Source organism: Sciurus carolinensis, chromosome 2 (genome assembly GCF_902686445.1).
Source record: "Sciurus carolinensis chromosome 2, mSciCar1.2, whole genome shotgun sequence".
In the NCBI taxonomy this organism is placed as follows: domain Eukaryota; kingdom Metazoa; phylum Chordata; class Mammalia; order Rodentia; family Sciuridae; genus Sciurus; species Sciurus carolinensis.
In genome coordinates this window covers 157,282,210-157,426,388 of record NC_062214.1, presented here as the reverse complement: position 1 = coordinate 157,426,388, position 144,179 = coordinate 157,282,210, and the positions used below count along the sequence as shown (strand labels likewise).

Below are 144,179 nucleotides of genomic sequence, written 5' to 3'. Positions count from 1 at the left end.
AGTAATAAGTGCAACTCTGTCCTTAAGGCTTTCATGCACAAAGAACAACTCTGTTTCCTTACTTTGATCAAGTTTCATCAGGACTGATTCCTTCTCATTTTCCCTCTAATGGCTAACTTTCTGAGATTTCTTGAAGGAGGACATCTTTATTACAAATAGATGGGGATGCAGAGAAACTATTGTTTGGAATTGATATTTCAATACAAACACAATATACTTTTGTATTGAAGTGGAACAAAGTTAATCCCCCTTTGTGCATTCACATCAATTTTTTTCTTTTCTTCCTTTGTCTCAGTGATGCCATTTTTTCTTCTACAAACCTCAAAAGTTATCGCCCATGCTGTGCCCAGCATGCACCTACTAAGATTTGCAGGCTTCCTTTTCTACATGGATCCCTTCCCTGCCAAATGTAATTTTGATTTTACTGTACATTGATGCTTTCTTCTCCCTTGCTCTCACATTACAATACAACTCATCAATCGTTCAACAGTATCATCAGCAAGGTAAATTGCCTTCATGATGGTTTATCCTTCAGCACCAAGGAGCTATTCCTACTGTTTGTTTAGGGCTGGCATGAGACCCTCTCCTGAGAAAACGTTTGAAGAGCAGAGCATGTTCTGCCCACCTACAAATTACCCAGGAAGTGAAGCAAGGCCACACCCTATGGGTGGGATTCCAGCATCCGAGGTTGGGTCAGAGTCCTGCTCAACCCAGCTGAGTGGATCCACCACCATGTGTAGAATTCTCTTTATTCTCAAGTAAATCCATAATGGTCACGTTATTTGTGTGCAAATGTTTAATCTTCACAATACCCAAGGCAGGAAGAGTAAAGGTATAATCAATCAATATCCCTTTCCCAGGGAGAAATGAGTCACAGAGGAAGATGAGCTTGAAGGGACTTTTCAGCATCATCAATCACTTGTCTGAAGCGTCTATATTGGTAACCATGCTTAAAGTGTTTCACCAGGAAAAAACTCTATGTTGGATGAAATTAAGATAATAATAGTACCGTTCTCACAAAAAATAACCAAGATTACATGAGATAATGCTTATAAAGCATGTAACACAGTGCCTGTGTTAGTATTTACAAATGATATTAGTTATTAGTACTAGTTATTAATTAATATCTTGTCCACTAAGCTGCACTGGCTCACAGTTTAGTACATATAAGTCACATAAAGCTAGGCTGTGTTGTGTTTAAACAAGAAGCGATTTTTTAAAAAATTTTTTTTGTTATTTTTATGTTTGCTTTTTGACTTTTTGCAGAGATGGGGACTAAACCCAGGGCCTCACACATGCCAGGCAGGCCCTTAAGCGCTGACCTATGTTCCCAACTCAATAAGTGACTTTTAAAAGGCATGTGAGTTTCCATCCAAATTTATTTAATCTGTTTTCCCAGATACTAATATTTGATGAAAAAAATAGACTGTCACTTGTAAGACTACCATTTTCTACATTACATTATTCTGTGCTGTCTTGATCTTGAGACAAAAATGTTGGAACAGAAGATGAAGCAAGTTATAATAATAGCATTAACAATACATTTTAACTTTTTCCTTTTATGGCTCCTCTAATGTGGAGCCAAAGAGTGTTCTAGTTTTCCATTCTAATAATACTGAGGAATCTTAGAAATCAATAAAACATACAAGAAGATATACGTGTAATATTTGTTGTCAGTTGTGATGTCCTTACAGCTAGTGGCTGTAATTTTGCTCCCCTTGGATACATAGTTTTTTTCTGCCTATTATGTACTGGGATATAAGCCTAATCTTAAAACTTTCCTCATTGTTTTTGTGTTCCTTTGAAAAAACACACCAGGAATATGCAGTCTAATATATTACTGGTAAGAATAAAAGTTGAGGGCTGGGGAAATAGCTCAGTCGGTAGAGTGCTTGCCTTGCAAGCACAAAGCCCTGGGTTCGATCCCCAGCACCGCAAAAAAAAGAAAAAAAGAATGAAAGTTGATAATATATTTGGAGATCAATTTAATTATTATTAAAACTTCTTAATTTTGTAGGGCTGGGGATCAAGTCCAGGGCCTTGTACATGCTAGGCAAGTGCTCTACCACTGAGCTACACCTCTAGCTTCCAATTTTTATTAAAATTTTAAATAAACATGCCTCTAATCCTAGTATTTCACTTTTTGGGATGTCAAAAACATATATGTAAGGATGATACTGCATCACTATTTATAACAGAATAGTACTGCCCCCAACTTAAAATTCCATCAGTAGGTGACTGGTTAAATAAAATGTGAAGCATTTGGGCCAAAAAATACTTTACAATTGTTTCAAACACTAAACTAAGCGTGCATGAAAAAACATGAAGGAAGAGACACCAATCACTGGGTAGTTATTTTTGTAGCACAGGTGTGATAGAGGATAATTACTTATTATCTTCATTGTGTATTTTACCACTAGGTGGACTTCCAAAATAAGAACAAATTGCTTTTGTTAGCAGGAACACACACGTACCCAGACATATATTTTAAAATACATAATGAATACATTTTTGAAAACTCAAAAGAAAGTGCCAAAGATGGTTGATTGAGGAAAAGAATGAATAGCATCCAGTCCCCTGAGTTCAACTCTATTGTATTTTTAAATCATAACAATACTTATACGCTTTTGTGTGTATGTTTGTGCTGGGGATTGAGCCCAGGGCCTTGTGTACTCCCAGCCCCCACTATTACCACTGGGCTCTACCACTGAGCTACACTCTCAATCCCCAACACTTACATTCTTGAGCAAGCAATATACGATGTTGGGTGTGTACCCATGAGAGGAGGGAGGCCCCTGGATTTGATAAACTCTTTGTTCTTCTTACATTTAGCATCCTTTGTGACTGCAGGACTCCTCCTGCCTCAGCCTAGGCCTCTCCTTCAAATGCCATTCTGTCCCACTCCCCCACTGTCCTCTGTTTTGAACAGACCACAAATCTAGGACACAGTGCCATCATCAGTTAGACCACACGTATCATGATGACTGTCAACCCAGAGGTACCAATAGTCCCTCAGCTTTCCCCCTGGGTGAAGGTCTCAGACCCTTAAGAAGTTTTTGATGCCTGACAACAACACAGAAAGAAAAACTCCAACGTGCTAAGCCACTGTGTCCTAGGAATAGCAATTTGCATCCCCACTCTGTTTAGTCTCTGAGTGACTTTGAACAGGATGGGAGGGAAGGAACCAGGGATTATACCATTGATCATTGAGTCTGGGTTCTTTTTGTCTTGAGGATTTTTCTGAATATATAGCCACCAAGCTTCATAGAGGACTGTAGGTTTACAAAGAGGAGAGTAGAATTCAACAGTAATTCAAGCATTCCTTCCTTTCTTTTTGTTTTGAATATATGAGAGGGAGAAAGATGGAGTGTCTCACTTTGAGTTCAGAACTACAAAGAATTATCTTGACAGTTTATTTCAAGGCACACATATTTCCTGGGAGAACTATACTTGGCTTCATTTTTTTGGTATATTTTATATATTATTTCTTTGTTCTTGAGACTGGATGTCATTATGTTACCTGCCCAGGCTAGTCTTGAACTTCTGGGTTTAAGTGATCCTCTCACCTCAGCATCTTGAGTAATTGGAACTTAGGCATCTGCTATCACTCCTGGCTTCAAACTTCTTAATAGGATACAAGTCCAAGGACTATTTTCAGTTGAGCCAGATCAATGAAAGACATGACTTGCACCTAAGATTTCTGAACTTTCTCTTGAATTGGTCTAAGACATAAACAGACAACTGGGAATGATAAAGAATTTGAGGGCACAGAGGCAGGGATGTTTGTGGGTGACATGAGGTGCTGCAAGTTCCAAGAACTGGCTCATCTCTCGGATCTCTGCACTAATTCCTAACCCAATTCCTTACTCCTGGAGACTTGAAAGCCTTTTACAAGGCAAAGATTATTTGATAACTGCTAATGAAGAAATGTCAAAAAATTATCCCCTTTGAAATTCACCTCGCACAGGACTAGATTCTGTAAAATGCCAAATACACTAGAAATTGACTTGGGAATATTCACTTAAAATTTTACTTAAATTTCACTGTAAGCCCAGTGAAGCCTTAAGAAATTCTAATTCTCTCTATTTTGCATGTGTGCACACTCACATACAGTTTTTGAATAAAATTGAAATTGCAAGACATTTCTCATTTGACTTGAGTAAAACCATCTTGAGCAATATTTTTACTCATCTGCAAAAGGGTAGCCATTTTCAAACAGCTAATTTAATTTGTATCTGTAAGAACTGGCATACAAAATATAAGCTGTCATAAATCATACTTGCTGCTGTTTCCAAGGAATTCATAAATTCAAACCACGGGTGATGGCACCAACCAATTCCTGCATTTCCCTGCCTTTGTTCAAAATTCCAAACTCAGAACTTCGCCCTGAAATGGTTTCTCAAACAAGCTGAGTCATTGTGAAGCTATACATACTGTCACCCTCCCTTATTCCCCTGAGGCCAATGGTGTGTGACAAGTTTGGGATCAAGAGGAACAGGAATCAAGCTGTGTGCGGTGACGCACGCCTGTAATCCTAGCAGCTCCGGAGGCTAAGACAGGAGGATCTGGAGTTCAAAGCAAGCCTCAGCAACTTGACAAGGTGCTAAGCAACTCAGGGAGAACTATCTCTAAATAAAATACAAAATAGGGTTGGGTACGTGGCTCAGTGGTCGAGTGCCCTGAGTTCAATCCCTGGTAACCCTCCCTGCAAAAAAAAAAAAAAAAAAAAGAGAGAGAGAGAGAGAGAGAGGGAAAGAGAGAAAGAGAAACAGGAACCATATTATCTCTCCTTAAGTTTTTATCAGACAACTATTCTGTTCTCTATTTTTCTCTTTTAAAATTTGACATGTGATTCATATATAATTCACATTTACTGTATACAATTCAATGGATTTTAGAATAGTTTGTGTTGTGCCACCATCACCACTAATTTTAAAAGATTTTTATCTCAGCAGTCACTTTCCCTCTCTCCCCTGCTCCCCGAAACAACTAATCAGCTTTCTCTATATATAGAATCGCCTATTCTGGACATTTCATGTAAGTAGAATCATACAACATAGGCTTTTGGTGTCTGACTTCTTTTACTAAGGATAATATTTTCAAGGCTGATCCATACTATAGCAGGGATCAGTAATTTTTTCTTCTATGGCTAAGTCATACTTCATTGCATGGGTCTACCACATGTTTTTTATCCATTCATCCATTGATGGATAACTGTTTCTACCTCTTGGTTGTTGTGAAAGTGCTGCTATTAGTATTTCCTGTGTAAGTATTTATTTGAATACCTATTTTCTATACCTACAAGTGAAATTGTTGGGTTATATGGCAATTCTGTGTTTAACTTTTTGAAGAACTGCTAAACTGCCTTCCACAAAGGCTGCACCTCTTATATTCACACCAGCAATGTATGAAATTTTCATGTTCTCTGTATTCTCACAGACACTTGGTGTTATCTACCTCCTTTATTACAGAGATCCTGGTGGGTGTCAACAAGTATCTCATTGTGGTTTGGACTTTGATTTCCCTGATGGCTAGTTATATTGAGGATTTTTCATGTCATTTGTATATGTTCTTTGGAGAAACGTCAATTCAAATTCTTCACCAATTTTTTTTTACTAATATTATTGTCTTTTGATTAATTTCTTTATGAAAGTTTGTCAAAAACTAGATGAATATACTACCAATAAAGGATAGCTACTAATAGATTTTTAAAAGGAAAAAGTCCAAATTTCCTTTTTTCTATCATAGAAAAAGATACACTTGCTAGACTTCTGTTTTCTGAACATACAGTAAGAACACTGAATTTTTGAAGTTTTAATACAAATTTAAAAGACTCTGATAGCACACATTTGTCATGTATGAATTAATATTATCTATATTTTAGGGTTGTTATAAGAATTAAATGAATATTTAGTTCACTACTCTATTCCTAGAGCTAGCCCGGCACAAGAGAATCTACATAGAACTTAACACAATGCCTGGTATATAGTAGGTACTAAAAACATATGTATTGATTGACTTCATAAAGCATCTAGTGATGTCCCTCAAGCATATAAGTAAGTCTGAGTTTTCTTTCCCTCATCAGGAAACTTAAAAGAAGGAAGAATAGCAACACTTAGTAGAGACTCATGAAATATCTGATTGTGGTACATTATTAACTAAGTCACTTGCTTCCAGGTAAATTGTGTCTCACTACCCCTCCTTACAAAACTAGTTTTATACTCCAGAAGTATTATGAGAATATTACATAAATCAGGAAATATTATTGCTCACCCTCTAATATTATTTATGCCAATACACAATCCAACATGACTGAAAAAGTCCTGCTTACACATCTTTATAAGCAGGATTTGACTCTGGGCTTGAGAAAAGAAGCTACTTATGGCAAATGAAATGGAAATTTCATTTTCTGTGACATAAAAATAGCCTGTTAGGGGCATGACAGTTTATAATGCCTGGAAAGTAGAAGTGACTACTAATGCAGTTAAATTAGTGCAACAGGAAGAGCTAAAGGCATATATTAAAAATCATTAGTATTTTTATACTTAAAATACAGAAAAAGAAGAAACATTTTAATTTTAAAAGGACACAGATAATTAACAAACTTGGTGTTACCCTTTTAAAAAGAATTGATTTTTCAAAAAGACATATTTAACCTTGCTGAACACAGAATAAAAATATTTAGAACTAAAGGAAACTTGTCTTTGAAAGCTAGTAGACACGGGAAAAGCATTGTGAATAAACAAATTTCTTTTGGTTCCAAACCTAAATTTGAAAGAACAGAATGGAAAGACCAAGATATTCTGGCAAACTTGATGAGCTTAAGCTTAACTTGTGCTAGTTGATTCTGTGCTGTCTTAAGATACTTCCTATCTTGTTGGTTCTGAAAAGCAGAATTGCCTTTTAACCTCTGGTATTTCTTAGCAATTGTTGCCTGTGGTCTGATCACACGATGGTATACTTTTAGCCAGCTGTGTGCCTTTGCAGGGGGTTCTTCTGTCTTCAAGAACATTTGACAAAAAAGAATGACTAGTTATATATTGGAAATCTTGTTAACTGAGATTTAAGGAAGACTTAGATAAAAGCTAATGGGAAAAGGATGTGCATTGTGGAGGAAGAGGTGGCAGCTGTAATAATATGAAAAGCCATTAGAAATGATAAAATGGAAAATATGAAAACAGTTATGTAAATGGCTGTTTTAACTAGTGGTCAAATCCTCGGAAATCGGAGCTACAAAAGATAATTATGTGACTCTGTAAGCACTCTATTAGTCAGAACCAGCAGAGGGTTTTTGTCTAACATGCTGCAGGAAAAGAGAAGTAGCAGATGATAGCCATGGAAACACCGTCCCCAGGACAACTGGGTGCCAGGAGGGGCAGTTGGATGGGCCCAGTGCGCAGGTGGAAGCTGGCTGGAGTTTTAACATGACCGGTCACGTCCATGGCTCTCTCTGAAGTCAGTTCTAAATTGAATTTTGCTTCTTTGGTATATTTTTCACATGGGAAAAAAATTTTTTTTTTTTAACATCAACGAAGCAATCTATGGCATTGACATGTTTTGGATGCTATGTGGAATGAATGAAAAGAGTTCTCAAGATGCAGGCATTCAAACCCATTCACCTGCTTTGTTCCTTCGGCTCTTGATTATTTTTAAAAGCCGGTTCTGGATTTTATTTCATGAAATACTGTGTTACTCTGCAGTTGAATACACATGCTACCCAGATAGGAATAAATAAGGACATGGTTTCAAATATACATAATGAAAAATCGTATTTACCTCTTAAAAATCGTATCTTTCCTCTCATATTAGATACCTAAAAATCTTGAAAGTTTTTCCAAAAACATGTTCTTCAAAATCATAGCATCCAGCAAGGATGATTATGCTTATTACACTTACAAGAGGCAGAAATGGAAATTGTTGAAACAATTTGTCCAAATGATCTAACAAATTCATGATTGAACTGTAATTTAACCTGAATTGCGAGGGTCCTATCTTAATGATTTTTGCTGCTGCTTGTTCAAATAAAAGGATATTGATTTTAAGGCAATCACAACTGAGATGTGGTTCATATTTCTAATAATTTTCTCAGCAATGCTGTTTCATTTCTCACCTGGAAATAAAAGCATGTGTAAATGTGTTGCAATAGTATATTTTGGTAGTGTGGTCTCTGTATTTTCATAAATTTTTTTTTTATAAGATGGGGGCTTAGTGTGGAGTCAAAATAAAAAAACTTAAGATATATTCATATACAGAATCCTTCCTATATTTTTATTGTTTAGAGAAATAGCCCAGTGAAGAAATCATGGACTCTCAAAGAGGTGAAACATGTAATGATATTGACTGACTCCAAAAATTAAAAACAACAAACAAACAAAAACAAAAAAAAAACCTGTGTCTTTCTCAGGTAAACCTGGTTAACTGAATTTTTAAATATTGAATTTAAATACTGAATTATATCATTTATAGTCATTTGAATACCAGTGGCAAATATATATTTAGATATGCCTACCTTATAACCCACATCGTCATATGATTATGGACAATATAATTAACAACAAGACAAACATCTTAATCAATGCAAGGGGTAATACATCTTACAGTTACAGTTCTTTTTGTTTTCCAGAGTATTCTCATATTTATTATATTATTCTTTTTTGGGGTGGGGGTACTGGGAACTGAACCCAGAGGTGCTTTGCTACTGAGTTACAACCTTAACCCTTTTCTATTTTTATTTTTATTTTGAGACATTGTCTCCCAGGCTGGCCTTGAACTTGGGATCCTCCTACCTCCCCATTTGCTGGGATTAGTCTTGTGCCACCACATCCTGCTGTCAGTTTTTGAATAATGAATTATTTTGTACCTTATATATATTTACAAAATTATTCGCAAAATTAGAACTCTCTTTCCACTAAAGAAAAAACAACCAAATGTCCTTCTATCAGGGCGCTTTTTTTTTTTTTTAAATCACTTTCAGCTTCTATCAGGTTTTGTTTTTGTTTTTTTAACCTTTGTTTTTCAAATGTTGCTTGTTTTCTAATCTTGCATTTCACTGTCTCCATTTTCACGTTTTTTGTTCTCAGGAACACTGCTGCTTTAGGAAATCTTACACCTCATAACCAAGATCCTTTTGTTTTTTCTTTCCCATTAAATAGGGTCAGTTAACATCTTCCTAGGTGACAATGGCACATCCTTCCTTAGGGGTCAAATTCTTGACTACCAGACTCCAAATATTTTTCTAAAAATTTTTTACACTCTTCTTTCTTGAAACGGGGCTTTCTTTCTAAACCTGGAAATTTATGTTGGTTTTAGTCAAGTTTTTTTTTTTTTTTTTTTAGGTTTGGTATTATACATATTCTCTAACTTTCATCTTTAAAAGTTTGTGAATACCAATACTAGCTCTTTTGTTTGGTCTCAGTTTTTCTTAAATTTGTAAGGACCTTTTATTTAATTTAATTTTTTTTTTTTAAGTTGTAGGAAGACACTATCTTTATTTTATTTACTTCTTTTTATGTGGTTCTGAGGATCAAACCCAGTGCCTCACCCGTGCTAGGCAAGTGCTCTACCACTGATCTACAACCCCAGCCCTATAAGGATGTTTTAAATTTGAAATCCTTCATATTCTATTTTGTAAGATTAAACTTCTTCTGGACATTTCTTTCAAATGTCCTTATTTCTTTGAGCTTTATTTTCCATTCTTTGAATATGTATGTCCTTTTTTCACTTCGACATGGACAAGTGCAATGTACAGCATCTCTCTCATGTTCTGGGATCTAACTACTATTTGTGTGTGTGTGTGTGTGTGTGTGTGTGTGTGTGTGTGTGTACATGTACTCAGTCACACACACTGGGGATTGAACCCAGGGTCTTTTGCATACTAAGCACTTGATCTGCCATTGAGCCACATCCTCAGCCCTAACTACTAATTATTAAAACACAGCCACACTTAGCAACATTAAAATGCAAAATAGTTGTTGATTAATTAAACTTGTACTTTCTTCTTTCAGAAGTAGACATGGGGACCATCTTCTAAATTTTACATTTAGTCCAGAGAATGATAGAGAGATCGATCATGGTCTAGTGGCAATGCCTCCTGCAGAAAGGAGGCATTCATGATAAATGCTAAGACGGAAGATACACACCCATTGACCCCTGCGAGTCTCACCTTTACATAATCCTCTCTTGAGTGTATGCAGGAATATGGAACTTGCTCCTAAGGAAGAGCATGTGGCTGTCATTCCTTTGGCTAGGTGATGAGATGCAACTGCTTCCTTTATGTTTCATTATGTAAGTCTCAGCAGGTCAGTGACAGAGATTCTCCCACTGGCCTTGAAAAACTAAGCTGCCATATTGTGATTGGGCATATGAGAGGCCGCAGTGAATCCCTGTGTGTGGCCTCTAGGATTCAGAGTGGCCTCCACTTGAGAGCAGGTAAGAAGCTGGGGTTTTCAGTCACTCAGATGTAACAAAATTAATTCTGCCAACAACCTGAACAAGTTTGGAAGTGGATTCTTTCCCAGTTGAACTCCAGAAGAGAATACAGTGCAGCTGATAAATAAATTTCAGCCTTGTGAAACCCTGATCTGAGAACACAAAAACTGTGCCCATATTCCTGAGCATGGAAACTGTGAGAAACTACAAAGGTCTTCTTTTAAGTCAACAAATGTATGGTAATTTGTTACCACAATGGACTACTAATGTAGGAATTGTTACCTTTTTCCGAATGACAAGTTTTTTTTTTTTTTTTTTGCGGTGCTGGGGAATGACAATTTACAAAATATTCATGTGCTTTCTTTCCTGTTCTCTTTATTTCTATATTTTTCTATATTTGAATTTCTTTTTCAGGTTATGTTCAACTATTCTTTGGTTGAAATTGCTATAAATGCATAAGCACATGAACTTACCTATAACTATTTGCAGCTAGCATAGAAACATGCTGGAAAACTATCTTTTACAGTCAATAAAATGGATCATTTTCATAAGTTTACATGAAACCAGAGACGTTCCAAGATGACAACGTGTCTTATTTTAGTGCTTCTTCATTTAAATTTTCCCTTTGCCCCTCTGCCAAAGCTAATTTATTTTTGTGATGTGTTTACAGAAATAGCAACATCAGTTACTTCAAAATTATTGGTTTTATAAAGCCTTAGAACATCTGTGTGAAGTCTTTTGACCTGCCTGGCTATACAAATGATTAAAATTTATAATCCCATCAGTACTGATTTCTGTTGTTCAAGACTTGTGCATTCTCTATTTATATGATTAGTTGATTAGTCATACTCAAAGATCAGATTACCTACTACTGTATTCTTAAAGTCATCTTCTGTGGTAATCATCCAGTTGTGAATTTCCATAGAAATTACTTGCAGCAAGTGATTGACTTGTGTCTTCGAGAGATTTTTATTTTCTCTCATGGATGGTCCATACTGGGGGAATATGTGATGGACTATGAGTTAAATGATCACAGTGTTATTTTTGCCTGCTTAATTTTTAAAAATTGGACTCTGTAATGAATTACTAAAACATGTGGATTACTAAATCTACTGTGAAATAGCTATGTTGTTGACCCTGTCACACTGTATTTTCTTAAGTTGTGGGGAAAGGCTACAGGGATGGATTTTAAGAGATAGTAATAGTTGTAAGAGTAGTCGTCACAGTATTATAAACTTCTTTAATGTCTTTATATGCTACAGTCACAGACGATATTTGAACTTAATCCAGTGCCATTTCCATCTTGTTCAACCGAGAAAATGGTTCTTGTGGGAATTCTTTTTACTGTTTCCACCTGCCACAGGGTATTAGCAGATTAGAGCCAACACATGGGAGGTGCCCTGTGTCATCCAGGGGAACAAAGGCACATTTGTTTGCCCTTCTACCTTCAAGGATATTTGAAGGTCAACTTTTGAAGAGACTGTTTTGTGAACATAAAAATAGGCATGTCCTTGTGTGAAAATAGATATTTGGTCAAAATAAGGATCTTTCAACCACATAACTCTAAATAGGAAAGAAAGCCCAGAACAAGACACCAGTTTTTTCTCTCTTTTTCTTCAGTGTGCCAGGCCTTTAGCCATCCCTAGACATCTCCTGCTCAGGGAAGCCCTGTCTTAGAGATGCCTAGAATCCCACTGAAACTGCAGGCACTGGTCAGCAATCCTATCCTACCATGGGGTTGAGAAAGTATTTTTTCTTCCCCAACTTTGCATCCCACAAAGGACTGAAGTATGCAGATTTCTTGATGCTGTTCCTGAACTGATAAATGACAACATAAAATAAAAATTTTTATTATTTGATGGTATTCCTAAAATTTCTCATGTCTGCACTGCATGGTAGGGCTCTACAGGAATCATATTGCTAATCTTAATTTCCTCTTCTATAAAGTAGAATGAGGATGGGGAGATAGCTCAGCTGGTAGAGTGCTTGTCTCGTAAGCACAAGGCCGTGAGTTCAATCCCCAGTACCACACACACACACACACACACACAAAGTGGAATAAATAATGGGTTAAATAAATAGGATGTTTCAGACATGTTTAAGAAATATTCATTGAAGAAATGAACCCATGGGCAGACTGTTCATAATAGCCATAAAGATAATATTTTTGACACCCATAATTTCAAATGAAAGAAAATGCTTTTTCTTTTAATTTTTCTTGAAGAAGAAAGTAATTATTTTGAAAATGGTGATATACCATGACAACTAGCAGAAGATGCTCAAGAAAGTCATCTGTGAGAATTCATATTAAGCAGAAAATGAATCATCGAAAAGTGATTAGTGTGAGGTTTCCAAGGATTGGGTTGGTGACATAGGCACTAATATTAGAAGGATGCGGTTAATTCCATAATCTCTCAGAAAAAAGAAATTGCACTTGACTGAGTCATTGAAGGAGAAGTTATTTTTGACAGTTGCTTCATGCCTCATTTCAGAGTTCATTTTAAAAAATTTTAAAGGTTAAAATCATTGGAGAACAAGAGATACAAAACTTCATATGAATAAATAACAAACATATACAGAAACAGGGGCCTTCCAGGGGCAGAGCCCTGTCTTCCTGCAGTGGAGAGTGTTCCAGAAGTCTGGAGGAGGAGACGTGGCCAAGCTTCAACTGGCCGCAGGTGCAGCCGCTCTTGCACAGGGCGAGAACAATGTCCGGAGTGAGTCGGCATTGGCTTGGCGTCCCCCACGGTGACTGCCAGTTGTGTGCGGGCTTTTGTCTATTCTTTGTGTACTGTTCGACTCAGCTGGAGCCAAAAGAATCAGCAGCTGAAGCCGGAGCCTACCTTTCTGCAGAGAGCATAGCGTTTGATGTTTCTGGACATTTTTGCAACAGGCAACCCCTGCCCTGAGCTCCTGCTGCCTTACAAGCACTTGTCGCATGAAAGTACAAGTCTCTAAAACGGCACCTTCCGCACACTAGACTGCCATCGCCGAGGCGAGCAGACAGTTTTCTGACAGCTGGCTGTCCATCTGGTGTTTGATGTGTGGCAGAAAAGCACCGTGGGGTAATAAGAGAGATGGATGTTTCTCCGAGGTGACAACTCAGTGTTCCTGAGTGCATCCTCCCTTGGGCTTCCTGCCCTTCTGCCCTGCAGGCAGCCTCTTTGCACAGGATCCAACGCTTCCTCTTCCTATTGTAGTGCAGCTAAGCCATCTCCATTTACCTTCCTGGCTTTTCATGTACACGCAATTTCTTGATCACAACAAACATTTCAACTACTTTGTTGGAGTTTGTCAGCGTGAACACATCAGCAAAGGTTTTAAACAACGTCTATTCTTTTTCAGTTTTGATTCTTGCCTAGAATTCTTTATTTTTATTTGTTTGTGAACATTTTCTGTCATTCTAGTAAATTAGGAGAGGCGTTTATGCGAGACACAAGGCTGTAACTTTTCAAACTATATCAGGTTGAAGATAATCTTTTCAAAAACTGATAATCTTCAGTGTGCTGTATTTGAAATTTATAAATAGTTCAAATATCTGCACATACATTCCTGTGTCATGGGTATGCAGTTTAATAACTGTTTGGACAGGTATCATTTGAGATGACTACACTTCTAAAAATTACACTTGGTGTTTACAGAAAATGTTTTGCACTTTTTTTTTTTTTTCTTTTTTTGCGGTGCTGGGGATCGAACTCAGGGCCTTGTGCTTGCAAGGCAAGCACTCTACCAGCTGAGCTATCTCCCCAACCCTGTTTTGCACTTTTAATAGAATAATGCCTTACAAATAATGAATTTTTTTATGTTCTGTATATTTTATTTTGAAAAACAAGTACCTAATACATTTCAGAAAGATTGAGAAATGATTAACGTTTCAATGATTTTGGAACGGGAGAACTTCCGATTTCAGTTATATAAAAATTAGTTAATTTTGATATCTCCTTTTTTATATTTAATTAAATTATTGTTATTATTTTGATTCATTATACACAAATGGGGTACAACTTTCATTTCTCTGGTTGTACATAAAGTAGAGTCACACTGTTTGTGTAATCATACATGTACATAGTGTAATGTCATTTGTCTCATTCTGTTATCTTTCCTTCCCTCTGTCCCCTCCCCACCTATTTTCCTCTACACAATCCATTCTTTCTCCATTCTTGCCTTACTCCCCCACCCTTTATATATCATCATCCACTTATCAGAGAAATCATTTGGTCTTTGGTTTTTTGGGGAGATTGACTTTTCACTTATCATGATATTCTCCAACTCCATCCATTTACCCGCAAATGTCATAATTTTATTCTTCTTTATGGTTGAATAATATTCCAGCAATAATCAACAAAGTGATGAGAGAGCCTACAGAGTGGGAGAAAATCTTTGCCACATGCACTTCAGATAGAATACTAATCTCCAGAATTTATAAAGAACTCAAAAAGCCTTACACCAAGAATACAAATAACCCAATCAACAAATGGGCTAAGACACTTCACAGAAGAAGATCTACAAGTAATCAACAGATATATGAACAAATGAAAAAATGCAAATCAAAACTACACTAAGATTTCACTTCACCCCAATTAGAATGTCTATTATCAAGAATATAAGCAACAATAGGTGTTGGCGAGGATGTGGGGAAAAGGCACACTTATATGTTGCTGGTGGGATTGCAAATCGGTGCAGCCACTCTGGAAAGCAGTGTGGAGATTCCTTAGAACACTTGGAATGGACCCACCTTTTGACCCAGCTATCCCACTCTTTGGTCTATACTCCAAGAACTTAAAATCAGCAAACTACAGTGATGTAGCCACATCAATGTTTGTAGCAGCTCAATTCACAATAACTAGACTGTGGAACCAACCTAGATGCCCTTCAATAGATGAATGGACAAATAATGCATTTTAAAGGAGCATGAATTATTTAAATGACAGAATTTTTTAATTGCCAGATCATAGATAAAATGATTATTTTTAAAGCAATACAAACAGCAGAGGTACAAACTCCAATAACATTTACATGTTAAAACATGGAAAAGATTTTGATTGTGTTAGTTTTTCGTTGTTGTTGTTGCAGTTCTGGTGATTGAACCCAGGGCTTTTTACATGCTAGGTAAGTGCTTTACTACTGAGATACATCCTTAACCCTTTCTTTAAATTTTATTTTGAGACAAGGACTCACTAAGTTGCTGAGGCTAGCCTCAAACTTATGACCCTTCTGCCTCAGCCTTCCTGTGTACCACTAGGCCTGAATCTGATTTTGTTTAGCCCCATTGTGTGATCTTAATATAGGCAGCATATAGGACTGATTCCTGGGAAGCACCCAAAGGCTGTATCTTGAAAAGGAATGAGCCTTCTGAGCAGCAATTATCAAGATATCCGAAAGGAAGAAGCTCAGCTTCCCATGGAGCAGCCTGGGCTTCTCGCTTACTTGGGGCACCTCCTCTCTGAGGTACATGGGCATTTTGCTGCAAAGAGGACCCTGGCCTATTCTGCCTTGTCCAGTGTCGTTCTACTGTTATTTCTCTTCACATCATCATTGGCATCAAGTGTGAGGCCATAGTGCTTAGCTTGGAGACATGGCCTCGCGTGTGTTCTCAGAAACTGTTAGATTTGCTGATGGGAGAAAACAGCCCAGGGGTGATAAAACCCAAGCAGGCCTGCCTCTTGCATTGAACAGTCAAGGGTTTCTGTGCTCTCCTGGTAGACGGAAGAAAAAAAGGGATGGAATTTTATTTTATTTTATTCATTTATTTATATTGCTGGTTGTGAGCCAGATTGGCTGGATGTGGGGTATAACTAAAATGGAAGTCCTTGCTATAGCTGTTATCAACACAGAAAAATAACTGATGATATTAATGATTTCAAAAAAGTAAATCGAGGAGTACTTTGGGCTGTTACAGACATTGCTATTTGTCTTGTTTAAAATGGAAAAAACTCGTTTAAAGGGACACAATTTAAGCTGTCTGGTGAGAAATCTGATATTTGCAACCAAGTAGATTAGAAGGTGAATCAAAGGAAAGTGAAAAACAAAAGGAAACCGAAGCGATTGAACATCAAAATTTGTTCAAAAAAGAAATGTTATGATCAGGGATTTCAGTGTGCTCTTGTTATTTATTTATTTTTTCCCAAACAAAAAGGGAGTGAGGAAAGAAGGAAGGAGAGTTAGTTAGAGGGAAGGAAGAGAGGGAGAAGGAGAGAAAGAGGAAAAAAGGAAGAAGGCTGATTCTTTAGTGAAAGGGGAAAAGTTTAAATATCTAAGTTTGGTGTTAAGATATATTTTTGATCTAAAACATAGTGTTTTCCAATGAGTTTCACATTTTCACTTTTCCTAAAATAGTTATCCTGCAGAAAAATGGCTCACCACAGAGCTAGAGAAAGGCCAGAATGTGAGCAGAGCAGCAGGTCAAGGCCAGGAAGGAGATCCCAGAAATGACCCCACAGGACAACCTCCTCCCCAGGCTGACGCAGGGCCCTGGATTCCGCCCTTTTTCAGAAGTGGAGCCCATGCTACAAAGCAGTGAGCTTTACAGTTTGCATGAATTCCCTGCACTGTGGAAAGTGGACTTACCTAGCACAGATTTTAGATTTTCTGCCAAACCCGCCAGTGAGTACCATCCCTCTCCATGTGGCCTCTCCAACCATCTTTACCTTTGGTTTTCAACAATCTGATTATGTGTGGACAGGATTTCTTTGAATTCATTCTGTTTAGTATTCAGTGAGCTTCTTGAGTCTGTAAATGTATGTCTTTCTCCAGATTTGGGAACTTTTCATATAATATTTCCTCATGGATCATTTCTTCCTCTCCTTTAGCGACTCCAATAGCGTGAGTGTAGGTGATTTGATAATTGCCCCTCAGATCCCTGAAGCTCTGTTCTGCTTTGTTTCTTCTATTTCTTCCCATAGGACAATCTTTTTAAAAGAATTTTTTTATTTGTTGTTTTTAGATATACATGACAGGAGAGTATATTTTGACATATTATACATATATGGAGTACAACCCATTTCAGTTAGGATTCCATTCTTCTTGAACACAATGCTGAGTTACACCGGTCGTGTGTTCATATGTGAACATAGGAAAGTTATGTCCAATTCATTTTACTGTTTTTCCTATTCCCTTTCCCCTCCCTTCCCTTCATTCCCCTTTGTCTAATCCAGTGAACTTCTATTCTTTCCTTCCCTACCCTTCCTTGTTGTAGGTTAGCATCCACATATCAGAGAGAACATTTGACCTTTAATTTGGGGGAAACTGGCTTATTTCACTTAGCACGATAGTCTCCAGTTCCATCCATTCACTTGCAAATGCCATAATTTCATGCTTCTTTATGGCTGAGTAATACTCCATTGTATGTGTTTTGTGTATCACATTGTCTTTATCCATTCATCCCCACAGGACAATTTATATTGATTTATCTTCAAGTTTGTTGACTCTTTCCTCTGTCCTGTCTATTCTGCTACTGAGTTCATCCAGGGAATTTTTTATTTCAGATACTGTATTTTTCAGTTTTAAAACTTCCATTGTTAGAAATACATTCTATTTCTCTGTGGAGAACATTGATTCCCCCATCTGTTTCAAGAGTCTTTACATTTACCTTATGGAAACCTGTTATACAAAGTAGTTTTAAAGTCTTTGTATTGTGGGGCTGGGGTTGTGGCTCAGTGGTAGAGTGCTTGCCTGGCATGTGTGAGACACTGGGTTCGATTCTCAGCACCACATATAAATAAATAAATAAAAAATAAAGACTCATCAACAACTTAAAACATTTTAAAAAAAAAAGTCTTTGTATTGTAATTCCAACATCTGGTTCATCTCAGAGTTGGCATTAGTTGCTCCTTTCTGGGAGACATTAATTATTTTGTTTTGTTTCAGAGGCAGAAGCCTGCGAAGGTTTAGGCCATATATTCTGTCTTCCCTCTTTGGGCAGAGTGTCCAGCGTAGGTTCAGCTTTCTAAGTCTCCATGACACTTTTTGTTTGTTTGTTTCTTCTTTCTTGTACAACTTGGAGGTGATCCTGGAACTTGGATCAGTTCACTCTTAGAATTATGTTCATTCTCAAAGTCTCTCCTGAGATTCCAATCTTCACACACTCCCCCACTCCCAAGCGCCTCTATTCCTGGTTCTTCTGGTCGGAAAGATGGGGTTCTTTTAAAGTTTTAGCCTTGTGTGCTAAATAACTCCCCCATCCCAAATATCTGGACCCACACTCAGGGTGAAGCAATGGTAGGAAAATGAGAAAGAAGACTGGGGGCGATGCTTGCTGGTAGGGTGTGTGCTTAGCAAGCGGGAGGCCCTGGGTTCCCCCTGACAGTGCAAAGCAAGTGAGGGAGAAATATACCAGGATCCAGCCACACTCGTCCCATTGGAGCCTCTTTTCCTGCCATGACAGTGCCAACCTATGACCCAGCTGGGAGAGAAAGAGAAGGAAAAGGGAAGCAAGGGCTGCTCCCACACCCTTCAGTGGGAGGGGCTTCTCATTCTGCTCCTCTGGCCAGAAAGCTCTCCTTGTTCACCTTTGCTAAGCAGTGCCCTGATTTGGCTCACCCTGCAGTAACACCACAAAGATAGAGATGCAAGAGCCCCAAATCAGACACTGACCAAAAAGCACCAGAAAAATGACCACCACCACTGTGGTCTTACTTCAAGTTTTGAATTTTGGTTTCAAACTTATTTGAATTCCCAGGTAGTTGTTTCTTATGTTTTTGCCCAGAGTTTTTATTTGTATTCAGTGGGAGAGAGAAAGTTAAACTCACAGTGTGATTGATTACCTATATATAAAAATATATGTAGTTATATTTGATATTTAAAAAAAAAAAGACTGTAAGGCCAAACTGACCATCATGACTATTGTGGACTTGTAGGATTACGTTTCCCCCGTCTTCTAATTTCTAAGTGTTTTGTAACACGCCCTTCATAGTTAATGCTGCATCTTCTAAATCTTTGATTTGCTGAGTCTGTTTTGAAGGCCCATCAAGTTTACAACTATTAGAAACCCTTAAATCCTGTAAGAGCTGCTTTTAGCTACAAGACACAAAAATCACCAATTCAGAGGCTTTGGCAATGGTATAATATATCTTTTCACGTAATAATAAATCCACAGGAAAGTAGTTGCGGGGATGGTTAACTTCACACCATCACCTGCCGTCCTTAGGCGTGGCTTTGGTCTCAGGCTGATTCTCCTCATGGTTGCACAAAGGCTGCGATGGTTTCTGAATTAACTTATAGATGCAGCAACATCTAGAGACTGAAATGGGCCCTCTCCCTCTTTGTATTACTTAGTATTGGGTGTAATTATAAGTGACAGAAAACCTGAAATAGCAGGGACTTAAGTGTGGCTTCTTTTCTGTTCTGCCATATGTGGTCTCCATTCCCAAGTTTATCCATGGTCCAAGGAGCTGGTCGTCCTACCTCCAGCTATCATACCCATATTCCACATAGCAGAATAAAGAAAGGGAAAATAAGTAGACAAAGAGAACTTGTCAGAAGTCCATAGAGGAACCTTCCCAGGAGATACCACTTTTATTCCATTGGCCAGAACTTATTGGACCAGAATGGGCCACAAAGGATGCTGAGAAATGCATTATTTATTCTGGGAGTCCCAGTGTAGCCCAGCTAAACTTTCTCCTGCTATGGAATAAGTGGAGCATGCCTAGTGCAGAGGCCCCGTTCTTCTACCCCTCAACAATCTTCCCCAGAAGAAGACTTCCTTTTATGTCTTATTGGCTGGAAAAGTATTGCCAGCCATGCCCAGACCAACCCTAGTAAAGGAAGGGTGTTACCATAGTAACTTCCCTCTATCCAGACTCACCTGGAGTTGGACTATCCTCTCCTGAAGGATTTGGCTTCCCAGTAAGGCAGATACCTGAGTGAAATCAGAATTCTTAGGAAGAAGGAAAGGGCGTAGCAAAAGGAGGGGTGTAGAGCAGATTTGTTGGGAAAGCTTCCTTTGTATGGAGTACAGCCATGCCCAAGTCCCTGATTTCATCAAGTGAAATTGAACTGTTTATCTGTGCTGCCCTTATTATGATCCCACATCTGCACAACTGCTGAAATCAATAATGGATATATTCTGTACAGATTGAGAAGATGAGGAAAGGAGAATGGGGACAAAGTCTCCTCCTCCCACAAAACCCAGTTGCTGCTAGTGGCTCCCCCTGGGGTGAATTCTCTCTCCTATGTCATTTGGATTAAGTTCTGGGATGTCGAATTTTTTTTTTTTGTCTTCAGAAGTATTGATTTGATAAGTTTCCCAGGAAAAGTATAACTGTTCCTTACCTATGATTGACTAGGAAGAATCCTGAAGAATAGAAAATAGAAAAAAACACAAATTGGTATTTAGAATTTAGGGTGTTTTGATTAATCATATATATGTTTTGTTTTGCTACATGTGAAATTTTGGGGGCAAAAGGAAAGCAGCCTATAAGAAAGGATGAAAAAAAAAATGAATGCAGGAAGATGGCGGTGAATGACAAGTGAAACAGTAGCAGGCATGTGTGGGAGAAGGAGGGAAGGAGCTGTGTGCTTTTGTCACTGTTATGTTGCTATGGTAATGAAGCAAAATTGGGCTGATAGTGCTTTATGAGTCTGTTTTGAATGAAGAACCAAATACGTGCACATAGAATGGCAAATTAAGTCTTTGGTAAACCAAAAGGACAGTCTAATTGTACCTCATCTAAATTCAGTATCAGCTTTATAAAAATTCTCACATTTTATTGAAATAAAATCTTAAAGAAGATTCCAAAGATTTAGCAATGATTTTGAACTTGTTTTTGTGGATTAGCAATGAATAAGAGCTTCACAATGACAAAGCACATATTCACTGTGGAAAACATTTTAAATACATAAAACAAAGCAGATGCCAAAAAAAGACTCATGATCCTGCGAACATGTTTTCTGTTGCACCCCCATAAAATACCTATCTATCCATGGTACATTGTGGTTACCCAACAAATAGGAATTATCTTGATCATCAACAACCACACGTGCATAAGGCGTAGTTGATCATTATTTGCTGGCTTATCCATTGAGGTTGCTGTTCAAATGTTACAGTAGGTGCCCTGCAGGGGTCACATTCAGGTGTATCGCTGAGAGGAATAGTAAACCTGCCAAAGGGGTTCGGCAGGAGGCACTTATTTTTCTGTGACTTTCATAGGAAAAAAAATCGAGTTTAAGGAACATGCATCTAACTACTTAGTCAAGATTTAGAGATGCCAACTCATATAACTAAACCCCACAGAGATGGCTGAATTTACACAAATTTATTAATTGCAGCAATAAGGAATATAACTGCCAGGAAGATGTTGCATTTCCATCTATGGAAGCAGTATATCCTCTTTTTTTGTTAAGCAACAACTACCAAAAAGAAAATCAGGTTACCAATAAACAGAATCAGGATTTAAATGTGTATGTCAATCAGATAGGTTGCTGTCTTTCCTAGACAGTTCATATAGTCTATCTAGTCTTACTTAGTACCATATAATTAACTACATATTTTTCCCTTTCTAAACATAATTGTGGGAGGTCCTGATTGTAGAGGTTTAAGTCACATATTTATAGACAAATTCTTGACTTATTTTCTAAGATGGCTGTTCATGCTCATTATTTGTTGATGTCACTAGTTAACTCTGGGGATAACGAGGCCAGCTTTAACACCATGTTCTTTAATGGTCTCTGTTGGATTGAACAGTTTCATAGATAGAATTAAAGGGTTTCAGTCTGTTTTGTTAAAAGTTTATAGAATAAAATGTTAAAGGTTACCGGCATAACTTGACAATATCATTTGCTTAATAAATATTTCTTGAGTACTTATTGAAAAAATAAATGGAGTAACTCATCAAGCCCCAGGACTCTGAGATTTTTCTAAGCCATTAGAATTGCCATTTTAAAGCTATAGTGATCTTCACTGGCATCATGTGGATTTCCTAAGGGGAGAGGATTTGGCTTAGAAATTGAACTTTGAGCCACTTTAAAACACATTCGGTTTGGGACTATGCAGAAGTAATTATGTGGAAGTCAGCTGAGAATCATGTGAACAAGGGTTTCCTGGGAAGAGTGGGGAGATAGGTCATGGGGCATGTTAATGTTCTGAGGCTAAGACCAGTCAGGAGAGTCGTGGCCCACCCTCAAGCTGGTCAGTTCCTTCTGTGAGTTTCTTGTGATCCTAGGTGGTCCCCAGACTAGACAAGGTAAGGTCACCCATGTGGTCCAGATTGGACAGGGAAGGAAGTAAAGCTGGGAGGAGGGCTGGAGATTATAGACTGGAGTCCTGGATGAAGCAAAAGATGAGGTTAAGTGGGAGTAGGAGAGTAGGGGTGGTGGAGTCAGAAGATGAGAGAAGGCTGGGACTAGAGTGGAATTTCTTCAAGTGCAGTAAAAGAGCTCTAGCATTGGAAAGTTTTAGGATATGGTCAGGTGTATGAGTTCTTATTCATAAGCTAAGCACTCATAATTTTTGGGAAATAATTCTTTGAAGCAAATGGTTCTAGAAGAGGCTGTGAATCCTCTTGGCCACAGGGGTGGATGTATCATCCAAGCCAATCAGAATTCCTCCACGGAGTTTTCAATACTTGATTGGGGAAATGGGTGGAAGAAAGAAGAAGGAGCATCTCTCAGGGGACGGAAGTATGAGAATGTGATCCTGGAACATTGCTCCAGATGACTTTCGAGGGCAAGCTTTCCTTCTGAAGGCTCAGTGATTGAGTCTGCCAAAATAAACTGACAGTCTGACAACAGACAAACCAACAGGAGAAAAGGCATACAAATTTATTAGCATGCCTGCCTTAGTTAGCTTTTTCACTTCTGTGACCAAAAGACCTGACAAGAACAACTTTAGAGGGGGAAAAGTTTATTTAGGGCTCACAACTTCAGAGGTCTCAGTTCATAGACGACTAACTTCATTGCTCTGGGCCCAAGGTGAGGTAGAACATCAAGGTGGAAGGGCATGGCAGAGGAAAGCAGCTCAGACATGACAACAAGGACGAAGAGAGAACTCCCCTCACCACTGTCAACCCCAAAGGCACATCCTCAGTGACCCACCTCCTCCAGCCACACCCTACCTGCCTGCAGTTACCACCCAGGTAATCCCTGTCAGGGGATTAATGTACTGATTAGATTAAGGTTCTTATAACCCAATCATTTCACCTGCGAACTTTCTTGCATTGTCTTACACATGAACTTTTGGGGATACACCTCATATTTAAACCATAAAAATGCCTATGTGCATGGGAGCCTTACAAATATGAAATTCAAGGAAGGGCCAGATGATTGAGGCTTTTAAAATCATCTTATTGGGGGACAGGAAAATGGGGGATGCAGTTAATTTGGGCAGGGAATTTTAATAGGGAATAAGTGAACCCCCAAAACAGACAGAGCCTGGTGCAAAGTTCCTTTGGGCTTTAGATGTAGTGTTTGACTTTTAGCCTCTTTCTCTGTGATATAAGTTTCATCTTCCTTGGTCAGTGACATTTCAGTATGAGAACTGGAAGAAACTGTTCCTCTTTGGTAGATCTGTAAGGCCCCAATGAGTTAACTTAAAAAGTTGCCAGAGCTGCTGATGCTAAAAAGGGGTTAAAAATGAAAAGCTGCAGATGAGCTGAAGTCAGCCTAGCTAGATAACAGGATGACCTTGGCAGCTAATTTAGGCTGTTGTTAGGGGTAACGGAGGATCCCCCCGACTGCAGTCAAACTGACCTCACCACTGACCTCATGTAGACCAATGGTTACTATGATGACTAAAACTTGGCAGCCAAAACGTATCCTGATATGCAAACAAGGACACAAACCCTCTAATTGTAAAAGAGAAACTGAGTCCCTTTGTCTTAAGTGTATAAAACAGCTTGTAAACTTGTGCTCGGTATACTCAGCATGGACTGCTAAGCTGGTCTGTGTTGAGTGCCCGAGAGCTGCTTGAATAAACTGGTCCTTTTGTGCTTGCATCGGACTCTGGCTCCCTGGTGGTCTTTGGGGGACTCGTTGACCGGCATTACAGATCCAGTCTGTAGGTAGATAAAGGAACTTTAGAGGATGCCTCCTGCTTCACTTGCTTCTCCCCAGGTACTCTCAGTTTTAAGGTCAAAGTGGCAAATTTTGGGATATTGCTTTCTGCACCTCAACACTCCTAAATCTGTATTCTTGACTCTAAACTCTCCTTTGTCCTTCAGAAACCCTACAGATACCTCCATCCCAATACCTCATTTATCTCTGACCCAGATGGAGGTCTTCATCTTCCCCCCACCCAACCTGAACTCCATCCTGCATTGCTGTCAGCGTACTGGCCACCTAAACCGGAAATCTGGAATCCTCTGCATCTCTCTCTGCTTCAGCCTAAACACAATCACTGAATCCTGTTAGTTCTACCTTACAAACAGTTGCAGACTTCTTCCCTCCTCTCAATTTCCAATGGCTTGGCCTTGGTACAGATTTTCACCACAAGCTCTTCACTTGTCATCTTGTCTCCTTTCTTAAAAAAACTCCAGTCTATTCTGTCTAATCTCCACCTCTCCATGCCGCCCCTGGATAAAAGGAACTTTTTCCTTTGCACTTCAGGGTTCCACTCCTGTCCCCTCTGCAGCCACTTCCCTGGCTGTACCCCTTCCCTCCAGCTCACTGCTGCCAGAATCTTTCCATTCTCTCCATATTTCAAACTTGAGCTCAAAGGCTGCTCCTTTTGCCTAAAATTCCTCTTTTTTTTTCATACTGTTTATGCTTAAAAGTTGGACTGAGTACTGCCTTCTCCAAGTGTCCTTTGATGACAGCTTTCACACTAACCTCCCTGGATGTGTGTGCGCCTATAGCACCAAGAACTATTGCCAGGGGAGGACTTACAGCCCTGTCTCATGATTACAAATTGTCTCACTTCCTCACTAAGCTGCAAGTTCTTTGAGGGAAGAGATTTGAGTCTTATTCAAATTTGAATTCTGTTGCCTGTTTTGAGTCTAACATACACTAGGTCCTAATCATTACCAACTGAAGGATAAATAAATGAATGAGTGATACAAACTGAAGGATCAATAAATGAATGAGTGAATTCAGGGAAAATACATCACTCACTATATGAAGTTCTTGATTCTCCGAACCCATTCCCTTCCTGGCAATGATGATTCTACAAAGAACTGTTAGATCATATCTTGTCTAAACACTAAATCCTCATTAAAATTTCTTTGCTATCAAAGATTCAGCTGAAAACAAACCCAAAACCAAACAACAGTTGAATGTCTTCATTTCTACAGATGAAGAAACTCAGGCACAAACAAGTTAAATGACACACTGCTGGGTCAGCTGGGATGCATCTTGGCTCCTGTGTCCTGATTTGGTGCTTTATCCACTCTATCAAGCACCTGAAAATGCAAATACTTTTGATCCTGTTTCTTTGAGGAATACATTTTGTGTGCTTCTAGCTTTAGGAAAGGAAAGCTCCCACCTGCAGACAGCTCTAAGTATGTATTTAAGCCCCTTCTGAATTGTCTTTCCTGTGTATTTCAGGACTGGGGAGTTAAACAGAGTGCCTCTAATTAGGCTTCCCTTGACCTCCATGGACTTTAGAAATGCCAAGGAAGGAGAAGGTGAGCTTCTCCCTCACCAGGCTGTGAGGGTAAACTTGGTTTCTTAAATGGGATTCACTTGCTCTGGTAATGTTCCTTCCATAAAAACCATTCACAGGTAACTCATGAAACTAAAGCCTGTGGTACTGGAGGTGGTGAGGGGTGGGTGGGTGTCCCTGAAGTTAGAAGCAAAATTGAGAGTCATTTTCATCTTTTTTTTATAGAAACCTGGACTTATTTTCAAGACTTGCCTGATTTTCATACTTCCTTCCATTCCCACCACCCCCTCCATTTTCTCTATGTGTCTGCCACATCTGTTAAAATGATCCCTCCCGATTTTTCCTTTAGTTTTGTTTTTGTGATTACTGTACTTATTGGTTATGGCATTTACATACGTTTAGCAAGTTAGTTTGAGTGTGGTTTTCTATAAGATAGGACATAGGCAAGTTTATTAGACATTTGATTTTTTTGAATTGCTGGATGCAAAATACTTTGGGGCATTTTCCAATAATGTGTATAAGAGAATATTTTATAGATGGCTGTTAGTCAAATTATTGCCTTTCATCACCTCTTAGAGGTTTTCATGTTTCTTCCTGTCTGTGATTTAAGGATGTTTACTTACCCAAAGAATAACAGAAAAAACCACAAACATGAACAACTGGGGACAAACTACAGATGCAGACTTTGCATCTTTCTGAGGCTTCTAGGCTACTGGGTTTTGCTGAGCCAAAGATTGCCTGACATCATTGTGTGTACATGTGGTGTGTGTGTTTATGTGTGTGTCTGTGTTTTAGTGTAATACTTGTTTATACATGTATAAGTGCAGACATCATATATACTTGTTGAGATATCAGATCAAAACACCCTCAGAAACATATTTTTTGTTATGGTTGGAAACAATTTTGGGCACTGGGCAATTCCAAGGAAGTATAATCAAGGTAATTGCATAACCAGCTATCTCTTTTTTCACATCAGATAGTCTCACAAAATTTTAACTGTCTTTAATAAAAAGACACTCTGAGTATTTTTTAATGAAATCTTCTGAATCAATTTCTTGTTAGCTTATAGTTGAAGAATAATAAATATTCTAGAACCTTAAGTTGTGATTACACAATAGAAAAAAAAATGCTTCTGGAACTGATGATACCCTCAACTCCCATGGTGGGCCCAACAGGGGTCTGAGCATCCTCACAGATTCCCTTCCCCCTAGATCCTTCCCTGCAGCCTCCAAGAATGCCTGTCCAGGCAGCCTCAAGCTTCCAGTAGGGGGTGCTATTGTCTAATACAACAGCCTATTGTTCTCAGAATTTGGTTATCGCTTCAGATCATTTCTAAACTTTGCCCTTTCCCAAGATTTAATCTGTTTAAATTGATATTGGTTATTTGCTCTTAAGTTTACTGTGAATTTAATCTGTTACTGTTTAATACATGAAAGCGTGATTTTGGTTGCTGCTGCTGCTTCACTGCATGAATTTCCCCCAGAATGTGTCCTGAATATAAGTGAGCTTGTTCAGGAAAATAAATGATGATTTTATTGTTTTAAAAACAATGAAATATTTAATTACTTCGAAAAAATGCGTGATGTGAATTGTTTGATTTCTGTAATCAAACTTGTATATTTAAGAATATACAAGTCTTGCCTTGAAAATTTTATTTTTCAGCCGGTGGAGATGCATTATATTTGCATTTTTGAGCCTGAATAATTTTAATTCCATTTTTATTGTACAAACCCAAGAGGAACATTTGCTTTGTTTTCACTGATTACTTATACAATTATTCTTTTCAGATATTACATGAACCATGAACCATAATATTATATTCCTTGCTAATACATTTTGGCAAAAGTATTTACATGAAAACACAATACATAAATGTAATGACTTTCTCAAATGAGTACATTGTTGCCATGAAGCAATTACCCTTATTTTAATACAAGTAAAATTCATTAAATTTTTCTCAATTAGCAAAGCGACTTTTCCAAATGAACTAGTGAAGAAAAAACATTGCTTGTTTTATCCTAACCCAGCTCATTTGCCTTTTATTACCAGGTGCCTATTTGAGGAGGAGAGAAAAAAGAGAAGTGTTTAATTTTAATAAACTTGAAGCAATGCTGACTCCTAGGGGATTAGGTATGGTTCTGACACACTTAGTTTCTTTTCAGTTAGTTTCAAAGTAAAAGTTAGATTTGAAAGCAAAAGGCTTTGAAGCAAAGATATTATGTTTGAGGTTCTCTCATGTTGAAAAGTAGAACTTTGAGGCCCAAAGGAACAAATCCTTTGGATTGCAAACTTAATTTAAACAAAAGAATATTTTATTGTCCCCCTCTCACAAAAATGTTGAAGTCTCTGTAAGTCTAATAACCATGCATGCCATCTGACACAGAATAGTTGAGTTGAGCCCTCTGCCTTTGAGTGCAAATGTAGCTTTTTGGAAACCAAACATAATTAACTTTGAATTCACATTTATATAGCATAGATTTCGGGTTAACTTATCTCAACCTCTGTTTTCTGAAGTAAATTTAAGGTCTAGTATTTGTTATTCATTTTCTGTGTAGAGCAAAAACATCTTAATTTTTAAGATTAAAAAAATTATGCACATGCTAAATGACTCAGGTTATAGGATCTGTAAAATCTGTAGATATTCCTAATAAAAATTCAAGGGCTAATAATATTAATTATCCTATATGTTGGGGTGGCTCCTATTTTTAAGATTCTTAGTATCATGGAATCTAATTCTCGTAATACCTGTTTAGCATTCTTCAGGTGGATGGTAAGACATCAGTTAGTATTCCTAAGGGTATGATATTAAGACTGAAATTCCAATTGCTAGTAAAGTTTTTCTAGGACAACCAGTAGTGTTTTCTAGGGAGAACTAATATGGTGTCTGTCTTGTAGAAAGCTAAAGTGTTAATAAAATTATGGGGAAAATTATCAATGTATTTCCTTGATATTCCACATAACTCTTACCTTGACAGGGGTTAGAGTCCTTAAAAATTAAAGAGAAGGAGAAGGAGGAGAAGAATATTCATGCCATTAAAGCAAGGGCATGTAGTATTCTCCAATAAAAGGAAAGAGGCTCCTCAGAAAGATGGCTGATGCAGGCCTGAGGCTGGGAATACACAAGCTGCCTCTATAGCCTCTGTTAGTGCCAGAGAGTGAGGAAGGGCTCAAAGCACCAACACCAACAGGGAAATGAGACTTGGAAAGGGACATAAGAACCAACCTAAAGCTGCCAATTGACAAACCTGGAGAATTTGAGCCACAAAACAAATAAGGGAGTATTAAATTATATCTCCAAGTATAAAATCAGCATTCATCAGTCCATGATTGAATAAATAAACTAATAGGGAGAAGAACTAAATCTTCTATGTGGAAGAATTCCAAATAATTTATGTAGATACTCACCACCACCCCTAAAGCTGGTGGAGCTTTGCTCTCCACCCCTTGAGGGTGAGCTGTGCTTAATGACTGACTTTTGACAAGCAGAGTGTGGAAAGAGGTAGTAAAAACTCTATGGTGGAGAAATGTGATGTGCCCAACACTATCTGTGAGCAGGAGTAATTGGTAAAAAGTCATGTTGATGGCTTGTCTTACTCCCAAATACCCTATCCCTAGTTGAACCGTGGTCAGAAGCGTCAGACAAACCCACACCGAAAAATGTTTTATGAAATACCTGACTAGTGCTCCTCAGAACAACCCAAGTCATAGAAAACAAGGAGAATCTGAGAAATTGTTATGGAGTGGAGGAGGTGAAGGAGACTTCATGACTAAATGTAATGTGATATTCTAGAATATAATCCTGGAGCTGGGAAAAACTGGGAAACAGAATCAACTGGAGAATTTAGTAATGTTCTCATATTGGTTCCCTAATTGTGACCAATGAACCAGGAGAAGTAGTGATGGGTATAAGGGAACACTGTACTTAACTTTCGCAATTTTTCATTAAGTCTAAAACTATTCTAAAATTAAGTTAATTAAAAAAAGAAAGGAAAGAGAAAGAAAGAAAGAAAGAAAGAAAGAAAGAAAGAAAGAAAGAAAGAAAGAAAGAAAGGGTATTTAAGATTCATTTCTATTACGCTGCTCTTAATAGTTGGGGGAAGAAATTGTGGGTGGGGAAAGAGGAAAAGCTAGAATGATGTGTGGACTGTGCTCCCCTCCCCCACCCAAAGCATTCCCCCTTTCTGGGTATTAGTGATCATGATGTCAGCTGGGTTGGAAGAAGTTCATGTTTGGTATGTAGCTCATGGTTAATGTGATGGATGTGCCTGATCATATGAAGCATCAGCAGGCACTGTGGTTCTAACACAACCTGGGACTCCCTTTGCCTCTCCACTGTGTAGAATACCCAGTCCCACTGGATCCTGTTTTTCCTAATTGGCTTCCCCTCCCTTTCTGGGGGTTGGAGAACAACGATAAAGGACCTTCTCCATTAGTTTAATGGAAAAGAATACATAAATAAAGTTTGAGAAACTTGAATCTCTAAATGTCTCACTTAAGTGATATTTTGGGTCTAGAATTCTAGAATGTAAATTACCTTCCCTCAGAAGTTTGGAGGCATCACTTCACTTTGTTCCAGCTTCCTGTTCTCTTTCTTAAGAAGTCTGATGAAACCCAGGGTTGTTTTACTGCTGAGCTACATCGCCAGCCCATTTTTTATTTTTTATCGCCAGACCTTATTTTAGATATGGTCTCTGTAAGTTGCTGAGGTTGACCTTGAACTTCCACCCTCCTGCCTCATCCTCCCAAGTTGCTGACAGATGTGGGCCACTATGATCTGTCTGTCTGATTCAGTTCTGAATCTGGTTTATACCTAATCTGTTTTCTTCCTTTGAAAGCTTTATAGATCTTATCATTGTCTTCTGAGTTCTGAAATGTCATTACTATGAACCTTGTATAGGTCTATTTTTCTTTATTGTACTGAACACATTCTAGGCCCTTAATTAAATTAAATTAAATTACTTATTTTTGGATACCAGGGTTTGAACTCAGAGGCACTCAAACACTGAACCACGTCCTCAACTCTCACTTAGTTGATTATGGCCTCACTAAATTGCCAAGGCTGGCTTTGAATTTGCCATCCTCCTGCCTCAGCTTCCTGAATTGCTGGGATTACAGGCTTGTGCCACCGTCTCTCTACCTCCCTCTTATAATGACTTGGATGGAAGATAATCCAGAATAATCTTTCCATATCAAGACCATTAACTTAATAATATCTGCAAGGTCCTTGCCATCTAAGCATAACCACAAGTTTTGGCAATTGAACATATCTTTGGGAGGCCATTATTTTGCCTACCCTAGGAGTATAAAATGGTATAGCTGTGAAGGTTCCTAGTACTGTTCTTGCCACATAATAGATTCTAGATCAATGCCAATTTGCCATTTATAAGTTTAACAGTTCAGATGTTTGACCATGCACTCTAGCATTGAAATGTTCAATGTCCTGTAAGGCAGAATATAAAATGGTACCTTCTTGTGAATGCCATCTTAACTTTTTACATTTATGAACCATTAATTCTTGCCCTAGAAAAGGTTTTCTATCCAAAAGTAAGGCAGTCTTTGGAACTATTTTAAGCAGCAAAATAGCCAACATACAAGTTTTCTTCCATTACTGTTTAATGAAGACCAAAAGCAACACATGAATTGTGGAAAAATTCCAGAGAACACTCAATGTCCTAAATAATGTTACATCTTGTATATGGTGGCAAAAGGATTATTTCATCAAGTATGTTGCAGGAGGCCAAGGATTGGCAACGTGGGCATGAGTACAGCTTCCAGGGCATCTCAGTGTCTTTTTGGAGGGGAGGATCTTGCTGGTCCCAACCATACTCAGGACAGTCCAGTGGTTCTGAACCAATAAGTGAAGGCTTACTTTTGATGTTTTTCTCCTGCCCTATTGCACTCCAACAACTTCAATGGCTAAAGAGAATGCTCCATCACTTCAAAGAAGGTATGTAGTGGTCTTTGAGAGCCTCCCAAATGGTTCATAAAGTACAGACCCCCTGTCTAAACAAAGGTACAGATTAAGACTTTATAAATTCTAATGCAAAACAAAGAAAACACCCATGATATCCAGAGGGGTCAATCTTTGCAGTAATGAAGTTTATATTTGGTGTGATGGGCCATCCCTAGTAGGTGTTCTTTCTGGTTAATAATAGTCTTTGTTTAGTAGTCACTCTCCTAGGAGGCAATGCTAATGTAATACTCACTGAGTTTTCTGCTGCTGGCTGGGAATTATCAATAGGTCATAAATAAACTACCACCACATAGAAAAGACAATAAGATTATATATACTCCTACTACCTCCAATTACAGTAAGAGCAACAATTATAAGGTTGTACTCCTACAGCCTCCCTAGGGAGAAAATGAAAGGAAAATGTTCCATTAGCTTAATGAAGAGAGCATGGCAGAGTCACAGTCAAATTTTCTCACTATTAGCACCTATGGAGTGCCCCAGCACACGAGGGAAGCTTGAGTTGCAGGGTAACAATTAAACTTTGTGACAATTAGCCCCTACAATGTACGGTCCCTGTACTCAAAGGAGACATTTCAAAGAATCACATTTACATTTTTCTCACCTCTTGCCTATGAAATTTGAGTGAGTCATTTGCTTGTGGAAATGGAGGAAGTAAGGGTGAAAAGTTTATTTTACGGATGACTGCAAAGCATCACCTTGGCAGACTTGCGGAGAGCACAGGTCACTGAATGCCCTATAAAAAGAAGGGTGAAGAAAGAGGAAAGATCTGCAGAGAAATGTTCACACAACCTAATTAGGGAAAAGATGGACTTGGATAAATGTCAGTAATTTAGCTTCAATGTTTTCTGTGTTAGGAAGAGACCACTGAAAGAGAAAAGAGAGATGTGAGGCTTCATTTTGCAAAGGGCAAGGAGAATCAGGTTTGCCTCGTGGAAGGTGTTGTATTGGAAAGAGAAGAAAGAAATCTTCTGAGACAGGCTGCCCTGAACTCAGATTCTAGCTCTACCATTTAATCTCTGCAAGTCCCAAATTTTTCTCCTTTGCAAAATGGAGGTGCTAATAAAGCAAACTTTCATGGCTTATTGGGAGAATTAAAAGAGAAAATGCATAGGAATAGTGTTTAACAAATGTTAATTATTATTTTTGTTCATAATCAGTCTAGAACATTGTGCATTTGTATAACATAAGTAAAATTTTATGTGAAATTGATCACTATCAATTTTTCCTTCTGGATACCATGATTCAAACTTTATGTAGGTGGTTGTGAATAAATAGTTTACTTGGTTTCCCCTCAATTGAAAAGGAAGGATATTTATGCAATTTGGAGATGTAATGCATCTGAACTGCTCTACAAATTGTCCATATATAAATGGACAAATATGGGCAACTAACGGATCGCCCTCTCCACTCATGCACACTCCATTATTGAAAGCACAAGGGACTTTTGTGTGGTCCAACTTTTGCACCCAATCAAGTGGAATCCTGAGGTCCAACATGCCTGAGCACTACTGCTGTTGCTTCTGATTGCCGCATGGAGTCGCTGTTGAAAAGTGGATGTTCTCCTGTCCTCCTCTGGCAGGACAAAGCTGTTCTTAGAAGCTCTACTCCTCTTCCTTGGAGATGACTTTGACCAAAGGTGTAACTTTCATGTATATCCTTTTCTGTATTGTACCCCACCCTAGTTCACCAGAATCAGGACTGGTTCAAATTTCAGACACTTCACAAACCCAGAACTCTCTTCCGCCCTTCCCTTACAACACTCTCAAAGGGGTTCCTGGATTACATTTCTAACTTCCAACTTCCAGTTAGAGTTACTGGAACTAAATTAATTAAGGGCCAGTCGCCCCTCTGTGAGGTAGAAAGAGGTAGACAGATCCAACTCTCCCCGTGGGCTGCTTCTTTTCAAATCTGTATTTCGGCTTTTGGTTGTTGTTTTTTGTTTTTTCCTGTGAAATGGATTGTCAATTCTTTGGCAGGGTTGGGTCTGGGTTTTTACTGAGGTGATGTTAGAGTATCTGGCTTTCGTAGATGTACTAACTGGATGCCTTGTTCCGTAGGCCTTCCTGGGTTGTCTATTTTCTCCTTTGTAGCTGAGAAACACTTCTCAGATTTGATTTCGATAAATGAGTTCAGATGAGTGTGGAGTGTTGTGACTAATTTTCTGTATATGTTTTGTTCAGTTAGTATCAGAGTCTTTTTTTTTTTTTTTTTTTTGTTAAAAATGGTCTCTCCTGAACATCTCTGGTCATTTTTCGTGTACTTCAGGGGGTTGAAAAACCTACACGAGGCAAAGAAGTTGCATCAAGAGCCAGACTGAAATACATTAATTTGGGTAATTTAGCTGGAGAAGTTTGATCATCAGATATCATGGAGTCTGTCAAGATGGTTTTCCCAAGAGACATCTGAAAGATGCACAGATGATGGCACAAATCCTGAAGGATATGGGATTACAGAATATGAGCCAAGAATTATAAATCAGATGTTGTAATTTGCCTTCCAATAGATGACCACAATTCTAGATGATGCTAAAATTTATTCTAGCCATTCTAAGAAAGCTATTGTTGATGTGTTGATGCAGAAGATGTGCAATGGGAATTCAGTGTCGAGCTTACCAGTCTTTTACCTTTCCTCTCCAGAGATTTCTTTATTAAATATTGCAAGTCAAAGAAATCAAACTCCTTTGCCATTGATCAAGCCATATGCAGGTTCTAGAATGCCTCCTGATAGATATTGCTTAACAGCTCCAAGCTCTATGGTCAAGTCTTTACCAAAAAACCCATCTACTTCTGCAGGAAGAGTAACAGTTCCATGGTTAAGTGTTGGTTCAGTTACTAGCAGACTAAGTACTCCCACACTAGGCACACCAACCCCCACAAACCATATTGGTTTCAACTAAAGTAGGGACTCCAATGTCTCTAACGGGGCGAAGGTTTACAGTATATGCCTGCTTCACAGTACCCTGCTGTAAAAGCCTCAATTCCCACAACATCAGCAGTTCAGAATGCTCTAATTAATCCATTATTATTAGGTCCAAAAACATTCTTATTACCACTAATAAGAAATCATCACAAAATACGGCCAATGAATCATCAAATGCATTGAAAAGAAAACCTGAAGATGATGATGATGACGACGATAATGACTGTGATAATTTGTAATCTGGTTTTGATACATGTAACCTGCATACTTGGTCTTGAAACCACTGTACTGAAATTAAAAAAGCATGCTGGATATTTTTCAAGTTATGTGTTAGAAAACTTAAATAGTATTTAATGAGTAAATAATAGTTACTATTCTTCTCAATTGAAATGTTGAATTTTCTTTAACAGGACCAGTAATGGTTTTTCATCAGCCTTTATGTATAAAAAATAAAGTTGTCCATTGATTTGAAAAATAATTAATTAATTAATAGAAATCTGAAAATAAATAAAAGCAAGTCAAACCGCATATTTTGTCTTATGGAGAAATAGTATTATCTATAATATAATATTTCAACAAATATTGTCCTTCCTGTCTGTGGATTTTATTGGTACTTCAGAAAGAAGTTTGCAATGGCAATTAGAATTTGGGTGGTTTGTGAAAGTATAGTAGTTAAGATCTTTTAATTTGAATCAAGATTTTGGTTTAAGAAATGGAAGTACTTCTTAATTATACCTTTACCTGTCCTACAATGACTGCTGTCCTATGATGATCAAGCATTGGGTCACCTCTCCCGAAAGATGTGTATGGATACCTTTTACAGCACTCGCTCCTTTCCTGACTACAAATGGTTCATTATGCCTTCTCTCCCCCAATTTCTGTGACCATTATGCATTATGTTGTAAAACTGCACCCCACTTCCATTCCCAGAGCTCTTTGTTCCTCTTCCCTTTGTTAATTCCAAAGAATTTATCACCACCTCACATACTACATATTTTACTTATTCATGTTTTTATTTCCTGCCCTCTCTTAACTAAAGAGCTCCATGAGAACAGGGGATTTTTGTTTTATTCATTGCCTCATCCCCAGGACTCAGAACAATGCCTAGCACTTAATAGTGTCTCAATAGTTATCTGTTGGTAGAATTTATTTCAAACACAAATGGTGACCCAACTTAATATTTATTAAAGGATAAATTATCAAAATTATAGATGGCAAAGATGTTAAAAATTTCCTAACAATAAGCTCTATCATCATCACTACCAATACTTTTTTATTGACTCTCCCAAAATTATGTGGCTACAAGTGATAAAATTTGGTATCTACACCCAATAAGAGACCTGACCTTTTAAAAAAGAGACTGAAAAAGAGACGATCTAGTTATTTTGACCTGCTCCCATGTTTTTTTCAGATGTGGAAAGTGACAGCAGATGATATAGTTGTGATTGTACAGCTCCCTACACTGTCTGAATCTGAAGGGTTTTAAGATAGAAGAAAGCCCTGTGACTTTATAAAAAGATTTAATAACCTGTCCTCATCAGTATAGAAGCGCCCCAAAGCTCACAAGTCCTATTTTCCTGTTTGCAATCACAAGCAATGATTTTGGCTATGTCACTGTATCAGGGTGAACCATAGGATGGTGACGTACTTACTGTGTTTTGAGAGGTAATATGGAGACCCTATAACCCACAATATAGAATACTCCCAATATAAAAAACCACACCATTGGCTTTTGTGCTAAGCTTTACTCACTCTGCAATCCTATTTGAAAAGCAAATCCTTTGAATGTTGGAACACAAAAGGTTCCTAATACTTTAGTGGGGACACAGAGACTTTGAAGGGATCCCAGAAATCCAGGAGCATAGCACAGAGCGTCTGGGACTGAGGAAATGGCAAAGGGGATTCTAGGAGTGTTCTTAAGAGGAGCAAAAGTGCTGAGGGTCAATTGAACACTTAAGGCCAGCTCTGAGTTTCCTCCACAGTTAAATAAGCTAAAAAAGCCTTTATAGTGTTAATAGTGGGATACGATGCAGAACTAATCATGTATGAAGGCACTGGGAGGCATATGGTTGACATGCAGTTATTCAACAATTATTAATTTACTAATAGCACTCTTGGATCTCCTGTATTTATGAACACATAAGGTTTCAGAGTGGTGCAGCACTTCTCTGAATATTTTGTGTAGTAGGCTGTTCCTGGTACATGTTGAAAACAACATGGTACAAAGCATGTTTTATGGGTAAGATGAAATGAGCATATTATAATTGTTGATAGAAGGAGAGTCCCCCTTCCTGATGGAGGTGACACACTATAGAGCAGTTAGACACAACAATACTAACCAAATTTGGATGCTTTTTATTATCACCATGTGCCAACAATTCTAAACAATGCTAGTGATAAAATAATCCTTCCCTAAACCATGTCTGATTGATGTAAATTCTAAACAATTGCTCTGATTATTGTTGAGCTGAAATAAAATACATGGAAGTTTTAGTTAGCACAATTTAACAATTTGTCCTTTAATAGACATTAAATTTGGAGAATTCCCAATTGTACAGTTAATCCTCCACATATAAAGTCATTGGCACCCACTCTTTTCAGGAAAAACTAACAATTGAGAAACACTGAAACTTGCTTTGAAAGCAATTCTTACCTTCAAACTTTGTGGTATTACATAATTCTGTTTTAAACAGTATAGTAAAAATTTAGCACAGTGATTTTAAGTTACTTCAATAAGGTCATTCTATGCAGTTTTTGTTACAAAGATGAGACAGCACGCCAAGTCTAAGGAGCTTTGTTTTGTTTGAGAGGTGCAGATTTTATTTCAAATATCAAGTCTTAACAAATATACTTCTTTTTTATTTTTAACCATTTGCTTTAAACTAAAAGATAACTCAAGAAAACAATGATACATCAGTGGTATAATTTATTTGTATAAATCGTATCTACATTCTGCAAGATTTTGGCTTATTAAAATACACAGCTGGGCATGGTGGCGCACATCTTTAATCCCAGCTACTTGACAGACTGAGACAGGAGGATTCCAAGTTTGAGACCAGCTTGGGCAACTTAGTGAGACCCTGTCTCAAAATTAAAATTAAAAAAGAAAAAACGGGCTAGGGATGCAGTTTAATGGTAGTGCACTTGCCCAGCATGTGCTAGGCCTGGGTTTGATCCCCAGTACTAGGGGAAAAATAACCTCACTTACTGGTTAATGTAATGTTTATTGTGCATTATTACAACAGACCAATATTTAGGTATAAACACCCACTGAAGATACATTTATATAATTTAAAAAATTGTCAGTTTATTCTGTAATACATTACTTTTAATTTTTGTACTAGCACTATTATTATGAATACACACATATATATTCAGTAAAAAGCAATGTTCACTATCTATACAACTTTTTTTGGCCATCACTCTTGTTCTATTCATTACTACTGAAAATAATTTTGTCATGTAGAGCTGACAGGTGTCAAATATTCTAGGTATGGCACCAGTACTCCGATAGTACACTGAGATCTGCTAGGATCTCTGTTAACTACTTGCAGCTTTGCAAATATTTTGCACCTTGACTGGTTGATTTTTCTAGTGATTACTAAGTCAATGAGCTACATAAGACCAATTGAGTGCCATTTTTAACTCCATTAAAATATAATAATTCTTATTATTATAATTACTTTGTCTTCACTGGTTAAATTAACATTCAGTTATTGGGGTTGCTGTGCAATATACAATATTATTTTACCTACTGTGTGTTCAAAGTAGTCTTGTCACAGAAACAGCATGCTAGCATGAGAAGCATTATAACAAATAGGTAAATACATGTCTTTTGTGAATTAAAAGGGGGGTAATTATGTCAGCTGTACTGCATTTGTGGGTGAATAACTAAAAATAATTGAAGTAAAAATGTCAGGAAATATTTAACATTAAGTACAAATAATCACAAGATTGTCATAAGAGTGACAATGACCTATAAAATATAATTTTTAGTTTTCTTTGATAGAGTAGTCAAATTAGAATTATAAAACACATGAACAAACACTCTTTTATTCTCTCTTCACTTTAAGCAATCTGTTCTAGAATATGCACTACAGGTACAATTGCTGTAATTTTCCTGTCAAAATAGATATTTGCTATAAAAGACCCTCAAATTATTATTTTTATTTTTACAATTTATCTTTATGCTTTGTATAAACAGAAACCAAATAAATCCTAATATTGAACATATTTTGGCTTCCTAGAAACATGTAGGATTATGGTGTATGGGGTGTGACTATTGTTAAGATTCATTTAAAAATAAACATACCAGAATTTGCAACTGATCCCCAAAGTAGTCTCTTTGGTTAACTACATGGCTTGCCAATGATTCTGACATTGTGCCAAATCTTTTCTGGGTATTCCTTTCTTTGTTAATGGCTTTCAAGTCTTGTGGCATTATTCTTCCAAATATTTTATTTTATTTTAGTTTTTGCAGTGCTGGGGATTGAACCCAGGACCTCACACTGAGCTACATCCTCAACCTCAAACATTTGATTTCTTTAGCCTCATGAATATAAGTGATTGATTAAGATAGATAAAATAGTTTTATTTAAAGAGAGGAAATTATAAAGTTCATTTTTCTTCTGCAGGTTCACAATTAGCTTTGCTGGCTTTTGCATAAGGAAGTCCCCTATCCTGATAGTTTCCCTGAAATCATCTCTAGAGAAGACACATTTGAAAGACAACATGTATTTGAAAACATGAACTGGTAGGGTTGTTAATTATGTCCCTCACCCATTTAATAGTCAAACATTCTAATGGTTTTTGATGTAAAGCAATGTTTGGTGGCAGAACATAGCCGTTTGGGGACAAGAATGAAATGCTTAAAGTTATAATTCACCAGGGAACTGGTCGACATAATCAGTTTAAGGATCATATTATATTTCCTTCAATCTTTTTCTCTTAAATTTTGTTTAGAACATTACTCAGCAATGTGATGACTTTGTTTTGCAAAAATAATTATCTTCGGTCTTATTCAAAAAATATAAGGAGACTAAAAATAAAGGATATAGTATTACAACATCAATAAACTGCATAATAGGACGCAATAGGATAAAATAGACTGAGGCAAGAGACAAAATAAGAAGAGTAAAATGAAAGCAATGCGAAGTTATTAAACAAACAAGTATATAAAAAGTTCTGCAACACCTTTAATAAAAATTTCAGCTTTCGGTTTCTCATTAAAGCAGAAAGAAAAATGATGTTATAAGGATGTGTATGTGAATTCTCCATGATGACTAGCTTAAATAGATGAAAATCTATACCTGACATTGCTATTGATACAAACTTTTAATTTCTTTGTGCAGCAGTAAACTTAGGTATTTAACCACTGGTTTTCCCCTAGTTTAAGAGAACATTATCAACATGGGGTGTACAAACCTATGACCTCATAAGGCATTAAGAAAACAGAAACAGCTGATACTGATAGTCAAGGGGAGTCAAACAGAATGAACTAGCACTAACTTTGTACCATTCACTTGATATGCTACCTTATTTAATTCAGACACCAATCTCATTCCTGTTTTACAAATGAGGACTCCAGGTACAAGGTCTCCTTAAAGAAAAACGGCATTTGGACTGTGGTATGCTTAACCACAGAGTCATAGTATAGCCTCCACTGATAACACTACTTCCTAACTTCTCCTGGGTTTCCCAAAAACTATCTTAAGTAGCATATTGAAGAGTTACCTCTTTTAAATTCTCTAAACATCAAACTTTGATTTTCATGAAGGCCCAAGATTACTTTTGTGCACTCTGAGTTTCAACCTTTGTATTAGCCATTTACCACATGAATTATTATTTACTCAATATTTTTCTTTATATGAAATCATCTTAACTTAAAATTTAGATTCCATATTATTATTAAAAATACAAAGTCAGTGTGTCTGCCAGAAAGAAAAAAGAAAATATGAAGAGAAATAATTATCTAAAAATGTGAGTACACAGGTCCTAGGAAGCTCTCACACACCAACTGTGCATTCCAGGGTAGTAGGGGAGAGGACAGGGGGAGCTTTCTATGACAGACGTGAAAGTCAGGAAGCTCCTTGGGTTGAAGGGAATGGTTTTCAGTAGTAGTTCCTGAGGGTCACAGTTAGCCACAATCATATCATTCACTTTTCCACATTCAGACAACAGAGAAACTTGGCATTGTGGCAGAGATACAGCTACAAAGAAGATGAAGGAATATGTACACTGCCTTAAGAAATCTGTAGCTGCAGCCAGGAGTGCCTTATTCAATAGTGTTAATTTGGGCAAAAGTGCTTATAGAATAAAGTAAAATGTCCCTTTACTCTTGACAATGATTTTCCACTCTTTTTGGTATTACTAAGCTATAAATGCCCTTGTTCTGAAACTTCAGATTTCTAGAAGCTAAATTTGACAATTCAAATAATGTTCCATTGAATTGATAAATCAAGCAATCTGACATTTTGAAAAACTGTCAAATAATTTAAAAATTATTTTTTATAAAGAAGCAAAAAAAAAAAAAAAAAAAAAACCCAAAATGCAATAGCTGGTACTTTAAAGCATTTCTATATCTTTCAGATTGTAAATTCTGGGAAAGCAAGCACTTAGCCTATCTAATCTTTACATTTTTTCCCCTACATTTTCTGCATTTATTCATCTCATCTCTTTATCAGATATCCAACTCACGTTTAATTGGTGATTCATCTTAAGAACAAATGACTTTCATACTACCAACAAATCACAGACCTTATCTTGAACAATGTAAAGACCTCCAGAGGATATCTGAGCTCTGATAGTTTGTAAGTTTATTACCAAATTGTATCATTATTCCTGTGGACAAATTTTATTTTCACTCAACTCTACTTTTGGTAGAATATGACTATTTTCTTATATGTGAATTTTGAGTCACTGCCTCCCATGAATAATGAAATGTTGAACTTCAGTAAACTTTATAACATCGATACCCACTCTATTCTATATTTTATGAACTCCAAGGATCCATGGAAGCAACTGAGTAGGTAGGTGTTTCTGTAATATTATAGCTAATATTTAAAACCAAGGGCAAATGGGCAATTAATGTAATTTTGAAATCTAAAGGCATAGCCATCTAATTATAGTCAGTTCTATGAAAAGGCCATTATAAACCTTCAATATAGAAAGGAATGGACACTGAATATCTATGCACTTAGAACTTGGTATCTTTCAATACTCATAGTAACCCCAAGGAACTAGGAGGAAACCAAAGACCACAGACAGAGCTTAAGTAACTTCACTAAGACCACCCAGCTTGTAAATAGTGAGCTGGGATTTGAAACCAGGCCTGTGTGAACTTTGAAGACTATACTTTTCTCTTCACCACTCTACTTCTTTGGCTAATAGCAAAGTTCAAAATAAATACTTGGAGGTTGGGAATATAGTTCAATGGTAGAATGCTTGTCTAGCATATCTGAGGCCCTGGGTTCCATCCCCAGTCCCCAGCCCTGTAACAAACAAACAAATGAGCAAATAACCTATCACTTGGACTTCTTAGACTGACAAATGCAATCCATTTCATCAGTACATGGAGATCAAGGAAAGTTGTGCTTTATTAGACGAAGGGAATCATAGCCTATCAGGTCATACAATACCAACCCCAAACAAGTTTTACTCTTAAATAATGGGGAACCTACAAAGCTATTGTACAGTGAGTCCCACAAGGGAACTCTGGAGTGCCAAATGTTTTAAGGTTCGCTGAAGCATGATTGGAAGCAATGTGTCCTGGGATGGGAAGCCCCGGCAGTTACAGTCTAACAGGTTGGGCCAAGGCTGTCTAGTATGTCTGAAAAGCAATCACAATGACAAGAAATTCTCTGAATAGGACCAGAGATAGCAATTGCAAGGCTGATTTCACTGATGTAAAATACAGACTGAACCACTATTTGAGCAATGGAATTTTTATACACACATGCAAAAACCAAAATCATGTAAAAATCATTGGTTTGTTTTAAGTGGGAAGACAATCTGCTTTGTTATGTACCTAACATTTTACTACTTCATTAAATCAACACTGAGTTTCCTTTGTGTTTCTGGTGGCACTGGGAATACAAAAATGTGAAGATAAGTGTGACAGCCAAAGTTCAAAATTTTGGGTGGGAAATAGAGGTAAGATTTGCACACTAATATAAATCAGTGTGAAGCTGGAACTCTACAGCTTGCATTTTTCTTACACACACGGGTATGTCTAAGTGTGTCTATCTATAGTCAAAAGAAACAGGCAAAGAATATGTTCTAAGGAAGATGTTCCAGTGGATGTGAACGCCCTAAAGAAAAATTTAGCTTGTCAATTAAATACAATACACATTAGCATATCAATGAATTATATTAACATTTCCTCTTATGTATTTCCTTATAACCCTAAATATATACCATTATATTTTCTTCACTGATAATGCAGAGGTAAATATACTAGCACATGTGAACACTCAAAATTCACTCAGAATTAGCAGGTGAGGTAAATAGTGGAGATAGTAGGGGAATGCATATTCAGCATGTAGGAATATTTTGTATTTGTGTCACTAAGTTAAATAATTGTTTTCCTTATAAATATATATTCATCTTATATACCCAAATCCCAAATATTTGGAGGCAAAAAGGTTTTGTATAAATATAACCTCTTTTGTTCTTCTGTTACATCAGATGTTCAGCTGAGATTCTATTTGTCAGTGTTAGATCTACAGAGATACGTTGCCCCTGAGATGTCCTTCCTTTGTCTACTTGGTAAGTTTTAATCCTCACCTCTTTGGACAGTTTGTGTATTAATGTAGAGAAGTAGTCATTCATGTAACAATGCCAATACACTACAGAAGTTAAAATGTATGGTTCAAAATCTGGGACCATTTTTTGTCTTTGTGTTTGCTTCTGGAGTGTCATATAATAGTAGCATGACAAAAGTTTAATGTTATGAATTTTTAATGACCAAATTAAGATTTCCATTTCAACTAGATCAGCAGTTTTAATTCTAAGTCATAACTTAAGTTTGTGTTTAGATCTTCAATACATACAAGTGGCATGTGCTCTTTAAATATGCATAAGGGAACAATGTATTAAGGGCATAAGACTAGTGATAAGTTAATCAAAAAATTCTCTGGGCTGGGAGTATAGCTCAGTAGTAGAGCACATGCTTACTTAGCATGTGCAAGGCTCTGGGTTTGATTCTCAGCACTCTCCCACCCCCAAAAAGAACCCAAAACTGATTCACATCAGTTAACAAGGTACAAACATTACTGACTAACTGGTTATTGCCTTCGCAAAAGTAGAGTTAGAGGACTGGCATGTACTTTTAAATTCAAAAGATTTTCTGAGATGATTATGGACAAAGAAATAATTTTTATTGATTATGGACATCAAAATAATAAATATAAGATGCCCTGAAACTATATTATAGAAATGGCAAATAATTAAATATCTGACTAGGAAGTTCTCAAGAACTTACAGTATGGGCTAATCTTTGGTAACTATGATAGTTGAAATAAAGGAGAAGACTGACAACTTGTCCTGTTGGTGAATATAAGAAAATAGTTTTTCAAAATTTAGTTCATAAGGGATTGCAGAACACTTAACTTAGGTATTCAATAATAACTAAGAGATCAATTTTTTTTTTTTTTGGTACTGGGGGTTGCTGGTCAACAAAAATAAAGCACTTTAATCCCTGTTAAGTACTATGCTTCAACTATTTCTAAAATACAAAAATGATTTAAATTGATCATTTTAGAAAGATAAAAACTAAAATTCTTTCTAGATTTTTAATTATTAACTTTCCTATTTTCCCAGCATAAATAACAAAGATCTATTAATCTTTTAAATGTCAGATGGGCATGCTTATTGGTCAGTAACTACCTTTTCCATTCTCAATTTAATTTTTGGGGGGTAGATCAAAATAATTGTAGCTCTCAAAAGTTATCACCCTAATCAGGTATCTTTTCAATGCACATATTATAATACTCAACTGGTCACCTGTCAGTACATTCACACCTGCTTTTAGTTTTAGTGATTTTTAGCATATTAAGAAATAAGATTATTTCTTATGCATTGTAGATCCTGGGAGGAAAGTTACACAAAGGATGTGGAAGTAACTGGAAGGTATATGCAAGTAAAATTCAAGGAAATGAATTTTTTAAAAAAATTGGATAATTTTCTAGAGAAAAAAATCTTTAAAAGAGAAAGGACTATTTAGTTTGAAACAAATTATTTTGGAGATAATGGGAAAAAAACAAGTTTAAGACACTTATTTATCTAAAACGTACAAGTGACTCATTTTTATTATGACTTATGCACTGAAATAGTCTGGAGAGCAGCAGGTTGCTTGAAGATGCAACAAATATTCTTTGAACACTTCAATAAACACAATGTAAACATTCACTTTAATAATGTTTCCTTTGTCAACCAAAACTGAGTGCATTTTTCCCCTGCCCCAGGCTGAGCCATGACTAGCTGAGTAGCAACAGCAGAGTGCTGAAAGAATTTTCAACAGTAATTTGCTTGTTCTAATTTACTTTTCAAGGTTGATGATCAGAATCATTACACTGCTTGCAAAAAGATCTATTTCTATTAATTTGATCCAGTCATTCCTCTTGTTCTCATCATATTTAGTTTCCTTGGCAGCTTCACCAAGTAAGTTAATTGAATCAGAAGTGCCAACAGCACCAGTTCTAGTTTCATATACAAATGAATTTCTATATCCTTCAGAAACAAATCTGCTACTCCCATTGAGAAAGTATGGGTTTCAATCACATGAATGACTCACGTATTTCCACACAATGGTGATGGAAATGTTGACTTTTGCTCTTCAAAGAGAAATATTCTTTCTAGTTGGTGGAGACTAATACCAACAATAATACCAAAGTGCTATCTGTTCAATCCTTTTTAAAAAAATACATCTTAAGAAACTTGTTTTTTAAAGTTTGAACACTATCATCACTCATAAACCAGATCAAGAAACAGAAGTCTCACATAATTAAAAATTTTTATCCTCTTATGTAATTTGTACATGACACGCGTGGATAAAGCAAGGCTTATTTCCATGTATACTATTCCAATGCAACAGGAAATAAACTATTCTCAAAATTAAAATCATTTCAAAGTACCTAAATGTTTTTTCAATCTCCTTTCTGTGAGGGAACATGTGTTACTATAGCTTCAAAATTTAAAGGGCCCTAGGTAAGTGGTATGGAAAGCTCACCAGTATCACAATTACACTAAACACAATAAAACATGTACAGAAAAGAAACTCCTACTCCAACCACTGGCAAATTAATAGAGTTAATAATATAAATTGGATCATGCTTTCTTTGAGATTAGCCATAAATGGGCTATGCAATTTTAAAAGGGAAAAATCACAGGCTCAAAAACAGATATAGTCATTAATTATCTCTTTATAACCTGCAGAGGGCACTCAAGTCCCTTGGAGAAAAAGGTAAAAATTTTAAGAGCGATAATAATTTAAAATTTTTCATCATTACGTATTCACTAAACAATTTTTTAGAGAAACTATTATTTAAAAGAGGTATAAAGGAAGTGCAGTTTGACTTTAAATGTTTAATGCATTATTCGACATGCAGATTTTCACTTCCTTCTGGAAAAAAACAGCAGCAGGTAGTTTCTATTTGTGCACATTCATCAATCTGTAAATTCTTGTGCATATACTCTGTCACCACACTGACGTCAATTTCATAGATTAGCCAGGTCCTTAGAGAAATCAACCTGGACCCCAAAGTAACCTGCTTACAAGGCGGGACACCAGTGAGATACTTATGCCATTGTGTTGCTCCAGGCAATATATGGACAAAAATGTTAAATCTATAAAAGTTAGTGAGGAAAATTAGAAGCTAGTTGAAAAGCCTTTAGCTCTTAAGAGTTTTAAACATTTTGTAAGACTAATCTCATGAGATCCTTGGCAATTTTCATTTTAATGAATCCCTTCATTAATTAACCAACACTGTGTTTGAAGGGAAAATATTTGGATATTTTACTTTAAAATATTCTTCTTCCCCTGACATGATACTGAAATGTTTCACAGGGAAACCTACCAACTCTGACACACTAGAATTGTATGCATTACATAAATATATATATTCATATATACATGTTGTACATAAATATGTTCTATGATGATGTATTTTAAAATAAGTTGCAACATTTTATTAACTAGATATTTACTGCATGGAATAGTTATTAAAAACACTTGTTTCTCAGAAACAAAGCCATGGAATCCTGTACTCCTAATACAATCTTATTTTTTTTCTGATCCCCAATTTTGTTGTGATTCAATGACTTGCTACCAAAGGGTATTTAGAAACTGATTATTAAATTGAAGTTAGAGGAGGCTGATTGGGCATAAACTTAGGTATACATTTTTTTTTGTATCATTTTAATTTGTAAATTAGACCACAACATGTAAGAAGTATCTGAATGTAACCTGTATTGCAAATTACTACTAGGATGATGAGCAATTATAAAACATTTCCAAAATGGCTTTGTCTATAAATAGTAAAAATGTAATCTTTAAAAAATAAATATCACGAAATACATACATACATATATTTTAAAGGTCCTGGAATATACTTGAATAAATCTTCTAACTTAACATCTTGCAAAATAAATACTAACATTAATAATGAAAATAGTTTTAAAAAGTGAATTTTTTGAGAAACACAGCATGAAACACCTGCCATCTTTTTCTCAAATTTCAGATAATTCAAAACTTACATTTATGAGAGAAGAGATATCCAGAAAAATGAGAAAAAGGAAGAAAACATTTAAAATAACTAATATGTAGTATTTTGGTAATATTATTTTTTTTTTAAAAAAAATCATTCTGAAAATAAATGCAAACTCCCTTAAAGGAAGGAAAAGTTAACAAGGATAGCTTTGAAATCAGCAGTCTTAAGATGCATCTGTGTATTACAACATGATTTTCCCAACTGGATTTCTTCACCACATACCATGACATTTTCTAGTGGTGGGAGGGGTGAGAAACTATGTAGTTTAAGGGAAAAGAAGCATTTTCTCAACTGAAGTTGTAGCCATTCCTTTGAATTTTAAGTTATCTCAGGGCCAGTAAGTACACACTCTAATACATGAAACAAAACAAGAAGCTATACTTGGAATGTAGTCTTTGTTTCTTCTTTCTTCAAAGCCTACGTTTCCTAATATCATTGTTAGGTAAAGCAAAAAGAAATGTTTGTTCTATTACGTAAGAAATAAACTTCATTTGGTATTCAATTGACTTTCTAACTTAGCAGACAGGACTTTACATCTTCAAATACTGAAAATAAATTGCATTCTTGGCCCTTGCTTTAAAAGGTTATAGAGAATAAACGCACACCCTGGTAGTGTTCTAGTGATCTCCCTAATCTCAGTTGCACTTTGTCAGAACGAGGTAACTGGTAGTTAAGTGAAATACCCTAGATCAAAGGGGGATTAATCACCAACTGAATCCTTGCTGAATAAACCTGTCATTCAAGAAAATTATTTCCACTGAACTTAGCAGAGGATTGAAGGTATTTGCATAACAGGGACCAACGTACTTCAGCCAGGTTAAAAGGTTCAGAATTCATCCCATGTTTAGCTTTTTGCCTCCTTTTCCTTTCAGCAGCCTGGTACAATGGTTTCTAATCTGATAATACAGCTAACTATCTAAATGATGTCAGAACAGGAAAGTATTGCAAAGTTTGGATGAGGGATGGATCAATTTCACTTTCAGTAACTCCTAAATCTGATTTGTTGGAATTTAAGATGTAATCCTAAAAAAGTCCCTTAAACCTGAGGACTGTTTATTAACATCCCTTTTTTGACCTTTGTCTTAGGAACAACTATTCTGCTGTGGCAGCAGTCCCTGAAGGTTTTAGGTGATAATTCCACCTACCTACCTCCCAGGGGTAGTGTAGAAATCTATGAATGTATATGAAGCACTTAAAAACACTATAACGAAAATGAGAAGACAAATATTAGCACTTGTTACTATGCACAAAATGTCTGCTGTTGAAAACCTTAAATCACAAAATGTATACAAGCATAATAATTTAAACACAATAGAAGTATTGAATTGGCATGAAAAAATTAAAATATTTTATTAGACAGAATGTTTAATAAAAATAAAGTAATTCTCATAAGAATTCCTGATGACGCTCTTTACCTCAAACTGGATACGAAGTTGATTACTTTAAAAGTATAAATTACCACCAGGATATTGCCTAACTACAATATTGCTGACTTTAAAAAGTTTTAAAATACTGTTTAGTAAGAAAGGTTTTACCAAAATCATGAACTACCTTTTCTGGAGTTCATTTTCAGAAATTTAGCTATTTTTCCTTTTGCCTTTGGGATTTAGGGAATAATAATTACTCATATGATAGACATCAGATTTCATAATCATATTTTGGCACCAAAAGGGAATTTAGAAATTTTGCATCTAGAGCAGGTCTGACACCATCCAAATCTTTTACTAGAAGTAGTTGCTCATATTCACTGCAAATGCAAAGCATCTTTCGAGTTAAAAAATGCAAAGAATAGTTATCAAAGAAAATGAATAAAATCCGTAGTGAGATAATTTTTTAGAAAATGATTGAAGTTTTAACCCAAGAAAGGACTCTTAGAGTGTCTTATAGCTTAGAATAAGAACATGTCAATCACGATTAAGCTTCTGGAATCGGAATCCCTTTGAAATGCAGCTGTTTCTTCTTTAATTGTGGCAGCGGACTCTGAAGAAAAGAAAGGTCCAGCCTTAAAGATGAGTAAGGAATACAAAATAGCTCAGGATTAGTTGCGGAGTTCAAAGGTCGCTAATTACACTAAGGAGTTCCCAGACACAGGGAAAACATTAAACAGGTCACCTACCAAACGGGAAACAGACTTTGTCTTCAGAAATTATCCTGAAGTGACAGGTTCCTAGACAAAATCAAAAGCATCATAGTGTGCCCAGCTGATCTTGATGGGATGAAAACATGAGTTGGTTTAGTTCTGCAGTATTGCAGGACTGGAATGGCAACAGATGGCATGAGGTTCTCTATCATCTCTATACTTTTCCAGTACTCCTCAGATTTTACTCAGTTTTCTAGAAATGTCAAATCAAAGTCCACTGGTTTTTCTAATTTGTTTATGAAGAAAATTTTGCTTAAGGAATTATTATACTGAATCTCTGCCTACTAACTAGATAAATGCCTCTTGCCTACCTTAGTGTACTTTGCTAATAAGTATTTGTATAGTTGAAGTTTCCAAATGGTTCTATTAACACAAGTACAACATTAAGCTTTGAGTTGAAGAGATATAAATAACTTATGGGGAATGTTCTTTCAAAAGGAAAGTTTTTACTACTGATTATCTATGATTAAGCTACAATAATAAGTTAAAGTCCTGGTCAGACAGTTATTCTTCTTTGTTACTTGGGATAATTTAGAACTTTATGCTATGATAATGCTTTGCAGAAAATGAAGGTTTATAATGAGTGCGATTGACCTTAATTAAAAAATCATATTTCAAATCCTAAGTTCATATGCACTATCCCTTCAAATTATTATGGCTCTCTTTTGAGGAGTTAGCAGCTTTTTCTAAGCTTTTTCTGAGAAGACTCATTAAAAAACAGAAACCGGAATATAGCTGAATTGAATAGTAATCTGTAATGCATATTTTTTATAATGCTTTTAATAAATTCTGCTCTGTAAAAAGAACTTTGACATGAATTAAGTTCTGAGGATCATGAGATTACTTTTTTCTTGGTCACTTGAAGTCCAACTTGACAATGAATTGCTCTGAAAACAGAACGTGACAACTAATTGTAGAAACAGGTAGAGAGTAAAGAATATGACTAATGGTTTCTGAAGAAATCAAGAAAATTTAAATAAGAAAATGAGACAAATTTAAAGAAAATATGCTATCATATAAGACTAAGAGTAAATGATACTCTACCCACAGAAAGGTTTTTCAGTTTTTACATAAATTTATTCATTAACAGATTTTTAATTTAGTAAAACAAGGAAAGAACAATATTATATCTACATTTATCTTCAGAAATTGGCTGAAGACATCAAACAACTGCAAAACACTGTGTTCATCTTCTAAAGGTATCCTACCCATCTTTTTTTTTTTTAATATGCCTATAGACATCCTAAGCAAAATGTTTTTGTGGCAGATTAACAAACTTACTTAAAAATTAACTCTAGAACAGGGATTAATAGAATTATGCAGATTCTTCATTAGTCAATGGGATAGTTCTGATTAAGAACAGGTTACTATTTAAGCAATTTTCCTGTATCTCCACTGGCTGATTTTTCAAGAGATTTATAGTTGTTTCTAACTGGGTCACTGATATTCTGTATCAGCACAATATACTGGGAGATTAGTACTTAGTTTTTTTTTTTTTTTTTTTTTTTTGTATTGGGGATTGAACCCAAGGACATTCTACCATTGAGCTATATCACCATTCCTTTTTATTTTGAAACAGGGTCTCTTCAGATTGCCAAGAGGCCTCAAACTCATGATCCTCCTGCCTTAGTCCTCCAAGTTGTTGGGATTACAGGTGAGCCCCACCAACCCTGGCTTAGTACTTAGGTTTGAAAGAGCAAATAGTTATCTTGCATGCCAGCTACAAACCATTGGAATGGTTGCTTATAAAACTCTGCACTAAGATGCCTGAGCTCATACCCAGAAAAACTCACAGTAGAAATAGGGCTGTATTGATTAGCAATGTCTGCTACAGGGGCAGGAAGGAACATATATGGCATACTAACCCAGGATGAGTCTAAAATAAGTCAGAGTGAATTACAAATTCTCTGTATTCTGAATCACAGTGACAGAAAATGAAAGGGTAACAAATACAGGAGGTATTAGACTGTATAATATTATATAACAGTAATACACACTATACATACAATATATAATTATATATTAATGCTACAATATAGAACTTATGGAATATATAATAATGTTATATATGACATAACATTATTATGTTATGATATTCTTTCAAACTACTCAGATTAAAAACATTAAATATGAATATTTTATAATTAAAATCATTCAGAGATTTTTTTTCACTCACAGGTTATATGAATACACAATGAAAATAAAAATCTATGATTTCATTTATGCTATGTTACTATTGTATAAATTCCATTTAAATATGAAAAGAAAATCACGGTAATAATGATCCATATGTTACTGGAGCAGGGGCTTTAGAATTCCAGATGTAATAATCAGAAGATACTAGTTTCCGGTCTAAAAAAGGAAAAAAAAAAGGTAAAACTATTTTATCTTAGCAAAAAATCAATAGGAGAGCAAAGTCATGATTTTTTGAAATTGTGCAGTGCAGTCATTTCATGGCAATCCTTTGAAATATTCATTTTACTTTTACTTTATCAAGGCTTTATTATAAAACTTTTGCCACTTAAAAAAATCTGAGCTCTTTAAATCTTTGAACAATTCATTTTTGAGCTTATATGAAATCTCTTTTATTGATGCCAAATCTGTAAATTTTTTCCTCACATTTCTCCTAAATACAATTTCTTGTGAATCATTACTTTAACTGTAAAAATACTTAAATTTTTTTTCTTTTGTTGGTTTCCCTTCTGTAATTTCTTTACCATTGTCCTGATTCTGGTCACATTATTCTTTATTTATTCAAAATGTCAAAGATGTAAATCAACATTCAACTTTCTAGCTACAAGATAAAGAAGTGGCTTTGCTGAGTTTTCATTATAGTTCTGATCAAAAGTAAATGTTTTGTTTTAATAGCTTTGCAACTTTAGTCAAATGACAATCTCTTTGAACTACACTTTTCTGATATGTAGAATTGAGATGGTAATGCTTCTTTGGATTTAGACTCAGGTAAATTATTATTTTGTATATGTATATCACTAAATATACAATTCAGCCCTTTCTACCTTTCTTCTTCATGTCCTTCTTCATAACGCAAAGAATAGTAAATATATTAACTTGTCCTTTACTTGTTTCATTTACTTTAAATGTTTGAGAACCTAGCAACACTGAGAGGCAACAGAGCATGCTGTTAAGTGAATAGGCTCCAGAGACAGAATGACTACCTGAGTTTGATCCTCAGTTCTGCATTATTACTAACTACCTGACCCTCTGTTCCATCAGTGTCCTTATCTGTAAAATGGAGCTAACTTTTATATAGGATGCTATGAGGAGTAATGAGTTAGTACACATAAAATAGAAACTATGTTGAGTACCTAGTAAACAATAAACAGCTATTACTGAAATCAGCATTATTACTACTACACTATTTTCAGAATGAAGCTGTAATTGTGAATATAGATTTTATTGCCAAGATGATGGCTAAATAAAGGCTTCACATGGTAGCACAAACTGGCAGTCATTGTCTGAAATAAACAGAGGATGGAAATAAAGACTAGTTATAATTGATCCATTTAAAATGAGCTCTTTCAATATTTTGCATTAAGAAACAGGTATATTACCGAAATTTATTCTGCATTATGCTCTCTGAAAATTACATTAATACTAATAAAAAAACTTAAAATATTCTAGTTACTAAAAGACAATAAATTTCTCATAAATATCTTAAAACACTGGTCTGTTTGTATTTAGACAAAGCCACTGGTTGTCCAATATTATGCTTTCATAAAAACAAAAATGCACTTTGAGTACTCTTTCATGAATTCACTTACAAAGTAAAAACAACAAAACTGAGGAGAAAAGGAGGGTCAGCTTAGGGAGGTGAGAAATGTCAGCTTTTTCTGGTTTCACTACATAGAATATATTTCTTAAATTCACAAGAAATTGCTTAGAATTCCATAGTTCTAAATTCTCTAATTCTTTTGAAGTATTCAATATGGAGTCTTGCTCTATACTTTCTATTTTTAGGGACCCTAATCCTTAGTTTAAGAAATATTTATTTAAATATAGAAATAATTTTATAAATTAATATCATTCTTATTTAAATATATACATATTATAGCTTTATTCTCCTCAATCTATAAGGCAAAAAGTTTCTCCTTAACTTTATCTAACTATACTTCATTCTAGCTACTTTTCTATGTCAGCTATATGAATTTGATCTGAAAGAAATCTGAATTCATTTATAAATTGCTTTTTGTTTAGCTGTTTTTATATAAAGTATATATGTATGTATGTATGTATTTATATATATATATATATATATTTTTTTACAACCCATAAACTCATTGAAACAGGAAATCATCTTTACAGCTTGCCTACTGGTAGACTAGAGAAGGTGTGAAATGATGTTTATTGATTATAATATTTAATAAAATTATTTAAATTTTAAAATAATAATTATATTTACCACGTACTGAATCTATACTATAAGTTAAGTGCTTGATCAATATAATCTTACTTAAACCTCATAAAAATCCTAAGGTAATAATACTATTATTTCCACTTTAAAGATGAGGAAACTAAAACTTCAGGAAGTTCAATGAAGCAACACAGCCAGTAAAATATCCCATACTTGAATCCTTATTTGTTGAACACCAAAGCCCTTGTGGACCACCTCTGAATAAGAGTTTATTATAACCAGAACAAAGCAAAACCAATTTTATACTAAAGTCCATCTCATCTTAATCCTTGCTCATCCTGATCCTATTTTAAATAGGAGAAGGCTGAGGGCCATACAAAATTCACAGTGTTATGCTGGGGTAGATAAGGTTAGGATTTTTACAAATTGAGATAATTCTCCAAATTCTAAATCCTGTTATATTTTAATTTTACCTTAGGTAATAACAACATACGATCATTTAAATCTCATTAAGTTTGTTTGAATCTGTACAACTTACGTGCACTTATTTTTGGTTTTCCTGATGCGAAAACTTGAACTGAATGTTGATCCGCATAACATCCAGTAAGTGTGTAATCTAAGATGCTAAAATGAAGCTAGGAAGAGAAATGTACTAAGTTGATGTGATTAGTTGGTAAAAATGATGGTCACATTTTTTCTCTTGACATAATTTAGAAAATTCATCTCACACAGCTTACAAAATAAAAACCATAAATTAAACTTCGATTATGAGTATACATTTGTACAAATATGTACACACATACTCTTTTTCCTTTGCACTAGGGCCATTTCTTTAAAGACTTCCATTATGAAGTGCTTAACACAAACCAGGCACTTCACCAATATGGACTCTAATCCATATGGTATCATTTCAAATAAGGGAACTGAGGTTCAGAGATAGAAGTAATTAATATCCCAGTATGTAAGCAGCAGAACTGGCATCTAACCTCAGACTTGGCTGACTACAAAAGTAGGTGCTCCTTCTGCTATGCTGTCTGGTATACTATATACTCTCTTTTATCCCAAGGGCTATGCGATTGCAAAATATTTTAGATCATAATTCTTTTATAGGCAAGAATATATATACCTTTTAGAGAAGTAAGAATCTAATTAAAACAAACAGTTTATCTGGTGTTTGGGGAGAATGGGTTATTCTACTTAATTTTCTAAGAAACTGAAATTTAACTTTTACAGAACTGAGCTTAGAAATTATCCCTTCCCTCACCTAGAAAGCTTTTAAAAAATGTAATCAATAGTTACTAATTTCATTGATAATGTGGGGTTATCACTGTAAATGACAATTATTATACTGTTCTGTAATACAGTGAGGCAGTAGCTTCTCTGAAGACATGATGCCTGAGTCACAATCACATTCATAGGAAATGGTCTATATCTGGCAGAGTTCCAGTCTTCTTTTGTTGTGGTTCTCTTCATCTCTGCTGATAAATGCTCCTGATTTTGAAATACCATGTTAACTTTTCCATGCTTTTTATTTATTTATTTTGTCAGTGCTGGGGATCAAATCCAGTATCTCATGTGTGCTAGGCAAGAGCTCTACCACTGAAATTACATCCCCACTCTTATGTTAATTTTTTCCCTTTCTTCCCTGCAAATCTTTCCCATTTTGCAAATTTTTTCTTTAATTGCTAAACTAACTGATCACATGCATAGATGTTATTTCTAAATCTTAACAAATTATTCCTGTTGCAACTCAAATAATTTTTGATAGTAAGGGGCTTGTGCTTGCTTGCTTGATGTAATTCGGATGCTGGAAGTTATGTATGACAAGGTTGACTTCCACATAACTGAGATAACATAAAACACATTCAGTTCATTGACTTAACACAAATGTCTGATGCTTTTGATGAAAGGAAACTGGTTAAGTGATGGAAATGAATAGAAAAATCATAATACCCACCTCTGAAGAATATGCAATGTGGTAACTCCCCACATTTTTTTTCTGAAAAATTAGAACTTTTAATAATAACTTTGAAACAATGTTAGTAGACACAGTTGAAGCCACCATGGGGAAAAAAACAAATTATTGCCAATTATTTTTGACTTTATCACCAATTCCCCAATTTGCCTTTATGGATAGGTTTCAATCTCCCTTTGACAGTGTTCTAATTTCTTGTTACCTTTTTGATCACCCCTTTAATTTTCCTCAATAGTCTTCCTGAATCTTTCCCATTTTTCTTACTATTTCCAAACTTACTCATTTCTACTGCTTCAACTATTTCTCCTTATATGCTGCTGATCTCTTCCTTGAGATATCAAGTTTTATCTTTTGGGCTACTCCAAAAATGCTGCTGATATAACACTAGCTTGGCATGACTTAGTGCCTTTCATTTGGTGTATTAATATAGCTATAAAATATTTTTGATGTCTTTAGTTTTTTGTCACTCATTTCCTTCACATCCATAGCAGATTAATATTCACAAAATATCATTTTTTGAAGACCCCTCTCCTATTCAAAAAATTACATCTCCAAAGTAATAAAAGATTCAAACCTTCTATATTCCAAATCTAAAGAATGCATCCAGTCTTACACAGTATGACACTTCTCAGCACTCAATCCTAAGTGTCTTATTTATTCTTCACTCCTTTATGTCATTCTTTTAAACTAAAATAAATATAGTCAATCTTCGAGCCTTCTCATTCATGCTTATCTAGGCCTCAAAGTTTGCTTTAATTCCATCTTCCCTTGTCCTCCTTGGCCAGAAGTGCTCACTCTTTCCTTCAAACACTAAAAGCAGTTGATGTACACTACTGAAAATCCATACAGAGTAAGGACTATATTTTACATTTTTCATAAATAAATTTTCAATTTGACAATTAAATGCTGGGTAGGTTAAGTTGGGGTGTTTAGTTATATTTAATGATCTCAGTTAAGTTAGGGTGTTTAAGAGTATTTAATGATCTCTCTTAAAATTTATATTAACTAAAATAGAAAAATGACTAGTACTAATCAAAAGGAATCAAATGAGACTCTAAAAAAAAGTACTTAGGTAGTCAAAAAACACAGAATAAAAACAATTTGCTGTGAAATATTATAAATCAACTAGGTAAATGCAATTTACAAACAAAGGAAGAAGTTCTAATGTAGTGAGTCATACAAATGCTTACCTTCACATATGCTGTATCTCCAATACAAATCTGGTCAAATGGCTGCTTGTCATGGCTCTTGGCTCCAAAAGTTACAGTTCCAGAAAGACTAATTTCCATTGATTTGGGGAACTTCTGGCCTAAAAACATAAATAATCTAAAAAAAGTAGAACCTATAGCAAATAAAAGGAAAAAAAAATCAATAAAATCTTGCTCACCAATAATCCAGATCAGTAAGCTTTTCTCTCGAAATACTTCAAGTTGGCCAAAACTAACTTTGTATTCCAATTGTGTAATTGGACCTCTTTAACAAGAGAAAACAGAAAAAAAGGATCACAAATGGAACAGCTTTAAATCAAATCTTATTACTGTTACTTAAAACAAGGACAGCAAAAAGGTAGCTATGTATTCAAATTTGTAGACCAGAACAGAATAATGACTAGCTCAGAAAATACTAGAAACTACATAAACATTTATGATATACATTTCATTGCTATTGACTTGTATGTAGAGTACAGTAAAATTGCTAGAAATAAAGTCAGTAGTAAATAATCTTCAAGGAGGTTAATTGGTTTATAATTTACTAGCAAGTTTAACCACAAAAGTAAAGAAACATTTAAAGGTAAATAGATTATTTTTATGATTATGTTTTGGTTCAGAATCAGCATTCATTTGAGTAACATAAAATTATTTAGTTCTTGAAAAAATAAGGTAAAAAGCAAACACAGTGGGAATCTACTAGGGAAGGCAGACATCATGTTATTTACTCCTACCTATTGTAAAAAGGTATATGAGCTTCACAGAATTCAAAATTATTTTTCACACTTTCATGAAGTTTTAAATTAACTTTTATTTTTAGTTGTACTTCTTCTTCTTTCATTTGATAAAAACCCAAAATTGGTGGGACAGGGACCTGAAAGCAAACATAAATTTTTATAAAAATCTCAGGTTAATGGGTCTAAAATATTAATGGCGATGGGGGAGCAGTTCTTATGTATATTATACACATTATGTCAGTGTGCATATATACACACACACATGCAAACATAATTGTTATATACAGATTTGTCTTTAATATCTAGTGAGCTACTCCATGTTGCTTTGACAATAGCAATAATGGGTCTATATTCATTATAAGGATAGAGATTCTTCTACCTCTTTCTATTCCCAGTAATAAGAAAAGATGCCTTACAATGGTGTACAATATATTCTTCCTCTTCTTGCTCTTCCATATTCTCCTCTTCCAAATTCTTTGACGTGGAGCACAGGACATGTACTAGACATACTGGTAATTGCTTCCCTGACCACAGTTCCTGATGCTCCATCTGTATTCTGTGGCTGCATTCCTGCCACTTTCTTCAACTCAGGAGTAACTCAGAAGTAGCTTACTTGATTGGTCACAATAACTGACTAAAGGGGAAATAATTTGTAGCCTGGGGCAAGCCAATCATTTCTATTAGCACTTCTGAAGTAAGATACAGAGACTCTGCTTATATAGTGTGGATCTTAGAGCTGTAAGATCATGTGCAAGCATAGAAAGCCAGATGAAAGAGGAGACGGAAGCAGAGATAAGACAACGAGAACCTTTGGCTTAAAGTGATTTTAATTTTTCATATCCTATATGGTCTGGGTCTACCTCTTTTTCTTGAATGACAATGAAGACTGCCTATTGCCTCCTTAAAATAACTTCCTACCTAAGGTGGCTTAAATAGGGTCTACTACTATACTGACTGATAACTAAGGTAACAAATGGCATATTATAGTAGAAAACAGGTTGGACTTGGGTTCAAAGTCAAGTTCTGCCATTTATCAGTTATATAAAAGTTACATAAACCTTTTGTAAGTCATTTAACCTCTCCTCATGTATAAAATTCAGCTAATGATATTTACCTTAAGGTTTGTTTAAAAAATTAGAGAAAATATGTGCAAAAATGCTGAGGACAATGTCTGACACACAGTTAACAACCAACAAATACTTATTAATAATATACAGTGGGGTAAAGAGGTACAAGCCAACCCCAGCTCCTGGGGAGGTTGAGGCATGAGGATCACAAGTTCAGGATCAGCCTGAGAAACACGGCAAGACCCTGTTTCAAAATAAAATAAAAGGGGCTGAGGTTGTAGCTCAGGGTAGAGTGCTCACATGTAAAGGCCTGGGTTCAATTCCCAGTAAACTCCTACTCCCAATTATGTATGTGGAACTAAGACTACCTGGGATTAGTGTTATGTCTTCTTCATGATTAAAAACATGACTAAATCATATCAAGATCTATTCTGTGAGTAAGGACTTCCTATTAGGAATAAAAAAAAATTGTCCTTCAACAAATGAATGGATAAAGAAAATGTGGTATGAATACATAACAGAATATTACTCAGCCTTAAAGAAAAATGAAATTATAGCATTTGCAGGTAAATGGATGAATTTGGAGAATATCACGCTAAGCAAAGTAAGCCAATCCCAAAAAAACAAAAGCCAAAATGTTTCCTCTGATATGTGGATGCTAACTCACAATAAGTGGGGTGGGGAACACTAGGGAAGAATAAAGGTACTTTGGATTAGTAGAATGAATTGGACATTATTACCCTATGTGCATATATATGACTACATGACTAGTGCAATTCCACATCACGTATGACCAGAAGAATGAGAAGTTATAATCCATTTATGTAAGAAGTGTCAAAATGTGTTCCAGTATAATATATAACGAGTTAGAGCAAATAAAAACAAAATTAAAAAAAATTTCTCTCTTTCCGCCATCTTTTCGTGCCGCCATAATGGTGCGCATGAATGTCCTGGCTGATGCTCTCAAGAGCATCAACAATGCCGAAAAGAGAGGCAAATGCCAGGTCCTTATTAGGCCGTGCTCCAAAGTCATCGTCCGGTTTCTAACTGTGATGATGAAGCATGGTTACATTGGCGAATTTGAAATCACTGATGATCACAGAGCTGGGAAAATTGTTGTCAACCTCACAGGCAGGTTAAACAAGTGTGGAGTGATCAGCCCCAGATTTGATGTGCAGCTCAAAGACCTAGAAAAATGGCAGAATAATCTGCTCCTGTCCCGTCAGTTTGGTTTCATTGTATTGACAACCTCAGCGGGCATCATGGACCACGAAGAAGCAAGACGAAAACACACAGGAGGAAAAATCCTGGGATTCTTTTTCTAGGGATGTAAAACACACATATAATAAAATGCCTCAATAGAAAAAAAAAAAAAATTTCTGACTTTGCAAACTATTTACTGTTACAGACACCAGAGATTAACAGGTAGCCTATTCAAAGAAATGAATCTTCATCTTCATCTCTCAATTATTGTCCGGTAAATAACTCAAAAAAATTCTTGTTTGGACCAAGTGTACAAAAGATTTGCTTTATCAATAATATTTATAAAGATCAGGAAAATTTCAACTTTTCCAAGACTGTTTACCTGGGAAGTATAGTAGCATAAACTGAATGACTCTAAGGGTGGAGAGAATGGAAATTTATAAGGCCCACTAAATGCAGAATCATCCACTCCATCAATGCTGCTAGAAGTCAGAATGGCAGAATCAAGAGAAGTCACACAAGGATGAACTAGAATATCTTGAAGTGGAGATCCATTGGTGGGGAGGCTCAAGCTGATGGTGACGTTTGGCATGATTCCTTCTAAATCACACTATAATACAAGCAGAAATGGATATTATCAAGATATTGGAGATATACACCTTCAGGTTTCAGGTTTTTCTAAATTTATCAAAGCAAATTGAGTAAGTTCCCCCAACTGAACTCATTTTTCTCTCTAGGGATTATTCTACTTGTTTTCTATTTTCTGATGCTCGTAAGATACTCTAGCCTGGTACCAAGAGAGCCTTCACAGTCCCCTCTGCTTACTACTATACCTCTTAGAAAGGTATGTTAAAAGGCTGGGGATAGAGAACACTTGCTTAACATCTCACACAAGGCCCTGGGGCCTTTCCCAGTATGGGGGAAAAAAGATGTTAAATCTATTCACTACTCTATATTCCTTTTGCAATCATATTTGTTCAGGCCTTCAATGTGTTACATCTCTAAAAGTATATTCACTTGTTTTCCTGTCATCAATCCACCCTCCACAAATGTCAGAGTTATCTTAATGAATCGTAATTTTTATTATGCTGTATCCATGCTCAAAATATTTCATTGTTTGGTCCCTGTCTAAACTCTTTAGTCATTTTCTACCCTGTGAATTCTGTTGTAGATAGAGGATTCTTGCATTTCCCCGAATAATTCATATTGTCTTATACCTTCATGTGTACCATTGCATGTGCTATTCCCTCAAGTTACAATGTTCTTTTCTCACTGTAATCTTTTTTCATATCTAGCTCATTTGATGTTTTGTATGAGGCCTTACATTTGGAGTCATCACCTCTATAGCCTACCTCTGCCATGTAGAGATGCCTAGGACTTTCTTCCATGTGACCTGGGTTAGATTGTCAGTAGGAGGTACTGATGAGACATATAGAAGAAGGGAAAGGAAAGCCATTATTCTTAGGAGGTCATGGAAACCAGATATGACAGCTTCATTGACCTCTCCCTGAACTCCAGATCTTTTCATGAATTCTGCTTTGAGGTAGTAACAGATAGACATGGCAGCTTCTCAGATTTCTCTGTGAACTCTGGTTTTTCTACCTACTCCAGTCTCCAGAATGAAACCGTTACTGTTTCTGGAAGGCTGCAACCAGAGGAAGACTTGTATTGCCCCAGTTCCTCTTATACTTGAGTAAGCTCTAATATATTTCCAGATATCTTATAATGGCTTTTTTGACCCAACCAGTCAAATAAACTTAACCTGTGTATGTATGCATAATTAGGATTTTCCTTGTATCCTAATTCTAATTTGACATTTACCTCTGAAAGGGCTGGATCAAACTGGCCAATTAAGCCAGATTGAGCCTGGCACAGTCACCCACATCTATCATCCCAGTGGCTCTGGAGGCTGAGGCAGGAGGAAGGTGAGTTCAAAGCCAGCCTCAGCAACTTATTGAGGCCCTAAGCAACTTATTGAGACCCTGTCCCAAAATACAAAATAAAAAAGAGTTGGGGATGTAGTTCAGTGGTTAAGTGTACCCGGGTTCAGGAACTCAGCAGGCAAAATGCTTAGCTCCAAATGCACTATCACGTACACAGTCTGCATCATGCATTAATTATCTATTGACTATAGGTATTTTTCTATACCTGTTTTCCTTTTAAAGTTTAAGTTCTTTGAAAACATATATATTTCTATCTCTAGTGCCTACCACATTACTATGGCATAGAAGACACACAAAAATGTTGCTGAGTTTAATTTTTTCTAATTATTGACCCTACTTTACAAAATACTAATATAAAATATTCCTTTTTTAATGTTCTATGTAACAATGTGTGAATTCATTAATGTATCTATATAATGTAAGTACTTAAGAGAGAAAGCAGGCTAATATGAAAGGTACTAGGTATAATGAGTGCCTTATAAAGGTCCGTTGGTGATAATTGTGCGATTATGTCAAATTCATTTGAAAATAGAAATGCCAAATAATCTTACCAAAATGCTTAAAAATATGTTAGTGTTTCATTTTTTTTCCTCCTTCAGTGCTGGAGCTTGAACCCAGGACTTTATGCTTGCTAGGCAAGCACTCTACCATTAAGTTACACACCCAGTCTTACCAGTGTTTCCACATCATCTGCTTCTTTACTCTCTATATGTAAACTAATAAGAATAAAAAGTAGTTTGTGTTTTTTGATGGATATTTATGAAGATAATAAAATAAGCAAATATTCAATTAGTAAGTACTTTAAAATTATATTCAGTTTTTGATTATAAAATTATCCCGTAGCAGTCTAATACCCTTAAAGAGGTCAGAGAAGCAGCATCTTTATAAAAACCTCCAACAAATTATCCACTGTTCAGGTACTTAAAATACCAGATTATCACTCACTTACTATATACAGGATGAGGAAGTCCATTCTAGAAGGGATGGGTGTACTACCGTTTAAATCAGTCTGGCTTGTATAAATGTGAACTTTAGAAATAGGTGTTTTAAAAACAGAAGGCACCTAAGTGCTTGTCTCATTTTAAAAATGGCAAATGAGCACAAAGTTGTGCAAAATAGTGGTTATATATGTACATAAATAGAAAAATAGTGGTAGAGTAAGAACTAGAACATAAGTACACAGGCTTTCAGGGCACCAGGTTTTCTACTAGACTAAGATAAAGTGAGGATAGTTATTTCCATTTATAATGAGCTTCATAATAAAACTCCTTTTAAACACTTCCTTAAACCCCTAAAGTACTTTTAAAAAGTTTGGCTAATAGACCATTAAAAAGTTTGGCTAATAGACCATTTGGCTAATAGAACATTTAATGTGTAAATTAAAATGTACCACCATTCTTTTTTTAAAAAAACAAAGTTCTCTTATCACGATACTCTATTTCAGAACTAAAAATGGGAATTAATCCAAAATTCCCATAAGCAACCAACTGGGGTCAGTTTGTCAATAATTAAGGTACTTAAATATCACATTAATTAGCATTTCATTATAAATTACTTCCTGTTTATTAAACAGGATGATAAAACAAGTGGTGAATTATCCTACTTTCATTATACTAAACTTACAAAAAAAAGATTCTTGACTACTTTAAGATTTATGGATAACAAAATCCATGATTTTAGGACCATTTAAAATAGTTCTTTTTAATAGAATGAATAATGAATGTATTTTGATCTTGATAGAAATATGTTTAACATAGACAAAAGTTTCAGGTCGCTTTTTTTTGGTACTGGGGATTTAACCCAGGGGCATTTTTACTATTGAGTTACATCCCTAGTCTTTTTATTTTTCACATTGAAACAGGGTCTTGCTCACTAAGTTGCTTAGGGCCTCACTGAGTTGCTGAGGATGATCTCAAACTTGCAATCCCTGTCTCAGCCTCCTGAGTCACTTTAATTATTATTAAAAAGAAATACCCAATCTCCCTGTCAGGACTGTTCTAATTCTCTGTTCTTGAAATCTACTTTTATCAATAGGATTTCTACCTTGTCACTTAATATTAAATTTGATATACAAAGTTTATATTCCAAGTGTAGAGAATAAAGGATGGTGGAAAAATAAAGACATCTGAGAAAATTATTAATATATACTGATAAGAGTTTACCAGGAGGATTTTTAATTTTGGTCATTATTCAACATGGTATTAGCCACTTGTTAATTGTATTGATATTTCCTTTCTTTCCCCATCTGCTAACTTTAAACCACTGAATCCTACATTGACCTGTTACTTGTTTAAATAAACGAGCACTTCAAAATGATTTTAGTTATCATGTCAGAGGACTAGTCAATTTTATACCTTAGAGAAAATGGAAAATAGGGTTTATGATTTTAAAATATGTTCACAAATTCTCTCTTTCCAAAATGTGGACCTAATCCTATAGCTCTTATGATTAATGACTTGCTTCTAAACAAATCGAAAGTGCTGGAAAGGATGCCACGTGACCTTCCAGTCTACGGAACAAAAACAATTATCTTCTGATTCAATCTCTCTTTTTCTTTGGATCATTTGAGGGGAGCCAGTCCCCAAGTTTTGAGGACATTTAAGCAGCCTGTTGAAAGGCTCCCATGTAAAGGAACAGAGGCCTTCCTCCAATAACCAGCACTGATTTCCCAGTCATATGACTGAGTCATCTTGCAAGTGCACGTTCCAGGCACAGTCAAGCTTTCAGATGACTTTAGCCCCAACCAAAATCTCAACTCTTATTGCTTGACTTCTAGAGTAGAAGTTCCCAGCTAAGCTGCTCCTGAAGTTCTGACTTCAGGGTCTATGAGGATAATAATGGGACAATTCATTATACACTAATAGGTAACTAAATAACTGTTAAGAAATGCAAAAAGATGACATTATCAAATTTCATAACTCTATCATCTAATAACACCATAAAGATAAAAATCAAAAATATCACTTAACAATGTAAAATACAGGTAGTAAAATTTTACTTTCTCCATGTATGTTAAATGGCATAATAAAACAAATACCTGAGAAAATCTTACCTTGCAAGTGACTGCTCCAACAACTTGCCATGTATCTGCTATATCCTGTTTATCATATTGCATGGATTTTACCTTTTCAGTGATAGAAATAGAAACCTGTGGTTTTCCTTTGTATGTTCCAGCTTTCCAAGCTGGCTGTTTTTGTGGCTGAGATACAGAAGCAAAATTATTATTATCCACTGAATTCTGTAAGTTGGTATCTAATAAAGTACCAAATGGACAAGTCTGTAGAAGCAAGTTAGGTAATTGGCTCAATTTTGTATTCAGTTCAGTGTCATTTTTTTGACTAGAGTAAAGAAAATCCTGTATCCCAAAAAGAAGTTCCAAGCCTTGTGAAATTCCACTGATGCTAATTAATGATGGACGAGGGGAGAGAGTTTGTTCGACTAGTGGAACACTAGCATATACCATGCCATTCTTCAGAAAAGCAACTACTGGCCAGAGTTCTTCATTTCCTATTGAAAGTCCATAGATGGATGTTTTATTGATGTGTGTACAACTATCACGACACTCCATGAAGTCCTTATCATCATCCAGTAATCTAAGTTCAAACAATAGTGCTTTAAGAAAGGGACCATCTTCGGGAATAGGCACATAACTTGCTCCATTGAATACTTTGGCTCTGTTTTCAACAGTTGGATAACGTCTGCATTAGGGAAACAAGAAACATTATAAATGATTCTTTCAAGTAAAATCAAAATGAAGGAACTAAGAAAAAGCCCTAAAACACAAGGTGAACAGGAATAACAATAAATCATAAAATAACAAATACACATACCCATAAAACCCCAAACCCAAAATATACATGGTAAATTCTTATTAGAATAACTGTTTCACACTTGAGGTTATTCCAAATGATAAAGTATCATCTATTATTGAAAATGCTTAGTTATTAATTTTTTTTAGTATTGGGGAGTGAAGTCAGGAGCACTCAACCACTGAGCCACATCCCCAGCCTGATTTTGTATTTTATTTAAAGACAGGATCTCACTGAATTGTTTAGCACCTTGCTTTTGCTGAGGCTGGCTTTGAACTCATGATCCTCCTACCTCAGCCTCCCGAGTCGCTGGGATTACAGTTAATTTTTTAAATAGGTAGAGTACATCAATTATAATTCAAAAATGTGTCAGGTACTCAGATTCTCTCTTGGTATACACTGACTGTATACCTAGATCATTCTAGGCATTCATAGAATTTTTTTTTTTAATTCCGTCTTAGAAGAGTAGGGCTAAAGAAGTGATTCAATTTAACCCTCTGAAATTTTGGATCCACTAGTTAAGAGGATATGATTAAAGAAATGTTCCATTCTACTTAGTCTATAGTGAATAACAGGTACCCTGAGTCTTCTTACCAAACTTCACAAAATATGGAATATTGTTTTACTGATAATGGCCTAACTCTAATGGCCCTGGAAGACACTATGAGGTTTAAAAAAAAAAAAAAAAAATCTAAATATTCCTCTATGGTTTGCATGCTCTGGGTTAAATAGTAGTTAGTAATTTACTGTTTTTTTCCCCTTATTTTAGGAAACAAAAATGCTTTTGTCTCTTACAGAAATCTGGTGATCATATTTTCTTAGTTTAAAAATATTATACTTTTCCCTATTCCTTCTTGTTCCACTTCCAAGCCTAAAATGAAGCTGTTTGTTAGTTACTGACTTCTGAGTAAATCACCTAACTTTCCTAAGCTTGTTTTCTTATTTATAAAATAAATGGGAGGGTTGGGGGATAAACTCAGTGGAAGAGCATATGATAGTGAGAGGCCCTGAGTTCAATCCAGCAACAAAAATTTAAAAAAAGGATGGCAAAACCCAGCAGTTTTTAATCAAGGGTCAAACACATACTTGGATAAGTTTTTCCATTAATAAAATTCTGATGTTTGCTAATAACTTTTAAAATAAAAATAAGGTTACAAAGTTAACCATTTATGAGCGAACCTCACTCATTTAAAAGATGATGCATTTTCTTGACTGAAAAGGGAAAGATTCAGCCAGCATACCATTGGTGATGCATCTTATTCTATGTTTATCTAGAGGACAAAGTTTTTAAGTGTAACAATTTCATGACTGAATGTAAAGATAAGAGGTTAATATGGGATCTTACACATCTTACTATGTGCTCAATCAATATTTTGTTGGATTACTCGACCTGTCATTTCAAATTTATTCTATTTCTAAAATATGAATCAAACCTTAATTGGCCCTAAAACTATGGGTTACAATATCAACCAAAGCTAGACTTAAGCTGATAAAATTACTATGTAGAGAGCAAACTTTTAAACCAGAATTGAAACTAAATTCTGCTGTGGGAAGGTAAGAGAGAGGAAAGATCACTCACCTTATTAAATCTTAAATGACAATTATTATCCTTTGTCATACTGATTGATAATATGTCAGTGCATATCTCTTTAGTCCTAACACTAATCCCAACAGATAACAAATCTGAATAGAAAAATGTTACCAATCCATTCAGTAACAGAGAACTAAGGTGACAGATGAATTATTTGGTCCCAATTTGCAGCTTTCATGGAGTTGTTGAGAAGCTCAACCAAACATATCCGAATTTTTCTTCTAAAATAATATTCTGAGCACAGTGGGAAAACATTCTTTGCATGACTTCTTCAAGGAATGTAGTTTTTTAAGCAGTAAAAACTTTTTCACTTCGGTATTAACATATGCTACAAAGCCACAGACATAAAACCAGTATGGTATTGGTAAAAGAAAGAAAAAACAAACAAACAAACAAAAAAAAACAAAAAAAAAAAACCCCAAAAAAACCCAAAACTGAGACAGACCAATGTTTTTATGGGTGAACATAATAAATATTATTAATAGCCTCATTAATCAACAAATAAAAGATATACTACTTTGACGATGTTAGGAAAATTGGCCCATGATAAGAGAGAAATAAAATGGGATTCCTGCCATCTGTAAAGACATTCTAGAAATGAATTAAACATCTAAATATAAGAGATAAAATTCAGAGGAGATAATGTGGAATGATATCTTTGGGAAATAAGGGTAGAGAAAGACTTCAAAAAATTCCCGAAGAGCTAACTACTTCAAATTGCATTAAAATTAGTGATTTTTTTTTAAACCAAGAACATTAAATTGACAAAGAGAAATTTTAAAATCTATACTATCTAAAAATGACATGAATTAGCATCAAGAATAAATAACAAACTCCTATAAATAAACAGGAAAAAACAGCAATTTTCAAAGGAAAAAAAGGACAGGGGATACGTATGAGACTATTCACAGAATAGGAAATCCAAAGGACTAACCATTACTGCTACACAGAGAAATGCCAATCAATTAGAATAAGTGTCTGGAAAGAACAGACACAGGAAGCCTCACTAACCACTGGCGAATGTATAGATGGGTGCAATTAGCATTTTGAGAAGCTAATTAATTATTTGGAAACGTTTATTAAAAATCAGCATATGTATACACTATGGACCTGTTTGAGGATGTCTACATTAGAATTGTTCTGATGGCTATGAAATGGAGGCAACTTTGTAGATTATCACTAGGGAAAAGAGACCAGTCAAATATGGAGGTAAACCACGGAGTAATACAGAGAAAGCAGAAGCAACGGTCTAGATCTAGGGTCCAACAGAGACACTAAACACATTAAGTTATTTAAACTTATATTAAAACTAAGCAAAATTAACAAGTGAGTTCTTCAGACCAGCCACAGTTCTAAAGCTCAGCACCTACACATGCATGTGGCTATATTAGCCAACACTGATTTAGAACATTTCCCCTTCCCATCAATTGTAGAAAATTTTATTGAATAGTGCTGCTCTAAATGAACACAAAGTAAAGAAAGAGCACTGAGAAATTTGACAAATGCAACAAAGGGAAATCTAACGCACACTTAATTAATTATATAATTTGACAAATACATATAAATAAAAGGATAATATAGAACATGTAAGAGTTACCTGTGAAGTAGAGGAGAAACAGATAATCAAAGGGAATATAAAGTAAAACGAGAGTATCTTGGATGAATCAATGAGGCTGATTAACCATGGACCAAAGAATATTACTAATCTCCTGTGCTCAAGGTTCAACAATAAATGTAAGCCAAGTATCCTGAAGGAAAATGATAAACTCCAACTCCAATGCCCTCAATAACAAAAATTGTTTAGGCTGCAAAGGGAATTTCTCATATCAACATTGCTAATTACTTTACATTTAAAATGACACTCATCTTTATCTGGCTCAATCTCATTTCCATTAGGCTACTTCATTTTAGAGGAAAGAATGAATAAATGGCAGAAAAGAACTGTAAGTGGCCACTGAGAATAAAAGGTGAAATATATTACTTGTCACTCATATTAGTGTACAGTTCTCTTCATAAAACTATCTTGATAAAATAGGGAGAGTTGTAAAAGTGGAACCAGATCACTTACACAACCTAAGAAAAAAGTGAATGCAATTTTTCATACGTCTTTTTCTTCATCAACCGGGAATCAGAAATGTGTCTAGCAAAGATACAAAATGATAAGATGAAAATAAGTCATACTGCTCACCAAGGATTTTTTTATGAGCTAAAATGTCCTTGATTTTATCAATGAGAGTCGAAACACTTAAAACATGTTCCGTGCTCAGTAAGTTTTTTTTTTTTCCCTTCATCATCTCTGTATCTGTCCTAAGCAGATAGTTACTTTTAAGATACAATAAAACTTAAAATAGAAAACGCATGTAATAATCTACCAGGTCACAACTCGATTTTCACAACACTAAGAGGTAGGTAGGGTAAATAAAATATTCACTTAATAGGCACAACAGAGAAGTAACTTGACCAAGGCCATTCGTGGCAGACCTGGGACACAATGCATCACAAAACAAAGCTACATCAATGCATCTTCGATCCATCATTTCTGAGGATTCAGATTTGCATTTACCTGGAGAATCTCACGGTGCCACAAAGCGGAGTTCCTGGTTCGTGGCGTATAAGCCACACTGCCCGCTGGGCCATGGTAAGCCACTAAGGCATCAGCTCATCTCCGAACCAAAGTCGCCACCGAGCAACAGCGTAGACCGGCTTTCTCCGCAGGACTCTTAACGGAAGTCCCGAGACTACACACGAGCTCACCAGAAAGCTGCCTCCTTCAACTGAGGAGAATAAAACCTCTGATTCTATCCTGGTCAAATCACACCACAAAGAGTGCTAAGAATCTTGAGATCTGGCATCTAGAATCTTGAGAAACTTATCCACAGCAAACCCAGTACGGTCTTCCTCTAATTTCCACTTCCGGGATGGTAGCCCGCAAGGATCAAGGTTCCTCACTGGCCGAGCGCCCAGCCTCTCTCCGGTTCGTCAGCCGCTAGCTTCACTCGCCCGCCCCTCCCGATTCCTCTCGGGCGCGCGCAGTTCCACTTCCGGCGTATGAGGCGGTGACAATGGGAGCGGCGCGGGCGGCGCCGGGAGGCAGCTGACAGGCGTCTGCGGCTTTGCTTCATGGCCGTTCTCTCGCCCCGGCTGGGCTCTGTGAGGATTGGGGAAACCCGCAGCGGCTTGGAGCCGGAGCTGGCAAGCCGAGCGGGGACCTGTGCGCGGCGCCGCTGAGGCGCAGCATGTGAAGAGGAGACGGCATCCAGCACGGGGCGAGCCTCTCAGCCGGCCGGGATGGCCACGACGGCCGAGCTGTTCGAGGTGGGTCCCGCGTCTCTTTGGGGAGTGGCAGGCCCGGGGGTGCGGGCCGCGAGGTGGGTGGGCAGAGGAGCGGGCGTTCGCTCGCCGCCTAGGAAAAGCCCGGGGAAGGAAGGTGCGAAAGCCAGGGTGGGGTGGTGGCTCTGGTGGCGGGCGGGCGGGCGGAGCGTGCGGTGGGGGAGGGGAGGCTTGGGGCCGCGGGGGGCCGGTCGGTGACGAGCGCGAGCTGGTTGTCCCAGGAGAGGGTCGGCTTCGACCGCGGGGTCACCAGGGGTGCCTCGGAGGTCCGTGCTGACCGGGGACAGTGTCTGCTCGGGCTGAGTCTTGGGAAGGGTTGACTCAGGACAGCAGCAGAGGAGCCGGCAGCCCCAGCTGGGGCGAGCCTTGTCTTGTCGCGTGGCTCCTCGTGACAGTATTCCAAGGGGACCAGCTGAGACTGGGGGACTCTTGGGGGCTTCTCATTGCGCCATTAGTAATATCCTATGTGCCAGCTTACTCTAACAATTGAAAAACCTGGGAGTATTTTTTAGGACAATAAAGGCCTGCTTAGCCCTAAAACTGAAGGGAAGCAAAACTAAAATGATCAGATGCGTTCGAATCTTAAGAAATTTAAGGGTGTTATGAAAACCACCTAACTGCGAGCTGGAGAATCCTGAACGTGCGCTTGACCGTGCGCATTCCAATGTATTTCCTTGAGTATATTCAGTATCCTAAGCCTGAAAATTTAACTTTTTGAAGTTCAGTGCAAGAAGCTGTGTTGTTTGAAAGAATAGGAAAGCCCCAAATGCATCGTATAAAATATTTCCTTGTATGAAATAAAGTGGAGATATGAGGGAAAAGAAAGGAAAGACCCTTTATTTGGTGTGCTTCTTCTCTATTGAGTTACAGAAGTATAAGTAGAGCACACTGCCATTCACAACTGAGACTTTCTCATCAGTGATAATTGTATCCTAAAACAATTACTGCCTGAATCACTGCCTGAGATTCAGCAGTTTGTGTGGCTTAAAATTTAAATGACACAGTTTTTGTAACAACTGGAACTTTTCATTGTTACTTTTGTTAGTATTACATCTTGGTCTTCAGTCATCCCTTGCATAGGTAATGTTTTTGTTGAGAGGACTAACATGATATTATAATGAACTGTAATAAAACAGCAATTTGTGAGGGAAGCATTATAATTACACATAAGATTTAAGAAATATTAGTTGTGCATTCTCACATTTAATTGTTGGAGGGTACATTACATCAGTTTGTCCAATTACAAATTTGTGCCATCTGTTTCTTAACACTGGAGCAAGGAGACATTCTTGTCAAGAATTTATCATGTACTCTGGGCAAAATACTAGGTAGTTCTATAGTTCCTTGTTTTCTTTTTCATATCTTATAAAATTTTATGGAAATGTTTGAGATCTTTAATTAATGTACTTTGCAACAAACCAGCTGTTAACAAAAATCTGTTACATTGTCATACAGTTTATAAGACACTTTTGAATTAATGAATCATCCTTGATATTCCCAGTTGTGTCTTGGATCATATTTTAAATATATCTTTTTTTTTTTTAAACGTTTGACCACATGAGTCCAATAACTTACTTGAAAATATATTTGATTACTGCCTTTTCCCCCAGGGGGAAGAAAGGGGGTAGTGGTGAAATACATATTTTGCTCTCTAGGGTCTTGCCATTTAGTAAAGTGGTTAAACCAAATTAGGGTTTACCTTATCTTAGTGACTCCAGTTACATGGTAACTGGTAAGATTTAGTGGTGGTGATAGAGTCAGAGTAGTCCTGTGGCCAGAGGGTTCTTAGACCAAACTTAAACATATTTATAGATCTTAACTCAAGTGACTTTTCCCTGGTTATATGTAGCTGTTGCATCATCAAAATCAAAGGCATAATAATAGTTATAATTATTATTAGTTAAGTATAATTAAGAAGTATATTTATCTTTTCCTGGATGGCTATGAGTCTAGCTCTACAATGGACTCTGCTGTTCAGTAAGTTTTATTCCCAAGTGAAAAGTTGACCTCTTAAGCCTTTAGAGGAAGAAGAAAGAAAAAGCCCTGTCACTGCTGCCATTTCCTGCTGTTACTTCCATAGATCTAGGTTGCAGAACAAATCAGGGAGTGTCTTTTTCTCCTGCTTCCCTTTCTTAGTCACAACTCGAGAACTGTGGAAAACAGGGCAGGATGTAGTCAAGGATATTTTGTTTTTATGCATCCTGGTTTTCATGAACTATTAAATAGAATTGTGCTTTTATTTTCCACATTGAAGAAGAGATTATAAATGAAACAAAATTAAACTGTTAACTGTGCTTGTAAAAAAATCTTATTATTGGCCCTATGACTTTTCCTTTTTAAACAAAGACAACATCATACAACAAAATCAGACTGCAGGATATTTCTTCAGTTGGCAGAAATGATTTATTAATAGATGATTCATTATCATTATAATGTATATAATGTATATCCTAGAAGTTGCCCAGAATACCTTCTTAGTTTCAACCCTTGTTGACAGATCTTTCTGAACTTTCTGAACAAGATTCCTCTATGCTTTGGATTAATTATGTATTCTACACATTAAAAATGTCTGGGGTGGTAAATTCTTTTTCTGTTGTTGCATATGTTCTTTTATTGCACTACTGATTATACTTTCTCCCTTCTCATTTGCTAATTTTCTCTCATCTTTCTTCTAGAGTCTTTCCTTGTCTCTGGGCAGGCTACCTTTATGGGAGGGTTCTTTATTAGTAATTATGGTCAATTATTCATTCATTCAACAAAAATTTTTTTTTAGTACCTATTAAGTTCAATACAAAGTATCAAGATTAATGAGGCTGTGTGTATCAAAGACACACAGGATCTAGAAATAATAATTAATTCATGTATTCATTTAGCAAATATTTATTGAGCACTTTAAACTCATCATCTTCAGGAGCTGGAGAAAAAGATGATAAGTAATCCCAGCAACTTGGGAGGCTGAGACAGGAGGATTGCAAGTTTGAGAACAGACTCAGCAATGTAGCAAGGCCCTAAACAACTTAGTGGAATCCTGTCTCAAAATAACAAAAAAAGGGACTGAGATGTAGCTCAATGGTAAAGTGCCTCTGGGTTCAATCCCTGGTGTGAAAAAAAAAAAAAAAAAGTTGAGTTAAAATTATAGTTGGGATAGAGAAATATGTTAATATGGTGCAGTGGAGTCCAGAATATCTTCTTGGGATGATTAGGAAAGCTTTCATATAGTAATGACATTTCAGGGCAGACACAGAAGATGACTCCAGTTTGTAAGTTGAGGTGTGTTTGGGGAATACTGAGAAGAGACAGGATGTATGTATTCATGTTTTAGGAATAGGAAGTGTTGTGGCTGGTGTTTCATAGTAAGATATTGAGATTGAGACCACGGGGGTTTGAGGAAGATTTGAGAAAGCTTTTTGGAGACTATGTTTAAGGGGTCGGACCTGACTTTTTCCCCTTCTTTTCTTCACTGCTAGGGATTGAACCCAGGGGCAATTTACCACTGAACTATATCCCCAACCCTTCCTGCACATTTTATTTTTTATTTTGAAACAGGAATCACCCTAAATTGATGATGCTGGCCTTGAATTTGTAATCTTCCTGTCTCAGCCTCCCAAATTGCTGGGATTACAAGTGTGTGCCACTGTGCCTGGCCTGACATGACCTTTTTTAAGAGGATGTCAGGGGAGGCAGGGAATTTTAATGTTTAACGTGAAGAATGGTCTTCAACGGATAAGAGATTTTTAGCTAGGAAAACAGGAGTCTTGAGTTATCTGCCATAGTTCTTGTCATTTGGCAATTATTCCAGAATTATCTGTTGATAATCGAGACAGGGAAAATTTTAACCTAATTTAATGGAAACACAGAAGACAAGAAATCTGGAAAGATGATTTGGAGGCAGAATTAAGAGTTTGATTATTGAGGCGTTAAATCCAAGTTTGTGAACTTTGGAAAATATAGTTGATGATGTACTAGCTGTGATGCAGAAATTGGAAGGACCCTTTCAGGGACAAAGAATAATATATTCATTTTTTTAAAAAAGTATGTATTTTGAGTTTTTAGTAAGGTATCCTGGTGAAGAAGTCCAGAAGGCAGTTGTAAATATGAATTAGTAACTCAAAAAGAGGACACAGCTAGTTAGGAATTTAGAAATTATTGTTTTATATGGGTGGTTATTTAGGCCTGGGGATGTATAACATCTCTTAGCTCTATGTTTCAGTAGTTATGTGGTCTTGGGCAAGTTACCTAACATCTTTGTGCCTCAGTTTTCATATGTGTAAAATGGGGAAAAATCATTTCTACCTCAGAGGGTTATTTTGCTTAGATGAATCTCAGTTAAAATTTACTCAATTTAATTTTTAAAATTAAGTGGTAGTCACTTTCAATTTAAGTAGATTAAGGAAAGGACATCTGTCAGGGAGGAAAAGTTTTTCAGAGCAGAATGAGAAGAAAACTATCCAAAGATAGGAGAGTATGTTAGGAGAGAATTACAAAAAGAGACCGGATGCCAACAACAAGATCTGCCATCCTACAGTGTGACTTACACTCATAGAGAGGAAGGGTATATGCTTATTTCCCAAATCTGGCCAGTGGAAGTGATACTACGTAGTGATTTCCAAGGTAATATCCTGGTCCTCTTAATACTCTCTTGGAATCTAGCAGCAGTGCCAACTAAAAGCCTAAGCAACCCTTTCAAAGAGCCAAGGCCCTTGGCCCTCAACTCTGGCTGAACTCCCAGCTAACAGTAAACACCAATTTGCCATCCCAAGTTGAACAGCCTCAGCTGATGTCACATGGAGCAGAGACTATATTTCCTTGCTGATTCCTACACAAATAAAAGATTTGTAAACAAAATAATGATTATTATTTTTTTAAGTTAGAAAGTATGGGGGTGGTTGTTACACAGTAATAGATAATTGGAACAGAGCTTTTTATCTACATCATTAATAGACTTCTGCCACTCTTTAATATTAAGAGTGGTGGAGGCAGAGGTAGATGATTAGGTAGGTTTACATTTAAGTATTATGCCCTGAGTTCTCTAGTGAAACCAACTTGGAAGTGAACTTCTGGAAGAGTAGTCCTTAAATTAAGAATGATTTTAGACTGCACCTTTGTGTGATTGGTATAAAAAATACTGTATCCCTGGTATTCTTAGGAAATTGGATAGATGCGTGCATTGTGTCTATGTATTTGTTAGGTTAAAAATTGATTTGTGCTATTCTCTTAATAGGGGAATACAGTTTTATACAATACGTACCCTGTAAACAAATAAAAACCCACAAATTAAATGAAAATTCTAGTTAGTTGAGTGTATAATTTTTAAAGTTTTTATTGTTAAAAGTTTATGTAAAAAGTACGTTAAATACCTGACCTAATTTTTAAGGCACTGTTTTCTTGGAACTGCAATATGAAAATAAGAAAATAGTTTTATTCATATGCATATATATATACCTACACATCCATACACATATATGCACTTACACAACACACAAATACACCCTTGCTTATTCTGGATACAGTAAAATGTATCATATATGGGAACATTTAAAGAAATTAATATTCCTTGCATCCATTTGTTTAATTGCATCCCAGAGGTGTTATTAAGTGCCTGTAAATATATTTAACGTCATAATTTATAAATACATTTGATTTTTGAAATACTAATGGTAGATTTTATTAGACATTTTCAGTGGTTTCTTCTAAGCAGTTTATCAATGTAAGGTAATCTTCAAATTAACCTTCTGAGCTAAAAACTTATTTTCCCCTTTTTACAAATAAGAAAACTGGAACATAGGAATGTTAGGTAATTTGCCCAAGACCACACAACTAGTGAGAGGTAGAGCTGAGAGATGTCATTCATTCCCAGGTCTAAATAACCATTCATAGTTTTTATTTTAAAATACACCATAATAGAGAAGAAAAACATTGTGTTAGAATACTGGTTTCGTACTTTGACAAGACTTAAATTTCATTGGTTCATTCTCCTCAAATGTAAAAATGAGATGAAAGAATTGGGCTAAGATGATAGCTAAAGACAATTTTTTAAACATTTTGAAATTTAATTCTATTTGCTGAATCCTACGCAAGGTAGTATAACATACCATTACTTCTCTTTGGGGCATAGAAATCAGATATTTATTGTCAGAAATTAAGATATTTTCCCTGGGAAAACAGATTTTACTTCAGAGAATGAAAGTAGAAAATTCAGAAATACCTCTATTTAGATCATCTTCAAAACAGTTCTGATAACATGAAGATAATTGTCTAATTATCTCAGTTAAAAGTGTTGACATTCTCTTCAGGATCAGATTTTAAAATAGCCTTTAATTTTAAAAAAGTAAGATTATTCATCTTGCAGTGTTGCAGGTAGTTTTCACAAATACTATTCCAAGTTTGTTTTAGTTGTTTTGGTCTCAATATGCTTTATCTTTCTATTTCCATGCTAAATTTAATATTGATTTTGCTAGCCTGAGACAAAACAAGGCATTCAGTAGTGCTTAAAAAAAAAATCAAGTCAGTAATTGTAATTTGTTTATTGACTTATAGGAAACACAAAGAATCTCATTATCAAATCAAGTGGGGTTAAAAGGAGAGGACAAATTTATGTTTGGTGCCAGAATTATTAGGCTCATGTATGGTTTCTGTTAGAATCTCATCTTGATAACATTATGTAATGTCTATTTTTAATTTCTGGCTTGTGGGTGGTAGTCTTACCTGTTTGGGTTTGGGTATATGAATCAAGGCATGATTTTTCAAGAACTTTTTTAGAGGATTCAGCCATACCCCTAGCCTGTTAGTGTTTTGTTTTACTCAACATCATACTCTTCATCACAGTTGGAAAATAAGAACAACCTATGACAGAGCTTGTCCTGATTTTCAATTAAAGTGTGGAGAGAAAAGTGAAACTTACAGAAATTAGTATAAAACAATTAATGATTAGGAATATATTACTCTGCATAGGAATATGAACTTTGAAGGTTCACAGTGGGGAGAAATCAGTAGAGATCATGTGGAGAAGGAACCCTTCAAGTAAGAAATGGAACTCTTCAAAGAACTGAACCAGGCTTGGAGTAATGGTACAGTGGTATACTAGTCTGTTTTGTATTGTGGTACCAGAATACCACAGACTGGGTTATTTATAAAGAAAAGAAATTTATTTCTCATAGTTTGGAGGGTTGAGAAATCCAATAGCAAGGTGCTGGAATCAGGTGAGAGTCTTTCAGCTACAACCTCCTGTGGTAGAAGGCAGGAGGTGGGAGGGAGAGGAGAGTGAGGATACACTCTTGTGCAAGGGAACTTGGCCCCAGCCCCTATTAATTGGCATTAATCTAGTCGTGAGATTCTTGTGACCCGAACATCTCTCATTGAGCCATAACCCTCCAACACTTACCTTTCGGGTTAATTTTTTAAAATTCTTTTTAGTTATACGTGACAGTAGAATGTATTTCAACCTATCATACATACATAGAGTATAACTTCCCATTCTTGTGGTTGTACATGATGTGGAGTTAAAATGGTCTTGTAGTCATATGTGAACACAGGAAGGTTATGTCCCATTCATTCTACTGTCTTTCCTATTCCCATCCCCCCTCAGTTCCCCCATTGCCCCCTGTCCAATCTGGTGAACCCCTCACCCCATTGTGAAGCAGCAGCAGATTAATTTTTAATACAAGCTTTTTGGTGAACCTACTCAAGCCAATAGCAAGTGATGTTTGGATTGTTGGAGAATAGTCATTGTATAGGGTGAGTTATGTGATCACAGGCTAGAAGCACGAGTAGCATGAGTTTGAAGAGTAGACTGGAATAGGCTGATGGAAGTGTGGTTGTTCATATTACCTTACAGAGAAATTGAGGTAAGTAGAGCAAGATAAGAACCTTAAGACATACATATACACAAGTGTGAACTTGGTAATGTGGGGAAGGTCTAACTGAAAGAAAGAGTTTTTGACAATATACATAATAGATTAAAGGAAAATACCTTATAGATAGTACTGGAACCCATGGTTCAGTTGGTTTAACAAGATATAGAAATACATCTCCGAAATTCTCTATGTCTTACTCTTTTACCTAGGTTAGGGGAAAATATTCTAGTTTCTTTGAGTTTGTGGGTGGTTCTAACATTGGAGGTATTTTGGAGAATAACTATAAGAAAATATAAAAAGTTGAAATTTTTTCAGAGAAACAATGTTAAATTATGAATTTGTGTTCTTGTCCAAGGAGTTGATGTCCAAGAGATTTTCAGTAGGAATGACCACAAACACCATGTTTTATCTTACAGTTGGTAACATTTGTAAAGAAGTAAAAACAGTTTGACACATCATCACTGTGACCTAGTATATAAAGGCCAATTTAATGTGATAGTATCTTAGTCCATAATTCTTAGATTTTTGTATAAGTTTTGGTAATTTTTGCTTTTCCTTACCATAGTAAGTTGGGTTTCATCTTAGAGGAAATTAGAATGTTAGTGGAATAAATTATAACTCTCAATGCTGTAACTGGTCTCCGAGTTGCAACTGATACTGCCTCCCTCCTGTATCCATTCTAATTGTACCTTACCTTCAGCTAGTATCTCTGCTATTCTTGTTGTCTTAACTGATCACCAACCTTCCTTGGCCAGGGTTGCAATACTTATCTGTGGACTTTCAGAATTGATTGGGAAGTTGATCCTCCTGAGAAGATCACTTGTGTGCCAAACAAACTTTTCTTTGCTCCTGCTGTGTATTAGCAATCCTGCCTTGTAATGATTAAGGTCAGTTGTTGTTACCAAAGATGATCATTCTTCTTATCTTTTATTCTCTGGATATAATTAACTGTGACCAGGCAGTATTGATAGTTTTAGATTAAAGGGATTTTTATATGTTCCTAGACGAAAATGTTCCCCTTTGGTTGACCAACATCTCTTTCACTATTGACTTCACAGTTGCAGGAAGAGTATGCACAAGTTAGGCATCATGTTAAGTAAGGCCATTTCTGCTTTTACCCCTTGTTTCTGGCTCACATGTTTTTTCTGTTGGGGAAACAACATCATATAAACAACATCATATAAAGGTTTTTAAGTTGAGAATATACATTGTATCTTGGAAGATAGTGCTCCAACTTCATACAGTACGATCTCTGAACTGGTGCATAGATCTAGTTGTTTTACTGGGTTAAGTCTTCTGTTTCCTTATCTTCTGTCTCTTGTTCTATTCATTCTTGAGAGTGAGGTATTGAAGTATTGAAGGTCTCTGTTATTCTAGGACTGTATGTCCATTTAGTTTTGACAGTTGGCCATATATTTGGATGGTCTCTTATTGGGTGCATAAATGTTGATACTTTTTTTTCTTGCATTACTGTGTTCTTTTGTGCTTAGTTGATTTTTTTTTTTGTAGTGAACATTTAAATTCCTTTTGTGTATATTCTATAGCATTTTCTTTGTGATTACCATGGGGATTGTATTGTAACATTCTTAACACTATAAGTTAAGTTATAACACTCTAACTTGAATTTATACCAGCTTAACTTTAATAATTTATAAAACAGCTCTTCTACTCCACTCCAACTCTTTTGCTTGTTGATACAACTAAGTTTCATCTTTATGCAGTGTATGCCCCATAGCATAAACTGATAGTTTTAAAAAATATATAATTGGCTTAAATCACGTATAAAATCTGGAGTTAGAAAGCTGAAAATTACAGTTATTCTAACTTTTTAGACCAACAAATTTTAAGAGTTAGTCTACTAAATAATATAGGGAAAAAGTATAGTTACAAACCATTGTTACAATATTAGCTTTTATAATTGCCTGTTTATTTCCCTTTATTAAGATCTTTATTTCATGATATGACTTTGAGTCTGTTTTACTCTGTACTACTTCCTTGAACATTTCTTGTAGGGTAGGTCTAACGATAATTAATTCTCTCAGCTTGTTTTTCTATGAATACCTTAATTTCTCCCTTGCTTTTGAAAGATGGTTTTGATGAATAGAGGATTCATGGTTGACTTTATTTTTTCTTTCAGCAATTTGAATTTATTAATCCTCTGGCCTTGAAAGTTTCTGAATATAAACCTGCTGATAATCCTATGGAGGATCTGTATTATGTGACAAGTCACTAATTTTATACTGCTCTCTGAGTGGTGTTCTTCCCTTTTTTTTTTTTCTTTTTTTTCCCTTTGGTATTGGGGATTGAACCCAGGGGCACTTTACCACTGAACTATATCCCAGCCCTTTAAAAATTTTTTTGAATCTTGAAGCAGGGTCTTAATAAGTTGCTTAGGACCTCACTAAATTGCTGAGGCTCGCTTCAAACTTAAGATCCTTCTGTCTCAGCCTCCTGGAGTTGCTGGAATTGCAGGTGTGTACCAACTATTTTTTGAAAGTTTGGTTGTAATCTGTCTTGATGTGAATCTCTATGATTTCATCCTACATAGTTCATTAAACTTCTTGGGTGTTTGTATCCATGTCTTTTTTTAAGTTGGGAAATCTTCAGCAATTATTACTTCAAATATTTTCTTGACCCTTTTTTCATCTCTTCTCCTGGAAAAGTGGTCTGTAGGTGGATGTTGGACCAATGGACGGCTCAGACTTGGCCTGGAATCAATTTATTACTTAGTATCCATGTGCTTTGGGTCAAGTAAGCAGCATTATCCACTAGGCCCCTGAATCCAACATACCTCAAAATGTTCATTTTCCTATTCCACAGTGTGCTAGAATAAATGATTGTAACTCCTTTTGGGAGAAGGAATAGAAGAATCGTTACTGTGTATATTTGCCAGCATATTTCAGGATTCTTTCTCTTGGTAATCTGGACTTTTCTTCAGTTAGCAACAGAGAATGTGTCATAGGATATCATATAAGATCTTGGTACAAACTCTGGACCCTGCCTCTTGACCTCATTCACACCTCTTCTCCCCTTCAATCACTCAGTTTTAATCACACTGGTTGCTTGTCATTTCTTACATATTCTTATATATAGTATATTCTTCCTTTGATGGCTTCTTTCTTAGCTGTCTCTTTGTTCAAAATTTATTTTCCTATAAAGTCCTTTTCTGATTACTTCTAGCAACAATAATCCCACTCTTACCCATCATTCTGTATCCCTTTTAGTTTTCTTCAAGGTTCTTATTGTCTTATCATTTTTCTGCTCTTTTGTTGTGACTATCTTCTACTAGGAACAGAAATTTTCTCTCCTTCTCTACCATTTCCCAGATATTTAAAATAGTCTAGCATATAATGAGCTCTTAATATTATTGAATGAAGAACTACTTTGAGAGAATTCAAAGTATTTCTTATGATCAAAATGTTATGTTTTACTCTAACATTTCTTGATTTATACATTTTGGAATATATATATTGTTTAATAAAACTGACACATAAAATTGATGAATAGTATGACAATTTGTTTAATTGAACTGTAACTACTCAATAATACACAATTAATAACACATAGGAACTAAGATTAGCTGAGTGTTGTAGCACACGCCTATAACCCAGCAACTCCGGAATCTGAGGTAGGAGTATTGTAAGTTTGAAGCCAGCCTCAGCAACTTAGTGAGGCCTGAAGTAATTTAGTAAGATCCTGTCTCACAATAAGACATAAGGGCTGGGTTTGTAGTTTAGTGGTAGAGCCTAGCATGTGTGAGGCACTGTGTTCAATCTTTAGCACTGCAAACAATAAGTAAAGGTATTGTGACCATCTACAACTAAAAAAAATTATTTTAAAAATAAATAAAATAAAAAGGACTGGTAATGTAGCTCAGTGGTAAAGTGCCCCTGGGTAAGATTATTAAGTATTGATACAAAAAATCGTAACCAGAAAAAGATAGGGAAAAAGAGCATGATTATTATATGAAGTTATTTAATGGGAGTATTGTGGATTTATAGAAGGACTGACTACTTCCTAAAGTAATTTAGCTTCTTTTAAAGAAAAAGCTCTTCATTACCCATAGTTAAGACTTGGGCCCTTGGAATCTGGTAAGTCTCAGTGATTTTCTATTAAATTACCTTTTTGTATCATGGTTATAAAATAATCAGCAGGAATTACTACTTATGGTATTGAGTGCTACATATGGTATTAAGTGCTACACAGTGTGTAAAGTGCTGAGCACATGCCTAGCACATAGTAGACACTTTAAAAATTTAGCTATCCTTTTATCATTTCTTAGGTGTGTTTTATGTGCTGTTAAGGTTTTCTAAAAAAAATTTCTTTTTCGTACTACGGATTGACCTTAGAGGTACTCTACCTCTGAGCTATATCCCCAGTTCTTTTTATTTTAAAATTTGAGACAGAGTTGCTGTGGCTGACCTCAAACTTGTAATCCTCTTGCCTCAGCCTCCAGAGTTGCTGATAATTACAGGTGTGTGCCCAGAGAGGTTTTTTTTTTTTTTTTCTGAAAATAAACTTTCTAAAGTGCTGAGTAGCTTTAAATGTAAATTCCTTTATCCTGAGTCAATACTTTTCAATTTATATATGCAAATTAAAGATTGTTAAACATGCATCAAATTTTTGACCTCAGGAGAAGTAAGGTATAGATGTATGATTATCTAAATGATTATGTTTGCTAAGTAGATTATTTTATTTCAGGGTGTCAGAATTTTTATTTTGGGTGGATATCGAATTCATTCTTATTTGGACTTGATTCTTAAGCATGTCAACACTTATGGATAAAATGAATTTTTATTTTTAAAGTACTAGTAATCTTGTTTACAATTCCTGTCTTGATTATATCAGATAGCGTTTTGGTCAGTTTTCTCACCACTGTGACTACAACCTCCAACAAGAACACTATTAGAGGAGGAAAAGTTAATATGAGTGCTCACAGTTTCAGAGGTCTTAGTCTGCAGATGGCCAGCCCCAGGGGCTTCCGGGTGAGACTGAACATCGTGGCAAAAGAGTGTTGTGAAGGGAAGCAGCTCACATGGTGATCTGGAGGCAGAGAAATTCCACTCTCCAGATACAAAATATATACCCTATAGCCCCACCCGCAATGAACCACTTCCTTTAGTCACTCCCCACCTGCCTCCAGTCACCACTCAGTTAATCCCATGAAGGATTAATTCACTGATTAGGTTAAGGATATTACCCGCCCCCAATCATTTCTCTTCCAAACCTTGCATTGTCTCACATGTGAGCTTTTGGGAGACACCTCATATCCAGGCCATAACAGATAGTTTTCTTATAATGAAATCTTTTGAGATAACTGGATTAATATGACTGTTCATTTTCAATTATTTGATCACACTGAGCCCTTTTTTTTTTTTTTTTGAAAGTGCCTTTTATAGTAAATTAAAAAAAAAGTCTTTTTAAAAATTTTAGTGTCTGCTTATATTGTTTTGTGCTCTTTCTGGTTGTTGCTTACTTTTCTGTTGTTTGGTGATATTAATAGTTATGAAGGTTATATGGTTTTCTAATAGAATGTACCAGCTTATCAGTTAAAATTACTGGTTTGCATTATGGATTTCACATATGATTAATATTTATTAATATAAGTGGAAAAATTTAAAGGCAAAATCAGTAATGTGTATGTGCCTTCATATGACAGTTTTCACCATTTTAGCTTCACCACTTTTCCTCACTGACCTAACTTTCTAGGCACAGTTAGCTAATTATAGTTTACCAAATTTGCCATTCAGTGTACCTTACAATAGTAGAGCACAGTGATTTTAAATCTCAGGTTTTTTGGGTCAAGTATTTGACCTCTCAAAAGTTCAGTTTCCTTATCATAAAGTGGGGATAAAATAGGTCCTACTGAAAATAGGAAATCAGATAATGCTGGGTTATACCCCCAGTACCACCATAGTGGCAGCGGGAGAGGGGGGAGATAATTAATGTGAATGGTTATTTTCCCAATGGGCTGGAAAACTATTTGTTCCATGTTTGTCTGGCTGATTTTTCTTCTTACTTTAGGTGTCAGCCAAAACCTGTATTCCTCGGAGTTTGCCTGTCATAACACCTTTCTGGCCAACCTTCTTTGGTCCTTCCCCATAGTCTCATTACCTTTGTTCTTCTTTTATATTCTATTACAGCATCCAGGACTTTTCTAGCATGATTTTTATCATAGTTACTTCTGTGTTAATTCTGTGATTGATTGTTTAGTTGGCACCGTATTTAGATCATTTACATAAGGCTTTGCAGGGTATCCTGTCTATTGAATTCACATCTGTATTCTCAGTGTCCAGCATGTTGTAGGTGTTCAGTAAATATTTGCAAAATATAATCTCTCTATTGAGTTAATAATTCACTTAGCAGTATTAATACTAAAGTTTATAAATGTTTTACATTTTACTTACCATACATTATTTCATTCTTTATATTCCTTTCACCAATAAGGCTTTGAGTTTCTGCAGGGTATATTCTGTGTTTTATACATCTTTTTATTCTAAAGCCTAACAGAATGCTTGGCACTATAAATTTTTTTGTTTAGTGAATGCTTATCAATGGAGATATATTTTTAAAGTACAATTAAAAAAGAAAACTTTAGGGCCTGGGGTTGTGGTTCAGTGGTAGAGCACTTGCCTAACACTTGTGAAGCATTGGGTTCGATCCTCAGCACCACATAACAATAAATAAATAAATAAAAATAAAGGTATTGTGTCCATTGACAACTAAAAAAATTAAAATTTTACAATTAAAAAACTGAAAAATTTTACAGCCAAAAAAATTTAAATGGAAATTACCAACTAATGCTACCAGTTTAAGTTATATACTTAGTTACATGCTAAGAGGAAGGCAATATATGATATTTTCCTGAAAAAGGTAGTTGAAAATATATGTTAGTGTGGAATAGTCTAAACATTTTCTTTCTGCTAATAATAAAATTTGAGTGTTTACTTTTTTGATTGTACCTTCTAATATCCTTTGCTAAAAATACTAAAAATACTACTTTTTTCTTAGAAAATTTAGTATCCTTTTTCATCAGATAGTATGTTAGCATTTTTCTTATTTTATCAAATGTTATTTTACATGATTTTAATAGAAGCATAGTTTTTCTTCCTGGAGGTTTGCAATTTTTTTTTTTTTGTATCAGGGATTGAACTCAGGGGCACTCAACTGACCACTGAACCACATCCCCAGCCCTATTTTTGTATTTTATTTAGAGATGGGGTCTTGCTGAGTTGCTTCTTAGCACCTTACTTTTGCTGAGGCTGTCTTGGAACTCGAAATCCTCCTGCCTCAGCCTTCCAAACTGCTGGGATTACAGGCATGCGCCTCTGCACCCAGCCAACGTTTGCATAATTTGTTCATTATGGCTTTGTTGAATATTTATGTAAAACAGTTTTTTAATATTACATATAATAATGCATAGTGAACAATCTACAAAAGTTGTTTTTGTTCATATATGCTTTTCCATTAGAATTTTATTTGGGGAGAACTCAGGGGCACTTGACCACTGAGCCACATCCCTAGCCCTACTTTGTATTTTATTTAGAGATGGGGTCTCACTGAGTTGCTTAGTGCCTTGCTGAGTTGCTGGGGCTGGCTTTGAACTCGCGATCCTCCTGTCTTAGCCTCCCAAGCTGCTGGGATTACAGGTCTGCGCCACTGTGTCCAGCTCCCTTAGAATTTTAAAAGCTGAATTGGTTGCCTTTCATAGAACTGATTATGTTACTAAATATAAATTGTCCTCCAAAAAGATTATACCTGTTGACATTTCCAATATTAATAATGAAAGTACAGTTTTCAGCTCACCTTTTCCTCTATTGTATAATGTTAAAAAGTTCTCAGTTTGTGAGGTTTAAAAAAAAAGTGTTTGACCTTATTTGAGTACTAGTAAAGCTGCATATTTCACTTAGTGAAATAGTAATTCCATTTTAAGTTCTGACATAGTAGGGCCTTTTTTAATATTTGTAAGTAATATTGTCATTTTCTATGAAACCTTGTTGAAATATATTTATTTTGTAAACTAGGAGCCTTTCGTGGCAGATGAGTATATTGAACGTCTTGTATGGAGAACCCCAGGTGGAGGTTCTAGAGGTGGACCTGAAGCTTTTGATCCTAAGAGGTGAAGTAAAAAAGTGTTTTTCTTTTTTTCATAGCCCCAATCTAATACTACAAATTTCTATTTAGATAGAGATGACTGTTGGAATTCCTTTCAGCACTTAACGTAAAAAGATATTAGTTAAAAGTTGCCCCCACTATGTCAGGCTGGTGGTGCATGCCTGTAATCCTAGTTACTTGGGAGGCTGAGTCAGGAGGAATGCAAGTTCCAGGCCAGTCTGGGCAACCTAGTGAGATCCTGTTTCAAAATAAAGACTAGAAAGAGCTGGGGGATGTAACTCATTGGTAGAGTAGGTTCAATCTCTAGTACCACCAAAAAAAAAAAAGTTGGCCTCCAAATATGTCAGAAATTTGAAATTGTGTTTTTCAAACTTTTATATTTCTTTTATTTTAGGAAGTACTTTAACTCGTACAAGGGAAGGGATTTTATTGAGAATAAGAATTTAATATTTTATTTAATTAGTAATAATTAGAAAGGATTGGTTTTACTTCTACATAAAAACATGTTGAGTATGTTCTTTTAAATAAATTAGAGAAACAAAGTCACTGAACTCTGGAGTGAATAATAGTATTCTTATATTGTGCATTTACCTTCTTAGATGTTGTAAATAGTGTATAAAATTTGTTTCTATTCTGAAGGTTTAATGGGGATCTGGGTGAGACTTGCATTTACCTCAGAGATAATCCATTGAAAAGTCAATGAAAACTGGTTATATTTTCAAATGTTTAGTTTTTTGGAAAGTTATTTGACTTAGACAAAGCAAAGAATTATGACATTGCAGCAAGATTCCATCTATAAACTGGAGAAATTCTTAACAAGAGACTTTAGAGAAAATTAACACGATCATTCCTGTCAAAGAATGATGTGAATCTACATTGTGTACAACCATAGAAAGGAAAAGTTGTGCCCCTTTTGTGTACAATGAATCAAAATGCAGTCTGTAAAAATAAAATAAAATTCTTAAAATTATAAGTGAATCACTCATTACTTTTTGCTTAATAACAGTAGATTAATTCATGGTCTAATTTTTGCTATTAGACTGTTAGAAGAATTTGTAAATCATATTCAAGAACTCCAGATAATGGATGAAAGGATTCAAAGAAAAGTAGAGAAATTAGAGCAACAGTGTCAGAAGGAAGCCAAGGAGTTTGCCAAGAAGGTACAAGAGCTCCAGAAAAGCAATCAGGTAAATATTTAGCTACACAATGAATCATTTATATAGCCTACAAAATCTTTATATCCTTTCAGCTTTAAGTTCTTAAACAAGTCAAGTCGAATTATAACAATGGTAGAGGTTTCTCTCTACCTGTCTGGTCCCACAGGGTAAAATATTCATGAATTGTTATCATATACTCTTGACATTGGCTTGCTACTGAGTGTTGGTTTGGGATCACAGTACTCCCTTTTCAGAATGGAGTGGTATCCAGTTTAATGTGCCCCCTTGCTCTACCTTTGATAATGTAATCAAGGATTACTTCTTAGTAGACCTGTACTTTTAGGAACTCTTAGAATGGATTTATTTAGGTAGTCATTTCCATTCTTTTTAATCATAAGCCAAAGTAATACCAGACCTGGATCAGGTTTTTACCTGTAGAAACCCGGTATGGGAAATATCACAAAAATAATGAAGTGTATGCCTCAGTGAGAATTCACTGGGATAACTATGGGAGAAGGGGGTGGGTGAAAAACTCTTCCTTTGTCCATTTTTGAGTAAAAACAACACACTAGACTGGCCTTAGGGTTAAGGAGGCCAAACTACTGCTTTTTTTTTTTTTTTTTGGGGGGGGGGCGGAGCAGGTGATACGGGGGATTAAACCCAGGGGCACTTAACCACTGTGCCACATCCCCAGCCCATTTTATTTTTTATTTTGAGACATGGTCTCCCTAAGTTGCTCAGAGCCTCACTAAGTTGCTGGGGCTTGCTCTGAACTTGTGATCCTCCTGCCTCAGCCTCACAAGCTGCTAAGGCACCACTGTGCCTAATCAAGCATCTTAATCACTCTTAGGCCTTTGAATTAATGTGGAATCTCTGAGTCCCATTTATAAGTTGGGCCTAATCTAGAATTTGATTGTCTTTTCTAAGTGCATTTTGAGGAGCACTGTTGAACCTTGCTGCCTCCCAGGGGTCATTTATTCTTTAGCGTTGGGATTAACAAACTGATTACTGGTAAAATTTCATTTGTTTAGATTACTCCACTTAAGTATGTATGACTGTGAGAAAATGTTTAATTAAGAATGTCAAATCCCAGCGGCTTGGGAAGCTGAGGCAGGAAAATTGTGAGTTCAAAGCCAGCATCATCAGAAGGGATGCGCTAAGCAACTCAGTGAGACCCGTCTCTAAATAAAATACAGAATAGGACTGGGGATATGACTAAGTAGTCAAGTGTCCCTTAGTTCAATCCCTGGTACCCCTCCTCCCCCAAAAAGAAAGTAATTTAAATAAGATAGGAAATGTATTTTTAAGTAGTTATGCTGACAATTTCCAGATATTCCTAATGTAGGTTTTTTTTGGTAACTGAAATAGTTTTAATAAAGCACACAAATTTGGTAACCAGTCTTTCTGAGTTGCAGCTTTGATACTTAGCTGTGTAATCCCAAGCAAGCAACTTTAGTTTCTGTGTGCCTTCATTTTTCATCGAAACTGGGTTGTTTTGAGGATTAAATAAATAAGTACATGAAATAGAATAGCATTTAACACAGAGGAAGTTCTCAATAAATGTTTAAAACTTTCCCCCCTTGAATGTTAACTTAGAACGAAAATACCACATTGAGTTATCAGCCATTCTACTTTCGGCAATTTAAAGGCATTCATTGCACATAGTTTTCATTTACCACAGGACAATCAGGGTACCCTGGGTGAAGGGAGTGAACATTCTGAGAATTTACCTTTACCTTAAGGTAATTGCTGTAGTCTTTCATGTTTTCAGAACTGAAAAGAATAATTTTTACCATACATGATATTAGTATCACTTTTTAAAAATATTTAAAGTTGTGTTAAATATTTTATTTTTAACCAATATCTTTTACCCCTGACATATTTTTTATCTTTTCAAGAAGGTTTTTTTTCAAATGTCTGGTCCCTTTTGTACTCAGTTCTTTTTTTTTTTTTTTTTTTTTTTTCCAAAATCTTCTCTTAATAACTGTATGGTGGGCTGGGGAGATAGCTCAGTCGGTAGAGTGCTTGCCTTGTAAGCACAAGGCCCTGGGTTCAATCCCCAGAACCCAAAAAAATAAATAAATAAATAAATAAATAAATAAATAACTGTATGGTGCCAGGTGCTCTGTTAAACAGGATGAGTAGTAAGTGGACTTGCTTTTGTTAATTAACCAATATATTCATAATAAAGATGGTTATTTTAATAGGTGAAAGTGTAAAAGTTTGCAACTCGATTTAAAAAAACCCAAGGTTTTCAAATCATGTCATGATAATGAGTATGAATTGGTTTTGTAGATCTCATAATTTCTGTGTTATCTTTAGTTGCCTAAGTTAGAGAGTAGTGGTGAGATTGACAATTTAGTTTCTCTTGGTTTTATTTTTATAAATAAAAATTTATTTATTTACAGTTCTGGGGATCAAACCCAGGATCTTGCACTGTCCAGCAAGTACTCTACCATTATGCCATTAGCTGCTAGTTTAGTTTTGATATGTATTAACTTATAAACTCAGTTCTCTGATTGTATTTTATGCTTATGCACATTTTTCCTAGGTTGCCTTCCAACATTTCCAGGAACTAGATGAGCACATTAGCTATGTAGCAACCAAAGTCTGTCACCTTGGAGACCAGTTGGAGGGGGTAAACACGCCTAGACAACGGGCAGTGGAGGCTCAGAAATTGATGAAGTATTTTAATGAGTTTCTAGATGGAGAATTGAAATCTGATGTTTTTACAAATTCTGAAAAGGTAAGCACTATCAGAGGATAAAAGCACATCATTATATTAGTTACAATGCCTTAATTATGAACTAGAGTTTTTACTTCCCAGAGTTATACTTCATATCAATGAGTAGTTTGTTTTTATAGTTCTAAATTGTAATTTAATGCAGTTACCTATAGATTACTGATTAAGTGTTGATATTTATATTCTTAATTGATTTGTTTGACATTTTGTTTGTGAAATTTTATATGTTTTAGAAATGCTGAGGTAATTATGTTCATCAGTATTTCCTTATGTATTTGACTTTACATAGTTATATACCATTGGGTGGTGGTAGAGTGATCTGACCTAAATTGTTGATAAACTGAAATGTCTTTTGTAAAAGAATTCAGAACTTCTAATATTTATTGCTTGAATAAAGATATCTTATAAAGAATTAAAGCAGTTTGGACAAAGAAGAATTGAAAAATTTGAATTGTTTATATTAATCCCTTTCATAGCAATAATTATTTAATCCTGGTCTAAGGGTATCTGTTATTGGCTGTTCTTTAGTCTTAAAAAAAGATAATTTAGCTTGCTTTCTTTTCTTGAGGGGAAAAAATTTAAAATGTATGAAAATGGACATTGTTTTGGATCATATATACTCATTCATACTGAATGTAATCTTTCTGATTTGTTCCAAATTTACTCCATGAAGTATCAGATAGCAAAATATTAAAAGCTAAGTATTATTGAAGCTAAGTATTATCACTTTGAGTTAAGCAACACATTTTCTGTGTTTGTGTTAGACTATATGGTTATGGAACTTATAATTTTTAGAGATCTTTGAAAAGTGATTATATGTATGTAGAAAAAATTTCTCAAAGAAAGATAGTATTTTGTTTTATTTTTATTTATTTATTTATTTATTTTTGTGGTACTGGGGATTGAACCCAGGGCCTTGTGCTTATGAGGCAAGCACTTTACCAACTGAGCTATCTCCCCAGCCCCAAAAGATAGTATTTTAAAGAATGAGTTTTAAGAATTGTATTTGTAGTAGAATTTAACACTACTAAAATTAACATCAAGAAAAATGTGGTACTTAAGAATTTGGAAAATATTGGCAATAACTTCTATATTTATATATAAGAACATATACAAGACTTGAACACTGGTCTGAGTTTCAGATAGTTTATGGAATATTTTATTTTTTGTTTTCCAAATATAAATATACATTTATCATATTTTATAAAAATTCTTATTTGTATCATATATATTTTAAAAATTCTGTTCACATATTAAAAATTGGATAAAATTAATTAAAGTCTGGTACTTTACTTTGTATAAAATCTGATGGCTTGTGTAGTGTATTTATGTTGTTATAAACAAAATGCAGATAATCTTACCCAATATGAGTTAGTCTGTTTATTTGAAATTAGTTGAAGGTAGTCATTTAGAATCTAGAGAAAAGCATATGCTTTTAGATTGATTTTATTTATTTTTAACATGATTTATGTATTTGTATGTTTATACTTTCCTTTAAACTTTTTTTCTTTAAATTTTGTAATTACCCTCAAGTAATTAGGTAGTTCTTGATATTACTATTGTCACTTAATTTTTGACATTCTAATTGACAGAAAATTGTCTTTATATTCTTGTTAGTTCTTTCAGTTAGTTACATGGGCATCTCTAATTTTGGAGGAGCAAACGGATTCACGTAGAACATTTAAGTTTCTCTTCTTTATATCACTCTCCTGTATCCCTTTTTATTTATTTTTCTTATTTTCTTATACTTTATTACTCCATTTTCAGTTGCTTTCTTTTCCTCACACCTCTTCTGTAAGTTCTGGGTTATTGTTTGCTTATTAAGAATCTTTTTAGGCCTGGTACTGCTGAAATTAACTACACTTAAGAATTCATATGATATTAGATTGCCTATTATCAGATAAGCTTCCAGCTATCTCAATTTATGGATTCTGTGACAGCCACTTTCCCAATGAAAAGAAAAAAGGAAAATCAGCCATATAGCTAGAGAGAAGTAATTCTGGAAGGAAATAAAATGGGTTAAGATGACAACACATATTCATTTTTCTTGCTCCCTAGTTATTTTTTTTAATCCTCGATTTTCAGAATCTTCTCTTTTTCTTTCCTTAATAAAAACGAAAAAACAATAAAATGTAAAACAACAAAAAAGCACTTTTTAATGTTTACCCTTGTTATATGCAGGTTGCTTATTTATCTTCTTAGAATGGTAGCTTATTGTTCTTTCATGTAGATATGACTGAATATCTTTAAAACTGAGTAGTCCCTCAGTTTGCCGTATTATCAGTAACAGATATAAGCATGTTTTTAGATTGTGGTTTTGACACTTTTGCATATTTTAGCTAACTATAGGACATTACAACTTTAAGGATTACTTGTTGTCTAAATTATTTTTATAAAATTATTAGCTATGGGAATTCATTAAAAACAAGCACTCTTACTGTTATATACTACATTAAGTAAAGCTTACAAACAGCATACTTACGTCTCTTAAAACAGAGTCCTGATGGAAACAGAGCTGGCTGTTTGCCAGCTATATTTTTTATGAAGGGGATATTGAAAAGGAGAAAATGATAGACTTTGCTACTGCAACTAAATGGAATGGTGAGGAGTGATGCTTCAGTAATACCTGTACACATGTGCAGCAGGGTAGAGTGAGTGAGTGGTATTTGAAAATGACAGTGACTTGCTGAATAGGAGAGGAGAGATAATTGAAACAGAAATGCTTTATTTACTATCATTTGAGTAAGAAGTGGGAACAGGCCCTGCTGTTATCCACAGTTGCTTGCTAGTCTTCACATAAGTACTCAGGTAAATCTATACTAATGTTCTTAGTTCTTCCTTCATGTTTGTAAGTCTCTCTCTTTAAAAGAAATTATCATAAAGCAGTTATTAAAGTTATACCAAATTAAAAATCAGTGGTATTTTGAAATTTTAAAGAAAAAATGAACATTATATAACTCCTGTACACTCTTGTATAAATAAACACAGAATCTGAATTTAAAGTGTTTTAGGCCCTTGTCTAAGTGCCTTCATTTTACAACTTGTCAAACTATACATGTTTCTACATTTCATTCAGGAGACTTTATGTTAAACTTTTATCTTTGCTGTAGAACAAGTGTTATAAATTCATATACTTACTAAATGACAGGAACTTTTGTTACTGTTTTATTCATTTAGATTAAATGTGTATATGAAACAGTATGTTCTGAGTCATTTTCATAAACCTTGTTTATCCTTTTTGGGTTCATAAGCTTAGAAGATATTTATTCTTTGCTTTTAGTAAGCAATGGTTCAGAGTAAACTTGGACAATAGGTTTCATTGGAAAGGTATTGTGGCATAAAAAAAAAAAATCACAAAATTTCAGTACCAGAAAGACAAATGTTTGATTTTGGCTTATTGTGATGATACCCCAAATTTATTCTTGTTGGTCACAAGATTTTATTTGTTGTGGTTTTTTTTAAAGAAAATTGTTTGAGGGAGGGGCTTTGGACATATACAGGAAGATGATACTATTTCCAAATATATTGATTTTTTTATATCATGAGTTAATATATTTACTTATTTTTTTCCATATTTTTATTGGTGTATTTTAGTTGTACCTAATGATGGGATTTGTTGTTACATATTTGTACATGCATATGATATAACAATATTGTTTGAGTTTTTAAAATTATTGCTTCTATTTATTTTTAATAGATAAAGGAAGCAGCCGACATCATTCAGAAGTTGCACCTAATTGCCCAGGAGTTACCTTTTGATAGGCAAGTTTATTTCTCAAGAACTAATTTGGAAACGTGTGATTTATAGAAAAAAATTTTATTTTTTTCCCTGGATGATTTTCTTTGCCCACTAAGTCAACAAGAATACATTGCATATTTCCTTTATATAAGATACCGTGTAAAATAGTTCATTGAAAAAATAATCTATTTCTAATATCTAAATTTAATGCTATACTTTCAGTCTCTTGTCTTTGGCCAAAAAAAATTGATGGAGATTTTTGAAGCTGTTTGAAGCAAATTTTGAGATTTCCTGTTTTGGACTTTGAGAAACAGGATGATAAGAGACAGAATTCCACCAAAAGACTGCTCAGTTGCTTTTTCCTAATTCTAGATGAAAGATCTTAAGTTTGGGGGGTCTTGGGCACCTTTGAAAAGCTAATGAAAACTATAAAGTTTCTTCAAAATATTGTCATATACAATTGAGGGTGTTTTAAACTCTTTACCCATAAAATTCTTCCCAGAGACTTTGGATTCAGAACCTTGTTTTAAATGCAAAGTTCCAGGGTCATCACTAAGTTAAATTTCATCCTAAAATAAAATGCTCTCTGAGAAGGAAATTTTTTCATGATTTCTTCTAGTTGATGGAATGTTAGACTCTTTAATAAAATTTTGGTAATAATAGTTCCTTCGTGTGACTGTCTGAAAGAAATACAATTTTGTTTAACAGATAATATATGTTACTCTTTTTTTGATACTTGAAGGTGTTCAGGTACAGTTAGAATATGGGTATATTGCTGTGCTTAAAATTTGAACATTATCTTCCAGCCATAGTGAATCCACCTCACATGTTCATTTTATTCTCAGCTCTGTATCATCATAAAAGATAAGCAGTAATAATTTTTTAAATCATCCACCAAAACCTCTCTTTAACTTTACTCCATTTCAGAGTTGAACCATTTACTTAAATGGGTAACTTGTCTAGCTCTAAATAGGCACATGATAATAGTTAGCTATAACCCTCATTCCTCTCCTTCCATTGTATTCTTCCCCTCTAGAACACATTTGCATAGTCATCTTCTTCATCTCTCAAGTTTATACTCCTCTTGCAGTTTGTTTTGTTTTGCTTTGTTTTGCTTCAGTGGTTGGGGAATCTAACCCAGGACCTTTATATAAGATACTATAAGCCCTTTATTACTGATCTACACTCCAGCCTTCTCATACAGTTTTGTTTTAACCTCTCTACTAAGCCTTGGAGACTTAATCAGACTTAATTTTTTCACATATATCAATATAACCTTATTTGTGTTTTGTGAACTATCATGACGGATTTTATCATTTTTTTTACTAACTAAACTTTTATTTCTTTCTCCATCTATCTTTGGCATCTCTTTTGCCAACCATTCTCTTCTTTCTTCAAATAATTGCATAGAATCTCAACATCAGTTTTCTGTCCTAGACATTTCCTCTTAATATTGAGATTTGAAGATTCTAATGTGTGATATTTTAGTTTTCGAATTTGTAAAGATGGAATGGTTGTTCTCTTAGACACATTGCTGAATTCTTTATAAGGCTCTTTTTATTTTTTTGGTGTTAAAGTAATTTTTTAATATTTTTACTAGTCATTTTAGTTTGTATTGATTATCATTCATCATTAATATATCATTTTATTTTATCATTGTGTTTCTTTTACATAAAAATTTAAAACTTTGTTTTAAAAATCCCAATGGGGGTAGATTATTGTAATTATTATTATAATCGTTATAGCCAAGTGACTTCAAAACGCAAGTGAATGTGAGTAGGAACAATAACTTGTTTTGTGACTGGGTTAGTGCCTCTTGATTATTCAGTGTGAGTTTTCTAAATGAGAATTACCTACCCCATCTGAATTTCCTACATTCAATTTTGTCACCTGCTATGCTTTCTGTCAGTATTTTCTTTCCCCTCTGGCTTTGTTTTTTTATTTTTTTATAAAAACTTTTAGTTTTATAATTGTTTTAGGTTTACAGAAACTTGTATAAAATTATACAGAGGGCGCACATGTACCCCTGCATCCATTATTCCCTTTTGCAACATATTACCATGGTATGTTTGTCACAACTAATGAATCATCATTGTTTTTTATCTTTCAGATTTTCAGAAGTAAAATCAAAAATTGCAAGTAAGTGGAGTCTATTTAATTAACTTTTTTTGAGTAAGTACCATAACTACTTATGTAAAAGAAAATAGCACAGGGGAGAATTGAAAACAATATCATTCTTTTACCCTATCCGTGAGTTTGATTACCTTTTCCTGAGAATAACCATTACCAGTTTCTTGTGTATTCTTAGAGTACTCTGTGGATATACAAGCATCATAAGACCTCCCTCTCCCCAGTTATTTTTTTATATACATACACACACACACACAACACATACATACATACACAAACACACATTTTCTTTTAAATAGTTGGTAGCTTTTAGGCCTTCTGTTTTTAACTTAACAGTGTATTTTGGATATTGTGTTCATATACATGTCTCTGAACATAGCTCTTTTTTCTTTTTAACACTGATATAAGCATTTCGATACCTCTTCAATTCCTTACTTGAATAGGTTGATTCTTGCCAGTATTTTAGACTAGATCATTCTAGATTTCTGGAAAAAAATCAGTTTGTTCAGGTTCCATAGTCACCTGGGTACCTGTTTGTTAAGCTAGTTCACTGAAAGTTCAGAGACCTACCTATATTTTTAAATGTCATGTTGTTTTTGTAATTCTTCCAAAAAGAAGGCAGATCCATACACATTATATTTTTAAATAATTTAGATGCTTGACATAATTTGGATACTTTGAGTGCCTCACTATAGCTGGATGACTTTATTTTTACTTTTAGGTAAATACCATGATTTAGAATGCCAACTAATCCAGGAGTTTACCAGTGCCCAAAGAAGAGGTGAAATATCCAGAATGAGGGAAGTAGCAGCAGTTTTACTTCATTTTAAGGTAAATATTAAAAATTTTAAATGTAGATCAGTCTTAAAGTTTGTGAAGATTTTACAAAATCAATGGTATTATCTCTGATTTTCTCCTAACTATATCACATCAAAATATAATAATTTTCATTAATTTAATTTGTACATTTTATGTATTTCTCTATAAAATGTTAAACATTAGTATTTAATATTTTCAATAAGGATTTTATATTTAGTAATATTATTATATCATTTTCATATAGTTTGAAAAAGAAGATCTGATAGTCTGCCTTCTCGTTTTTTTATAAATCTTTTTCAATCAAACATGTTATGAAATTAATTCAAAAGCAAGAAAATGTGACCATGAATATATGATAGAATGTAGGAATCAGAAAGTAGATGGAATATTATTATTAAAAGAAATCTACCCACAGAGATTTTAGGTGTTAATATAGAAATGTTCTTTTATGGAATTGTCTCCCTGGAATTTGAATTGGAGAGAGAGCATGGGAATATATTTCTGCAAAGTAGTTGCTTAAACAAATAGTTCTTCTGTCATTCTGTTTCTTCCTTGCATCAGATTTAAAAAATATAACCTATTTGTTGGGCTTTTCATTTTGTTAATATCTAAATGAGTTTCAAGAATGTCTTTTTTTGTTGTTGTTTTTTCAGGGAGGATCCTGTGGTTTGAACTCAAGAGCACTTTACCACTGAGCTACATCCTTAGTCCTTTTTATTTTGAGACTAGTTTTTGCTAAATTGTTGAGGCTGGCTTCAAATTTGCAATCTTCCTGCTTCAACCTCCCAAGTCACTGGATTAACAGGCATGCATCACCATGCCTGACTTGAGAATGACTTTTAAGACACTCGTTTACTTTATATTGATTACCTTAGTTGTTTTTAATATATAATTTATTAATAGGCAAAAATCTCATTATGTAGAGTTTAATATGACAAATTACTTTGTTTTAAACACGTTTTATTTTAGTAGATTCAGTTTTAAAAATAAATTTCCAGATTGATGGCTTATTACTGCTATCTAGACCCTTGCAAGGAAAAGAAAATATTTGAAAAAAGGTATCTTTTAGTGTTAGGCTCTGTGGACTTAGAGTTATGCAAGAGCAGCATTTTTAGTACTTTAATTTGAGGAACTAGATAGTATGCTTTATTTTAATGTGCTAAGATAGTAAGAAAGATATACGGGTATATGTATACACACACACATATATACTTTCAGGTCCTTGAATTATTGTATGTGTGTGTGCGTGTGCATGTGCACTTGTGTGCATGCACATGTATTGGAGTTGAAAGAGATGGCTAGATGATCATAAGGCAAAAATTATCAGGCTGGAAACGTGACTCAGGGGTTGAGAGCTCACCTAGCTCGAATGAGACCTTGGGTTCAATCCCTAGTACTGCCAAAATATATATGTGTGTGCGTATTGTTGTAAAGGACTTAGCTCTACCTCAGCTTTCTTCTTTCATCTAAAGTCCAAACAAGTTATAAACCAGCTGATCAGTTTCATCATAGAAAGAGGGGAAAGATACCCATGTTAAGTTATTGAGTCTTTATAGTTAATTTTATTGAATTCCAACAACTGTTAGTCATTCACTGGAACATAAAACATAACTTTACTACCATAACACTTCTTTTATTGAACTTATTATAATGGAACCTAAACAATGATAACAATGTGTTTCTTCTTCCTAGGGCTATTCCCATTGTGTTGATGTTTATATAAAGCAGTGCCAGGAGGTAACATAATAATATACTTTATTGAATTTTATTTTATGCTCATTTGTATTTTAAAACCATTAAAACTTTTGTGTAAAATGATTCTGCTATTTAGGGTGCCTACTTGAGAAATGATATATTTGAAGATGCAGCGATACTTTGTCAACGAGTGAACAAGCAAGTTGGAGATATTTTTAGTAATCCAGAAACAGTACTGGCTAAACTTATTCAAAATGTATTTGAAATCAAACTACAGGTAATTTTAAATACTAACAAATAAAATAGTTTTTAAGACAATGTGTGATGTTTTCCTATATTTTAGAAGTTTCATTTTTAAATTTAGTTTACTTATATGATGACCTTAGGAGTAGTAGTCTATTTACTTAAGGGGAACGGAATGTCAGTATTATGATTTTTAAAAAATGGTTTATTATTCATGAAGGAAAAGGTGTTGATCACTAAGTGTTATCACAGCATGTTCTTCAAATCTGTTATAATAATCATAGTAGTAATATACTATGTTAAGGTTGCTTAAGATTTGTTTTGATTTCGGTTTTGGTCCTCACCATGACCAATAAAAATTGAACAAGAATTACAAGTGTAGTCTATAGAAGTTTTTGTGATATGATACTATCATGAAAAGGAAAAACATATTTAATTTACAATCTTTACTCTCATAGCATTATACTTTCAGACATCTCCTAAACTATGTTTACCACTGCATTAAGCATTGTTCAACAAGTGTTTGTTATTTAAATACACCTTTATAGCCTTTAAAGTTGCTAACACATGTTATGAAGCTCTAGAAGTAGAAGTATAAAGTACAACATTTCCCATATTTACTGACCAAAGAACCCAATTTTAGAGAAATGCCTATTAATTTCTCAAAGGACTCTATTTGTTAGACCAGTTTGAGAAGCTGTTCTAAGGAATTGACTTTAATGGTGTTTCAAAATAAAAGGTATTCTAAATTCTTTTTATTCTAAAATATTTATAGTTATAGATGGACACAATACCTTTATTTTGTTTATTTTTATGTTGTGCTGAGGATCAAACCCAGTGCCTCATATGGGTGCGGCAAACACTTTACCATATATTCTAAATTCTTAATACTTATTCCCAAGATTTATGTAGATCTTTTGTAGGTAAATACATGTAACAATAAAATTTAGAAACCTGTTTTTAAGTTTTTTATGATTTGGTCTATTTCTATGCATTGCCTTTTTTATTAGATTTTAAGTCAGAAATGAAAACTAATTTTAGAGGATAAATGTCTTGAGAATTTTATGATTTAATGTTTGCTTACTAGAATGTTAACTTTCTTTTTTTTAGAGTTTTGTGAAAGATCAGCTAGAAGAATGTAGGAAATCGGATGCAGAGCAATATCTCAAAAGTCTTTATGATCTATATACAAGGTATATTTTTAATTATTAGAAAATAATAGTACTCAACTTTTTTTTTAATAGAAAAAGGACAAATATTCAGTATTTTTTAATTACTGCTTACCAGATAGCAGTATACTACTAAATACTAAATACCTGGCTGTGTGGACTAGACTTGTGGAAGAGCAGCATTCTTATTACTTTGAGGAATTAGATGTTATACTTTATCCTGATGTACTAAGAATCATAAGACCTTCTGATGTACTAAGAACCATAAGAGCTTCTGTTTTTAAACTAATCCTAAAGAATTTTGTTTCTGATTTTAATTGTAAACTATTTCACTTCTTAATTTTTTCTCTAAGAATTAGTACACTTATATTTATATGCAGTTAAACATTACAAAAGAAAGTGACATATTCTTAACAAATGACAATTTCACCCTTAAGTTTGATGTAAAAGTTTGTCTTGTGCTTTTGTAATGGCAGTATTTCTTTTCAAGACATTTTCTCAGAAGCTTCATGTGGAGTTTTTTTTTTTTTTTCCCAACTCTTTGACTATCCTTCAGTCTCTTCATTTGGGGAGGTTTTTAAAAGTTATCATAATGACATATTTCATCTCAAAAATACTATCTTCAACAATACGAAATGAAAGAGGAAAGTCAAATGAATATAGATAAAACAGGGTAAACAGAGAGTAGACCTCTTGGTATTTTGTTTTGGGTACCTTGTGATGAATGGCATTAAAGCATACCTGAGTCCATTCTGTCACCATTGCTGTTTCTGGACTGGTGTATTGTCTCACAGTGTCTTCTAGAGTTTATGACAGTTCTGAAAACCATAATGTTATTTGCAACATTCCATTTTTACCCATCTCTGCATCTTAAGTACTCTTCTAAGGTTTGAGAAATGGTGGTTTAATATAAGATAAAAAAATCACATTGTAAAAAAAAAAAAATCACATTGTAAAATATATATTCCTTAGTATTGTTATTATACCTAAAATATACATTAATCTTTTTCTCCCCCTTTTCCATTGAAAAGAACCACCAGTCTTTCCAGCAAGTTGATGGAGTTTAACTTAGGTACTGATAAACAGACTTTCTTGTCTAAGCTTATCAAATCCATTTTCATTTCCTATTTGGAGAACTATATTGAAGTGGAGACTGGATATTTGAAAAGCAGAAGTGCTATGATCCTACAGCGCTATTATGATTCAAAAAACCATCAAAAGAGATCCATTGGCACAGGAGGGTGAGTTTTTTAAGTTAAATATTATATTAAAACTGAAGGCGTTTGTTATTTCAGGTGCCAGTAATTATTTCTTTTTATTGCTGAATAATATTCCATTGTATGGATATACCATATATGTCGAGTAGACATTTAGGTTTTTTAGAGTTTGGGCCTGTTGTGTATAAAACTGTTGCTGATACATAGGTACATTCTTTTTGTACACACAAATTTTACTTCTTTTGGGTTAATATGTAGGAGTACAATTGCTAGCTTATACATTGAGTGCATATTTAACTTTATAATCAATGTTAAACAGTATTCCAATGTGTTTGTATCCTTTATAAACACTTACATGTATGAGACTTCTAGTTGTACTACATCCTTGAATTTTTTTATCATTTCTACATTTTTTATTGATGCATTATAGTTGTACATAATGATGATATTTGTTGTTACATATTCATACCTGCACACAACATAACAATACAATTTAGCCAATATCACTCTCTGTCACTTCCCCCCTTCCCTTCCCTTCTCCCATAGCCTGGTTCCTTTTCTTTACTGATCTCCCTTTCATTTTCATGAGATTACTGCTGCCCCCTACCTTTCTTTTTTCTTTTTCCTCTCCAGCTTCCATATCTGAGAGCAAACATATGACCCTTGACCTTCTGAATTTGGCTTATTTCACTTAATATGATGGTCTCTAGTTCCATCCATTTTTCTGCAAATGACATAATTTCATTTTTCTACATGGCTGATGGGGATTGCATTGAATCTGTATATTGCTTTTGGTAGTATGGCCATATTCAACAATATTAATTCTGCTTCTCCATGAACATGGGAATCTTTCCATCTTCTGAGGTCTTCTTTAATTTCTTTCTTCAATGTTCTATGGTTTTCATTGTAAAGGTCTTTCATCTCCTAAAACTGAAGACATTTAAGAACATTATTACATTTGGACAAACTTAACAAATATTGACTGTCACAAATATTTTCTCCAAAGAACTCTTAACCCACTTTGTTTATACAACTGACCAATCCTGCTCTTGAATCACATTTTGAAAAGACCTAACATGATTAAAATATGTAAAACAGATACTTGACAATTAAAAAAATGTGGATCAAAGACCTAGGAATTAGACCAGAAACCCTGCGTCTACTAGAAGAAAAAGTAGGCCCAACACTTGAACATATTGGCTAAGCTATGGACTTAATCTAGATGCCCATCAGCAGATGAATGGATAAAGAATTTGTGGCATATATACACAATGGAATATTACTCAGCTGTTATGAAGAATGACTTTATGACGTTTGCCAGTAAGTGGATGGATCTGTAGACTATCATGCTAAGTTAATAAGCCAGTCCCAAAAAACCAAAGGTCAAATGGTTTTGCTGATCTGTAGAAGCTAAACCACAATAAAAGGGGGAGAGAAGAAGAGAAGTTCCATAGATTCGACAAAGGGGAATGAAAGGTGCCAGGGGTGGGGTGGGGATAGGAATAGGAAAGACAGAATAAATCTAACATAATTTTCCCATGAACACATATGAAAATACCTAAGTGAACCCTGCCGTTGTGCCTACCCACAAGAATGGGAGCATAAGTATAATAAGATATATCCTGTGCTTATATAATTTTATCAAAATGGATTCTACTGCCATGTATAACTGAGAAGAACCAATAAAATAACATTTGGAGTTCTAATTTCATTTTCTCCCCCAATAATGAGAATTGGGTGCTTCTACCACTAAGCTACATCCCCAGCCCTTTTCTTTTTGAGACAGTGTCTTACTAAGTTCCCCAAGCTGACTTAAAACTTGAGATCATCTTACTTCAGTCTCCCAAGTTGCTAAGATTACAGGAAGGTGCCTGACTTTGCTTTTCTTTTCTTTCTTTCTTTCTTTTTGTTGTTGTTATTGTTGCAGGTGGGAAAAAAAAAAACAACAAATAGTTTACAATTTAGTTGACCCTGAATTGATGAGTTTTGGGGATCACTTGAGTATAAAACTATTAAATTAATATTTTAAAGCCCGAAACTCTTCACATACTAGAAGAAAATAACTTGCTGAGAGTCAGTGACATCTCGGTTGTCCATTCCTTAACTACCTGGAACCTAGTTGTTTCTAGAAGGAGACAGAATGACTTCTCTGTTGCCATACAGTCAGAGTCCAGAGTCCACACTCTATGTACCTCTATCATTTTCATGTTTCCCAGTTTGTGTATTAAATAATGACCAGAGAGAGGTTGTAACTAGGAGGAAGAGATAGAATTTGAAAGGCAGTAGAGAAGAGGAAAACTAATGAACTGTCAGTCATAAGATGTATTTAAGAAATGAGCTCACAGGAGTTCACAGGAGCTATATTGACTAGGAGGGGAAAAAAAAAAAGTCTAACTCTAAATGTACCCTGTATAGTAAATGTTCCAGGTGAACCTTGGTCACTGAGAGAAGCTAAATTATGTTTAACAGATCTGTTTAATGTAGTGAAGAAATGTGTCAAATCTTTGAATGATATAATATATTTAAAAATCATTAAAATTTGGAAGTTTTATTTTTAAACAGGACTCTTTAGTTATCTATTATGTTCACTTATTCGGAATGGTGTACTTTCTGAGAAAAACAAATGAGCTTTTGGTTGATTTAGAATTGTAAAACTGAACAGGACCAGAGATCCTAATTTCAAATCTCATTTTTCAGATGAAAATTTTCACAAAACTAGTTTTTAGAATTAGAATTTAGATTTTTTTTGGTTATTGCCTCTTTTTGTTGTTGATGATGATGTGTACTAATTTTGAGAGTACTTGAAGTTAAAATCCACATGTTTTTTTTTTCATTTGTCTTCCAGTATTCAAGATTTGAAAGAAAGAATTAGACAACGTACCAACTTACCACTGGGGCCAAGTATTGATACTCATGGGGAAACTTTCCTATCCCAAGAAGTGGTGGTTAATCTTTTACAAGAAACCAAACAAGCCTTTGAAAGATGTCACAGGGTAAGAGCGATTGTAAATTTATCTTACTCATGTATAGTTGTGTATTTTAAGTTTACCTTGTTTATACAAAGATATAAATGTATTCTCTGGTTAGGAGCAACTGTTTTTTCTTTGCTTTTTAAAATTTTTTATTTTTTTAATTGACACATAAAATTGTACATACTTATGGGATACCATGTGTATTTTGATACATGTATACATTGAGGAATGTTCAAATCAGGGTAAACATATATATTCCCTCAAATATTTCTTTTTTTTTTCTCCTTCTTCTCCTTCTTCTTTTTGGGTAATGAAAACATTCAAAGGCCATTCTAGTATTTTTTGAAAAGGTGGTATATTCCTATTACCCATAGTCATCCTAATGGTTTGCAATGGATGCAACAAAACACCAGAAATGGTTTATCTCTTATCTGTTATATAGTACTGTTGACCAGCCTTTTCCCATGTGTCTCTCCTCACCACCCCTCCCAGCTTGTGGTAACCACTATTTTACTCTCAATTTCTTTTGAGTTCTCCTTTTTAGATTCCACATATGAGTTGGATCATATAGTATTTTTTTTTTCTGTTCCTGGCTTATTTCACTTAATACAATGACTTTCAGTTCTATCCCATGTTATTGCAAATGACACTATTTCATTCTTTTATAACTGAATACTATTCCCCTGTTTATAAATACCACCTTTTCTTTATCCATTCATTAGTTGATGTATACTTAGGTTGATTCCATTTCTTGGCCATTACGGATAGTGCTACAAGAAACATGGGAGTGCAGATGTCTCTTCAACGTACTGATTTTATTTCATTTGTATGTATACCTGGTAGTGGGATTGCTGGATCATATGGCATTTCTAATTTTAATTTTTTGGGGGGGGACCTCACTAGTGTTTTCCATAATGACCGTACTAATTTATATTCCCACTAATGGTGTGCTTGGTTGGTTCCCTTTTCTCCACATTATTGACAACACATGTGATTTTTTATCTTTTTGATAATAACTATTCTAATTTGAGAAACATGATATCTCATTGTGATTTTTATTGGCACTTCTTTTGATGATTGGTGATTAACAATATTTTTTCATATACCTATTGGCCATTTGTATGACTTTTGAGAGAAGTCTATTTGCACTCTTATACATTTTTAATTTTTTTATTCACTTATTTTTGCTATTTTGTTGTTTTGGATCCTTATATGTTCTAGACATCAACCTCTTATCAGACATATAATTTGAGAAAATTTTCTCCTGTAGGTTGTCTCTTCACTTTTGATTATTTCTTTTTCTGTATAGAAACTTTTTAGTTTGATTAATCCTATCTATCCCTTTTTAGTTTTGTTTCCCGTGCTTGCTGGGTCTAATCCAAACAATCCTTGCCCATTCAAATTTCATGAAGTATTTTCCCTGTATTTTCTGTTAGAAGTGTTATAGGTCCCGGGTTACATGTAAGTCTTTAGTCCATTTTAAGTTGATTTGTGTGTATTCTTCTACATGTGAATATTCAATTTTCCTGGCAACATTTATTGAACAGTTTGTCCTTCTCCCCAGCATGCGCTCATAACATCTTTGTCAAAGATCATTTGGCTATGTGTGGGTTTATATCTAGGTTTTTTTATTCTGTTTCATTGGTCTTTATGTCTGCTCTTATGCCAACACCATGCTGTTTTGATAAAACTTGGTAATATATTTTGAAATCAGGTAGTGTTGTGTGTCCTAATTTGTTTCACTCAAGCTTGCTTTTTTTTTCCTGTGGAGTTTTGATGGTTCCAGATGAATTTTAACATTGTTTTTTTTTTTTTCTAGTTCTGTGAAGAATGTCATTGATATTCTGATAGGGATCACTTGAATCTATAGATTGGTTTGGGTAGTATGGACATTATAACAATATTCATTGTTTTAGTCCATGAACATGGGCTGTCTTTCCATTTTTGTATGCCCTCTTTAGTTTCTTTCATTAGTGTTTTATAGTTTTAAAGATATTCTTCATCTTTTTATTACATTTATTTCTAGATATTTATTATTTTGTATAAGTGGGATTTCTTTGTTGTTTTCTTTGGATAATTTACTCTTGGGCATATAGAAATGCTACTGGTATTTTTGTTTTTTTTTTTTCTTTTTAATCTTGTGACTACTGAATTTGCTTATCTGTTCTAATATTTTGGTGGATTCTTTGGGTTTACTATATGTAAGATCATGTCGTTGGCAAACTGTGAGGATTTTTTTTTTCAATTCAGGTGCCCTTTATTTCTTTCTCTTACATGAGTGCTCTGCCTTAAAGAACTGTGTTAAATAAAAGTAGTAAAAGTGCGTATCTGTGCTTTGTTCCAGATCTTAGAAAGTTTTCAACTTTTCCCTGTTCATTATGATATTACCTGTGGACTTCTTATATAAGGCTTTTATGATGTTGAATTATATTCTGTCCTCGCTTAATTTGTTCAGAGTTTTTAATCTTGAAGGGATATTAGATTTTATCAAATGCTTTTTTGCATCTACTGAGATGATCATATAGTTTTCATCCTCCATTCACTTGATGTGGTATGTCACATTTATTGATTTGTGTGTGTTGAAGCATCCCTGAGATGAATTCCCTTGATTATGATGGGTAATCTGTTGGATATACTTTTGGATTCAGTTGGCTAGTATTTTGTTGAGGATTTTGCATCTATGTTCATCAGGGATATTGGCCTATAGCTTTCTTTTTTTGTTGTATCCCTTGTCTGGCTTTGGTATCAGAATAAATGCCTCAAAGAATGTGTTTGGAAGAATTCTGTTTTTTGGAATTATTTGAGCAATATTGCTATTGATTTTTTACATGTTTGATAGAATTCAGTATTGAAACCATCTGGCTCCGGGCTTTGATGGGAGGCATTTTATTACTGATTCAGTTTCATTACTCATTATCGATCTGGTTTTTCTCTTTCTTTATGATTCAATCTTGGTAAGGTGCATGTGTTCAGGAATTTATTTCTTATAGAATATCAAATCTGTTAGTATACAGTTGTTTGTGATAATCTCTAAGATCCTTTGTAATTCTGTGATGTCTCCATTTTCATCTCTGATTTATTTATATAGAGACTTTTTCTTAATCTAGCTAAGGGTTTTATTGTTGTTTCAAAAAAAAACAACTCTTCATTTGACTGATTCTTTGTATTGATTTTTTGTGTGTATGTGCTTTATTTACTTCTGCTCATCCTTCTTATTTCCTCTACTTATTTTGGGTGTGGTTTGTTCTGTTTTTCTAGTTCCTTGAGGTGCAAGAATAAATTGAGATCTTCCTACTTTTTTCATGTAGGCATTGACTGCTATAAACTTTCCTGTTAGTATTGCTTTGCTGTATCCCATAAATATTGACATTTCCATTGTCATTTGCCTCAAACATTTTTTAATTTCCTTCTTAATTTCTTTATGGATCAATTGGTTATTCAGGAGTCAGTTTTTAAATATTCATGTATTTGAGTAGTTACCAAAGTCTTTTTTGTTATTATTTTCTAGTTTTATTACATTGTGGTTGTAAAAAAGATACTCAATGTGTTTTTGGTTTTTTAAAATTTGTTGAGACTTGTTCTTTGGCTGACCACATGATCTGTCATGGAAAATGTTTGATAGAGTGTTAAAAAGAAATGTATTCTGTAGCTTTTGCATGGAATTTTCTGTAGATGTTTGTTAGGTTCATTTGTTGTAGAGTACAGTTTACTATTTCTTTGTTAATTTTCTGTCTGAATGATCTGTCCATTGCTGAAAATGGGGTATTAAAGTCTCCTCCTATTATTGTATTGGAGTCTAACTCTCCTTTTCTATTGATATTTGCTTTATATATCTGGGTACTGTGATATTGGGTGCATATATATTTGTAATTATTATTTTCTCTTGCTGAATTGACTCCATCATCATATAATGACTTTTTTTTAATGCTTTTGATTTAAAGTCTTCTTTGAGTCTGACCTTACTTTCTTTTGCACTCCATTTATATGGAATATCTTTTTCTATCCCTTCACTTTAGTCTACATGTGTTTTTAGAAGTGAATGAGTTTTTTAGTAAGCAGTATGTAGTAAGTCTTTCTTTTTTATTCATTCAGTTACTCTTTTAATTGGAGAATTTAATCCATTTATATTTAAGGTGATCATCAATAGGTAAAGTCTTACTACTGCCATTTTGTTACTTGTTTTCTAGTTTTTTAATAGTATTTTTCTTTCTCCCTCTTTTATAGGTTTCCTTTGTTGTGAAGTGTTTTCATTCTTTGCTTATTATTTTTGGTGTATCTGATTACAGGTTTTTACTTTGTGGTTACAGTGAGACTTATAAAAACATCTTTTGATTATTAGAAGCTGTTTTGAACTGAGAACTTAATTTTGGTTGTAAAGATAGGAAATGAAAGAAAAATACTAATTTTAAAACTCTGTACTTCCTATATTTTGAATTTTTGCCCTATTTTGCATTTTTATATTGCCCCCCCCCCCTTTTTTTTTTCTTTTTTTGGTCCCAGGGATTGACCCCCAGGGACACTAAACCACTAAATTATTTTATTTTATTATTTTTTAAATTTTGAAACAGGGTCTCACTAAGTTGCTTAGGGCCTCACTAAGTCCCTAATGCTGGCTTTGAACTTGCAGTCCTCCTGCCTCAGCCACTGGAATTACAGGCATGTGCCACTGCACACAGCTTATCTTTTACATATTAATGTGGTTTTTATTTTTGTTTTTTAGATTTTATACCAATAATATAAATGGTTTATGTACCAATTTTACAATATTAGAACATTCTGACTATATCTATATAGTTGCTCTTACTAATGAGTTTTATACCTTAGGGTATTTTCTTCTTATTTGTTGGCCTTGTTTTCCTTCAATTTGAAGAATTCCCTTTGGCATTTTTTGTAAGACAGATATCATGGTGATAAATTTTCTCAACTCATGGGTCTAGAATTGGTTTTCTTCTCTTCACTGCTAAAGCACAATATTGGTAGGTGCAGTATTCCTGACTGACAGTCTCTCCCGTGAGCCTCACCCCTTTCAATGTGAATATCTCATCCTATTTCCCTCTGGTTTCTGTAGAGAAATCTGATGTCAGGCAAACTAAAAAACCTATATGTATTATTTTTTCTTGCTGCTTTCAGAATCCTCTGTTTTTTAATCTTTGGAAGCTTGGTTGTAATGTTAACTTGGTTGGGTTGAATCTGATTGTTGGCCTTTGACCTTCCTATACCTGAACATTTGTATACTTCTGTAAGTTTGGGGCATTTTCTGTTGGTTCTCTTTGAATAAGCTTTCTGCTCTTCGCATTCTTGAGTCTCTTGCAAAATCCAATAACTTGAATATTGTTTTCATTTAATGCTGTCCTATAGTTCCTATAAGCTTTTTTTTTTTTTTCCTTCCTCTTCATTCTTTTTCTCTCTTGATGGGTTATATTTAAATGGCCTGTCTCTTTACTATAATTGATTTGCCATTGATGCCTTCTATCACATTTTTCATTCTATTTATTGTACTTTTCAGCTCCAGGATCTCTTTTATTTAAAAAAAGGTTTCAGTATATTAAGTTTCTCTGATAAATTATTTAATTGTTTCTCTGTATTTTCTTGAAGTTGGTTGTATCTATTTTAGTTTTATTTGAGAGACCACACATAGTCACTTTTGGGTGGTTTCTGGTACCTTATTTTGTTTATTGGGTGGAGGGTGGTCAAGGTTCCTTCAAAGTTTTTGATGCTTACAGCAGTGTATACATATGACACTGCATATGAGGGATTAGGTATTTAGTCTAGTCTTTGTAATTGGGCTTTGTCTGTATCCCTACTTCCAGACTATCTAAGCAGACTCTACATTTACTGAGATTGTGGTTACTACCACTGTTTTAGCACTAGAGGGCACCTTAAGCTCAAGTTTGTCACAGATTCACAATTGGTGTGTGGTTTAAGGGTGAATTGGGGGATTGCTTTAAAAAAGGTAGTTCAACCTGTTGGTCCTGAAAGTCTGCATTTGGGGTCAGGGTGGTCTCAGATGCCTTGTCCACCAAGTTATTGGGCCGTGGTCAGGCACTTCAGGATTCTGCCCAACATAGGGCCTCACCATGGAGGGTCTGACCTTTAGCTTTGAACCACAACTAAATCCACTTTCCCTTTTCTTCCTCCCAAACTGACTGTGTTTGCTGCCTGGGGTTGAGGCAGAGGAGGCAATCTTGTAGCTACCATGGCTGCTGTGAGGCTGGATCACATCCAGAGTTCATAGCCCATTAAGACAAGTGCAGCCTATGCACAGGACAGAGTCCCCCACTTCTGTGGCCTGCTGGATGCTGTGGTCTGTAGCCCAAGACCACCACAGCTGTTTGGAGGTTTTGTGAGCCAAAATTTAAGTCTGTCCCACTCATTCTACAGTTTCTACCTGGAGCCAAAGTAGGTTTAGAAGTTCTATCTGTGGGCCTGACCTGGAGAAAGAGGCCATTGGCTTCTTTCTGGTGTTGTTTCACCATGGCAGACCCACAACTGAGTTCCATGAAAAGTCCTGTGATTATTTCCTTGTCCTACCCTCTAGCATATGAAGTCTGTCTCCATGCTCTATTGCTTGATGTTGAGGTGTGTGCCTGAATACAAGTCAACATAAGTTGCAGATGTCTGCCTGACTCCAAGGCAGTCCAGAGGCTCCATCCACAGGCTCTGGTGTGGGACCAAGGGCAGTGGGGCTCTGCTTGCCCCTAGGTTTCAGATGGCATTACAGGCATTAGTATGAGGACTTTATGCTTATGTATGTGTGTATATTAATTTAATCATCATCATAACCCTGTGAAGTTATTTTTCTTGTTTACAGATGAAGAAACAGATATAACCCTTAAGTAGTAGAATTAAGAATTGAAGCAATTTTAAGTTTTTAATTTCTATTGATGTATATAATGTATGAATTTATATTGAGGGTCATTAAATCAACAGAAATTATAAAAAATTATGGATATAAATGTAAACCAATAGAAACCAAGTCAAAGACAATGCATAAGCAATTTATAGAAAAGGAAATGTGAAGTACTAATGTGATATTCAGTCTCTTTAATAGGGAAATGAAATTTAGGAAGAATACCATCTCATTTTCATTAAATTGACATAAATTATTAAGTCTGACCTTGCTAAGTATTGGTAGCAAAGTAGGGCAATAGGAATTGTCACATGCTGCTAATGTGAGTGAAAATTGCTACAGTTACTTTGGAGAGTAATTTGGCAATTCCTTAGAAAAGCTCATATGTGCAAGTGATATGTCTAATATAATAACATTGTTTATATGGCAAAAAATTAGAAGCAACTCAGTTAAAAAGAGAAATCAGAAAATCAGCATTCTTCATAGCCTAGAAAGTGACAGCAATTTAAATGAGTCAACTAGAGTTACCTGTATCAACATGATTAGATCTCAAAAATATTTGATAGTGATATGACAGAGTCATAGAATATTTCTTTTTAAGAAACTCAAATAGAGTAATGATATCTTATGGTTTTAGTTTTCATTTTTCTAATGAAACAATTGATGTAGAACATCTTTTTGCGTGTATATTTGCCCTCCATATTTACTCCTAGATGAAGTGTTCATTCATATCTTTTGTGCAGTATTTAAAATAAGGGTTTTTTTTGGGGGGGGAAGGAGTTCCATTTTCTGGTTACACTTTCTCAGCTATGTGATTTGCAGATTTTTTTCTTTTCAATCTATAGCTTATATACTTGATTTCTTAATATTTAAAAGGATATTTTTAAATTTTGATGAAATCTAATTTTTATGTTACAGATGGTGGTTTTATGTCATATTTTTATCTAACTAAAGGTCACACAGATTACTTCTTAGGTTTTCTTTTAGTACTCTTATAATTTGAGATTCTACATTTAGGTCAATAATCATTTCATAGTTAACTTATGTTCATCATACAATATTACAATATAGATTAAAGCCCATATTTTTAAAATTATCCAGTTTTCTCATCATTTTTCATTAAAAAGACTGTTCTTTCTCTCCTGAATTGCTTTGAACTTTTGTAAAAAATCAGTCGACCACTTACTTGTGGGTATGTTTCTGGACTACTCTGTTCCATTTATTTTTAATGCCAGTACTATGCTGGTTTAATTGTTTCAACTTTGTAGTTAAGTAGGTCTCGAATCATATAGTATAAGTCCTCTAACATTTCCACATAAATCACTTCAAATGTATAAGTCTCATGACAGCTTGTCAGTTTCTAGGGAAAGAACAGTCTAAAATTTTGATTGGTATTACATTTTTCAATCAAATCTATAGTTCTTTTGGGAGAAAATTGATATATTTTGATGTTATAATGTAATACAAATGGTATTCTTAAAATTTATGTTTAATTTATGATTTAATTTTGTTGTTTGTATATAAGAAATACAGTTGATTTTACATATTCATCTTGCACCCTGCAACCTAACTAAACTTACTTTTTAATTCCAATAGACCCCACTAGAGTTTCTATATAGAATATCATGTTGTTTGCCCATAAAGTCAATTTTACTTACACCTTTCTGATGTAGATGCTTTTTATTTTGTTCTTTTGCCTTATTCCCAGGTCCAACTTCTAGTAGGATGTTGAATATGATGTTGAATAGAGATGGGGGAAGAAAATACCTTCCATTTTTTCCTGATCTTAAGAGTAAAGCATTTAGTGTTTCACCTTTATGTTTGATGCTAACTATAGGTTTTTCATTAATATCCTTCAGATTGAGGAAAAAGGATTAGGCATTAGGTTTTGACAAATGTTTTCTCTTTATTCTCTTAATATGATTTATCATATTGACTGATTTTTTAGATGTTAATCTTGTGTTCCTTTGATCAACTCCAGTTGGTTATCAATTGGCAGTTGTCCTGTTTATTTATTTGTCTATTTATTTATTTGGGGGTTGTACTGGGGCTTGAACTCAGGGACACTCAACCACTGAGCCACATCCCCAGTCCTCAGGGCCTCATTGAGTTGCTTAGTGCCTCACTTTTGCTGAGGCTGGCTTTGAACTTGTGATCCTCCTGTCTTAGCCTCCTGAACCACTGGGATTACAGGCATGTGTCACTGTTCCTGATTTGTCTTATTTATATTTTGTTAGGTTAGGTTTGCTGAATTTTTGTTTTCATGAGGGAAATTTACCTGTTTTTCTTTCCTTTTAATGTTTTTGTCTTGTTTCGTAGATTAATGCTGCCCTCATAGGGTGAACGTAAAGTATTTCTACCTCTCTCCTTTCAGTTTTCTGGGAAGAGTTCATGTAAAGTTGGTATTCTTTTTTGAATGTTTTATGTAATTTACCAGTGAAGTTATTTGAATTCAGTTTCCTTTGTGAGCGTTTTAAACTACATATTTAACTTTAATCAATACATAGCTATTCAGGTAGCCCACTTATTTTAAGTGAGCTTTGCTTATTTTTGCCTAAAGGTTTTTATGTTTCATGTAAGTTGTTGAATTTATTGGAATGAAGTTGTTTGCAAGGATTTCTTATTCCTTTTTAGTATTTGTGGAAATTACTGTAATGTCAACCTCTTTTTTGACTGATATCAGTAATTTCATTTTTTTTCTCCTGATCTGTCTGTCTAGAGGTTTATTAGTTTTAGTGATTTTGCCCAGGAACCAGTTTTTTATTTTATTAATTTTTCTCTACCATTTTTCTCTTTTGACCTTCATTGATTTTTGCTCTTTTAACATTTCTCTTCTTCTGCTTATGTGGATTTAACTTCCCTACGTTTTCTCTTTTCTTTAAGGTAGAAGCTGAGATCATTGATATGAGACTTTTTTTTCCAGTATAGGCATTAATCACAAATTTCCCTCCAAGTACTGCTTTAATTATATCCTAAAAATTATGTTGTGTTTTACTTTAATTCATTTCAAAATACTTTTTAATTTCTCTTTGTTTCTTTTGGTCCATGATGACTTAGAAGTATGTCATTTAGTTAGTTGCTAAATATTGGGGACTTACTAGATGTCTTTCTGTTATTGGTTTCAAATTTGATGCCTTTGTAGTCAGAGGACATGCTTTGTATGATTTGAATTCTTTTAAAATTTATTAAGATGTTTTCTGGCCCAGAAAATGGTCCATCTTGGTAAATTCTTTATGTACTTACCAAATGTTGATAAAGTACTTGATCCTAATGTTGGATGAAGTATTCTGTAAATATCAGGAAATATCAGGTCTAGTTGATTGTTCTGTTCAAGTCTTCTAAACGTTTACCAGTTTTCTGTTATGTACAGGTTTTGCATATAAACAAGAGAAGGGTAAGAAATTTAGTCTGTATGGCTTATGAAGGAAGTAAGGGTACCCGTTAGCTTCAGTGATCAAAGGAGGCAGAAAGGTAAGCATAGAGGTAGAAAGACAAATAAGGGATAAAAGTTGGGATAGTTATTAAGACCAAAAAGGGAGTTGAGTAGTAACAAATATCAGTATTTATAATCAGTAGGGATTTAAAGTGGGTTATGGAATTCCTCACAAATGCCCAATTTTATGCATCAGGGTTGCATTACTATATTAGGGTTCAGCATCGCTAATCTGAAAATCCAAAATCTGAAATACTCTAGAATCTGCGATTTTTGAGTACCAATATGATGCAGTGAAAATTTCCATACTTGTCTTCATAAGACTGGTCTCAGTCAAAATGCAGGCACACTCATAAAAAACAATGACTTCATGACTTTTGCCAGAAAATGGATGGATCTGGAGACTATCATGCTAAGTGAAATAAGCCAGTCCCCAAAACTAAAGACTGAATGTTCTCTCTGATAAGTGAATGCTAACACAGGATGGAGTGGAGGGAGAAGAATAGAAGTTTAGTGGATTAGACAAAGGGGAATGAAGGGAAGGGAGGGAGGATTTGAATAGGAAAGACAGAATGAATCAGATGTAACTTTCCTGTGTTCATAGATGAATACACGACCAGTATAATTTCACATCATGTACAACCATAAGAATGGGATATGAATTACAATAAGTTATACTCCATGTACATATAATATGTCAAAATATATTCCACTATTGTGTATATCTAAAAAGAACAAAAATAAATTTTAAAAATACAGGCACACTAAAATATTGTATAAAGTTACCTTGTGATGGTGTATATAAGATATATATGAAACACAAATCAATTTCATGTTTAGACTTTAGTTTCATCTCCAAGATGTATGTTGTGTCTGTCTCTCTCTCTCTCTCTCTCTCTCTTTCTATATGTACACACACACCCACACACACATATTTTTTTCTCCCTAAAATCCAAAAAATTCCAAAATCCTAAATAGTTATAGTCCTAAACATTTCAGATAAGGGCTACTTAGCCTTTAATAAGCATTACCCTGAGAGGTCACATGAGTGGAGACAGCTTGACAAAGGCAGATGAATTTATAAATAATGGAGAAAGCAGTTAAAAGAAGTTAAGAGTAATTTTCTAACTTTTAAAGTTAAAGTTAGAAAATTTAAAGTTAGAAAATTAGATTTTATTTTCTCAGAATAACTTTTTTTACTAGTTTATCAGCAGCATGAAAATGAAAATTTTCAACTTATGTGTTAAATACTGTGTTAAAACACTATACCTTCCATATTTTATTCTAACCTTAAATCTAGAAAGTAAGTACTGTTAATATTATCCCCATTATATAAGTGAAAAAATTGAGGATTGATGAAGTTAAATTTTAAAGGTTCACTAAACTAGGAAATGATGAAATTATTTTAGACATATTTTATAGTGCATATATTAACTTATTTTCTATAAAGTAAAAGAATCCTTTTTGTTTTGAATGTCACTAGAATAGCCCTTGTTCATTCAGTGGCTCTCAAACCTCTTTGACTATGACCCATAATAAGAAATGCATTTTACATGGTATCCCAGTATATGTATGTCATATATATGTACATATATTTGAATGGTATAGGGTGTATGCGTGTATATTTCTTGAAAGTACAACTGGATTCCACTAATGCATTGCAATCCAAGTTTAAAAAACATTGCTCTAAGGCAGGAGAGTTATAGATCAAGGGTGCATTTTTATTGTGTGTGGACAGGAGGAGGCAGAATATGAGTTATTTTGATACTTGAACTACTGTATCTTCAATGGTTAAAAAAATTGCTAAAAAAATACTTGGCTTTTTAGAAATGTAGACTTGAGGAAATAATATTGGATTTTTGTTTTGTTTTGTTTAAAAGCTCTCTGACCCTTCTGATTTACCAAGGAATGCCTTTAGAATTTTTACCATTCTGGTGGAATTTTTATGTATCGAGCATATTGATTATGCTTTGGAAACAGGACTTGCTGGTGAGTATATTTGTATTAAACTTTCTGCTAAATTCCTTTAATCCTGCTTAAACTATATGTATAATGTTGTTTCATGTATAATCATCTCTGTACATTGCATTTGGTTTAGTGCAATGAATTTGGAGCTTCTGTGATGCAAGAAATTTGTCAGGCACTGCAAACCATGCAAAGACATGGTTCTCTGACATTGTTTACATCCAGTCAAGTAAGGTAATAGGCCACATAAGTCACTGCAGTGTATGACAGAATATACTGCATTGCTCTATATGTTGTAAAATATCAAGGAACAGAAACAAAAGTGAGAACCATTCTGGTTGGGAAATTGATGTTAGGTTTAGAAAGGGAAATATTTTAAAAATAAGTCCAGAAAAGGATAGATTAACATTAAATTTTTTCTTTTACAATTAAAGAAACTGTACTTATGAGCTTACTGATCAGTATAAATAGTGTAATAATGACCTCTTCCCTCAGTTACAGTCTCATTAATCCTTTTGCCTTCTTGACCTCACCACCTGTTCAGTGGGCATCTCAAATTTAGCATATGCACAATGAAACTCTTTATCTTCCTCCTAAACTTGTTTCTCTCACATGTCTTTAAAAGTATTGCCTATCACCTGTGACTCAAGTCCCAAACCCAAGAGTTGCCCTAATTCTTCCTTTTTCATCAACCCCTATAGCCAACCTATCACCAAATCCTGTTACTATCCTTCTAAAAATAGTAAACGTTCATTTGCTTTTTTCCATCTCCACTGTTGCCACTCTAATTTAAATTGCCATCTTCTCACTGATTCTCTGTGTTCATTCTTGCCGGGTTACTGATTTTGTATAACAGCCAGTTTAATTATCATTTCCTTGTTTTAATCTGTTAGTGACTTATTAACTCTTTGAGGGAAAAACAATAACAAACTCTTTAAGAAACCTGACTTTTGATCTGTCTCTTATGTATTCATCCTTATCACCTACCCTACCGCGTTTCCCCACACTGTTCCAGGCACTCTGGTCTTCATTCTTTTTCCTAACTTAGGCTCTTTCCCTCGGCTCATCTCATGACTGACCTTTCAACCGTTTGATCTCAACTAAGTCACCTTCTCGGTCCTTTACTAATCACCCTAACTGAAGTAGTACAACTGTCTTGCTTAGTTACCCATTGCCTCATCTTTTTTTTTTTTTTTTTTTAAACGGGGGATTGTACTCAGGGCCACTGAGCTACACATCCCTAGCCTTTTTGAAACAGAGTCTCAATAAGTTGCCCAGGCTGACCTCACACACTTGATATCTTCCTGCCTCAGCTTCCCAACTCATGGGATTGCAGGTGGGTGCCACTACAGCCAGCTTGAATTAACTTTTTAAAATAACATTTATCACAATGAAATTTTGTAATTGTTAGTTTACCTCTACTTCAGAATTTATTCAGTTAACGCCTACTGTATGTCTACTGCCAGACCTATGGAGTTTATATTCTTGTGGAAAAGACAGACAAATGATTAGGAAGTGCAATGAAGAAAAATGAAACTGAACAAGAGAGATAGTAATGGAAAGTTAGGGTGGACGGTGCAGAAATAAGATTTTTTTTTTTTTGAAATGGTGGTCAGAAAAGGCCTCTCTGAGGTGAGAGCTTAATGAAGTGATAGAATAAACTGAATAAAGTTAGAGCATTCTAGCTAGAGACAACAGTAGGACTCTGTTTTATCTAGTGTTGTACCCTAACATCCAGAAAGCCCATAGATGCTCAGAAAATCTTTATAGGCTGTATAAAATGACATTCTGTAAAGTTTCTAATAATGAACCAAAATTAGCCATAATTCAGTCACTTTGAGTTCACTGACTTTATCATTACCCATTTTTTTTACATTGTTACTTTTATGATGTAGATAAGCATTTTTTAAATTACAGCTTTATAGTTGTACATAGTAGTTGGGTTCATCCTAACAAAGTCCTATATGCATGGAATTTATTTCAGTTCATGATCTCCTCGTTCTTATCCCTCCCCAATTTTTCTTCCTGTCCTCCCTCCCTTCTCCTATATTCCTTCCTCTACTCTACTAGACTTCCTTTCATTTGTCTATTTATTTATCTTTGATTGGTTCTACCTATGTATAAAGGTAAAGTTCCCTGTGGCATATTTATATATGTACATAACATGATTTTTTTTAAGAATTAATTCTGTATTGCCTCCCCTTATTCACCCCTCCACTCTTCCTCTCAATCTGCTCCTTCTACTTTACTGACCTTGCCTTTATCTCTGTTATCCTATCCTTCCCTCCCCCTTTCCTTTATAGATAAGCATTTTTTAACTTAATTATGATAGACTTTTGGCATCAAATATTTAATTTTTGTCACTTGCAAATGACTTAATGTGGTAATTTTTGTTGAAATAATACCTCAAATATGTAAAGAATAAAGAAAATAATGAATAAAAAAACATTAATTTGAATCTGTCTAGTATGCAGGATTTGCTATTCAGAAAGTGTGGAAACTTAATATCTTCATTTTAATGGCAGTATTCATTTGGAATGAAAATTTTCTTGTAGAATGGGAAGTGGGAAGATTCCTCATATGCATAGGTGTTTCTTATACAACTAGTTAATACGCACTTCTGTTATTTCTAATGATTGCATAAAATTCTGTGGAACACATATAAGGAAGGTTATAATACCCTATTAAAAGATATTTTGCATCGTTTCAGTTTTGTAGTATAATAATGCTGCAATAAACCTTATAGAGTTCATTTTCCTTATATTGAACTGTTTTCTTGGATAAAATCCCAAATGTGAAATTACTGGATCAAAACATGTTTTATTTATATTTTTTTTTCTAAATTTTGATACAGAATTTTTTACTTTTTAATTTTTTTTTTCATTTTGATATAAACTCTTTTCCTAAAGAGTTTTTCCCCTACTAGTTTTATACCACTGCTGGCCTATATGCATGTGCCAGTTTTTCCATTCACTATTCAGTATTCCTTAAAAGCTTCAATAATTTAGGGATTGAAAACATACATCAATATTGCCTTAATTTTCTTGTCTTATAATAATAAAAAGGATATTTTCTACTCATATATTGATTTTCATTTTTATTTTTTTGCTTTTCTAAGTTTGTGTTGGAGCCTTTAGCTTTCTTACCAATGATTTTGTTTTATGTCAGGGAAAAAAACACTTTTGTTTTCCATTATTAAAACTGAAAAAAAACTCATCATTCTATAAAGACTTCTATGTATTAAGCTTGCATATTGTCATTAGCTATGGATATTTTTTTTAGTCTCTTTTAAGTTTAATAGAAGGACAAACATCTAGAGCTAATAGGGAACCTTAAAATTTGTCTATTATTCTTTATAGAAAGGAGGAAACTGAAATCCAGAGAAGTCAGCTGACTTTTTGTCAGCTGCTTTATCAGTGGACTGGCTTGATTATCATTCTGAATATCAGGAATTTGCTGAGATAGGAGGTTTTGAGTATTTTTGAGGAAATAATATAGAACATATGTGAAATGTTGATTTTAGATATATTACTGACAGCAGTGTATAGGATGGATAGACAATAAAAAAGACTTGAACCAGAAAGATCAATAAGAAAAACATTTTAAAAGAGACCTGGTTATTAAAAAAAAAAAAAAAAAAAAAAAAAAAAGATGGAAAGCTGGGTGCAGTAATCCTAGCTACTTAGGAGACTGACACAGGAGGATCTCAAGTTTGAGGCAAACCTGGGTAAATTAGCTAGACCTGTTCTCAAAATAAAATTAAAGGAAAAGGAAAAAAGACTAGGGATGTGATAGAGTACTTCCCCAGCGTGTACAAGACTCTGTACCAACAAAGAACAAAAAGAAAGAAAAATGGTGGGAATCTGTTCATAGCATATATGAATCATTGGACACCAGAGAGTTGGGAAAGGTCAGGAGAAGGTAGAACCCAACATGAATTGTTAATTGATTCATTTTTAGGTATATCTACGCAAATCATGAAGATGGTGATAATTTGGGCATAAAATATAACTATGGGTGAATCTTAAGCTATTAACAAGCTTAGTTTTCCTCTATCTATAAAATTCATTGCCAGTTAATAAAAGAAGTTATTTTATTCATATTGTATATATAAAACTACATCCTTTTTCTGTTGCTGAGATGAATTTCTTTAAAGATAATTCTCAATTGTGCCTTTCAATTTTAGGAATTCCATCCTCAGATTCTAGGAATGCAAATCTCTATTTTTTGGATGTTGTGCAACAGGCCAATACAATTTTTCATCTTTTTGACAAACAGTTTAATGATCACCTTATGCCACTAATAAGGTTAGTTACATTGTCATATTTTTATTGGTATTTGAAATAATATTTATATTTTTATTATAATATTTAAAAACAGGTTCATGAAAGTATCAAATAGGATGGAATCTTTTCCTTCTTCCTTGCATTCCTGTTTTCTTTCTATTGTGCTGTTAAATTTGTTGCATTTGAAAAGACTTAATCTGTCCTAAACCTAAAACTGAAATCTGGTATGAAAGAGGCCCTACAGCTTAGTGCAACTCAGCAAATTTACTGCTTCCAAGGGTCTTGGAAGTATATTATAACTACTTATTATAATATAAAGACATACAAAATATTTATGAGGTTAATAGGGCAAATTTTGATGAGGCATTAATATTTAGTTTATAGTTTATATCTTTATATCAATTTTATGAACTTTTAAAGTATATGAGAAGTAAGAAATATGTATATGTGAATGTTTTACCAACTTTTATGTGGTAACGTTGTTAACAAGAGAAACCATTCTTATAAAAGAAAACATTGTAGGTATGTTATTATAAACATTGGATTTGCCAAGATTACCTCTGAAACAGTCTCAAAAAGTGAAGTTCACTTGTGATCCCTGAATCACACTTTGGAGGGAATTTATTTTTTAAAGAGCTGTTACCACATATCAAAAAATTCACATGGTGTTTTGAGTTGCTTATTTTTTAATATTTCAGGTGTTTTTAATATTTTGGCAGCATTCAGAAGGCAAATATAATTATCAGGAGTTTTTGGTGGTGGTTGCTTTTTTTTAGTTTAGGGAAGCTAAATACAACTGGTTTGGTTATTACCCTCCAAATTTTTGCTTATATGATTTTACTATATTCTTAAGAGTCCAGTGATACCTTATGAATTTTCCTAGTGTTTTACCAATTATTTACTTATTAAGGAAACTGTATAGTTCCAAAATTAAATCATATGTTTGTATTCTTAAGGGCTGTCTCCTCAGAGATGAGAATAACAAATTTAACTCTTCTTCCTTTCCTTTTAATGGATATTTGTTTCTAGTCACACTGTAATAAACACACACACACTGTAATAAACTGGGCATATGAATGTATATAATTCTTTTGTACTTCTTGGATTTATGATCAAATTAAAATAATGTCTGTTGGTATAATGTACATATGCATGTGAAAAACTTAGAAATTAAGCTATTAATGTCATTTTTCCCCTTTTAAATATACAATAGCTCTTCTCCTAAGTTATCTGAATGCCTTCAGAAGAAAAAAGAAATAATTGAGCAAATGGAGATGAAATTGGATACTGGCATCGATAGGCAAGTTTTTGTTTTTCTCTGGTAATTTTCAGATTGTAGAAACACTGTCATAGCAGCACAAAAATACTTTTTAGAGAAGAAAGTTTATTTTAATTCTACCATCTTGCTGTAACATTTGATCTTATTTTTACATATTACTTTCAACCTTATTAGAATGTTATTTATTGAACCTCCAAGTTGTTTTATTTCTGAAAGTAAGTATAGTTAGATATACTTTTAAACTAGATTCAGTAAAAAACCATTTTGTATAAGTATCCCTTCTCTACTCTACACGCTCACAAACTAGAAACTGCTTTAAAAATGGTGTATAACATATAGTACTATATTTTATTTAGAACTTCCAGGCTTATGTACAAAACATTTTAAATAAATATAGTAATTTTCTAAAAGTACTTCTAATGTTTACCGAAGATAATTACCTGTTCATAATACAGAGCCCCAGGGGTCTGAGTTTTTTTTTTTTTTTCTTTTTTTTTTTTTTTTCTTTTTCTTTTCCTTTTTTGCGGTGCTGGGGATTGAACCCAGGACCTTGTGCTTGCAAGGCAAGCACTCTACCAACTGAACTATATTCCCAGCCCTCTTTTCCCTATATTTTTTATTGGTATATCAGTCTGTCTGTTATTTGGGATTGTGGTGTTCATGTATTTATTGATGATGATATTAGCTACTGATTATCAAGCATTTGCTATATACCAAGCACAATACAAGGACCTTTACCTGTATTATTTCATGTATTGGGTAGGAACTACTATTTCCATTTTACAGATGAGGAAATGGAGACTTAAATAATTTGCTCAAGACCACAGAGATAATGATGGTAGAGCTGGAACTCTAACTCTAAAACCCATGGTACTAAGGTTTGGGTATATATTTTTATTTTCTGTAATTCTTTCTTTTCTGTTCAAGAAACCATATTTGAATATAGGTTTTTAGAAAATAACCAAGAATCTAACTTACACAAGTATAAATAATTTTTACTTTATTAGTAATAAAAAAATCACCTTCGGGTTAACCTTTACACTAAGATTGAGAACTACTATATTGTATGTGATAATAAAGGGGAAGAAAAAGTTAGAAGAAAACTGGAAAGAGAAAAGGATATTATAAAATTATTCAGACTAGTTTACTGAAGAATAGATTTAAAAGAATCCTAAAGACTTGTCTTACCCTTTGTTTTTCCCAGCTTTACTAAAGTTTAATTGACAGATAAAATTTGTTTATATTTAAGGTGTATAATATGTTGTGACATCTTTGCACTTTATTAAATGATTATCACAATAAAGCTAATTAAACATTTCCATCGGTAAATAGTTACCATTTTTATCTTGTGAAAAGGCCTATGATCTATTCTTTCAGCAAATTTAAAATTTAAAGTACAAATATAGTATTATTAGTTATAGTCACCATACTGGACTTTAGATCTCCAGAACTTATTTATTCTGCCTAACTGTAAGTTTGTACCCTGACTTCTTATTTTCTCTACCACTCCCTCCCTCTAGTTCTTGACAACCACCATTCTACTCTGTACTTCTACGGGTTTGATTTTTTTTTTTTTTTTTTTATTTCCACATATAAGATCATGTAGTATTTGTCATTCTGAATTTTATCTATTTCATTTAGTTTAATGGCTTCCAGGTTCATCCATGTTTTCACAAATGGCAGGATTTCTTTCTTCTTTAAGGTTCATTAATGCTCCATGTTTAAGTATACCGTATTTTCTTTATTGATTCATCTTTCACTGGACATTTAGGTTGTTTTCATATTGTAGCTATTGGGAATAATGCTACAGTTGTCCTGGGAGAGCACATATCTCTTCAAGATACTGATTTCATTTCTATTGAATATAAACCCAGTAGTGAGTTTGCTGGGTAATATTGAGTTCTCTTTTTAATTTTTTTAGGAATTGCCATACTGTTTTCCATGATGGCTATATCAATTTACATTTCCACTTTAGCATACAGAAGTTTCCTTTACTCCACATCCTAGCCAACACTTATCATCCCTTGTCCAAGCTATCCTGACAGGTATAAAGTGATATCTCATTGTGTTTTTAATTTTCATTTTTCTGATGACTAGTGATGTTGAGCACATTTCATTTATCTATTGGTCATTTGCATGTCTTCTTTTGGGAAATATTTGTTCAGGTCCTTTGCCTTTTTTAAAATTTGTGTTATTTGATTTTTTTTTTTTTTTTTTTTTTTTTTTTTTTTTTTTTTTTTTTTTTTGCTGTTGAGTTGTTTGAATTCTTTATATACTCTGAATACCCTTATAAGACATATGCCTTTGAATTTATTTGCCCCGTCTGTAGGTTGTCTCTTTACTATGTTAGTTATTTTCTTTGCCGAACAGAAGTTCTTTAGTTTTATATACTTTTACTTGTATATTTTTGCTTTATTTTTTGTGCTTCTAGGGACATATCAAAAAACCATTGCTAGAACCTATGTCAAGAACTTTTTATGTTTTCTTCTTAAGTTTTACATCTTAAGGTCTCATGTTAAAGTCTCCATTTCGAACTGATTTTGTATATGTGATGGAGGTAAAGGTACAATTTTATTCTTCTGTATGTGGACAACCAGTTTTTATAGCACCATAAAACTGAGGCTATTCATTCTCTATTGTGTATCCTTGGCAGCCTTGTCAAAGATGAGTTGAATTTAGGAAGTATGATTCCTCTAGTTTTGTTCTTCTTGCTCAAGATTGTTTTGGCTATTCAGGATTTTTGTGAATCCATATGAATTTTTTAATTGCTTTTTTCTATCTCTGAAAAATGTGATTGGAATTTTGATAGGGAATATATTGAATCTGTATTATCACTTTGGACAGTATGGACGTTTTAACAGTGTTAATTTTTACAATCCATGAACATGGGATGTATTTTCATTTATATATCTCTCTTTTTTTTTTTTTTTTTTTCCAGAAAAGTTTTATAGTTTTCAGTGTTCAGGCCTTCTACTTATGTAGTTAACTGAATTCCTAAGTATTTTATTCTTTTTAATGCTACTGTAAATGGGATTTTTTCCCCCTTAATTTCCTTTTTTCCTAAGTATTTTATTCTTTTTAATGCTACTGTAAATGGGATTTTTTCCCCTTAATTTCCTTTTTGGATAAATCACTGTTAATGTATAGAAACATAATTGATTTTTTATATATTGATTTTGCATCTTGTAACCTTACCAAATTCATTCTTTAGTTCTAGCAGTTTTTTGATGGACTTTTTAGGGTTTTCTATATATAGTAACATGTCACTGAAAAGGCAATTTCACTTCTCTCATTCCTGTTTGGATATCTTTATTTCTTTTTATAGCTTAAATTGTTCAGGTTAGTATTTCTACTACTACAGTGAATACAAATGATGAGAGTGAACATCCTTGTCTCTTTTCTGCTCTTCAAGGAAAAGCTTTCAGCTTTTCACTGTTAACAGTAATGTTGTTTATAGGCTTGTCATATATGTCTTATATTATGTTGAGGTATATTCCTTCTGTACCTAAAATTTGTTGAGAATTTTTATTTTAAAGAATTTTAAATTTTGCCAAATGCTCTTTTTGTATCTCTTCAAGTTATCATGTCTACCCTTCATTCTGTTAATTTGGTATATCATATTTATTGATTTGCTTATGTTGACTCATTCTTGTATCCCAGGAATAAATCCTGCTTGATCATGGCGTATGATCCTTTCAGTGTGCTTTTGAATTTAGTTTTTTTTTTTTTTTTTTTTTTTAACAGCTAAGTTCATCTGGGATATTGACCTATACGTTTCCTATAGTGTCTTTGTCTAGCTTCAGTATCACAGTTTGCTGGCCTTGTAAAATGAACTTGGAAGTGTTTCCCTCTCCCATTTTTTTGGAAGAGTTTGAGAAGGATTGGTGTTAATTCTTTAAACGGTTGGTAACATTAACCAGTGAAGCCATCTGGTCATGGGCTTATCTTTGTTGAGAGGTCTTTGCCAGTTTAATCTCCTTTCTCATTACTGTCTGTTCATATGTTCTAATTTCTTCATCATTTGTTTTTAGTTGGTTACATGTTTCTAGGAATTTACCCATTTCTTCTCTTTACCTAATTTGTTGATATATAATAATCCTTTGTTTTTAGTCAGGATCATATCATATTATACATAGATAGAACTTCATTTACTCTTATTATAATATGTATACATATGTATTATAGATGTTATAACATTATTTCTAACAAGTATGTATTTTCCTAACCTAAATCCTTTACATTAATTTTTTTCTCCTTACTTTGTCTCAGAATACCTTTAAAAAAAAAACACATTTGGGAAGTGGGAGGTTAGATATATGTCAAATTTTCAAAAGTATATGAAATATTTATTACCTAGCTGTCTTATCAATACATTGAATGATCTCTTTTTGTCTTTCCATGTAAGTCTTATTCTCAGTGTTTTTATTATTTACTACATTAAAGGCACAGTGGTCTATGAGGGTCTCTCAAGTGTGACCCTACATGCAGGCTGAGTGTTCCCTTGCATTCCTAATGATATTTTCAGAGCAGGATCCATCATTAGGCCCAAATGAATGTCTTTTGCCTTTGAAGTTCACATCTTTCCTTTCTTGTTCCTATCATTTTTCAGTCTTTTATTTCATGCTGTGTATTTATTGAGAATTTTGGGCATCTGTCTTATAATTTTTCTTTTTACCTTAAGTGAGATTCTTTCTACATCTGTGTGTGTGAACCATTCATCTTATCAATCATCTCCCCTTAAATATCTATTCTATACCTCACTGGGCCTTGTTATCATTAGTAACAAAAACCTTAAACCAGAATGTCCTATTCCACACCTACTTTTTTTTTAAACTAACTCCAAACCTCCTATTTTACCAACATCTTAATTCTCCGCATGCCTGTTTTCTGATCTCAGCAGGACCTCTGTCCTTTACTCTTTTCTTCTTGGGTCAGTCTGTTATTTTTTTCCTAACTTTACTTCATTTGTTATTGTGCCCAAATCACATAGTCCATCTCTTAAATTACTGCCCCATATTTACTCTAAAATCTACTTCCTTCAACTACAACTGTCTTACAGATCCTAAATTCTGGGCCATTGTGATCTCTTTTATTCCTATAATTGAATGACTGCTTGCAGTTGGAGAATATCACGTAACTAATATATAATTGGCACTGTTAGAAATCCATGCACTCATTTCTCAGTTGGACCTTTAGTAGCACTTCTCCATTTTCCTGATTATCCCTAGACAATGAGACTCATGTTCCCACCTGCTGTCCCAAACCTTGGCCATTCTTTTTTTTTTTTTTTTTTTAATTGTAAACAAATGGGATACATCTTGTTACCTTAGCCATTCTTAAACTGGTCATCCCACCTTCTTAAATACTCTCTCTGCCTCATTTTGCCTTTGAAGATCCCATGTGAGAAAATAAGTTTAGGGACAGGCTTGTAAGGTCTTAAAGATTTCCTTAAATAAAGCATTGTGGAAAGAATCTTTGCCTGTTTTGAGCCAGAAGTCAGTAAAATTATGAACTTTTTGGTATCAAGACTTTTTCTAAAATCTAAAGTTTATCAATTACAAAATAGTTTTATGTTGATTTGAAATAATTTTAAGTTAGCACAGATAACAAATAAAAGTCAATATTAAATAAATTAATTAGATCAAATATATTGTATTCTTAATTCTCTAGGACATTAAATTGTATGATTGGACAAATGAAGCATATCTTGGCTGCAGAACAAAAGAAAACAGATTTTAAACCAGAAGATGAAAACAATGTTTTGATACAATATACTAATGTGAGTAGAACTGTTTGATTTGTTAATAAAAAGTATCTGCTTTGGTAATTATTTAATATTTTTATCAGTGTATCTTACTACACCTTAAGTTTTCTTCTTTTATACTTAGGATTTAAGGAAAAATAATGTACATTTTCTCCTTAACTAAACTGATGCACATAAACTATATAATAAGTGTAGAAAAACTTTTACAGGCCTGTGTAAAAGTCTGTGTATATGTAAGAAAACAAGTGGAGAAGATTAAAAATTCCATGGATGGGAAGAATGTGGATACAGTTTTAATGGAACTCGGCGTACGTTTTCATCGACTTATTTATGAGCATCTTCAACAATATTCCTACAGTTGTATGGGTGGCATGTTAGCAATTTGTGATGTAGCTGAATATAGAAAGTGTGCCAAAGACTTCAAGGTACGTATACACAAATATCAAACTTGTAAATAAGGTTAGGAACATAAGTCAGGTCATTTAAATCTTATTATAATGATTATTTAAAAAATTATAACTTTTGTTGATATTGTAATGAGATGGGATCCATCATATACCCTGAAAATGTGCTCCAATCATATGTGCAATATTAAAACATTTTTTCTTTGTGTTTTATTTCAGACAAGTTCATATTTCAGTTGCATAGTTCAAATGGCCTTATTGACAGTCACGGCTAATGCTGTGTATGTCACATATTAGAAAAATAATATTCTTTTTTTTAATGTATGTCTCAGATAATTTTTCCCCTAAATTTTTAAAATTTGAATTGTTTTTTAAAATGTGCTGTATTATTGATAACTACTTGTAGTCTATCAAATTACATAGTATTGAGAAACTTGGCATAATATAAATCTTTCCATAAGTTTGTAGTGCTTTGGTAACTGGAAATCTTTGAGTTTTAATGCTTTAGGAGGCTTAAAAATTCTAATGTTTTCAATTTCCATAGTAGTAAGTCCTGACTGACAGTATATGAGAAAAAATTGCAAAACTGATTATGAAGTGGGAAATTATTTTGTTACTGTTATTTTTTTTCCTTCTCTCAATTCAGATTCCAATGGTATTACATCTTTTTGATACTCTGCATGCACTTTGCAATCTTCTGGTAGTTGCCCCAGATAATTTAAAGCAAGTCTGCTCAGGAGAACAACTCGCTAATCTGGATAAGAACATACTTCACTCCTTCGTACAACTTCGTGCTGACTATAGATCTGCTCGCCTTGCTCGACACTTCAGCTGAGGTTGAATTTACAAAGAAAGTGTGTTGTACTTCAGCAGGCCTCAGATGATAGAAAGCACAGGAGATTCCTTATGACACAGCCAACATTTTATGGAAAAATGACTGTTTGGAAGAAAACAGCAGCCATACTTACGTTTGAAGTTTCATTTGAAATTTGGACCCCCTAGCTGTATTTTACTTTTTATCTTCTTAAGTTGAATTTTAATTCCATTCTTATTTTATAATTTTCAGATTCTGTAAAACTACATGTCACTGTTTTCATCCTAGAAAACGTTGGTGTCAGAAAGCAAACAAAATTTTACCAGTGTTCTGGTTCTGGTTCTTTAACATATTCCATCTTGAAAATTTACCATCCCATTTTTCATCAGTAATAGGTGAAATATAACAAAACCACATTTATTATTCACCAAATTTTAATGATCTTTTCAGCACTGGCAATTGTTAATCAAATTATTTTAAGTTTTCCTACATAATTTTTTGCCTCTTTCCAAAGATAAACAATAAGCATAATTTCTGTAATTGGTTGATTGGAGTTTTTTCTGACATACAACAACAGTACTATTCCAAGAAAAATGTTATAAACTAAACTAAAATGATGAAATGTTTTATGTAGACCAAGTGGATCAGAATATATTTGATTTCTGGATAAAAGTAAAGTTTACTGTTTTTCTTATTTGGTAAATCTTAAACCAATTCTAGCAAGAAATTATTAAAACTACTTTATTTTATATTTCACTTACGATAAGGTTGTAGACCTTCCTTAACTAAAGGACCATATTTATTCATTATTTTAATATTATAATGAAAGTAAAAAAGTGAGGTATAGTTGAAATGGTGCATATGAGAAATATTGACAATTTAGCAACAATGCAATCCTTTAAGATTTCTGTCATAATGCTAAACTTGAATAAGATGGGATAGTTAAACCTGTAGGTAGTCTATTTTAAGAGGAATTGGGAATTGATAGATAACATATATTCTAAGTCTGGAGACAAGCTTTGCAAATACTGTTTACTTTTTAGGTCTCTAGGTTTTTTCATTGTCCTTTTTCAAGGCATTTCTAAAGTTATTCCTACTTAATCAAATTGGCTTAATATGATGACATGATAGATCACTTACAAAAATTTAAAGATCAAAAATTTAGACCATTACTTTATAAATCTTATAAACTTGCCCTGTGAGAATGCATTCTAATTATATGTAGTGTTTCATCTTCCATTCTGTTGTTTATAGTCTTCTAGGAACCATATAAACTTCAGTGTTCAATTCATTCTTGACATTTTTTTCTTTAATATAGGCTTTTTGGCCTAATTTTGGAAAACTGCTTTTCTTCTAAGAACCTGATTCTGAATGGTCAACTTTACCAAACTTTCCTCCCAGGTCCAGAGCTAACTACTATTTAAGTTACTGTTGACTGAATTTTCTTCATTTTCTGTTTAGCCCAGTGTTATCAAGGTAAGCAAGGGAAATGCAGTATGCCAACTTTCATCAAAGCATTTTAGGACATTGTGGCAACTTTAGAAGGCTTTCCAGATTTCTGTTCCTTAGCCAAGGGAGAGCCAGAAGAGGTTTTGGATACCAGAAAAAGTCATATGCTTGTACTATTGCCATTTTAGAAAGCTCTGATGTGAATTCCAATTATACCTCTGTTACTTAAAGCCAACTTTTAAGGCAGTAGTTTTACTGGCCATTTGAACTCTTTGTACAGTGTCAATTTGTAAAAAAAAAAAAAAAAAGAAAAAGAAAAAAAAAGAAAAAATCTCAAATACAACATGAGATAACACTTTAAGACTTCCGAATCAGAAGCACTTCAGATTATTTTGTTTGGATTAATTTTCAAAATGTAAAGCATATACTTGTTGCTTAGATATTTTGTTAATTATCATTTCCTTGCTTGAGTTCTGTGCAATATTTTCCATTATGTCCATTGACAGGACAATGACAAAGAAAACTTATGAGTGAATACTTAATTTAGAAGTGTTAACATTAATCCTCAATAAACAAATTCCCTGTGATTGTTTATTTCATTTCACTCTATATTTTAAGGACATCCATACTGATAACTGATTTTTTAATTTAAAATGTTAAGATATTCCTTATTTTTCATAGCATAGATCTTCTCACTTCCTTTTTTTTTTTAAGCAGAGAAGTACTTAACTGTATAACCAAGATTAGAAATTTAGACTAAACATAGGTCTTTCTCTAAGAAGAAAAAAAAAAACATTGTGTGAAGCAATATGCATTCTTTGTATTCTAATCTTATTTTCATGTATGATGATCAACAAAATAATCATAATCCAAAATTTATGACTCAAGAAAAATGATCAATAAATGAAATGTTTTTATATACACACAGTAAAGTTTTAGGTAGAGATAATAAAACTTAATAACTTTTACCAACATTTAAGGGCAACTCTTGAGTATTCCAGTTTCACATGAGCTGTATGTATTATCTAGGTAACGTATCAAAGTTGAAAATATATTTTAAAACAGCAAATTGTTTTTTCAAAACTTAAATATAGTTTGTGAAGTACAGAACACTGGTTTAAGAAGGAAGTTTAGCCTCTGTAAAATTATAATATTGAAAATGACAGTCAACCAGAGTAGACGAACAGTCCTTATGAAGAATTATAACAGCTAGATGGATCCTTTTTGGGGGTTGGGAGAGTACCAGGGATTGAACTCAGGGGCACTCAACCACTGAGCTATATGCCCAGCCCTTTTTTGTATTTTATTTAGATACAGGGTCTCACTGAGTTTTGCTGAGGCTGGCTTTGAACTCTAGAGCCTTCTGCTTCAGCCTCCCATGCAGCTGGGTTACAGGCATGCACCACCGCACCTGCAGCTAGGTGGATCTTTAGACAGGTGACCATTTGACCATTTCAAGACATTTATTGGCCTCATTTTGAGAATCATGACTACAAGTCCTTATGATCATCTTTGTTGTAAAAAGAGCTGCTAAAGTAGGTTAATTTAAAGAGTAAATAAAATTTTAATTTAAAGCAGAATTAATGTTATATTTTAAATCACTTTTTTCCTCTTTCACTTCTAAATATTTTACTTTTTAAATACTAGCCTTCTCACTCATAGTGGAACAATTTAATTATCAAACAGTAGATTCCAATTGGATAATTTACTGATTCCTTATGATGCCTTCCTCTCACCTATGATAGTGAATATTTTTATCCAGATAAAGTAATATTGCTTCCTGAAATGTCACAAAATCCTTGAAATGAATAATGCATATCTGCTGCAACTGTATGTGGGAGATAGCAAAGTTCACTCAGTGCATACTCACATCTGGAGATTAGAAGCTCACATCTGGAGATTAACATGGTTTTAAGACAAAAATATTGTCATTACCCACAATATCTTTCCCACTGATATCTGAGAAGTGTGAAATATTTTCCAGAATCATACTGAATTCTGATTTCTAGTGGAGAATTTGACATACAAAGAAAGCAGTTGATGCTTTCATCCAATTAGATTAACTATATTCAGTTCCTGTACTCTTTCTTTCTGCTTGAGAAGACTTATCTGTAATACATTGTTTACTTTGGAAGAAAAGACAGTCCATATTGTCAGACTAAATAATTCTACATGAAGTGAACATAACAATTTTAAAAATTAATGCATTATCTTTGTAGATAATTATTGCTACATTTATTGAACTTAAATCCCATGCACAATGCTATGTCTTTTGTATATATTATCATATTTGAATCCAAACCAACCCTAGGATTTGGGTACTGTTTCCACTTGGTAGGTGAAAAACTTAAGGCATAAAATACTGTCAAGGTCTGTCATATTTAAATCTTAAGTCTTTCTCAATGTTAGATCTGTATATTATTTTCCTTATGTAACATTAAATAGGTTCTTTAATATGGTGATTGATTAGTTTTGCTTAATTTAGTTTTCTCTTCATCTAGTATTTAATTCTCACTATGAAGTAATAGATTATGAAATTGAATCCAAGATCAGTATCAAAATTACTACTGGTTTTTTTTTTTAATGTGTTCAACATGTGGTCATACTTTTTCAATTTGCTTTTTAAAATTAAGTAGTCATGAAATTTTAATGTAATCTTAAGTTTTCACCTAATAGAAATCTGTCCATTCCCAAGTTTTCCTTAGTGTTATTTTATATAACCATGACACTGTTTCTACTTAGTAATATCTGCAATATAAAGAGTTCAGGTATTTTTATATCACATTTTGGAACACAAGAAAAAATATCAGCTCTTCTTGAAAAATAAGAGGAAATCAGTATTTCTGTTTTAAAACAGACTACTTTGAATGTCATAAACTTGCTAATTCTGTTAGCTGTTTAGTGCACTGGTAGTTTTTAAATGGTTAATGTAGGGCAAAAAGTATTTAGTATATTAGCAATCAGAAGTCATTTTTATATAATCAAAATTATATGTTAAGTCTTTTAAAAATTGCTTTAAATCTACCTTTTGTTGCTACTACCATTTCTTTTTCTAAATTCAGGGAGAAGAGAAAATCGACACGTTAGAGATCAAGAATTTTAATTGGTGAATTGGAGTAGTTAGGCTGATAACCCTCAGCTTAACAAAATTCATATTTTTAAATTAGGCCCTGTATATTTTTTCACTATTATTTGGTGGGTATCAGGAAACTTAAGTTCATATGATTAGATATCTGTTGGGAGGGAGACAAGTAATTAAATACCACCTTATTTGTTTTCTAAGTGGTTTAGAAGGTTGCTGTCTGCCTCACCATACAAAACCAATTTAAATAGGAATATATCACATCATACTCCAAACAGCAAACAACCTTAGGAAAGTCATTTATTCAGAAGGCATAGATTTGCGCTAGACAGCAGTGATGCATTACAAATATATAATTATTTGCACTAATATTTGAGCAGGTGGAATGGATTAGAACATGGTCAACATTATGCTGCTGATAACATGTATTTTTCTATATTAATATGTACTGTGCAACATGTATTAAAATTGTCAATAATTCATTTTAGCCAAGATACTAATATTTATATTACTGTGTTTAAGAGACAGTATCCAACTGAGCCACTTTTAATTTAAAAGTCTGAAAATGGAATTAAGTTTACTTTCAAAAACCACTTACATTATTTTATAATCAGTGAAAGGTCAGTGAAACATGGAATTATCATTGCCTGGTGACTTAATAGGAAGAAATACGGAAGGTTAAGGATGGGAATAGGAACCTGGAATAAGAAAGTTAGGTTGCATTTATAACTCAGATGAGTGACTTCATTTTCACCATTGGATATCTAAAATGAAGAAAATGTCCTTTCCAGCATATCTTTATATTAATAAATTAAAATTGAATAGAATCAATTCCAAGAAATTATTAATTTCCAAAGGTGGATTTTCAAATTTTTAAGATTGAACTTTGAGAGGTAGGAAACCTTCCTGATAATCCCTGTAATCTCATATAAGTAGATGCCTTTGAATAAGGCCATCCTTTTTTGTTGACCTATCATGTTATCTTTATGCTGTGGGTAACCTTGATTCCTTTGAACTCTGGTCTTTTGTTGTGACAGTTCTATCAAAGCTTTTTGCTATAAAGAATATTATCCAAATTGAATATGGACAATGCTGAATTAAAAAAAAAAAACTGGGAAACTACCTCTAAGCATATTGTTTGCAAATATTGTATATTATTTAAAGGATAACATGAGATTCACATGAAATACTATGAAAATAATTTTTAAGAAATAATACTAAGTGCCTTATTAGTGTTTTCCCATAGAATGTATTTTCAATTTTTACCACAAGGGGGAGACATTATTTTTATAGTAATATCTGTATTTTGTTTGATTTCAAAAATAGAATTCATATAACTTTTCTCCATTGAATGGCACCTATGAACATATGGCTCATAGTAGGGACATGTGTGTGTTTAAATAAGATTCTGAAAGTTGTACATGAGAATTCTGGGAGAATTAAGGACACAAAACTAAAACATTTGTGCACCATGGACACAGGAATCAAAGTTCATAATTAATATTGTGTTCTTATAGTTTCATTTCACATTGAATTCCTTTATCGACTCTAAGAATAAGAATATTGATTAGTTTTCTGCATTCTGTTTATTAAAAGAAAAGCTTTTGAAACAATCTCAAACTTACAGAAGGATTGTCAATACTATACATATTAAAAAATTTTCCCTTTGAAAATAAGTTGCTGCTTTGATGTGGCCTCACCCAGCAATACTTTTCTATTTACAAAAAGAAGTAGTTCTCCTGTGTAACCACAATACAACCATCTAATTAGGAAGTTAATGTTAACATATTACTACTATTTAATCCTTCCTCAAGTTTTACAAGTTGTTCCAATAATGTTTTATTAGAATCCAGCTGAGAAGTCATGTATTGCTTCAGGTTGTAGTATCTCTAGCCTCTTTCACTCCAGAATAGTTATTCTGTCTTTCCTAGACTTCCGTAAGCCTTGGCACTTTTGTAGATTTTAGGCAAGTAGTTTATTTGTCCCCACATTCGGTTTTATGTTTGCTCATGATTAGATTCCACTTGTGCTTTGGCAGAAGCATTGCAGGTGCCAGTAGTCTGTGTTCTCATTGCATCCTTTCAGGTAGTGCATGATTTTAATTTGCCCCATTTCTGATGTTATTCATTTTGATCGCTTGTTGAAGTGATCACTTGTTAAACAGCCTTCTCCACTATAAAACTACTTTTTTTCCCTTTGTAAATATTTTGTGGGGAGGAACTTTGAAGCTATGTATATATTCTTCTCCTATTTGAAATTTCAATGTATTGATACCAGTATGGATTCATGGTTTTCTATTCAGTGGTTTACAATTTGTTTTCCTGAATCTGTATTGTTCCAAATTTGGTCAGTGGAAGCCTCTTCAGGTCGCTGCAGTGTTCTTTTGACATGTTCCCATCATTTTTAAAGCACTTTCTTACCTTTTGCACAAGATTTTCCAAGTTTATTTGGTCTTGCCCCAGCTCTAGAATCAGCCATCTGTTGACCTTTCATGAAAATTGATAATTAGAAGCCAAGATTTTTGAATATGAGATGTGCTTATTTTGAGTGGGATGTGACTGCTCCATTTCTTGATGGATGGAGCTAGAGTGCTTTATGTGTATAAGCCACACACAGGCATATTTTAAATATATAAATACACTTCTGTCCCTGTGTGTCACCCTCACTCCACTTGAGCTTCAGTACCCCATTCTGGGTTTTCCTCCTCACCTGCTCAGAAAGAAGTCATCTTCATCCTACTCAGCTACTGAAGTTTGGTTTTAGGACCAAATTGGGGGGATGATAATGGCTATTACAGAAATCATATAAAGATCTAAAGTTCTAAAATTTAAAATTAATCATTTTGTCACTCTGAAACAACTACATATATATATATATGTATATGCAAATATATACTTTTTTAACAATAGCAAGCAAATTAGAGCTAAATTGAAGAATATGAAGTGTTATGTCAAAGACATGGAAGTTAAATTTTGAAGGAATTAAAATGAAATGCAAACCATGTTTTTCTATATCTCCTTGCTACTGTTAATTGCTATTTCATGATAGAGTACATAACAGAAATAACGTGAATGAAAATCTGACCATTAAGTATTGAATACCAGTAAGATATTTTTCTAATAAAATTCAAAGGAAAAAATAATATATAATTGTTGTTTTTGTAGGCCTTGATAAAAATTATAGATTAGGGCTGGGGATGTAGCTCAGTGGTAGAGTGCTTGCCTAGCAAGACGCTGGGTTTGATCCCCAGTTCTGCAAAAAAATAAATATTTTAAAAATATGTTAAGTAAGATAGAATTCCTGTGAGAAAAGAGTGTATCAGGGCTAATATATCATACATATTAAGATAAACTTCATATGAAATAGGAGTCAAATTGAGACAGAGAAGTTAAATAACTTGACCAGAATTATAGATCTAAAGGCAATAGAGTTAGAAATCAAACTCACATCCTCAGGCTTCCAGAGCCAATGTTTTAATCACTTTGTACCTCTGGAATAAGACTTCACAAAACAGGTTACATTTCATCTGTCTTTAAAAAGGCAGGTGGGGAACTGGGCATGGTGGCACACACCTGTAATTCCCAGTGGCTCGGGAGGCTGAGACAGGAGGATCTCAAATTCAAAGCCAGCTTCAGCAACAGTGAGGTGCTAAGCAACTCAGTGAGACCCTATCTCTAAATAAAATACAAAATAGGGCCAAGGAGGTGGCTCAGTAGTCGACTACCCCTGAGTTCACCCTCTGGTACCTTCCAACCTACCAAAAAAGGCAGGTGGAGGTGGATAGGCTGATGAATTTGCTTACTGGTAGAATACTTGCCTAGTATGTATAAGGTCCTGGGTTCAATCCCCAGCATCACCACCTAAAAGAAAAAAAAGGAAAAGATTGTAGCATTTCACAAAGTGGAGCAGGGGAAAGGGCAGAAGCCACTCTCACTTATGTGAAGGTATTAGTCACTGTTATATCCCTTGAAAGGAAATACCGCTGTTGGAAGTAGAATTCTCAGGGTGTGTAAAAGCCACTGAAGACTAAGTAGGTGAATGACACAAAAATTCTGTGTTTTAGAAAAAAACAAGTGGTAGGAATATATACAGTGGACTAGAGAAGATCAGAGAGCAGAAACCAGGCTACTACATTGGTGTAGGTGGTGAAGGCCTAGCCTAGGGGAATAATGCAAGAAGATCAGGTCCTAGATTCAGGGAACACTTAAAAGATTAAACCAGTAGGACTTACCTATTTTGCTTTATGCACTGTGGAGGATGAGCAAGAAAAGAAATTGAAGATGATTCCAAGATTTCCTAACCTATCTTGCAGAATAACTAACACTTTTGTCTTATATTCATTAGGAAAAATAGGTTTAGGAGTAATGTCAATCAGTGCTGAAAGAACAACTACTCTTACACCAGAACTTGGTTTAGGTTGTGCAAAAAAACCTAATTTTTTAACAAATGCTAAAAACTTGTGACAGGAGAAAAAAATTCCTTCCATAGTTTTGAAACATAGGGAACTTATTCAAAGATTTTAGTAACATATCATTTCATAAATGTGTAATTATTTTAATTATTATTTTTTACTTCAAAAATGCATTTCAGTGCCCGGGTGTAATACTATCAAATGTAGTGATACCAGTTGTCCTTTGAAGTCAGTCTTTTAGAAAGTGTCAACTGGGAATTCTAAACATCACACCTTCTAGATGAACTGTTCATATCCTACATATACTTTACATCCCCAATTCTAAGCCAAAATCTTCCACTTTAACATCCTGGATGTGGAGCTATAACTTCTGGAAAATTACTGTACATCTATAACCCAATTTCTGCCATTATATTTTACTGTAATCCCAAAGTTGCATGTTTATCTCAGTAAAGTCAGCAGAGTGATTTCTTTGCAAAAGTGGAAAATGTAATTACAAATTATGGATATATCACAAACTAGTTTTCTTTGATTTAATGGATTTCAGACAGTATTTTGAAAGCATCTTTTTTTTGATCATTTGGAAGTTTGACATAACGAATATGTTTAAAGTGACCTACTAACCAAAGAATTAGAAAATTTGGAAGTAATTTTATTTCTGAATCTAGTGGGGAAAACACATTGCCATCTTTATGTAAGAATTTTATTAACAAGTGATTTTCTTTGAGATTATTAATGATTTCGATCAAAATAGCATGTACAGAATACTGAATGTTTTAATAGCCCTGAAAATTATAGATACAAATTTCAATAAAATTCTGAAATTACATTTAATAAAAATCTTAATGCATATTTAAGTTTCATTAATAAAGAGAAATATACCTTCATGATATTTCAGTTCTTCATTTGTTAATGAGATTATATAAAGCTTAATGAAAGTCACATGAAACAACCACAGAATAATGTTCATTTCATTTGCACTTGAAAATTTACAAAATTGACATGGTCTAGACCATGTTTCAATAATTTTCAAAAATCTGAAGTTAACTGTGCTGTGACTACAGTTGAATGAACCTAGAAATAACAAAAAAAAATTTTAATGTTTCGCACATCTGAAAATTAATGAAATTCTTAATAACCAAGGAGTCAAAAAATTACAATGAAAATTAGAAAATATTTGAACAGAATGGTAAAAATACATTTTCTCAAAATTTGTGGGATACAGCTAAAGCAATGCATATGAACATTTAAAGCCTTGAAAGTGTTTACTAGAAAACAAGGAAAGTTGAAAACAATTATTTAAATATTCATTTCCAAAAGATAGAAGAAAACTTCAAATTAAATGTCAATGAAAATTATAAAAATTAGATCGGAGAATAATAAAACATGTAAAAAAACAAAGCTGATAAGCCTCTGGCAAGACTTAGCAAGCAAAAGAAAATGCAACCAACCTGTATCAGGAATGAAAAAGGAAACTTCTATATATGTTCTGCAGACTTTACCAAGAAAATAAACAGTGGTTATAGCCAACTTTTGACATTAAGCTTTAAAAATTAAATGCTTATTTCAAAGGAGTTTTAAAGTTTTCCAACCCTGATACAGAAAATATTAACAGCCCCAAGTCTGTTAGAACTAGTTTTCCCAAGAAGAAAACTTAGGCTCAGATGACTTCCTTAATACATTTCTCCAAACATTAAAGGGAGAAATAATACTAATTTCGTGCAAACTCTTTCAGAGAATAGTAAAGGAGAGAGAATTCCCCAACACACTTTATGCAACCAACATAACCTTAATGACAAAAACTATCAAAGACACTGCAAGAAAAGAAAATTTCAAAACTTCTGTATAAACTTGGATGCAAAAATCCTAAACCAAGTATTAGCAACCCTAGCCCAATGATACATAAAAAGGCAAATATGTCAGATTTATTTCAAGAAAAGGTTATTTAAAAATCAATGAAATTTACCATATTTACTGAATTAAGGAAAAATTAATATAAAACAATTATTGAAATTCAATACCCATTGATGATTTTCTTAAAGACTTAGCAAATTAGGAATTAAAAGGAATTTCCTTAAGAGTACCTCAAAAAATTATGTAACAGATATTGAGAGCTTTCTTCCTAAAATCTAATAAGGCTAGGAAACTTGCTATCTCTTCTCTTAAACATTATACTTAAGATCTTCACCAATGCAATAAGACATAAAGCAAAAATAAAATTGCATTATTTGTAGATATGTGTACATAGATCATAGAAGACCATAGTAATAAATGAATTTAGTAAGGTTGCTAGATAAAAATCAGTGTACAGAGATTAGCATATGTCCTTACACAGTAATAAGCAACTTGAAAGTAAAATTTTAAAACATAAAACCAGTTATAAAAGCATCAAATGTCTAAGAAAGGTAGGAAAATACATGCAAGACATCTATGCCTAAGACTTTAAAACATTACTAAGTGGAATTAAATGAAGTAGAAGATGTTCATGAATCAAAAGACTGAATATTATAAGTCAGTTCTCTACAAGTGATTTCTACCTGAAGAAAAAGTTGAGATAGTGTGACACTGATACAAGGCTAGAGAAATAGAAACAGACGAGAATAAAGGGTTCAGAAATAGACCCACAAATATATGGATACTTTGCTTTTTGATAAAACTGACCCTGCAGTGCAATGGGGAAAAGGGCATAAATGGTCAACTGTCTATATCAAATGAATTTCGACCCTCTACTTAATGTCATACATAAAAATAAATTCTGGGTGAATTATGCACCCAATTGTGAAATACAATGAAGTTTCTAGAAGGTAGCACAAGCAAATAACTCCATTATGGTATCAGCAAAAATATCTTTGCAGGTCATGAAAAGACCCTTAAATAGGATCACACTGAAATTAGGACCTTGAGCTAAGGTGAATTGTTTGACTCACCTGAGTACTGAGGAATGCATTCTTTTGGACTGTGGAATTCAACTCACACTTAGGGTTGGATAGAAGCTTTCATCTGGAAGGAAGAAAAAGGAAGTTTCTACTCTCATTGATGATCAGGCAGAAAATAAACAGACTTTGGAATTAGGAATGAGAAGGTGAGGGAGAAAGACAAATCTCTGGGGCCAAGAGATTGCACAACTGAATTTAGAGGTATGAAAGTTTTTGAAAAATTTTGTTAATTATAGTTAAGATAGTGAAAAGGTAAAAAATAGTGGGAAAAAAGTTTTGTAATATCAGTAGTTGACAAATGATTTGTTTCCAAAGTATATGAAGAACCTCTACAAATTAAGAGAAAAACAATTCAATAAAATGGGCAGAAAATAAAAACTAAAACAGGATTCACAATAAGAATGTTCAGTACCCAATAGACATGAAAAGGTGATTAACCTCATTGCTCATCAGAGAGTTAAAATCCACACTGAGTACCATTATACATTCCACAGAATGACTAATATTAAGAAATCCTGGAGCTGGAGGTAGCTCAGTGGTAGAGTGCTGAGGCTCTGGATTCTATTCCTGGCACCACCATATGACCCAACTATCCCACTCCTTAGTATTTATCCAAAAGAACTAAAATTAGCATATTTATAGTGATACAGCCACTTCAGTGTTTACAGTAGCACAATTCACAATAGCCGAATTAGGGAATTATCCCAGATGCCCATCAATAGACAAATGGATCAAGAAAATGTGGTATATATACATAATAGAGTTTTACTAAGCCATTTTAAAAAAAATGAAATAATGGCATTTTACCAGTGAATGGATGGAAATGGAGAACATCATGCTAAGCAAAATAAGCCAGACTCAGGAAATCAAGGCTTGAATGCTTTCTCTCATGTGGAAGCTAAAGGAGAATAAGGGAAAGAAAGTGGGAGAGGACAAGAACAGACATCATAAATATATAGGAAATATCAGTGGAGTAGAGGAAAATAAGAGGAAGGGAGGACAGAAGGAAAGGGGATGAAGCATGGAACGAATTTAACAAAATCATGTTATATGCATATATTAAATGTGCCAAAGGGAATTTCACCTTTATGTATATATAGAAGCTACCAATTAAAAATAAATAAATGAAGGAGCAAAAGGAAGATCAGTGGAATAGAGAGGAGGCAGGAGGGATGGGGATTGAAATGAAATTTCTTGTATTTAGGTTTTGTCAAAATGAACCCAACTATAATGTATAACTATAATGCTCCATTAATAGATAAAAAAATCAAATTCATACCCATTTAAAAAAAAAAAGGAGAGAAAGAAATCCTGACAGTTCCATCTGTTGGCAATTTTGAAGCAAGTGGAACTCATACATTTCCAGTGGGAATAGTTAATACCACTCTCTAGATAACGTTTCTTTTCCCTACTGCATATGCATCCCCAGAAATTCCATTCTTATTTTTGAAGAGAAGAGGTAATATCTGAGGAGGGTAAAGAAGTAGCTTCTAATATGTTGTTTTATTTCTTAATCTGAGAACAATTACATGAGTGTATTCACTTTAATAATTCATTGAGAGGACATTTACAATTTGTACATTTCTAAATTTAAGTTATATGTTCTAATAAAAAGGTTATATTAAAGTAATTGAATAAAACGTAACTACTTCCATTTTTTTATTCATAGCCATTAACGACGGCATTAAAAAAAAACAGTAGAATACAGAAGCACATTTTCTAGACCTTTCTGGACATAATACAACACCCAGCTTGTATTTGTTGAATAATTAACATCATTTGACCTCAAAGGATAAGAACTCTTGCAGTAATTTCTGTTAGAGGGATGGACTAAATATACGTTTATAATCGATCTTTTTCTCATTTCTAGAGTAACATACACATGCTATAAATACTCCAAACATAGAAATATACAATGTAGTATAAAAAGAAATATTAGTGTTATGTACTTCTGCTTTTACCTGCTTGAGTTAAAAATGGTTGATTTTTCAGAAATATAACAATTATAACTCCAATTCAACATATTGAATCCAATACCAAAACGAAGTTCAGAGCAGTTAATAAAACCTGCTGAATGCTTGAGCTGTAACCAAAGAGCAGCTCCAAAAATGATTTACTCTGCCACTGGCAGTGATTTTTCTCAAGTTCATGAGCCCCAAATTCAGTATCAGGGACCCGGTGGAGTTTCTATCAAGCTCCAGTTTAACACCCATCAGTAAAACTCTCCAAGAATTTCCACACTCCGAATCCAGTCTGGAAGAGGCTCTCTCTCTGCCCTACTCCCTCCATCCTCATTCCAAGGCCCATTCATTTTTCTGCCTTATAATCATTAAGGGTGAGACCAGAAGGAGAGTAAAATAAATTTGTTAAATCTCAAGTTATTCCATTTTAATAACACAATATAAAAGCACTGAGATCCCTATCTAAATCTACACCTACAGAAACAGTTCTTCAATGCTTCAGTGGCCCAGCACAGTCAATCACAACAGTTTGTTATTAAATAGGTCTCCTAATAAAAGTAGCTAATACTCATTGAGCACTTGCTCTGTGCCAGATACTGTTTTAATGATTTCACACATTCAATCTACACAAGAACTCCAGGGTAACTACTACTGTTATAATTACTATTTTAAGGATAAAAGAATTAAAGCATGAGAAA

The 144,179-nt window shown here is 34.3% G+C and overlaps 3 protein-coding genes and 1 pseudogene across 6 annotated transcripts; 3 read left to right on the top strand and 1 right to left on the bottom strand.

Moving 5' to 3' along the window:
• The first annotated feature begins 34,301 nt into the window (after positions 1–34,301).
• On the top strand, positions 34,302–35,092 carry LOC124977227 (transcription initiation factor TFIID subunit 9-like; annotated as a pseudogene).
• Positions 35,093–50,945: 15,853 nt separating this feature from the next.
• Ap5m1 (adaptor related protein complex 5 subunit mu 1) lies at positions 50,946–70,614 on the bottom strand. 3 transcript variants are annotated; one of them, XM_047536574.1, is made up of 9 exons: positions 70,229–70,614; positions 65,318–65,963; positions 60,705–60,932; positions 58,050–58,189; positions 57,495–57,580; positions 57,298–57,416; positions 56,090–56,131; positions 54,671–54,767; positions 50,946–52,112 (listed from the first exon to the last, which is right to left on the bottom strand). In XM_047536574.1, exons 1-9 carry the CDS (start codon positions 70,300–70,302, stop codon positions 52,030–52,032), a joined length of 1,515 nt encoding a protein of 504 aa, XP_047392530.1. In that variant the 5' UTR covers positions 70,303–70,614; the 3' UTR covers positions 50,946–52,029. The 3 variants fall into 3 exon arrangements, with proteins under 3 accessions (XP_047392530.1, XP_047392539.1, XP_047392547.1); XM_047536583.1 differs by lacking the exon at positions 56,090–56,131 and having other exon boundaries at positions 70,229–70,610; XM_047536591.1 differs by lacking the exons at positions 54,671–54,767; positions 56,090–56,131 and having other exon boundaries at positions 70,229–70,611.
• On the top strand, positions 60,032–60,495 carry LOC124972313 (40S ribosomal protein S15a-like). Its single transcript, XM_047536602.1, has one exon. It carries the CDS (start codon positions 60,052–60,054, stop codon positions 60,442–60,444), a length of 393 nt encoding a protein of 130 aa, XP_047392558.1. The 5' UTR covers positions 60,032–60,051; the 3' UTR covers positions 60,445–60,495.
• Positions 70,615–70,708: 94 nt separating the features above from the next.
• Positions 70,709–135,310, top strand: Exoc5 (exocyst complex component 5). Of its 2 annotated transcripts, XM_047536557.1 has the most exons (18): positions 70,709–70,980; positions 86,873–86,967; positions 88,003–88,150; positions 90,672–90,866; positions 94,561–94,625; positions 96,713–96,741; positions 97,454–97,563; positions 99,244–99,288; positions 99,383–99,523; positions 100,600–100,682; positions 101,690–101,899; positions 104,721–104,868; positions 117,011–117,119; positions 121,282–121,402; positions 122,595–122,681; positions 128,331–128,439; positions 128,634–128,849; positions 129,475–135,310. In XM_047536557.1, the coding sequence occupies exons 1-18, from the start codon at positions 70,954–70,956 to the stop codon at positions 129,661–129,663; spliced, it is 2,127 nt and encodes a 708-aa protein (XP_047392513.1). In that variant the 5' UTR covers positions 70,709–70,953; the 3' UTR covers positions 129,664–135,310. The 2 variants fall into 2 exon arrangements, with proteins under 2 accessions (XP_047392513.1, XP_047392521.1); XM_047536565.1 differs by lacking the exon at positions 86,873–86,967.
• The last annotated feature ends 8,869 nt before the right edge of the window (positions 135,311–144,179 follow it).

Bases quoted from the DNA above. Each gene is read 5' to 3' on its own strand.
- Ap5m1 (XM_047536574.1), bottom strand. From the start codon at position 70,302: ATGGCCCAGCGGGCAGTGTGGCTTATACGCCACGAACCAGGAACTCCG. The intron at 57,581-58,049 runs GTAGGAGTAAAT...CTCTTGTTAAAG, and splicing joins CATATACCTTTTTACAATAG to AGGTCCAATTACACAATTGG. The intron at 52,113-54,670 runs GTAAGTTGTACA...TTCCTTTTTTAG, and splicing joins AAAACCAAAAATAAGTGCAC to ACCGGAAACTAGTATCTTCT.
- Exoc5 (XM_047536557.1), top strand. From the start codon at position 70,954: ATGGCCACGACGGCCGAGCTGTTCGAG. The intron at 70,981-86,872 runs GTGGGTCCCGCG...TTTGTAAACTAG, and splicing joins CGACGGCCGAGCTGTTCGAG to GAGCCTTTCGTGGCAGATGA. The intron at 121,403-122,594 runs GTTAGTTACATT...AATATACAATAG, and splicing joins CACCTTATGCCACTAATAAG to CTCTTCTCCTAAGTTATCTG.
- LOC124972313 (XM_047536602.1), top strand. From the start codon at position 60,052: ATGGTGCGCATGAATGTCCTGGCTGATGCTCTCAAGAGCATCAACAAT.